This window comes from Podarcis erhardii (assembly GCF_964252035.2).
Source record: "Podarcis erhardii genome assembly, chromosome: 3".
NCBI lineage: Eukaryota > Metazoa > Chordata > Lepidosauria > Squamata > Lacertidae > Podarcis > Podarcis erhardii.
The window spans coordinates 4155395-4299573 of NC_138507.1; the positions used below are offsets into that span (position 1 = coordinate 4155395).

The 144179-nt window shown below is 43.7% G+C and overlaps 1 protein-coding gene across 9 annotated transcripts; it reads left to right on the forward strand.

The window, feature by feature from the left end:
* The first annotated feature begins 16887 nt into the window (after window positions 1-16887).
* On the forward strand, window positions 16888-83137 carry TFAP2B (transcription factor AP-2 beta). Of its 9 annotated transcripts, none has more exons than XM_081855615.1 (9): window positions 16888-17065; window positions 18220-18342; window positions 22824-23282; window positions 30581-30641; window positions 42125-42187; window positions 48409-48628; window positions 53657-53775; window positions 58784-58925; window positions 76219-83137. In XM_081855615.1, exons 2-9 carry the CDS (start codon window positions 18262-18264, stop codon window positions 76517-76519), a joined length of 1446 nt encoding a protein of 481 aa, XP_081711741.1. In that variant the 5' UTR covers window positions 16888-17065; window positions 18220-18261; the 3' UTR covers window positions 76520-83137. The 9 variants fall into 9 exon arrangements, 8 of the variants coding, with proteins under 8 accessions (XP_081711741.1, XP_081711739.1, XP_081711740.1 ...); XM_081855613.1 differs by having other exon boundaries at window positions 16892-17065; window positions 18137-18342; XM_081855614.1 differs by having other exon boundaries at window positions 16892-17065; window positions 18206-18342.
* The last annotated feature ends 61042 nt before the right edge of the window (window positions 83138-144179 follow it).

Below are 144179 nucleotides of genomic sequence, written 5' to 3' on the forward strand. Positions count from 1 at the left end.
ATCTTAGCCTTTGGAAAGGTAACTCTTCTGTTCCAGTAGTTTGCTTTAAAAGGGCAAGAGGAGCTGATAGTAAGAGAATTGCAGGCCCAGGAGCAGGATCCAGGAAGTGTAATTTCAAATACTTCTTCCTCCTGGCTGTGCTGCAGACTTTGCAGAAGCGCTGACTGAGGGGTTGGGAAGATGAGGTCATTTTGCCCAACATCAGAAAAAGACCAAACTTCAGTTTCTTTCATGGGGAATCATTTTTAAAGAGCTTTTTTTTTTTCTTTTGTCTGATGGGTTCTGTTCTGTACAGCAGTTGTTGTGATTGTACTTAAATGTGAGTGAGCACTTGGTCACAAGCAAGGCAAAGATTATTGTTCCTTTCCTCTTCCCTGCTCCACCCCACAGCAATTTATAATTTGGTGGTTAAACTCATTCTCTTTTACCTTTCCGTTCCTTACATGACTTGTCCATGAGACGTGGGTCTCTGAAGATGATGACCACATTTAAGTGAACATTTCACGGCAATAAAATCTATGTTGATTTATGCACTTGGAAATAATTTTTGTATTTGGGATTTCTAAGCAGAAATAACATGCTGTCCCTCCCACTAGCCTTCTGTGCCTTTAACACAGGTGTGGGGAACAGGATCACATCAGCAGAACAGAGTGGGCCACTTTGACAGGTGGGTAGGGTCATTCACCTTAATCATCTGATGTCACCAACTACAGCCAGAAATTCAGGTGTAACTTTCCCCCATTACTGACTCTCTGTGCCACGGTGAACTTCTGCCTGCCACATAGCTTTGCAAACACACTGGAAACACATGCAGCAGTGGGAAAAGCTGGTTCTGTGCATATCTACTCGGAAGTCCTATTTAGTTCAATGTGTGCATACTTGTGTAGTTTCCATCAGGACAGGACTCTGGGGCATAAGCCCAAGCTGCTACTCCGTAGAATGAGCAAGCGGTCTCCGTCACTCAGCCACTATCACTGTGCTGCCCTCCCAGGTGCGGCCATAGTGCTATTCACCAGGACTGGGATAGGACAGGATCAAATATTTAGTTGATGTCACTTGCTCTGCCAAGATACAAGAAATAAATAAAATGAATGCATTGAAATACTCCAGCCAGCAGGTGGCAGCAAAAAAGGTTCCCGCAGTTCCTTTTTTGTCTCTATAGCTTTACCATAAAGAAGGCAAACCAGGATCCTACCCACGTGTGGTTCCAGCCAATAGAATGTTCTTCACAAGATCACTGCTGCAAAACGTAGCAAACTTGTTCAGCACAACAGTCAAATTTCTTTTCAGCTCTTTAGTATTCACTCCACAGGCAGAGAGAGAGAGCGGATTATCATCTCACCTGCCTTTCCTGACCACAGCTACACTGCTGATCCCCAAGGCCACATTGCTCAGGGTGATCCAGGGTGATTCGTTAATGAGGGTGGCTGGGAATGAGTCACAAACATCCCAAGCATCACTTTATTCATCAACATATTGCAATAGCTACAGTTAAGCAGCTCCACCAAACATGCAAATAGACTCCCTCAAAGTGATAAATTTGGGGGGTTTGTTACAATAGTGCTTGATGACTTTGCCTCCAAGCCATCCCACCCCACCAAAAAGGAATTCTGAAATTAGCCTTTCTTTATGGTGAGGTGGAGGAACTGTGGTCCACCAACTGTCCAGGGCTCCAGCTCATGGGGCTGAACCAGGTTCAGAAATGCTTCCCCTGAAAATGAAGAATCATAGAATCTTAGTGTTGGAAGGGACCCAAGGGTCATCTAGTCCAACCCCCGCTATTCAGGAATCTCAGCTAAAGCATCCATGACAGATGACCATTCAACCTCTGCTTAAGAACCTCCAAGGAAGGAGAGTCCACTTCCCAAGGGAGTCTGCTCTAATGCTGAACAGCTCTTAATGTCAGATTTTTTCCCCCTGAATGCTTAGTGGGACTCCTTTCCTGTAACTTGAAGCCATTGGTTTCAGTCCTACCTTCCAGAGGAGGAGAAAACAAGCTTGGTCCACCTTCCATGTGACAGCCCTTGAGATATTTGAAGATGGCTATCATATCTCCTCTCAGACCCACCTTTCCAGGCTAAAAATACCCAGCTCCTTCAATCATTCCGTATAAGTCTTGTCTTCTAGACATTTGATCATCTTCGTTGCCCTCCTCTGCACACGTTCCAGCTTGTCAACATCCTTCCTAATTTGTGATGCCCAGAACTGGACACAGTCTTCCAGGTGTGGTCTGAACCAAGGCAAAATAGAGTGGTACTATTACTTCACTTGACCTGGACACTATCCTTCTGTTGATTCAGCCTAAACTATTGTTAGCGTTTTTTGATTTTGCAGCATGACCCTGTTGACTCATGTTAAGCTTGTGGTCCACCAAGACCCCTAGAACTTTTTCACATGTACTGCAAGTAACCCAGATGTTCCCCATCCTATATTTTTGCATCTGGTTATTCCTGCCTTATATTTAGCTCTATTGAAATTCATGTTGTTACCTTCCACCCAGTTCTCCAATCTGTTAAGGTCATTTTGAATTTTGATTCTGTCTTTTGTGGCATTAGCTACCCCTCCCAGTTTGGTGTCATCTGCAAATTTGATGAGCATCCCCTCAATTCCTTTGTCCAAATCATTTATAAAGACACTGAACAACAACGGACCCAGGACAGAACCCTGCGGCACCCCTTTTTCCCAGGATGCTGAGAAACCATGAATGAGCATAGCTGTCAACTTTTCCCTTTTCTTGCGAGGAATCCTATTCGGAATAAGGAAATTTCCCTTTTAAAAAGGGAAACATTGACAGCTATGTGAGTGAGTACTCTTTGGGTTCGGTCAGTAAACCAGCTTCAAATCCACCTACGAATTATGGTACCTCATTCAACCCACATTTTACCAGCTTCCTCACAAGAATATCATGGGGGACTTTGTCAAAAACCTTACTGAAATCAAGATACACTATGCCCACAGCATTCCCCTGATCCAGCAGCCTTGTAACTCTATCAAAAAAAAAAAAAAAAAGAACAGAGATTTTCTAGCATGACTTACTTTTTAGAAATCTATGCTGTGTCTTAGTAATCACAGCGTCATTTTCTAAATGCTCACAGACCGACTGTTGAATTTTCTGTTCTAGAACTTTTCCTGGTGTCGATGCCAATCTCACAGGTTGGTAGTTACCTGAGTCTTCTTTTCCCCCTTTTTGAAGATGGGGACAACATTTGCCCACCTCCAGTCTGCAGGAACCTCACCTGTTCTCCAAGAATTCTCATAGATAAATGCTCTGAAATTACATCTGCAAGCTCCTTTAGTACCCTGGGATGCAGCTCATCAGGCCCTGGAGATTTGAATTCATTTAAAGTAGCCAAGTGTTCCCTTACTACCGGCTGCAGCTCGTTCACATTATTTATTCTGTTATCACCAGGTTGGGCATCACTTTCCTTTTTGGTGAAGACAGAGGCAAAGTAGGTGTTGAGAAGTTCTGCCTTCTCTCAGACACACAATAGCTTTTCTCTGTCTTCTCCATGCAGAGGACCCTCCACTTGCTTATTCTTCCTCTTACTTTGGACATTGCCAAAGAAACCTTTTTTATTTAAATTTAGACCAACAACATGACTGGACTAATGAGCCATATTTTAGTTTGTAGGTTAGAGGTGAGTAGGCTTTTTTCTTGCAAATGTCATGATCTCCTCAATTTCCCTATTGAAGGTTTACAACATGGTATTTATAAATTAGCCATAGAATCATAGAATCATAGAATCATAGAGTTGGAAGAGACCACAAGGGCCATCGAGTCCAACTGAGGTAGCTTATAGTGCAACTGAGTTGATTTCTAAATCAACCGCATATGAAGGTCTCTGCTCTCCTATAGCACCAAAACATACATATACACACATTATTGGCCTCATTTTCCAACACCTCATTATAATACAGCTATGACCATTTTTCTTCTCCACTTCACTATGCAGTCTTGAAGGAGAACACTGCATGTACTACTGCCCTCTACTGGAATATATACACCACAACAGTTCATCTATACAGTATTGTCTGCAAGAACACTGCAAGTATGCAGGCTCAGGAAAAAAAAGGCAAAGCACTCATCATTGGCTTTAAATAAGGATCGGAACTTTGTTTAACTGCATTCAGTGATCTGAAACTGAAGAAGCACATTTAGTTTCTCACAGGGCAGGCAATCCCCTAGCTGAGGCTGCTGAGGTTGCATTTAAAGGCCTAGTTTGGCTGTGGCTGAGATGAAATATAAACTGTATGATGAACTATACAGAAAATCGCCAAGCTGCCAATGGATCTTGCATATATGCTTACCCACACATAAAGAGGAAAAGCAGCTTAAGCACTTCACCTTCTGTTAGTAATTGCAATATGTAACTCTTGTCTTTTTTGTTTTTGTGTTTCAGAGATAGTTGGATGAAAGGTCGCAAGCCTACTGGTAAAGAACTACCAGTTAACAACTTCTTTTGCTAAAGATCAAAGCAAGTTTTGTAGCTTGTCAAAAACAAAACAAGAAAACAGCCTTTCCTGCCCCTATTGCTTTACCACAGGAGTGGGCACCTTGTCCAGTCTGAGGAGCACATTTCCTCACTGGGAACTTTCCATGGTCTGTGTGCAGGGGCCAGAGGCAAAGATTGGTGGAGAAATGGGTGTGACTCTGACCTTTGTATTATACAGACTATATTGCAGGGCTGAGGTTTCTACACAACTATGGGCATAGCCAAGGGGCAGCAGGGGGGCAGCTGCTCCCCTAAATTAAGCAAATCAATAAAAATACTTAACTGAGGTTCTGCTCCCCCCCTCAACATGAAGCCTGCCCCCTAACATAAATCCTGGCTACACCCATGCACACAATATAGGCAAGCACAGCACATTTCATTAGAGTGTGTACGCAGGGATTTTTGTTTACTTGCTTATTTATTTCAATGTGAAGGAAGTCGGGAGGGGAGAAATCAACAAGACTAATAAATAAGGACACACAAAAAAATCCTTCCAGTAGCACCTTAGAGACCAACTTAGTTTGTTATTGGTATGAGCTTTCGTGTGCCAATCTCCCATTCCCACCACCCTTCTGAGTAATACCCCTCCCCACCCTCTCGCTATATATAAGGGTCTGGTGACTTCTGTTTCAGTGTATCTGAAGAAGTCTGCATGCACATGAAAGCTCATACCGGTAACAAATTTAGTTGGTCTCTAAGGTGCTACTGGAAGGAATTTTTTAATTTTGTTTTTACTACAGAAGACCAGCACGGCTACCTACCTGTAACTAGAAATAAGGACAAGGAAGAGGTAAAGAGGCAAAAAGCTAACATACCAACTACAAGTGGTCAGGGTTCCAAAGCAAGATATTCTTTCTTACCAATAAAAAGACCTGTGTCCATGGGCATAGCCAGGGTTTATTTTAGGGGGGGCAGACATTATGGGGGGGCAGAACCAAGTTATCTGTGACACAACTGGTCAGTTAGTTAATTATTTTTATTTACAGTATTTACTTGATGGGGGGGGGGAGAGCTGCACCCCCCCAGCTATGCCCATGTCTGTACCAGTGTGCCAAGCTGATGAGACGCAGGGCACATCTGGAGGGTCAAGGGCAGGATGGCTTCCCCTCCTCCTTGCTTGTGCTCCACAAAAGCAGCCCCTGACCGCCACAGATCTTTTCTGCAGAGGATGGCAAGCAGAGATGAGATGAAAACAGCCATGAGACAGAGACAGGTGCAGGCAGAATATAAAGACTGGTATAGATCTGCAGAGGAGGGAGTCCCTCCACCTCCTCCCTCACTGCCTCTGCTGGAGCCAGTCACCCATTGCCACTTACAGGCACAGGCAGAAGCTAAATACCAGTATCTATTCCAGATCTATTCCAGCCTTTTTATTCTGCCTGCATTTCTCTCTGTCTGCTTCCCTCTATCCCCAGTTTTTTTAAACATTCAGGTTTGTCTGGGCACACCTGGCGCACACCCTGCGCACACTTAGGCTATACACAACACACTCATACACACATGTTTCCATCCAGACAAAGAAGACACAATTCAAAGGCATATTCTATCCAGACGAAAGCACCCAAAAAGTGTGAAGAGTAGGGCTAATGAGGGGTGTGGTCTGGGGAGAGTCCTGAGGGCTCTAACCTCAACTTGATCTGCAGCAGTCAGAAGTAAAGCTTTTGGATGAACAATATCGCTTGCTAATGTCTGCAAAGCAAGCTAGTGCAAGCTAGGGCATAGCCAAGGGGCAGCAGGGGGCAGCTGCCCCCCTAAATTAAGTAAATACATGACTATTATAGTAGTCTATTATTTAAAGGAAACAAAACAGAGTGTGAAGAGTTCATTTGAGGGATATATTGGCAAAAAAAGGCCAAAGTGCAGAAAACATTCCTTCTTTTATCTCCTTTAAACACAAGTTCAAACAGACGTGGACTAGCTTCTTCCTCCATAGTTACAAGGTAACCTTTTAGAAAATACTTTTCCTTTGTTTTCCCATATATATAATAATGTTCCTCGCTTTAGGAATATACTAATGATGGAATTGAATCCAAATGAATCCAAAGCACCTTAAAATTTCATTTTGTTTGTTTGTCTATTGCATGTGCTGTACAGAACACTGCAGAACAAAACATCAGGTCCAAGGCTAACAAAGCAGTGACAGCAGTTACTCTTTTTAAAAAAAAAAAAAAAAAGAATTCCTTTTGATAGTTTATGTTATTTTCCAAAATATTAATATTTTAAAGTTTTTATCAGTTATACAAAATAAAGTGAAAAAAGAAAAAAGTGCAATGTATGTTATTATATATATGACTCTTACATATGCTAATACATATTATTATAAACCTACTATATTCTATATAAACTCATTCCAAATATCAATATATCTACCCACACAATATCTAATCTCTAAGCAGTCTGTTCATATGCTGTGATTGCTGCCATGTCTCCAGTCCATTGATTAAAGGGGAGTATATCTCTGTTCTTCCAGTTCATCAATCCCAGTCTATTAGCCATCATTAGGGCACATAGAATCCATTATCACACTGCAGTTGTCGACTTCCATATAATAGGTAGATGATTCAAAAAATAGCTTCCTCTGAAATTTTTATATTTTCCTGTACAGTCAAGTTTATACAGTTCAACACTTTCTTCCAAAACTTAGTGAGAATAGAACACTGCAAGTATGGGTGTAGCCAGATGGGGGGGGAGCAGATGGGGGCAGCTGCCCCATCAAGTAAATAAATAAAAATACTTAAGTAACTGACCAATTGCCTCACAGATATATCATCTGATGCATCTGAGAAATTATATTTATCTCCAAAAACACTATACGTATAAAATTCATCTTTCTCCCTATCAGTTGATCCAAAGTCAATATGCCCTCTTCCATCCAATTTTTCATCTTTTTTACAGTTCATAAAATTGGGTTTCCCCACTAAGTCAATTTACCATGCGAAAATGGATCAAACTGGTTTTTATTAGACATTGTATTCCATTTCTTTCTGGCTTGTCTCAACAGTCTCCCAAATTTTCAAATATCTTGATCCTAGTATTGTCCAACCAACTAAAGGTGCTGTATATGTGTGTTGCATAAAGCTGCCCAGGTTGCACAGTTAACACCAGATACAGTGAAACCTCAGCTGTCAAATGCAATCAGTTCCGGAAGACTGTTCGACTTTCGAAATGTTCGACAACCAAGGTGCGGCTTCTGATTGGTTGCAAGAGCTTCTTGCACTCAAGCAGAAGCTGCGTCGGACATTCAAGTTCTGAAAAACATTAAAAAAACGGAAAATTTAATTCCAGGTTTTTGGCGTTCAGGAGCCTAAACGTACCATAACGAAGGCGTTTGGGAACCGAGATTTGACTGTAGTAGGTTTCCAATATTTAGTATTTGACAATAAATAAGCACAATGGTCTACTTCCAAATTCGGAATACCAAATCCACTCCATTAATTTGTACAGTAGTTTCATTTTTTGCAGGGATATTCTTGGAGTCATGCAAAGCATCCTGCTAAAAGAACATATACATTTTCTCAAGTGTCCATCAAAAAATGTTCTGCTATCAGGGACCATGCTGAGGAAAGCTGCACTGAGGAAGAAGGGTCAGAGCCACTCCCTCCCCCTGATCCTGATCCTGAATTTCCCAGGAGCAAGAGGACAGTATAGATTTGGAACAGTGGTTTGCAGAGGGGCATAGTTCAGAAGGCAGAAGCTGGGAAATACTGGAGGGGAAACAGCTAGGAGAAGAAACACTGGGAGAGAGAGTGTTAACAGATTCACAGTCTCTGGACAGCATTCCTTCACCACCCTCTCCAAGGTCAAGAAGAGCTCAGAAAGTCTCAGAACAGAAAGCGCTGAGATTACAAACTCAGATTACAAAATGTAGGAGTGACGTAGATTAACAGGGACGGAGGAAGGATGCCTTAATTGGGAGCACTGCCATTCTAGGTAGACTGGTTCTTTGTCTCTCACTGTGATTATTAAAGAATCTAACTGTTAAGACATTCCTTTTGTTTGATCTTTTCTTATTTACTGACACAGAGGAGGAAGCCAATTCCCCAAAGCCTAACATCTGCCTAGATTATTTTCTAACACCATTTTTGCTATATCACCAATATTGTAGCATTGATATTAGTTATGCATCAGATCTTAGTGCAACTATTATTATTTGTAATGCCTAATAAAGGTTTGGTGAAACAAGTAAGCAATTATCTTGAATTGTGTGTTTCATAAATTGGATAAGGCATTGAGAAATTAGTATTTTAATGTTTCATTATTTAATGATAATAAATTTCTACAACAAATGTGGGCAGAGACCCTACAATATTTTGAATTCAATTTCAAGACATCATCTGCCTGGATATTTGAATGGGAAGCATATAAAACATATACTTGGGGCCAAATAATTACACACTCATCATATAAAAATAGACTTTAAAATAAGAGGGGAAATATGTTGAGAGATGACTTGAAAGACCTATGGGTGCTAATGGTTAGGAATCCAACTGCTGCATTGTATAATGAAATATAAAAAGGAAATATAAATTAAACAATAGATTATCTCAGCAAATAGAATTTATGCTCATCTGTGTAAGTAAGACAGAGATATTGGGAGAATGGTGAACAGTCAGGTAAAATTTTGGCTAATTGATTAAAACAAAAGAAAGATAAGGCAATAAACCCGGGGGGGGGGGAGAGATGAAGTCTATAAAAGCTCAAAAGATATTAATGATCTTGTTAATGTAAAAATGGAATTACCGGTATATAGCATACCAAAAGGGGACGCAGGTGGCACTGTGGGTTAAACCACAGAGCCTAGGACTTGTCGATCAGAAGGTCGGTGGTTTGAACCCCCGCGACGGGGTGCGCTCCGGTTGTTTAGTCCCAGCTCCTGCCCACCTAGCAGTTTGAAAGCACATCAAAGTGCAAGTAGATAAATAGGTACTGCTCTGGCGGGAAGGTAAACAGCGGTACCATGCGCTACTCTGGTTGGCCAGAAGCGGCTTGGTCCTGCTGCCCACATGACCCGGAAGCTGCCTGTGGACAAACGCCAGCTCCCTCGGCCTATAGAGTGAGATGAGCGTGCAACCCCAGAGTTGGTCACGACTGGACCTAATGGTCAGGGGTCCCTTTACCTTTACCTTTTACCATTCCAAAAAATGTAGTGGATGATGATATAGAAACTTTTTAAATTAAATTAATCTACCAAATCTCAGTGATACACAAAAACAAATGTTAGTTGCACTAATATCAGAAACAGAAATTAAGCAAATAGTTTTTAAAATGACAAGTGGTTTTGAAATAAATAAAAGAATGTCATCAGCAAATAAAATCAATTTATATTCAGCTGAATTGTAAATTACTCTGTAGATCTCGCTATATTGTCTACTAGAACAAGCCAGGGGTTCTAAGCAAATATTTTTTTAAAAAACCAAGGGTGACAAAGGAACTTTTCTAATGCAAACCAAATTGCCAGAGTACTACACATTTCACACTGTTTCCAGCAAAGGTTTGCTTAAAATACCAGGACCAAGTGCATAAGTTCAAGGTCCCTGAAAATGCGGAAGCCTATCTATTTGCAATCAAATCAAATCTTTGCTGTTTTGTTTTGTTTTGTTTTGTTTTGTTTTGTTTTGTTTTGTTTTGTTTTGTTTTGTTTTGTTTTGTTTTGTTTTTTGTTTTGTTGCTGTTTTTTGTTTTTGTTTTTGTTTTTGTTTTGTTAGCTTGCCTCTGCCACTAAAGCACACTCGCTCTTTAGACATTTTGGGAAGGATGCAAGAAAAACATACCTTTGCTTCCTCCTGAAGACTCAGTCTGATAAGCTTCTTGATTTACTGCCAGTTAGAGAACTTTTTGCTGTTAAATGCTCAGAAGAAGCACTCTGAAAACTTTTACAGTGTAGAGAGGACCTTTTTTTGTGACGCTGACACATTCAGGAAATCATATTTTTACTTTTATTTTTTATTCTTTCCCCCCCCTTTTTATGGTATTTTGCTTACTATTTTTATTAATAGTTGCACTTTCCTATTTTTTCCTAATTTTAGTTTTTTTTTCTATTTTTCTTTATTTTTCTGTCTCTTTCCTTTTTATTCTTTTAAGGATCTTTTTTATATTTCTACTTTCCTATTTTTTTATATCACATAATCATGCCCCCATTTTGTTGTTGTAGAAGGGGACGACAGAGGACGAGATGATTGGATAGTGTTCTTGAAGCTACCAGCATGAGTCTGACCAAACTGTGGGAGGCAGTGGAAGACAGGAGTGCCTGGCGTGCTCTGGTCCAGGGGGTCACGAAGAGTCGGACACAACTAAACGACTAAACAACAACATATATATATATATGTAATAGTATTGAATTTACACAATAGGCTAAATGTCAATAGAAGACTTATATCTAAGCAGTGTTTTTTCTGGGGGGACTCAGGAGTACGCATACCCCTAAACATTTTGTGAATCTAAGTTTGGCCTCATTGAGGGAGGTATTTCAATATGAGTAGGAAAATGAGAGCACTCCTAAACATTTTTTTAAGAAAAAAGCACTGTCATTCCAAATTTTACCAAATCAGCCACGAATTAAGAAAAATTTAATACAATTTCTCCAAAAACTGGTTTCCTGCACTTCATTCTTGATGTGTCCAAACTTTCCTCTTGATGATGCTTTATTTTCCTAGTTGTTTCTAATTGACATTACATTCCTTACAGTTAACATTATATTACAATAGTTTTTTATTGTTTAAGATTTTAGTTATCCTTAACCATCAGTCATCTTTGTGCTCTGCTTCTGCCACCAAAGTAGCAGACTGGATAGAGATGCTGGGTCTTGAACTCTCCGTCGCAGAGACAACAGCCAGCAATAATCCACTCTGCCCCACTGGTATGTCACAGATCTTCCCCAGCTGAAAAGAAAATGGCAAGGAGTGGGCTGTTTTCAAGCAAAGCACGCAGATGATTAAATACTCCTTTTCAGCTCACAAGAGCTCTGTGTTGCCTTTTTTCCACACCCCAGAATTTCCTTTGATCTTTACATCTAAGATTTATTCAATTTAAATTGCATTCTAAGTCCTCTCAGTCTTCTTCCTTTCCCTCTTGTTTTATAGAAAATGAAGAGTAGGGGATTGGCTCTATATTTCCAACACAGTCCATTCAAAAATCAGTGTTTCCCTCTTCCCCCCTCCCTACTTCATTTCAAATCATACACAGTCTCCATTGTTGTTATTTGTAATCTCGTGTTACCCCCAGTTCTTCCATCCTCACTCCTCTCTCTCTCTCTCTATCTTCCAATCTGCCAAATAATAAATGTAGAGAAGAAACTTAGTGGGCTTTCCTCTCCCCAACCGACTTTCCCACAGAATGAAATCTTATCTCAGTTCAAACCTTAGATCCATGCAGCTGAATGCCCCGCACTTTGTAATCGCATCTCCTCCAGCACGTCCCTTTACTTTAATTGCCAAATAAAATCCAGTTAGTAGGATAACCTCTGCTTCCAGAAACAGAGTCAGAATGGAAGTTATAAAGTACACCTTGGACAAAATGCAACAAGGTTGTATTTTAAACTATCAAACAAACAGATCACACAACTATGTGAGAGAGGCCAACTGCCTGATCCTATACATACTTAAACTAAGTCCCACTGAATTCAATGTTCTGAATGAACAGGCCCAGGACTAGATTGAAACATACTTGCTTGAAAATAGGGCTCAATGACAGCTAGGCCCAGAATACCTTTTATTAGTGCCAGAATTTAGCAAATTTGTGTGAATAATTAAATGAGTGCTTTTGAACATGCACAGAGTGCATTCATTTATTTTTAATTAACAGGATTTACATACCAGTTAATAACCAAAGATCTGTAAGTAGTTTACATAAAAAGATATAGGATAGTCAATAAAAATGCCAGGTAAAATCAAGTGTTAAAAACAAGTTAGTTGACCTAAAATTCATCAAAATATAAATAAAATCAGTTTGAAACAATTTTTCATAATACAAAATAAAATAAAATTATATGTTAAAATCCCATGTCTGGGTGGGCTTGCCTAAACAAACAAGGTTGTCACTTTGAATCCACGTGAGGGGGTGAGCTCCTACTGCTCTCTCCTGCCAACCTAGCAGTTCAAAAGCATACCAGCACGTGTAGATAAACAGGTACCGCTGTAGCGGGAAGGTAAACGGTGTTTCCGTGTTCTCTGACACTCGTCACAGTCCTCTGTGCACCAGAAGTGGTTTAGTCATGCTGATCACATGACCCTGAAAGCTGTCTGCAGACAAACTCTGCCTCCCTCAGCCTGAAAGCAGTGATGAGTACCACACCCCATAACTGAATTTGACTGGACTTAACCATCTGGGGTTCTTTACATTTACCTTGAACTATTAATGGGCAGGGAGTTCCAGAGAACAGGTCTGCTGCCCCAGTGAAGTATTGATTCCTTACAAGTAGAGAATGAAGATTCTTAAATGTCCCAGTTTTGCAGACTGAAGCAGTGAAGTGGGCACCTATGGGGTTAGGTGATCCTTCAAGCATACTGACCTCAAATAGTTGGAGCCTTATATACTAATAATAACACCTTCAACTGCACACCACTAACAAATCAGACAGCCAGTACAGATCTCAAATCAGGCATGTAACATACTGACAGGACATCTCTCCTGTCAGCCATCATCCTGTAGCATTCTGTACTAACTGCAGTTTCCAGATCAAGCAAAAGGGAAGCCCCACATAGAGAGCATTGCAGCAACCCAGTCTTAAAGTTGCCAGTGCCTAGACTACTCTAGTCAAACTCTCCAAGAACAGCTGCTGCTGTTGTGGCAGCTGACGGTAATAAAAGATGCTTCTAGTCACTGAGGCCACCTGGGCCTCCAAGGACAAATCTGGATTCAGAAGCACCCCAGACTGCATACCTGCTCCTTCCAGAGGAGGCAATTGTCCAGGGCAGGCAATTGTTTGATTTCTCAGACATGGAAATGACTCATCTAAAGTGCTTCTGACTTGCCATGATTCCCTCATCCAGTTCAGCACTGCATCCAAGCCCTCACCCAGGGCTTGCACAGCCTCTTCTGACTCAGATGTTATAGAGATACTATAAGGAGTCAGCATACTAATGACTCCTTGGCCCCGGATCTCCAAATGATCATTCCAAATGCCGCCATATAGATATAAATTAGCATTAGGGATAGACAGTGCCCTGCGGCAGCCCATATCCCACATTTCTGGGATTACATCGAAATGAGGGCTTTCAGAGTAGAAGCTTTTTTTAAAGGGGGGGGGTTGATCCCCAACACCTCTCATTTTAGAAGATAAGGCTTCCTTGGATGTAAGATGCATTGAAACCAATGAGACAAGGTTCTAGGTTAGGAAGTTTAACCATTTCGACCAGTATTGTCAGTTTCTCTAAGGCAGAGTTATTCAACCTTTTTGAGTCCATGGCTCCCTTATCCAACTACTTTCTTTCTGTGGCCCTCCTGTAGGCTCAGAGGCCAGTTATGTCACCCCTTGCCTGCAGAGCTGGCAGCTCCTCACCCCTTTTCAAACACCCTCCCTTGTGGAGTGTTCCCTCAGCCTCCTCTCCTCTCCCCTCTCCTTAGGAGTCCTTTAGGCAACTGCTGCTGCCATCCCTGGTCTCTGAGCTGCCCCCCACTCCCAAAAGAGAGGTGCCTCCCAGAGGCAACATTCACAATAAACAGCTGTGCAAGCCTTTGGGAGGCAGAGACAGGAGAAGGCATCAGAGGAGGGAGGGAAGGAAAGACAGACAATGCCAGCGTTGCCCTGACCATCATTCAAGGCATCCCAGGGTCTCAAGGCACATTGGTTGAAAACCACTGCTCTAAGGGTTAGGTTGTGGTTGCAAAATATATACAATATGTGAGATGATGATAATGATGATTATGTATTTCTAAGAATCACTAAAAAATCTGAAAAATGTTGCTAAATAGGATTCAGTTGTAAAGGATTTGTCAGGTCAGGTGTTGATTCTGAAAGTAATAAAAAACAAAAGAGAGAAATTCAAGGCATACCCAAAATTACAGTGGGAGGGCACTAAGTCAGGCATCCCCAACCTGCGGCCCTCCAGATGTTTTGGCCTACAACTCCCATGATCCCTAGCTAACAGGACCAGTGGGCAGGGATGATGGGAATTGTAGTACAAAGCATATGGAGGTCCGAAGGTTGGGGGTGCCTGCACTAAGTTTTAAAATAATGGTGCTAACGTTTTATGTGACTACCAGCAGAGGGCGCCGGAATAAATCGTTGAAAAAAGCCAAGAAGACAGCCTAATTCCAACACCTGCCATCCCTAGTTATATAGATACACTTTGGCTTTAGCAGCGCGCGCATCCACGCACACACAAAGCGTGTGTGACAGAGAGCGAGACTGAGTGCCTCAACACAACTGAATGGGTATGCAACATGTCAACGAGACCTTGCAAGAACAAAGTGTTCTACTGGAAACAATATATATATATATATTTTTTAAGTTTTATTTTTTTAAAGCTGATGGAGCAGACGACGGTGAGGACGATGTCTGTAGTTGCACCGGCCCCATGAGTATTACGGCTGTGTGTGGACCTACCATCAGCTTTGAGTAAAGCCTTCTTTTATACATCAGGCTAGTAACACTTAATCAACATATAAATGAAAACAAGCCCAAATATCTGTATAATATTTGCAAAAGAAATATGTACGACTCCATAGTTGTTCACTTTATTTCCACTTTGGAATTTCTTTGAAGCGATGCGTGGGACAACTCTTTATAGCTTACTGCTTATTCATCACAAAGGTCCTCATTCTTTTTTTAATAAATTGAAAGACTAATTTTAATTATACTTGTATCATCACTAAAGGGAAGAGCCGTTTCGCCGCGGCGACCGCAAAATATCAGTGTCCTACAGAGGGCGCTGTTACTCTGCTGAACGATCGTTTTCAGCCTTTCTCTTGCAAGCCTCCTATTAATAAGGGTTTTAGGGTCTCTATAAGCCGTCGAAAGGCAGCTCCCCTCGACTGCAGTTCTTCCAAAATGCTGAATGTTCCTGCTTGGGCAAGTCAGTTAAAAGTTACGTACACGCGATCCTAAAACAAAGCTCTCGTATGCGCCAGCCCTAAACACCATTCCTTAGGCAGAAGTCTGCAATTTGCCTGGACTCGCTTGCCAAGGCATAGGCTTGAGGCGGGAACTCTTAGACCTCAAACTTGTTCAAATATTTTCCCGTGATATCAAATTTGCGCAATTTGCGAATCAGTCTTGCCTATAAAAGCGCGGTTCTCTCAAAAGAAAAACTGCTCATTTGCGTGGCGAGGGCTGCCTCCTCCTGGAAAATGTTCAGATCCCGCCACTCGCCAATTAAAGCCTCAATTTCCAAAGTCTCTAGAGCTGCAAAAAAAAAAAGATGATGGTGATTTTTTTTACCAGCAATTGCTCTTCTTGCACTTCTTTAGCTAAAATAATAATAAGACTTTACAGCTTTTAGCTTATTCAATTCAGCGCCACAAGAACTTCGCCAAGTTCACTTTGGTGAGTTGTTGTGCATGAAGAGGAAGACTGTTCTTTGGGTTTGATGCGTAAGGCTTGTGGCGAGGCTTTATTTTGACATCGCTAAGCGCGCCAGAAGCTCAGGGTCTTTAGTCGCGAAGGGGGGGGGGATCTTTCCTGCCGCTCAAGAGAACGTGGAAAGCCCTTAAGCTGTAGGCATAGAAGTGAGTGAGTTTGTGCGGATAGGCTTCCTTATATATGGTGAAACCAACTCTACGGCCAACAAGGGGTTGTTGGTGAATCGACCATCACATGAGAGCCCAAAGTGGCAGCGCGCAAGAGCGCAGCCTAGAGAGGGCAAGGAGAGGCATCCAGCGGAGTGGAAGCCAGCGGCCAAGCTCCGAGTCCCAGAAACGTGGGCGTCAGATCCATCCCAAGCCCGCCGCGGAACTCGCTTCCGAGTCAGAAGGGCCGGCAATCTTCGGCCCACTTGACCCGGGAGGAGGAGACGCCGCTGGGCACACAGCGAAAGGGACCTCCGTCGGACTGAGCTGAGGCTCCATTTGTGTGAAAAGTCCCCCCCCCCCTCTTGTCAGATTAAGGAGGAGAGGGTAGGTGGGTGGGTGGAGTGCGCGCGCACCCACACCAATGAATATGCACAGCTCCCAAGGATGCATCCCGTTCTGTTTTGATTTCCCTTCCCTGGGCTCATTCTGCATTCGCTGCTCTGCCTGTGTAGGAAGGCTCCTTCCTAATGCTCTAAGATGCGGCTGCCCTTTCTTCCTCCTCCTCCTTCTCCTCCTCCTCCTCCTCCTCCTCCTCGGATGCCTCTCCCCCTTGTCCTCCTCCACACACACCCCGCCACCATCACCGCGCAGCAACGCATATAAGACAACCTTTGCTGCGAATTGCTCTTACCAGCCATTCTAACTTACAAGCAAACGCCAACTTGCCTGGCTCCTTAAGACCAGCCTGCTTTCTGCGCCTTCCCTGGAGGAAGACCCCCGTTTCTCCAGCTCCTGCTGGAAACGGGGGTTAGCGAGGAATGAGGAAGAGGAAAAGTTGGTTGTTCCCCTTTTATTTGGTGGCCAAGGAAGCCCAGGGGCAGTTCTTACCTCCCGCCCTGTCTCAGGTCCAAACGATCGATTTATTTCTCGATATTGCAAAGAAACTCTAGAGATATATATACATATTCTCCTACAAGGTCACATGGAGATGTAGGCAAACATGCGCTGGAGGGGCGGGGGGTGCGCTTTTAAAGATAGCTTGAGATTCTAAGGCAAAGGCCTCCACATCAGAGGCTTTTATAAAATCTTTCCAAGGGGCAGAAAAATCGGTCTTGCCTGTTTGATCAAACTTGCTTTGAAATCCTGATTGCAAAATAATATTGAGCAGGGAAGAGCGAAGTCTTAGCTCAAACGGACAGACCGGCGCAAAAAAAAAGAACCAAAACTATTCACAACCAGGGTATTTTAAAGTGTTTGTTGTCTGTTAAATACATCCAAATCGAGATGTTCCTAAATCTTTGGATTGCTTCGGTTTTAGATCCGTGGGGGAGGGGGGCTAGTCTAAAATTGCCGAAATTGAACTCGTATGTTCCAAATGTACATGATCAGGTTTAATATTCTCTAACGTCCTGGTCGCCCTATCTCTGCGTTTATCAATGAATCGGTAGAGGATCTGTAAATCTCTACACGTCCCTCTTCGGGGTGGGAAAGCATCTTCCCTCATCTCTCATTCCAAATAATTAATACTCCTAAAGGGTAGGTTGGTTGGTGTATTTCCCCCACTTTTATTGAGCCTAGTCTTAAGGAACCTATTCATGCACAAATCTGTGTATATCTGCATATAGCAGCATATATTTCTACTAGTGTATCTATTTTAATAATAGCAGACATGTAAACAAATCAATACCTATTGCTATCTATTTTGCAATGCTTGCTCGTCATGATCAAAAAGTCCACATTAACACTGACTCTCTTATATGCATATACGGATGTGTGGCTGTATATTTATATATTTATATTTATCATGGGTGCGTGCGATTGTGTGTGCCAATACAGAGTTGTGTGTGCATCAGGGGAGTGTAATTATATGCATAATATATGTGTGTTCAATATGTCTATGTGTTCTATATAAACTGTGTAGATGGGAATGATTTTCCTATCCGGCTGAGGTTTACTTCTCCAGCCTATTGTTTCAGACAACAGATATAAGTTGCGATGGGAGAGGAACGTCGGGTTTGGTGTCTGTCCCCCATTTCCAATTATAGATGGATCATTACAGACAGAGAAGTACTGAGAATCCAGACATCTGCTCTTCACATGAATGCACTCACCTCCTAGAGAACAGCCCGCCATCATGCTCTGGAAACTGGTCGAAAATGTCAAGTATGAAGATATCTACGAGGTAAGTATAGAGATAAGAAGCATGTTTTTGGTGAAAAGAAGGAACCTTAGGTTTAGAGAAGTGGGGAAGTGCCCGCTTATACGTTTGGATTTATTTCTGAGAGAGATTCTGATGCAGGCGGGCGCCCAGACGCAGACACATGAGCCGCGTTCAGGGGCAAAAGGACTTGGAGAGGCTTGTTTTACGCCGTGTTTGTTGTCAAAGGGAGCTGCTTTTTTTCGAAAGAAGAAGCCGAAAAAGAAGCCGAAGAAGAAGAAGCAGACGAGATTTAGACATCAAAGCACGGAATGATCTGGGGGGATGACAGAAAGCAACTTAAACGCTGCAGTTTGTTTAGATCTGGAAGTCGGTGTAATTCGATTAGATGCAGCCTAATGCCGTTCATTACATATATAATAGGATAGGCTTTCATTTTCTTCTTTAGTTTTCATCCCATCTTTTCAGTTCCTCAGTGGGGAGACCACCTAAACTGGCCCCTTCTGTAGGACTCTGCACAAGCCCAGATGCAGAAAGACTCTGGAGAAGAGCAGTGGTGATGCTGGTGGAAGGTGTTCGCTCAGCTTTGGGGTTTTTTTCTCTCGTGAGAACGGTACACGAGGAAAAAAAAATATTTCTTTCTTTCTTTCTTTCTTTCTTTCTTTCTTTCTTTCTTTCTTTCTTTCTTTCTTTCTTTCTTTCTCTCTCTCTCTCTCTCTCTCTCTTTCTCTGTTTCTCTCTGTTTCTCCCTCCCTCTTGCGTCTAGAAACATCGGAGATCCCCTCAGCTTCTCTTAAAACCGATGCTTGGCTCTCTTTTCTAGTTATTGCTTTCCATGGGAGGTGGACTGCCCTCTTTCCGAAATATCCGGGCTCCCTCCTAGCTGAGTTCCAGAGCAGGCTAAGGGAGAAATTAGTGGCGCTCTGCTCTCTCTCTTTTTTTTCTGCCAGTGGAAGGAGACGAGGGAGAGAACACCGTCTTTCCCTTTCTGCCGTGGAAGTTTGGGCTGCAAGCGGGAGTTGTGGAGCAGCCTGTCCCCCCTTTCCCGACCCGGGCAGGGTTACTGGAGTGTGGGCCAGGAGGGCGGGCGAGCAGAGCCGCCGGCCGGTCTGCAGAGTTTCCAACTCGATTAAGAAAGCCAAGAGCCGCGTTTTGCTGGCGATGAGTTAATATTTAAAAGTGCAGCCGTCTGCGGAGGAGAAAGGTGGAGGAGAGACGCCAGGGCAGGCGAGGCGGGGAGCTCCTGCCAGATAGGGCGCCGGGGGGATCCCGGTGGGTAGCCTGCGTCCGACGACGAGCAACGTCTCCGGAGCTGTGTAAAGCTCCTGTCGGGGTAATTATCTACTGAGCGCCGGCAAAATCCAGCCCGGTGTGGGGATGTGCAGCGCCCTCCTCCTCGGGTCCCATTTCTCCCTTCCAGCTCACAGAGCTCGGACCTCTCTTGCGCGCCCTACTCTCCCCTTCTCCCCAAACGCATTTCCAGTGATTCCCTTCAGGGCGCCCTGGGGGGACCGAGACCTGCCTCGGAATCTGGCCCCTCTCGAGTGAAAGGGCGGCAGGGTCTCCTCTGTGAAATGGTAACGCTGAGCCTAAGTTGTGGCTTGCAAAGAGAGTCCTCGGCTTCTTACTGCGCTTTGACCGCTGGACTCCGGGCAGAAATTCACGCCTTGGGAAATTGGTGGCTAGGAATCGAAATCCCAGGATTTGTCTCCGAATCCTGCGGGAAATATGCGATAGACCCGCTCCCAAGGCAGCTATATAGATCTGCGTGGATTTATACATACACACACACACACACACACACACACACACACACACACATATATATATATATATATATATATATATATATATATATCCTTTTCTCTCTTAAAATAAAAATAAAAAGCCTAAAAGGTGAAGGAACACACGTTCACCCATTAGATCGATCGCTTTTGATAACTGTAAACTGCGGAGAAGTCAGGGAGCGCAGCGCGGCCAAGTGAGAGTGGATTTAGGCAGGAACGTTAAGTTGAACTTTAACTGAAATGGCAGTCAGGCCAGTCGAACGGGTTCTGGGAACATCAAAAAGGTTCTTAATCGCCTCTGGCTTCGCCTAAGAACTATAAATCTAGTATCCTTGCAAATTCATTGCGTAGATTTTACATCTAGGTGGAAATAGAACGCTTTTTTGGCACAGCCAGAGGAAAGCTGTCTATACATTTGAGATGTGTGCGTGCGTGTGCGTGTGTGTCACACACACAAATAATGACAGGCTAAATAGAAGCCAAGTGCTCTGCACCCTCTCTGTATAGCTTTTCAAAACGAGGGCAGTCTGTAATAACTGGTAGTATTTTAAGTGCTTTAATTACTTCTGTAAACAAACAAATCTTACTGGCTGACTTAAAAAAAAACACTGCAGGATTAGAGAAGCCCTTATATTATTTGCTTTAAAAATTAGAACAAAAGCACCAAGGGCAATCGATTTTCTTTCGTATTTGGAATGTATAATTAAATGTAAAAGAAGGAAATATGATTTCCCCCTCCCCTCTTTAGCCCCTGGCGCGGCTCCAGATCACTTCCTAGCTCCAAATCAGCAGTGCCTCGTTTACACGTCTTCCTCTGCTCGAGTTAATTGAAGTTCTGCCTCTTCCTCGCTCAACTTTTTTTTTTGTCCCTTCCCTCTCCCCCAACTCTGCCTCCGCCAGCCCCCTCGTCTGATTACATCTAGTAATTCTCCACTGAATGAACGTCATTTACAATACTAGGGGAGCTCTCGAGCTGCCTGCAAAGCCTTCACGCTCCATTTGGTCCTGCATTCTCCCTTTAAAGTAGTCGTGTAATATTAATAGTCATGAATATCAATTATTATGAGGCGTTGTAGGGAAGGAAAAGGAGAAAGGGGCGCCGGAGCAGTCTGAACCTCGCCTTGGGTTGAAGAGGATTGCATTTGGAAGCTCAAAGGGCCGGGAGGGGGGGACAAGAGAGCGGAGCCTTTTAAATACACACACACACACACACACACACACACACACACACACACGCACGGACGCACATACACACACACACAGAGCTTTTGGGGCACTGGCTTTTTTTTCCTCCTTCGAATTTTTGTTTTGATGGATAGACTCGGAAATACCTCCAGCGGCTCTCCTGGGTGCTCCGCGTTCCCTTGCAGATCTCCTTGATACGTCCCCTCCCGTTGATACTGTTATTCTATCGCTATTTTATTTTTAGCTGTTTCCAGACTTTTTTTCCCCTCCAGATGTTAGTCCACACCTATTCCGCCATGGTGAGTTGGCTCTGTGTTGTGATTTAAAATTGCCCTGTTCTCTCTCCCTCTCCCTCTCTCTCTCAGTCCCTCTCTCCCTCTCTCTCTTTCTTTCTTCCTTTCTCTCTTTGAACGCCTTTGGCTTGGTAATTTAGCACAATAATTGGAGGAAGCTCGCAGCTGCTTCTTCGGTTTTGCATTGTGTTCTGGGTCTGAGCTAGGGGGGTGAGGAGGGGGGCAGAGTGAGGGGAAACTTTTTATAAAACAAAATTGCTGTCGGGGATTTGAACGACTTTTTTCTGGAATAGATTTTGTGCGTGTATGTGTGTGTGTGTGTAAAATCACAGCTTCACTTCGAATATAGAATCCACGATTCAGAAGAATATTGATTTGGATTGTGATTCTTTTTTTTTAAATGTAAATAGTGTTTTGTTTTGTTTTTTACAAAAACTTTTATTCATTATAACGCCAAAAACATTTTTGTTAATTTTCTTTTTACAGGCGTGAATCAAATATTAGAAAAAATATTAATAAATTATATTCTGAAGGCCCTCGCTTCACTGGCTCAATCCTAACTTTTTTCCTCCGATTTTGAGATCAATTTTAATAGGAGAAATGTTGTTTCATATTATTTTCCATACAATCTTCCAGAACGAACCTAGAATCGCATCTTTCCAGTTCTGCGACGGGCAAACGAGCGGGTGGCTTGTTTATTTGTTTTCATCAAAAGCTCTTCCTAAAGCGATACAGTGTTGAATAAATGTATATTTGGTCGTGCTCTTGCGAGATTATTCGTGGGGAAGAACCATGGAATGGGTGGAGAAATTCACCACAGTCCTTCGTGGTAGAGTTAAGGGGGTTTTAATTCCGCCACTCTCTATTAAAACCAGACTTTTTATTTCATTTATTTTTTGCCATTGACGCTTGCAGTCGAGAAGTTCATGGGAAGTTTTGGAACTTAAGGAAAGGAGACAGGAGTTATTCTTCCGTTTTCCTAATTTGTTGATTTTTCACTCTGCTTTCAATTATACACAAACCATAGGAGAAGCTTTAAGAAACGCCGGGCAGTCTCTTCGCCGCTGAAAACGAGCGGTGCCGAGGGGTGATTAATCTGAACAGGAGCCGTTTTGATAGGCACCTTTTAAACTGTATTTTTTTGAGAATAATAAATTGGGTGTTAAAATCCCTTTCCCAATCTCTCTCTCCTCTCTCTTTTCTCCTTCCTCTCCCCTCCCTCCGGTTGTCCACCTTCCAGGACCGCCACGATGGCGTGCCCAGTCACAGCTCTCGGCTGTCCCAGCTGGGCTCGGTCTCGCAGGGACCCTACTCGAGCGCCCCTCCGCTGTCTCATACCCCGTCCTCGGACTTCCAGCCGCCCTACTTCCCGCCGCCCTACCAGCCGCTTCCCTATCACCAGAGCCAGGACCCTTACTCCCATGTCAATGACCCCTACTCCCTGAACCCTCTGCACCAGCCCCAGCAGCACCCTTGGGGGCAGAGACAGAGGCAGGAGGTGGGCTCGGAGACCGGCTCGCTGCTGCCCCAGCCGCGGGCTTCGCTGCCTCAGCTCTCGGGACTGGACCCCAGGCGGGACTACCACTCGGTCAGGCGGCCAGACGTCCTGCTCCACTCGGCTCACCACGGCCTGGACTCCGGCATGGGCGACGCGCTTTCTCTCCACGGCATCGGGCACCCGGGCATGGAGGACGTCCAGGTAATGCGCTCGGGAAGGAGCATCCAGCTCCCACGCACACAGGCGGGGGTCGCGGGCGGGGGGGGGGGCGTGCGCGGATGCCTTCCAGCGCTGGAGGTTTTGCTGTGCTATAGAACCTTTCCCAGGATTATTGCGAATGTGATCGACCTCTACTCAAGGTCTGTTTTGGAATAGTGCGCGCGCCCCCAACCCCAGGAGGCTTGCACGTTTAGCAATCTCTGGGGCTTTTGTTTTCTGGAAGACGGAACACACCCAGAGTTTATTCCACTCTTTTCTATCTCTGGTAATAGGTTCCCGGTTGCTTCAAAGGACTTAAAACAAACTCTGTCATGCAACTTCCCTCAGTGTTGCTTGGAAGTCAATGAGTTGTGAGTTGCAGCCATCAATGATCAGCTGAAGGTTGCAGCCCCAAGCTGCCAGAAAGCCAGGGGCAGCGAGAGGCAGACTTCTCTGGGATGAAAGTCCCACCGAAATCAATGGAATTTATTTCCGTGTAGACAGCAAGGGGGGCAGCTGGGGGAGCCCCAAGAACTTCGATGGAAGTCATGTGAGTTCCCAGGATACGCACCCCGCCCTCCTCTTTGCAAAAGTTGAAGAAAATTTCAGGGACATGTGCGAGGCAGAAAGTTGGAAATAAATCCACGCACACAATGCACTGCTCTAGATTTTATTTTATTTTATTTTATTAATAATACTAAATACTAAACTAAAATACTAAACATGTATTTCAGAGAACTGGATGACGCGCTAAATTTCTTTTCTCCTCCAGTTCGACAGTCAAACGATCAAGGGCTACTTTTTTGTTTAAGACAAAAGCCTCGCACAGTGTCTTGAAAAGAGGTGGCAGTGGCCTATAGGATTAGTTATTTGGGGGGCTACATTCTCTTCCGGCGGGTGGGCAGATGTCTTTTCTGCAGATGTCATCGTTTCTACTAGTGCATTTATTTTATTTTGCACTGAAGACAGATCCTCTGAACGCAGAGTTATCTCTGTCGTGAACCTACGTGATTTCTGAATTTATTCCAAGAGAACGTAACTCTAATCAACGATTTTCCATTATAGTAAATAATGACAGTACAGAAATTGCTCCAGAACGAAGTAATTGTTGGTATATAGACTGAACGAAATCCGTTGGGTGTTTCGTTAGGAACTCCCCAATTGCACGATGGAGCAGAGAGGGTTAAAAAGCATCTGATTATTTTGGGCGGTTTGCGTTTATTGCCAGCCTTTATGAACTAAGGCAGAGGGGGCGTCAGATTCCGCGCGCATCAAGCGTTTATGTGCATGACGCAAACGATCCGGAGGAGGAGAGGGACTTGGCAGGCCGGATCCTGCCTTTTTCACTTAAGCGACTCTCCCTCCAAATACGGTCACTGAGGGGGCAGAATGTATGAGTTTGTGTCCAGTGACCAATGGAGAGAGAATTAGAGGATCTGGGCTGAATGGAGATATTTCATGGCGTGATCCGTATTCAGCTTTGAAAATGGGGTGATGATGGGGGCCAAACATTTATTTGAAAATAGCTCCTCTGAATTCGAATGCAAAGGAATGGGAACTCGGGGCAAATCGCTCAGCTATGTGAAAACAAAGGAAAAATGCAGAGCATCAGTCATAGGAAAGGTTATGGCCCAGGTTTTAGCTGAAGAAAATGTGCTAGGTGTGCGGATTGTTTTGTTCCAAAACAAACCTATTCTAGGCTAGGAAGCAGCTCCCTTGAAACCGCCTAAGAGGCAACAGCTATTCTGAGGTATGAATCTTGTGAGTAATGTGCAGTTTTTGGGAGACAGAAAAAGGCAGGAGGAGCAGAGGCAAGCGACCCTGATGGAGAGGAACTTTGCTTTATTTGAAATGCATTTGCTTCTAAGGGAGAGAGAGGGAGGAATTGTCCAGTCTCCTTCCATTATAACTTACTCTTATTTGGTATGGGGGATACACCATAGAATTCATTCTAAACTTTGTAAGAATAATCCAGTTTACCTTGTACACAAATCCAGAAGTTTACAAAAAATCACACGCATCGGTTTTATTCAGTTTCTCGAATAACAAGAAAAGGGTTATGCAGAGGGGAAACGGTGCCTGCGTCCCCGCCTCCCAATTTCTTAAGCTGTCTGGACAGAAATGTGGTTGACTGTAACAGGGGGGAAATAAGGCAAGCAGAGACAGAAAGAAATTAGGGAGAAAATATATAATTATAGAAATACAAACCGAAGCTATGTGTAATCCATTGTTCATGGGCAGAATGAAGCGTTTCTTGTAACTGGAGAGTTTTCTGTTGCAGTGCTGTAAACATGTTGCTGTCCTTGGGAGCGTTAAATTCTGCACTTGGTCACGTGCGGCCCGATTCTATGGGTGTTTGCTCTGAAGCAAGTACCGGTAAATGGTCCTCAAGAGAGGAGCCACGCAAAGGGTAGAGAATGTGGGCGGGCAATTGATGTAGTCCACAACTTTTACATGAACACCTCTCTAGTAAAGGGAGGGAGCGTGCCACCTCCGTCATAAGGAATGACTAACTATATGGGAAGATTTCCAGACTGTCCTTAAAAGTTCAGCCTGCTCATATATTCTGGGAAGTTCTGCTGAAATCAGTAGGGCTTGACTTCCAAGGGGAAGTGTTTAGGATCTAGGGACCAGTGACTGAAGGCAGGGGTGCCAGGGTAGCTGAATAGTGAGTGGATGCTGGTAACCTTTGTCTACTGCAAAGATTTATTTAGGAAGATGGGGGGTCCATCAAACTGCGTGGGCGTTCTTCCAAATCCTGGCACAGTTAGGCAGTTTTAAGTCCCTTTGACTTCAGTGCGAGGGGTGAGGGTACATCTTTGCATCAATCCCACTGGAATCAGCAGAAGTTCTGCTTAATTGTAGCTGGATCGTAGGTGTATATATTCTTAAAGGGCGTGCAAGAGTGCTCAATAAATCCATTTCCTCTTAAGTAATCCTATTAGATGTGAATGTTATGGAATAAGTGAAGAATGTTCTGCAACGTATATTCTTAATGGCATGTTTGGAAAGGTGCGAGTCTACATGAAATTGATATCTGGCTTATTTGAATTAATGGAATCTACTAGAGCTAGATAGATACGTCTACGAAATTTTGATTCTTCGTTTCCTTGGTGATGCATTTCCTTGATAAATAGCACCATTGAGAAACTATTTCCTGAGGAATACTTTATGAATTATTAGCAGTCATTATCTATTATTAGAGCGAGGATACTTTCATTTGGTACGTTCTGTGTACATGTGCAATTAATGTGTACCGCAATGTAACTAAGGTATCAGGTGGATGATAAGAAATTTGTTTCTTCTTAATGTCCTTAATAAATTAAGATTAGACAGAGAGATCGATGAAGAAATAGTTATGATATATTCACGGCTGTATGCCATTAATATGTCTGCAGTTGCTCCCTATCTTTAATTGAAACTCGAGTATTCGTGATACCAAGTGTGATATATTGCACCGCTTTATTTTTCATCCCCAGTAATATATTACGGGTTAATATTTGATGTAATGTTTTCTTGAAATACCTTATTGTTCTCTCATTAAGCACATCAGTTCAGGTGTTCGCAGGCGAGCAAACTCACAGTCCAGGGAATCCAAAGTATTCGGATTTATGCAGTTTAAACGCTGCTATCGTAAATCAAACTGAAACCAACCAGAATTGCTTACAAAGTCGTGTTAATCGAAACAGGGGTGTTTCGCTTGGAATTGGTGGCTCTGAAGCCTTTTCAATAAGATTGCTTCGGCTTAACTGGTTTCTATATCAGATTTGCTTGAGGGTTTAAGATTCAAAACTACTCTTCCTCGCAGCAATCCTGAAGGCAATCCTGTATCCTTCTTACGCATCTGTGCGCAGAAGCCAGCCCCTTGAGTTTAGTGGGACTTTTCTAGTTAAGTAAGAGCACGCAGGCAGAGTTACATGGAAACCGGTCCCATTGTTAATGGACGGGACTGACTTCCGAGGCACCTATTAAAGGCCGATCACGGTCTCGCTGAAATCAATGCGCATTCGTTCCCCGTAAATCCCTTTCGAACAGAAGTGAGACGTGCACTACTAGGCTTTTCTTCCTTCCCACCCCCTCCATTTATTGTTCTCGGTATGTCAGGCGGCGATTGGAAAGTGTTAGCTTTTTTATTTAAAATAAATAAATAAATAAATGTGTGCACTTTATAGCGGGGAATGTGCAAGACTGAATTCCACCCCCACCGTCTCTTCTGAGAGGCGCTGGGGATCCAAAGTTAACTTTGCACCCATGCAAAGTAACCCCTGGTATCACTTTTAACTAAAGAAGTCTAGTAATTAAAAGTCTGAGTTGTGTGTGAGTGTGCGTGTGCGTGTTTCCGCATGCAGTCCTAATTAAATCTTTACGATCCTCTCTGTGACTATTAACTGCCAGCATGCTGCGCGAATATCCTGTACAAAAACCCAGCAGGCGGCCGTAATTAGATCGAAAATCAGACAAGACTCTTCTCATTAACTACAACAGCTCAGGCGCGCTGCTGATGAGGAGGCGAGCAGCGGAGGGTGCGAGGAACAGGTTTCCAGGAGGAGCCCCGCCACCGCCATCACCACCGCCACCACCCACCGCGCCTCCCAGGAACTGCGCCCCTAGAGCACAGGCACGCCCTTCGGGGGCACTTAATCCGGATCAACGCCAAGCCCGCCCCTTTACCTGAGCGAAAGAGGATTAGAATCCCCACCCCTTGCAAGAGCTGCAGATGAGCACCAGGGGGTGGGCGCTGCCTCCAATGTTCTGCTCGCGAGCTTCCCAGCGAGACTCAAGCATGGCCACTTTTTTGGGGGACGGGTGTGTGTTGTTCAGGTGGGGAAGAACCGTTCCGAGCTAATTATTTTTTGTGTAGGGATTAGGGGCTTGTGACACCCTTCCCTTGCCCCCAATAAGGACGGAGAACATGCCCCGGCAAGTATTTATTCCCTCTGGTTGCGTCTGTAAGGTGAGAGACGCGGTCGAGCCGCCCGCTCTTTTACAGAGCCATCCTCGACGCGTTTTACTTTGAAGTAAAGGCACTGAACACAAAGCGAGATTTATGCCCGAGTAAGCGTGCGCAGGCTTGCCGCTTGGAAAGGGGGCGAAAGGAAGAAGCAGGACCCTCCCTCTCCTTTTGTCTAGTGCTCTGTCCTGCGGCTATTTTTGAAGCTGAGGGCTAGCGGACGCTTCTCTGGCAAGCTCTCGGTGCCACGACCATTCGCGAGGACCCTAATTCCAAGCAAACGCGCTTAGCACTAGAGTCAGAGTGGCTGGCAAGAGACCGCTTGACCCAGTTACGCAGAAGCCCTTGAATGAAATCCTTCGCTGAGGCCATCTTCAGCAGAAGAGTCGGAAATGTTTGTTAGGTCGGTCACTGTTGCTTAGGGATAGAGAGCCCTAGGTTCCGTTCGCTCTAGACACCCTGGCCTAGACTCAACAAGGTCCTCATTGGGAGAGCAAGTGAAATCATCGAGTTAGGCAGCATCAGCTCCGTTGAATTCAATAGGTCATACCTCCGAGTAGACCTTGGCAGGACCACGCTGGTAAAACCTATGGGGAAACACCGACATTTAAACCCAGGCTCTGTGAAGTGGGAGGGTATGCAGGGAGGCAACCTCAGCCCAGTTTTGCTATACATTTTATATGAACTGATGCAAATTTATTTTCTTTCATTTGTCTTGGAAACCAAGTGGCTTTTGTTCTTCTGAGTAACGGTGAAGGAGGGGAGGAATCCTCTTCCTTCATAAGGAGTTTGAAACGCCTTATAGGACTCTCTTTATTCCATGGACTGACTTGTAGGTGCGCATCGCGGTAGCTGTGATGAGGAGGAACTCCTCTGCTGCTTTGAAGATTATGACAATATTTCCACTTACTAAGACTTACTAGGGTTGGGCAACAGGTGAAATTATCTTCAGTGGGGTGGGGGAATAAAGGCTGCACCTCCATGCATGCTAACTGGGAAGGAAACCCCATTAAACTGAGGCCCATCTTTCATAATACAGAGGACAAAGTCGGAGGCCTGGTTGTGCCTTGGACCGTACCACTTCAGGCTGCCCGGGGGGGGGGGCGGTGTTCCTATCCTGAAGAGCAATTCCCGCAGATAAATTTGTGCAGTGGAGAAGGATTCCAAGGTAGTCGTCTCCCCTCTGTGCTAGTTTTCTACGTCCGGGGACTTTCTTTAACCATGCGGCAGACCGTTACCACCTGTTGCCTTAAAGAGGTATGGTCCAAACACGGATTTGACACTCTTATTCCAGAGAACCAGGCCAGGGTAGGATTTGCTTCCGAGCAAGCAGTAAGCAAAACCCAACCTTTTCTCCCCTTTGAGCCCTAATCGGATCATGCAACCACACAGTACAAGAGCCTTCTGCAGTACCTCCTCCGTGTCCAACCATGCTCGCTCCTGGGCCAGAAGATTGTTTTTTTTAGTTGAAGAAAGACGTGCCATGATTACAAGTGTGGCTCCTAGATCATAGCGGGAAGGAGAAGGCTAGAGGGCCATAAAAAGAAATGGCTTCGATAGACAATCTATTTTAATCGCCTATCAGAGTATCAGTAAGTTGTTGTTCCCCGCCCCAACTTCGTTTCCTTCTCTCTCTCCCCCCACCCCCAAAATATGGAAATAAATGCGAGTTGCCCTTCTCCCTCTGCACAGGTAAGGAAGTTGTTCCAAGAGAAGAACGACTGAAAGCGAAGATCTTGACAGCGTGGGCTTTAAATTAAACTTACTATGTGCTTTACTGCTGTCGCTCAGCCTTTACTTAAACTGGCAACCTAAAGCACGTTTACTCGGAAGTAAGCCCGATTGGGTTCAATAACATTTACTTATAAGTAAACATATAAGATCGGGTTGTTTCGAGATCGTCGACTTGGCTAAGAAAGTGTGTATTCCTAAATTTCAAGCAAACTCGCACAGAATTATTATATTGTGAATGTGCCCTATTTCAAATGGTATTATTGTCTAACTAGGGCAAATAAAGGAATTTTTAAAAGCCTGAAGGAATAAAGTCGGTGTATTATTTAGCTTTTTTTTTAAGCAATAAAGAAGAAAAAGAAGCCCAGGTGTTTTGCACCTCTTTCTATTAGATCCTCTAATCTGGGAGCGCTTCATTGCCCTGTCGATTTAATAAGGAACGCCTCTTTTTCCCTAGTGAATTAATATAAATGGTAATAACAGGAATTCCAGATCCTGGGCTGACGTGATGTCGTGCGCGCGCGCGAGTGCATATGTTTATACCTACGTGTACGTTGTACTCTGCCGGCCAGTCAATTTGAATAGTGATACCCCCTCCCCTTCTTTTTTGTATTCATAGTCAGTAGAAGATGCCAATAACAGCGGCATGAACTTGTTGGACCAGTCTGTCATCAAAAAAGGTATGGAAAACATTTCAATACTGTGTGTACGCGCGCGTATGTGTGGCATTTGTTTCACAGTTTGGGGACAATCGATAGTCCTTTCAAGTAATGAATATCCTTTTTCTACCTACTTGGAAGTACTTATTCCACTGGGGCTTACTCCCGAGTAAACGTGGATAGGATTGAATAGCACGTTTCACGTGGAAGAGACAAGACTACGTCAGTAGAAACAAAGATAGAGAACAGAGGGATTAATAGAGGCAGATTTTCATAAGGAGGGAGGGTAACGGAAGCAAAACTCCCTACTGATCATGTGGGCCACACTTGTAATCAATGAAATTTGCTTCCTGGGAACCACAGCTGTGATCCTAAGAACACGTCATGAGCCTAGGAATGTGCCTGGGAAGCAACCAGTTTAATTGCGCAATGGGGCTTGTTCTCCAGTATGTCTACGAAGAATCCTAGCCTCGAGCTCTGTGCACATTAAGTTGGGAGTGAGCCCCATTGTAGCCATCGAAACTTCCGTCCCGGTAAGCATTCATAAGACCTGGCTGCTGATTGGCTGTATCTCTGAAATTTCATGGAACCATTTTGTAGGCAAACGTTTTGAGGATTGTGATGTAAAAGCGGAATGAACGGATCTTGCATCTAAGTGAGGTTTACTTCCTTTGGTGTGGGAATGAAAGGTTTCCTGATTCTGGGATGTATCTCCCCTCCTCCACTCAGAAAGGGAAAGTCCAGTTGTGAAACGGCCAAAAATCATTTCATAGCTTCCACCCCCCACCCCCCGTCAATTCTCGTTTTGCGTAGAACAATGGCTCTGGCTAAATAACAAAATTCCCATGATCCTTGGCGGTTGCGATTCGGGCCCCTTGTTTATATTGACTCCATGCTTCTTGCCCAATGGAAGCATTGAGTTTTAAGGCTGAGCCTCATGCACAATTCACTTGGGAGTAAGTCTCATTGAACCCAGCGGACAACTCCTGAGTAAACGTGCACGGGTGTGGCAAGAGCTTGGTTGTAAGGGGTTTTCCCAGCCTGTGGACACGCACACACACACACACACACACACACACACACGCACGCCTGTCCTTCGGGAAAACATGGCATGGGGAGGGTTACGAATCGCACGTGCTCCATTAAAAAACAAATCTACACATGCATACATGATTTAGTGTAAGTGTAGCTTCGCCCCATACTGTTAGAGGGAATGTGATATTAACAAATGTTTGCAATCTCTTGTACAGCTGTAAGCAAAATAATTAACTAATTAAACTAATTAAATGTAATTACAATAACTCATTTTGGGCGTATTGCAGCTGCTTCACCCTTTCCGCAGCTTCCCCCGCCCCCCGTTTGAATTTCCCTGACAGACTCTTGAAAACGTGGGACGATTACGGCGAAAAAGCAATAGACATTGAGCAGACCCTACTCAAAGAAGAGAGGGGTGCTAGATTTAATGATCTCCGGAATTACTATTGCTAGATCCAGTTCTGAACTGCGCAGGATGGGCGTGGTAGCACTGGCTCTTCGGCGTCCTAAACTGCAGCCCCAATTGCCGGGGCTCGCCTTACTGTTAAGGCGAGCTCCCTAACAAAGGTCCCCCAGCCCCGAGCGGAAAGGAAACAGAAAGCTGTCTTAGACCCCGATTTTGAGAGTTCCTCTGAAACTCAAGGCTCCCGTCCCAAAATCTGCTTCTATAATCAAGGGAAAGGCGGCTTAAGGAACTAAGTTTAGGAGAAGTATTTACATGTGCTGAACGTGGTATCCCACTGAAGAAAGCTGAATGGAAAGGACGTGATTTGTTTCCTTAAAATCAAATCTGTGTGGCTCCAAGGTAGAGGCGGATTAGCGGCGGAGAGAAGAGCTTCGGGCCCTGTAATTTCTGCTGCTTTCATCATGATGCAAGGCTGCGTGTGGGCGCAGTCTCCCTGGCATAGGAGCCAATTCTGAGGGGCCTCGGCCCCCACAATAAAATATTTGAGGGAGCCGGGCCCCCACAAAGTTGATGGCCATTCCCATTCAAATGGTGTGTGTGCGCACACTGCATTATATGGTCGATTATGTGGGGCGGGGCTTACCTGGGCCCCACAATATTTTATTCAAGTTGGCACTCCTGCTCCCGAGTAAGTCAAAATCCCGATGGGACCGGATCCTACTGGTTTTAGTGCAGGTGACTTTTACCCAGTTACATAGAACTCAGCCCCACAGATGCGGGCGGGACCTGCTCCCGAGTAAAGGTCCATAGAATTACTGCTGCCTTTATGGGAAATCCTAAACTGGAATGAAGCGAAAAGGAAGGGCACAGTTCTGCTCAGGATTTCAGGTGGCACTTGGGAGCAGAGCAGACAGCCCCCTTCAGCTGACTGGCTCGGGTCCTCTTCGTTAACTGATAGCCCAGCTTCAGCCTTGGCGCACTTTGCTTGCGGGAGCAAAGTACTTGCTTCCTTCAGCCGGTGCGCTCTTCCATTGCCTTGAATGGCAGTAGGATCTCTCCTGGGTCGCACCGTTACAGCCCAGTCTTATAGCATAAGTCTCCTCCGAAGTCAGAGAGTACTTATTAATAACTTGCTCGGGAGGGAAGTACCGGTAACTGCATATTTTATAGAACGGCGTCGTATAAATTTCGATAATGAGCAAACCAATCAATTTAAGGCCGCGGCGCTAAACAACCGAAGCCGATGAAACAACTAAGTAAATGTGATTGAGATTGAGGGATGAGGATGAGACTATATATCCTCCAAATGCTGTTGGACTCCCTCTCGCATCGGCCCCAGCCAGCATGGCCAATGTCTAGAGATATCATCATCATTTATGACTTGTACCGCTGCGAATTGGAGTCGGACGGCATCCGCGGACACCACGTTGACAACCCCGGCTATTGTCGCCTTTTGCTAGCGAAGTCAGTCCAGTCGAACTTAGTCCTAAAGAGTCCTTCCCTCCTGCCCCGGTGTGTGTATGTGTGTGCGCGCGCGCACGCGTGCTGCATAATATTGTCTAACAAATCTCTCTACATAGGAGCCAACTCCTAGAGGTCAAGGAGTATTTGCCCCCTGCCCCCCAAGTTGATTGGCATTGCTTTTCAAATGGTGTGCGTGCACCGCGTCATGTGATCGATTATGCAGGGCGGGGTTTACCTGCCCCCCCCCATATATTTTATTCAAGTTGATTACTGGTAGCACGATCTTAAGCGTTTTCGGTTATATTGCCTTTCTTGTCACCTCTACTGAGAAGTGAGCTTCTTGAGTTCAGTGGGGCTTACTTATTGGAAGCCATAGTAACTGCGTTAGAATCACTGCCCAGAATCCCATTCACTACTCTTAGAAGAGCGTCCTGTTTTTAAAATCAGATGTGTGGACGACTTCCCACACTTTCTGTACACACAATTCAAAAGTCTTGGGAATTCAGTGTTTTCCTTCCAGTGAGCCTTGTCTGAAATCCATTCCCAGAAATATGGCTGGACAGGTTTCTAGTAGCAAAACAGCGAAAGGCCTAGGGGCATTGTGGCTGCCTGTCCTTAAGCAGATCCTGGGAAGAGGGAAGCTGCGCAGATAGTTGTAGTATTTGTGGCAGGGAGAAGGCCGCTCTCTTTCTTCTGGCTGGAACCTAATGCCGAAGGGATCGTTGCAGCTGCAACCCTCTCTGCTACGTGTGAACGGATAGAAAAGTGGAGTGACGCTTCCTATTTTACACAGAGCGGTGCCCATTTTTCTAGGCAAAAATATCCCAGTGACAAAGGAGATGCGATATGGAGATAAATTATTAACACACTCAGCTCATCCCTTAGCGCCCATGTCTTACGATCTTTGAGGCCTATGAAAGTAATGGCGATATCTGTCATCTTTTATTGCCACGCTGGTCCCAGTGTGTGACACTCCCCCCTTTTTTTTCTTAGCGTGAGAAGGGAGGAGAGGAAAGACGACACGGTAACCCTCTTCATTCCCTCTAGCCGTCTGTTTAAAACCTTGGTACCAACCAGAATAAAATTCAGTTCACATCTCCACCTTGCACACATCCGGCTGGTGGTAACCTCCACTGGAACTGGGTGGCTGAGAGAGGAGGTTCGCATGTGCGTGCTTGATTCTGAATTGCTGGGAGGCCTGGTGGAAGAAGCCCCTGTGGACAAATGGCGCATCTCACCCGCAAACACGCAGTTCCGTTTCAATCCAGACAGTTCACACGTGCAGCTGCAATAATAATAATAATAATAATAATAATAAATAATTTATTTCTATGCTGCCCATCTGCCTGGGTTGCCTCAGCCACTCTGGGCAGTTCCCAACAACAAACAGTAAAAGCTCAATACAACACACACTAAAAACTTCCCTGAACAGGGCTGCAAGGCAGAAAGCGTGGCGTGAATAATCAAGCAATGTATTTGAACGAATAAATCAGTCCTCAATACCCAATAAACCTGCTTTCGGATCTGGGTTCGAAACTCTCTGCCTGCTTGCCTAGTTTCTTTTGAAGCAGTAGCAGCGGCAGCAACAAAAACCAAACCTGACCTGCGTGTGCCGTCGAGCCTCTGTTGTGTTACGTACTTCAGAGTCCGATGGCTGGTTCTGCTGAAGGCCCCATGAATTTAATTTAATTTGCAATCCTAACCCCGTTTGCCCGGGCCGGCTGAATTCAGTAGGAAGTAGTAGACACCGTCGCTTCCATAGGGACTTCAGCCTTAAGCAAACTTACTAGAGCGCGAATCCCACTGAGTTTAGTAGGAGCTTACTTTGTAGTAAAAGTGCGTTGGGTCGAATTGTTAATTTAATCTAGGACTACTTTTCATAGTCATGTTCTGTCTTCCTCGCGTGTCGTCTTTTAATTGTTTATTTTTATTTCGTCCTTCCTTCCTTCTCCATCTACTAATCTTGAACTGAAGTAAACAGATGGGTTGTCTATACTCCTCTCTCTCCCCCCGACCTCGCTGTTTCCTGGCTGAGGCGCTTGACTCCGTCGCAGAAACACAATATGTTGTGAGCTGCACACTGTCTCGCTCCCTCCCTCCCTCTTCTCTCGTTATGTTTGCGATCTGGGCTTCCTTGACATTTCTGAGGTAATTTAGTTAAGAGGAAATGAGTTGTTCCCAGTAGAGAGAGCAAACGAGTGGAGTGGAGGTAGCCAGCGTGATAAATGGCTCTTTCATTTGGAGATCTCCAGAGCTCGTTTAAGGCTAATTTTCTGTATTAGCCCCCTTTGAGCTATTAATGCAATAGGCAGGGACCGTGGCCCCTTGTCTCTGAGCTGCCCCATTAGAGCCAGCATTAAGCTGCCAAGCCGGGTCGCCGTTGCTGGGGTGCTGGTGAGGCTATAATGAAAGGTGCTTTTTGCAAAAAAAAGGAAAAGAAAAGAAAAGAAAGACAAAAATGAAGAAAACGGGGGGAGGGAGAAGCAGTTCCTAATCTAAAGTGGCAGAGGGTGGTTAATACGATTTGAAGGGGGCTGGTCAATGAGCAATCAATAAAGTAATAATGAGAGGGATGCGCTACATTAACAGGCTAAAAATCCAACGAGACATTAAAAAATCATTCGTAACTCTTATTTCCATTAAGGCAGGCGGAGGGAGGCGGAGGCGGCGGCAGTCCCAGCTTTAGAGAGCAGTAAGCGCAAAGGGTGACAACGCAGAATCCTTTCCACGAAAGTGGAGTTTGGGATTCCGTCGCGCCCTGCGATGTTCTGCAGTCAAATCCTCAGCAGAAAACCCTGCTGCTAACGGAGGCCCTCCCAAGTCACACACTTCGGGACTGCAGCTTTTGCGACCGGAGCGTTTGCACATTGAGCGAATTGATGGCAGCCCCTCCCACCCCCACCCTCAGAGGTGAAATGCGGATTGGAGGCCATTCAAGTCCAACTCTAGAACAAGCAACCCTGGAAACACCCCTGAGCAAACTTCACCACGTCTTTTAACTTGTTTTACTTTATAGCGAACCTAATTGTTTCTCAGTAGAGCTTACTTCTGATTTGGAGACTACTTCCATAAGGTTAAGAGTAACTAAGCATTGCAGAGGGTTGGACTAGATGACCCTTGGGAGTCCCTTCCAAACGCTTATGATTCGATAATCCGGGTTACCTGAGTTGCCAGACGCACGCTTTGCTGGGGCGGGGAGATGTATGAACCCTTCGCCCGGGCAGACATTAAATATTAGCAACGGCCAACGCGGAGCAGGATTCTCCAGCGGCTCGAATGGCTTTTCAAACACCGGCATTAAGGGTGGGGCAATTTGGCTAAAAGGCTGGATGAAACGATGTTTTGATTATGCACGGAGCGGTAAAGCGGGGGCGAGGAGACTCCCTGTCCCCGTCGCCTCTGGGTGGAGTCTGTCGGAAGTGCGGAGCCGCGTTGAGGGAGACTCGCTGCAAGGCTTTCCTAAAGGATCGCTTCGCGTGATACGGATTCTCTCCCATCTCTGCAGACTTCATGGCTGGTGGCTGGTCCACCCTCATGACTTTGCTGAACCCGAGGGCTTGGTAGTTTATGTGGCTGTTTTGGATGTGGCCAGTAGGAAGCCCTCTCCCACTTGAAATTGTCACTGGCAGTTACTTCGGGATCAATATGTAGATAATTGGACCTCAAAGCGGCAAACGCATCCCAGCTGCAGATGCGTGGGATCGTATCCTGACTCCCCACGGTGGGCAAACCCCTGGGATTCCAACGGGGAACTGTCCTCCACCCCTCTCGCATTTTCTTCTTCTGCGTGGCGAGCGCAATTGCAGTTTTAGAACACACAGACACATATAACGTACATTCAATGCACGCAAGAATCCTGGCAACCTTAGACTTACAATTTCCGGTACCGATAGCAAACCATAGTTCCCAGGATTCTTTGAGGAAAGTCGTGCCCTTTAAATGTGCGTTGGCTGTGCTTGATTTATGGTGTAAAGCGCAGGAAGTGGCCAATACGAGGGACCTGAGCAGTTGGAAGCTATTCTAAGAAGTAGTGTGCAGGGATGGACCCTGTGGTTGGTTCAGCAGTGGTCAAGACTTTCACGAAAGAAGTCCACATATTATATGTATAGATAAGATTAGATACCATTTTGCAAGGAACGGTGAAGGGAAAATACCTTTCTGGGCAATCGGCTAGTATTAATTTCCCTTCGAGAAAAATCGCTTTTGAATGCAGCGGGGCAGGTACGGCGGGTCAAAGCTTAACTCTTTTTGCCCGGGAGACATTCCAAGGCTGCCTTTTGGGATCCAGTTGAATGCAGCGCTTTATGTTGACGCCCTTGTCCAACCCGTGTGAAAAGGGCAAGGGGCGTCTTGAACTTGCAGATTGTAGCGATTTATGACTTGATATCCCCCCCCCCACGAGCGGGGAGGCGGGTTTGTAGGCCTGCCTGAAACCTGTTTGCAGGAGTAGCACCACGCCTGCCCAAAGCCCAGAGCTAAAGAGCTGCCAGCTAAAGAGAAGGGAGAGGCAAATTTGGAGTACAGTAGAGAGAGAGAGGGACACAGAGAGAGCTGACCGCATCGGGCAAATATTTGCTAAAATCGCTTGAGCTTTTTGCCAGTCATTTCAACGAAACTCAGAACATGCAAAAACTGAGCTGAGTCGAGAAGGAACTTCCTCCGTTTTCTTCCAGCTGTTGAGTAGTGCGGTTTAAGGCCGCGTGAGATCCTCGGCAGGTCTTTACAGGGGGCTAAATCCCATTGCGATATTCTAGGCAAGTCTTTTAGGATGGCACTATAAACTGCTTAAATCGAAATAACTGGACAGATTAATTCGAGAGCGTGTAGGATTCCATTCAGTGAAAATGGGTTTAACATTAAAGTTTTCCGGAGCTGAAGCTTTGTAGCCTCCCACGACTGGACACATACTTTTTTTTTGGTCCTAGAAGAGACACAATAATATAAAATAGGGAAATAAACCTCTCTGTGTCGTTAGCGGTTGATGTGAGGAAACCTGCCAGCAGATTTACAAAGCGAAGCAGGGTCTTCGGGTATGGTTTCAAATTGTGTGGATGTTCCTGCACCACAGGGGTTGGGCCAGATGACCTCTGGAGTCCCTTCCAACGCTGTGATTCTATATTTATGTGTTTTTGCAGCTTGACTTGGAAGTAAATGTTTATTTACACCGAAGAAATGCTTTCCATCAGGGCTGTTTAGCACGTGCCCTCCAGAGGCTGACGGACTTCAGCTCCCAGCACCCTCAGCCGTGGTGGCCCGTGGTCGGGTCTGCTGGGAGTTGAAGCCCACAGCCTTTGGAAGGCACAGCCTTGGTTTCCTTGGGCCTTGCTGGAATATTTTCTTCCGAGAAATGCGTGCGCCACGTGGGATTGAAGGCCAAGCCTTTGAACACTTAACTGGCCGTTGAAACCCGCGGGACTCACTTCTCAGCAAGTATCCAAAGTACCGACCTCCAAGTACACTTGTCTATTCAAAAGAGGGAAACTTTCGAATTATTGTGCGCTCATTACTCGACACAAACAGATTTTAAAGAGACTTCCAGATAAATTAGCACAATCCGCTTGCTGGCTACTGGCCGGATTTATTTTAAGAGGATTCCTTGCGAGCAAATGGGTCGTGGCTCTGGGTGTTGCTCCAGAAAACACCCACATTACATAATAACAATTCCACGATTCCAAACCCTAATTAAGTGCGGTTGTGGGTTTTTTTTACGTATGATTAATATAAAAAACGAAAATAAACAGAAACTCAGAAGCGCCATAAATCTAGGCTTGTGATCCTATCACAAGGTATTTGGGAGCCCCATTGCTCTGGAATCGCCCCCTTTTACTTTGTTTGTTTGTTTGCTCTCTGTTGTGTGGGAGCAACCCAAAGCAGAACCGATTTTCTTTTCTCCCTGCCCGCCCAGCCTTAATATATGCGTGGAAAATGGTAAACATGTAAAGAAGCGAAAGTTTCACGCTGGGTTGCTGCACGCTCCATTTCCTTGCCGTTTCCTGCTGTCGTTTCAAAGCGATCTTGCTCGACTAAGAGCTCCCGTTTTCGGGAACAGGATTGTCGTTCATAATTACTAGCAAACCAAGCGGCTACTGCGGCTCCCTCGCTCCTATTGATAAGCTCACGAGAAAGGGAGGAGGGGAGGGAGGAAGAGCGAGAGCGAAGCGGGGAGGGCGGTCCCTTCCTTCTGTTAGAAATTAAAACAAAAGCACCCACCTCGGTTACACCGGAGTGGCAGCCGGTGCGGGAGGAAGCGCTCTCAAGGAGACGAGAGAGGAAAAGGCTCTTGGGTTTGAGAGAGGAGCGGGGGGGGGGGTGTCCCTTGCCCGGTACAGCAGCCCAACCAAAGGATGTAGTGGCTCAAGGGGGGGGGGCGGGTCGCTGTAAATCGCCTTGAGACCTTGTCAGGGAAAAAGGCGGGGTATAAATAAAGGTAAAGGGGACCCCTGACCATTAGGTCCATTCATGGCCGACTCTGGGGTTGCGGTGCTCATCTAGCTTTACTGGCGGAGGGAGCCGGCGTACAGCTTCCAGGTCATGTGGCCAGCATGACTAAGCCTTCTGGCGAACCAGAGTAGCACATGGAAACGCCGTTTACCTTCCCGCCGAAGCGGTACCTATTTATCTACTTGCACGTGCTTTCGAACTGCTAGGTTGGCAGGAGCAGGGACCGAGCAACGGGAGCTCACCCCGTCATGGGGATTTGAACCGCGGACCTTCTGATCGGCAAGTCCTAGGCTCTGTGGTTTAACCCACAGCGCCACCCGCGTCCCAGGGGTATAAATAAATATGTGCTAATGATAATGATAATACGTGGAAGAAAAGCTGCAACTCCCCTTCCCCATCCGCTCCTCAATCTTGGTGACTTTTACTTGGGAGTAAATTCCATTGACTTATAAAGAAAGTAGATGACTAGCCAGGAACATGGATTTGCTCTGACGGAAAGACCCCGCTGAGTTCTGTGGGGGCTGTTGCAAAGTGTGTCTGGGTTGATGGCCTTACGGAATGGGTGGCGGATTCAGCCGGGGAGTTGCAGGTTGGGGTCACTTCCGGACGCCGCTCTGGTGGCCGGCACAGTTCCCTGCAGCTAATAATGTTGGCGCTGAGGAAAGAGGCTGTGCAAAACTTTCTCTCTCTCTCTCTCTCTCGTGTGCTAGTTTACCCAATGCAGAGCGATGGGGTTACTTTGGGGAGCATTCGGAAACGGCACACCCAGCCACACTTCGGCAATTGAAATGATACCAGTCCGCAATTCCAGTTCTTTCCTCCGTATAAAGTGAAGAACGATCCTTAATATTTAATGGGAAGTAAATTCTATTGCATTCAGTGGCTACAGAGAAGTAAAACAGATGTTAATAGTACTTCAGACCCAGCGAGGAGCCAACTGAGCTCTGTCCGTGCTCAGAGTCACTCTGCCTCTGAAAAGTTTCGGGGCTGAGCGCTAGCATCAGAAACAGTCAGTAGTTTGAGCTAACAGAAGAGCCCTGCTGGATCGGGCCCAAGGCCCGTCTAGTCCGTTATCCTGATCTCATACTAGCCAACCAGATGCCTATGGGAAGCCGTCAAGGAGGACCAGAGCACAACAGATCCTCCCCATTTGTGGTTCCCTGCAACTGGTGTTCAGGGACAGTGGAGGTACCATGGCTGGGAGCGTAAAATCGTTGCTACGCTGAACTCAAGAACAAAATTAAGCTCCTCTGGATCATCGTAATCATCATCATCATCAACAACAACAACAAGTGGAGGAGCAATTTAGGTTAAAATTCATCATGAGCTGTGTGCTTTCGCTGTTCGTTGTGCCGCCTACGCCCCCGCTCTTGTGCACCTAATGGGTATATCTTGAATAACTGAAATCTCCAAATTGCATTACATTTGGAAATAGCTTTAATATAAAAGTAATTATACAGATCTGGATAACTCGATCCCTATAGTTTCTTCCATGGGAGGCTCACTTTTTCCTTTTCTTTCCATTTTCCCATTCAAAAAGAGAGAGAAGAATTAGGTAATTTACAAAAGATGGACTGGAGGTTAGAGCGCACATCTCCGGAGCTATGAAATTGCAATGGATACAGTTGTGTAGAGCAGTGTTTCCCAACCTTTGGTCTCCAGCTGTTTTTGGACTACAACTCCCATCATCCCTAGCTAGCAAGACCAGTGGTCAGGGATGATGGGAATTGTAGTCCAAAAACAGCTGGAGACCAAAAGGTTGGGAAACACTGGTGTAGAGGTTTGCAAGAGCTCTCCGTATTTGCCCAAGTCATCTCGCCCTTTACTAAAGGGCTGCTTCTTTCAAAGGGACTGTAGCAATAACAAGAAGAAGCAGCAGCCAGGCGCCATAATACCTGTTAGACGGTACCTACCTGGGAAAATGCTATGAAATGCATTCGCTTCAGTTATATAAGCGGGCAAAGGGACAAGTGCAATATCTGTTTAAACTCCCCTTGCACTCCAGTCCCGATCAGATCTACTTAGAGGCAAGTTCCGTTCATTTTAATGAAGGTCCCTCTTGTGACTTAGGATCGCAGCCTCTGACTCAGATGAATGTTTTCTTTACATCAAGTAGAGTGTGTGTGTTCTTGTTTTGTTTTTTTCCCCTCATGTCCAGCCCGATCCTATGTATGTTTACTCGGAAGTAAGTCCCAGTGTGTTCAACGGCGCTTACTCCCAGGTAAGTATGCACAGGGTTGCAGCCTGAATGGTCTACTTACTTGGAGGATGGGTTTGATGAGACACTGGCATCCAGATCCACCGCCCAGTTGGCTGCAGGACTCGCGCTCCGACCTCAACACATTTAATTGGAAGCACATCCCCACGTAAGGAAAGGGTGAAAAGGATCCTGGACGTGAGAATGGTCCCAACCAAATTAAGCAACTGGGGAGAAAGTGCGGTGGGGGTTAGGGTGGGGTTGGGGCCCCTTTTGGAGCCCTTGCTCCCCGGAGACAAGTTTAGGATGCAGGCTGCTGGACCCTTGGATCTGGTCTTCTGGTCACTTATTTTAATTTAACCGCCCCCACCCCGCAAAGTAAGTCCCATTGTCTTGGACTGACTTCCAGGTAAGGCTGCAATCCTGTGCATGCTTCTCTGGTAGCAAGTCCTATCGAACGTGGTGGGACTTGCTTCCGAGTAAATATGTATAGGGATCAGGCTTCGTAAGAGTACTCAGTTCCAACGCAAGTCCTCTAAAGCTGAAAAAAACAAACTGTTTCCTGAATGTATTCCTTCAGCCACAACCCAAGAAATGTAGGATACCTGCTGCTAACAATTATGGCAAGATACTTCCAGATTCCACAATGCAGGAAAGATGAGCAGCGTTAGGAATAGGGCATCTTTCTAGTTTTGCTATGGTCTTATTGTAAACCGCCCTGTGATCCTCGGATGAAGGGCGCTATAGAAATTTAACAAACCAACGAACCCTGCCAGCGGCGTCCTCGTAGTAGTGGCTGTCCTGGAGACACACAACCTCTTTCTGCTGAAGACAAGGGGGCAGAACTGCATCTCTCAGGCTCTTTCATTTACATCCCTGTCCTTCTAAAACTCTTCCGGGCAGACGAATGGTTTGTTGGCAAGCGCGTCCGAGAACACAGAGGCTCAGACCTATAGAGTTGGCTGCGATTCCAGCTGTAAATATTTTTCAGCGCCTATTAAAAATGCTTCTCGGTCGATAAAAGGGAGGGGGCGCTGCCACTTGTAGGGTAAGGTTGAGACCCCCCCGCCCGCCCGCCCGCCGCAGTAAACTAGTGAGGCTTGCTTCGGAGTAAATCTGTGTAGACCTGCCCTGTAAGGGTGCGGTTTCCTCGTGTGAGGATGCAACTAAAAAGCAAGTGGTGTGTAAGGGGGTCGTCTTCGTTTTAAAAATGGGACCCCTTTCTCTCGGCGTGACCATGTTGTTGCGTTGCCAGTGAGAGCTGCTGTGACTTCCTCGCCACGCCAGTTAAGCGGCCGGGGGCGACAGAGGCTGAAGGCGGTTAGGATGGGGGTCTTTGCCGAGGACGGCCATCCAAACTCACCCCCAGACTTGTTTTAGGCCTGGTCAGCCGAGATCCCAAGGCTGCTGCTCCCACTCTGTTTGATGAGATTGGACCTCTTTCGTTTCTTTCTAATTAAATGCCTTCTGTGATTTTGATATTTTATTTTCTGGTCATGGAAGGCGTTCAGGAGCCCTGACAGACCTATTTCTAAAATGCAGAGGTATTAAAAGGGAGGGGAGGGAGATTCATTCTAAATACATCTCTTGGAAGGAAGTTCTGGTGAGGACTTAAAGAATGCTAGTAAAAATCAAGTTTAGGACCCAGCTGAAAGATTTACGAGACCCCTAGGACTCGTTTTACAAAGCCGATAATAAGGTCTAGAAGATGCAGGTTAATAACGAAGATAGTCCCTTAGAGCATGTGCAGAGTGCATTCCCCTTATCCACAGGGCGCAGTTAAGCCACAACTGAGTCACTCAGTTGGGATTGATTGCACAGATAAGCCCCTGCAACACCTTGCCCTAGACGAGTCATAGATCGATTAGATAGACAGATAGATAAATATCTATGGACTTTTAAATGGGGGCGGGGCGGTTTACTGTTTTAGTTTGTTACTATGTTATGTATTTTTGTGTTTTTATATTGTAAGCCGCCCTCGGAAGAAGGGCGATATAGATATATATATTAAAAAATAATATAAATAATAAATCGAACTGCGTGAAATAAGGAAGATAAAATATATGAGCGAGAAGAGCAAACGGAAGCCGAGCCAGCTTTCGCTTCCCATGAGGCAAAACCACTCAGTCGTTTACTTTGAAACTTCCGTCCAATCCGCACCAAGCAGCACGGATCTATGAAATCTAACACGGGCTTGGGACTTCTGTAGCTGTTACAGCGCTTTAGTGTGGGATTCTGGTGTGGTGGAAGGAAATATTTTGTAATAAAACCTGGACGAAGGCTTGTTCTGTCTATTCCTTCCCTTGAGGTTATTGACTTGCCAATTTCCTTGGTAAGCCTAGCCTGTAAAGACACTCGATCTTACACGTTTGGGAAGCTCGGGAGATGATGTGTATGTAATCAATATATATGCAACGCGCGCGCACCATACTCCCGCCCCTTTTGCCACTAAGAGTATTTTCATGAATGGGACAACAATCCTTTTCCTAGGGATACAAAGCTGGAAATAAAGAGTCCCGTTGAAATAGCTCAGATTGTACTTCACACCTGGCTGAAACTCTAGCGCCATAATATATAATGATATTAAGAATCCTTAAGGAGTTCTTAAAAGTTGGCTTCCCTCTCTCCTAACCAATTATAGATGCGATTCATTTTGAGGCATGAAAGTGTCATAGAAAGCTGCGACCTGGTTCTCACAATTAATAGCTGTGGTAGCCTCCTTACAGGAGTGTACCACTTCAGATTGCAGGCGGGCGGCTCAAGCGGCGCAGTCTTTTGCCTTTGGATAACATTCCTAAGTGTAAGAAATCTAGCATATCAGGAAAATGGCTAGGTTATAACCCTTTCCTCTGACATTTAGTTTTCTATATCCAGAAATCACCCCCCCCCCCGCCCAAGAAAGCATTCACCTACAATCTGAAGTGGGACAGTCCGGACACAGGTTTACCATTTCATCTGCTCTATATAAGAACGAGTGTAAAGTACAGAATCTGGACTTGCCATATATTTGGCCTCCTGCAGGGCATGTTTGTAGAATCCAAATGTCTCCTTCCCTCCCTTTTCGAACTTGAGACCTCGCTTTGTCTATTAAGGTAACACCAGCCTGCAATGATCTCAAGGAAGCAGCAATAGCAGCAGCTGTCAGCCCTTATTAACTCTTGCATGAAGGGTACCTTAAGTATGGTTTGTTCTCAATTACAGGCAGCAAATGAAACAACTGGGGGAGGGATGCAATAAGTCTCTGTATAAATTACAGTGATTGGTTGATTGATCAGCGCACCTGCTGCAAATCATAGGGATTTTTTAAAAAGTTCAGTAGCAAGCAAAATACATCATCAATAATTTCCTTCTATTTGTTTTTTTTTGGGGGGGTGTGTGTGCCCTGTTTAATAACTTTATACCCAAGTCTACTTATGGTTGGTGAATTTGCTCTAATTCTCTTAAAACAGTGCTCATTCTTGAAATAAATGGATTGAACAACTTGGAATCTTAGGGAAAAGCAGCTTTTCAGTAGTGAGCTCCATTTTCATTTGGAATTAGAATGATTTGCTTTTTTTACACACCCAGCCCTCCCAATCTGTCTGTTAAATAAAAAATAATGCTTTCATCAATTCCAAGCCAGGATAAAGGGTTAAAAACTCCCAAATATACAAGTTTTTATCAAACCAGTGCAAAAATGATCCAGCTGCTAAGCTTACCAGTTTATAAATTCATTGGATTCCTTTCCTTTTTCTATTTGTGAATCACTACTAAAAAAATAATGAAACAAATATTTACGAGTAATAACTATTTATTTATACAGTGCACAAAGTGTCTTACAATTTATACGTAGAGAGAGAAGTTACTGACCAGTCTAAACTCTGAGTGCTCATTCTAGCAAACGGGAAATGCTGGACTTGACTGCTTTTTCTGGATATCCCACAAATATTATTAAGAACACTGATATTTTTTTCTTTGGCTTGTCCATTATAATCTACGGAGCTACACTGAGCAGGTCAAAAGCTTACTTCCCTCTTTTAAAAAACTGTATTTATAGATGTGATCCAGGAACAAGTTAAACCAAAATGTGTGTGGTTTTTTTTTTTAATGTGATGTCCCAATCACTTCACAGTGCCTAAATGAGCTTTCCATACAAGTTTCTCTGGCTCAATGGGTTAGTGGGTCAGGCTGTAGATCTCTAATTGCCCTTGTTACATATTCTGTTTTACCATGTGGTTGTAGTAAAGGCTGCCTGCTGTCTCCAACTTCTACATAATTACAAATATACTTAGAAACACCAGGGCAACTTCCCTAGAGATAAGGAAGAATCTATGAAGGGTTAATTGGAGTATTGTTGCAACTACCCTGGGATTAAACTATTAATGGGTTGGTGTTCTAAATATATAATCTGTGAAAAAGCTTGAAACAGTCACTGGCCCAGAGAAAGATATACAATTGTTGGTTTGAGATTTGGAGAGACAACTGGGTGACTAAATACAACATGGATAGTCTTCCCCACCCTAAATATCGTGCAGAAAATTAGCTTCAGCAGGTGTGGCCTAAGATGCTATTTAGCCCAGAAAAGACGATTAAGAGGTGGTGATATGACAAGCATCTTAAAACATGGAGCTAATTTATTTTCTGATGCTTTAGGAAAGGACCTGAAGCAGTGGGTTGAAATTACAATATTGGTGATTTTGACAAAGTGTTAGGGAAACTCCCTTGGAAGATGGAGGCCTCTCCTTCACTGGAGGTTTCCAAAGCTTAATTGCCACCTATCCAAGATGCTGCAGCAACAGCAGCAAAACAGATGACCTTTCAGGTCCCTCCAACTCTATAAATCTAGTGAAATGCCCTTCCCACTCCATGTAAGGGTTTAGGACATAGGCTCCATGTCATCTTAAAAGAGAGAGTGGAAACTCAGAGTTCATGAACTAATTAAGATGAACACAGAATTAAAAATTAACGAAACTGGGACACAACAGCTGTACTCTGCTGAACTCAAGTTGACTAAGAGAAGCTGGCTCTCTTCATAGACATCCACCTGTTAAACCTGGCTTCTCAGTGACGAGAGGGGTTCCTCATCCCCCTCCACTACTGCCATTCCTGTGCCTATTGTGTTTTTATGTTGTACCCTGCCACACACACACATGGTGGATTATGAATAATTAAGCAAATAAGTAAGTAAAACTAGCACCCAATAGGTAGATATAAAATGATCAAAATCTTGTCCTGGCATGGGGCAGCGTGTGTGTGTGGGGGGGGGCACCCTTAATCTATTGCATTTCTGACTATTATGAAGGTATTTACTAGGAGTTGTGCAAGAAAACTAGTTGGCAGCTTCTGCTGGTGGAGAAGACTTTCCAGCCCAACCCCATGGCAGCCGAATGTTTTCTGATAGACATGTAAAGGCAGTATGCCAACTTTCAGTGCACCCCTTTCTTCTTCTGAGTTTTTAGGTGATCCCTTTTGGAGAGCTTAGAATGACCCATCTTTGCATTATATTGGAGACTTAGTATCCAGGAGCACAAAATATGTGAGTTATTAATTGCATAGGAAACAGTAATGTTAAGTCTGGTAGTATTGTAGGTATTGACTTTTTCCATATGGGTTGTGTTCCCTTCCCTTCCAAGTTCACCTTGTTGTCCTGGGACCATTGCAGCAAGTCTCCTTTCACTACTTCCATGGAAAGAATTTGGTCCTTTTCCATGGAACCTGAGGCAATATGGGACTCTGGCCAACATCACCTTCAGCAATGTGGCTTTTTTCTGTGTTGTGGGAAATGCCTAATGTCCGAGACTGACTCCTCATTATTATGCTACAGTTGCTCCTTCCTGAAAGAAGAGTCTCACTGTCCTGGAAAGGAGCTCCTCTGCCCACAGCTTAGTCTTAGAGTGACTTCCAAGCATTACTGTGAGCCGTAAAGGATGGAGTCAGGCTGCATGGCAGCTGCTCCCACTCTGTTCAGTGTCATTCTGGATAGGGTCCTTTGGCCCCTCTCAGTTTAGCAGCTCTCGTGTTCTGAGGATAATGCCCAAAGGGTCTTTCTATGTGAAACACTGCTAATATGGCATTGGGGCCTGTCATGGCAGCTCTATAAGAACCATCCCTGTGATGGGATCCCCCATATGACTCTGAGCAGTAAGCCATCCAAACAAAAGGTGCTGAATCAATGGGACTGATTTCTGGTGTAGCAAATGTGGTCTTATGACTGAGCCGGTCCCTGAAGTGTGCTGTTTCCCACACCTACTTTTCTGTCTCCCCAGTTCCAGTTCCTCCAAAATCTGTAACTTCCCTGATGATGAACAAAGATGGCTTCCTTGGTGGCATGTCTGTGAACACAGGCGAAGTATTTTGTTCAGTACCTGGGCGGCTCTCCTTGCTCAGCTCAACTTCCAAGTACAAAGTAACTGTTGGAGAAGTTCAAAGGCGCCTCTCACCCCCAGAATGTTTGAATGCCTCGCTTCTTGGAGGAGTACTTAGAAGGTAAGCCCTTGGGATAGGTATATGTGTGCTTATGTGTGAGGTTTATTACAGGGATCAGCTATGTGCATATCTGTTGATGTTGATGCATGTAGAAGACCTCATAGGACATATACTTAACAGTCTGGTTACCACTATGCATGCATGGGCCTCTGAGGACTTCTTGGAAAAAAACAGTTGGCTGCAAGGCTTTTGACTGGGACTGGTCATGTGCAACACATCTCACCAGTTCTTAAAGGACTACATTGGCACTGCTTTTCAGAGCACAATTCAAAGTTCAGGAGCGTATCCTTTAAAGCAATATACAGCTTGGGACTCAGGTTCTTCAAATACTCCCAAATGGACTACCCAAATGCTAAGATCATCTTCTGGGCCTGGGTGGCTGTGCCTTTGGAGATGAGGTACATAGCAACTGAGAAAAAAACTCTTTTCAGCTGTTGCACCCCATATTTGGAGTGTTCCCCCAGTAAGGCTTGCCTACAACCGAGTCTCTCATGTCCTTTGGGGACCTTGTCCTGCTCAGGTGCCCTTTGATTTTTGTTTCCTGTGATATGTTAAGTTGTTGTTGTTGTTGTTGTTGTTGTTGTTGTTGTTGTTGTTGTTGTTGTTGTTGTTGTCAGTAACCATGAATCATGGAATCATTGGGTTGAAAAGGGTACCAGGGGTCATCTAGTCAATTCCCCTGCAATGCTGAAATCTCAAATGTCCTATTTTTGCTTTCATCTATTTTTTAAACATTGTTTTAAGTAAGTTTTACTTGAAGGGTAGGGATGATATGATAATGTATGCATATTCAGCACTTTTGCTGTTGTACTGTAATAGCCTGGAGTTAAGTTCTAGTTACAGGTAGGTAGCTGTGGTGGTCTGCCGTAGTTGAAACAAAATAAAAAAAATTCCTTCCAGTAGGACCTTAGAGACCAACTAAGTTTGTCATAGGTATGAGATTTCTTGTGCATGCACACTTCTTCAGATACACTGGAACAGAAGTCACCAGACCCTTATATATAGTGAGAGGGTGGGGGTGGGTCTGTTGACTTCTGTTCCAGTGTATCTGAAGAAGTGTGCATGCACACGAAAGATCATACCAATAACAAAGTTAGTTGCTTTCTAAGGTGCTTCTGGAAGGAATTTTTTTATGGAGTTAAGTTGTGAGCCAGGCATTCTAGGGGTCAAAATACATTAGGTGGCTTTCGGCCAGGAGTGGCTAGCCTGGTCTCTTCCAGATGTTGCTGAGCTATGAGCATAGCTGTCAATGTTTCCCTTTTTTAAGGGGAAACTCCCTTATTCTGAATAGGATTCCTCGAAGAAAAGGGAAAAGTTGACAGCTATGGCTATGAGTTCTATCATCCTTGAACACTGGCTATGTTGGCAAGGGCTGATGGGAGTTGGAGTACAACAACATGTTGAGGGCTGTAGGTTAGCCATCTCTTTTAGGCAAAGCACTCACTTTCAACCTTGACTCCCCCCTCCATGAATTCATAATGCTGGCTTATTTTAAAAGGTTGTTGTAAGAATTGCTAAGGCACATGGCTGGCCCAAGACATTTTGTCACACGAGGCAACCACAAAATGCTGCTTCCTCCCTCCTGCCAGGGAAGAAGGAATGAGTGATGATCTACCAGCGGTGAATGGTGCTCCCACTGCTCCTGGGGCGGACACATGTCCCCTTGGATGCGGGGGGGGGGGGCGGAGGGTGAAGAAGCCCACTGCACCTGGCCATCCCTCACTCCCAAAGCAACACCAGCCATTGGAATCACACACTGCTCGGGGCTGGTATCACTTCAGTGGTGAGGGCTGGCCTGCCACAGCTGGCTCTGTTCGCCCTCCATGCCCCTCCATGGAAATATAGCAAAGCTGCTTGAGGAGTGTTTCCATGGTGGGGTGTGTTGCTGCAGTGGTAAGGGCTGGTCTGGTGCAGGGGCTCCATTTGCTCTTCACACCCCACCATGGAAACACTCCTTACTTTCAGTTAATGTGGTACATCTCTTCAGTAAGGGCTTCATTTGAGCCTGAACTCTGGTTCTTTAAGAATGCCATTGAATAAGTGTACAGTGGTGACCTGGTAAATATTGCGTAACTCTAGCAGTCATGGAATCAGAGGATGGGTCCTCTGATGGTACCTGGTTAGAGAACAGGAAGCAGAGAATAAGAATGAATAGACAGTTCTCATAGTGGATGTGTCAGGTGTATAAGACCTCACAGGTATCTGCATAGGGACTGGATTATTATTTTTTAATGGTTTATAAATGATTTAGAGTTAGAAGTGAGCAGTGAGGTGACCATGTTTGCTGATGGCAATGAGACTGCAAGGAAAGAGCAACCCAAATGATCACTGGGTCACAGCAACCCACCTGGGAGTAAATGATACCGTGTTTGGGGCTTTTTAGTTTAGGAAAGGGTGAGTAACGAGGAATATGAGCGAGGTGTTCACAAATATTTATGATGTGGAGATAGTGGATAGAGATGTGTTTTCCCCTCTCCCATGGTACGCAAACAAAATGAAGCAAGGTTCAGGCAGACAAACGGGAGTCATTCTTCACACAGGCCAAACTGAAGCTATGGAATTCACTGCCACAATATGTGGTGATGATTTTAAAAGGGGATGAGACCAATTCATGGAGGGCAGGCCTATCAGTGGCTACAATACATGATGCCTCTAAAGAACAGTTATGGGGAAACAACCAGAGGGAGAGGGCTATTGGCCTTGTCTGCTGCTTATGTACTTTCGATTGGCATCTGGTTCACCACTTTGTGAAATGGGGTGCCTAAGTATATATAGGCCAGGAGTCAGCAAAGTGGTGGGCCGTAGTGTGTGTGTGCATGCACACACACGCATGCGCAAACACTATTTCCGGGGCTCCTTCCATCGTGGAGGAGGCGTGTGCAGCTTCCCATTGGCTGCAGGAGTTTCCTGTAGCCAATGGGAAGCCGGCCAGCGTCGTGGAAGGTTGTCCCTGCTCTGCTCCGCGCCAGTTGGCTCACTGAAGCCAACCAAGCAGGCGGCAGGGGTCCCTTAGGGGGTGGCGGGGGTCCATGGGCCAGTTAAACGACCCCCATGGGCCGCTTGTGGCCCATGGGCCTTAGGTTGCCGACCTCTGATATTGGCCTTTGGCCAGACTCCACAGTGCTTCTTTTGCAACTGAAGCCTAACATGGTGTCATCTGGATGTTGCTAGACTACAACACCCATCATCCCTGACACATCATGCTGGCTGGGACTGATGGTAGTCCAACATCTGGAGGGCACCACACCAGCTAATATTAAAACCTAATTTGACTTCAGGAAAAGGAATAAGTACCCATGAGTTGAGTATGCAGACAACCTTCTAGCTTTTCTGATAGATCTTCTCAAGCTGGCCTAGGATCCTAACATCTCTTTCTTTACATGTAAAGAAAGGGTGTGAAGCTCTATTCTACAGGGTGGCTGGTATGTCTTTCAGAAGAGAGGGTGGGAAACAGTGCAGAAATCACCTTTCTAATGTAAGATATTCACAGTTGCAGAGTAAGCCCTTTCCTTCTTATCCCCCCCTCCGACTTTCCCCCCTGTAGTATGAGACAATGTGTCATTTCTAGGTGGGTTAATAGCCATGGATATTAAAGGTAAAACTGAGGCCTCCTCAGCCTGTGTGAAGCTTGGGCACGTGGTCTTCAGCATACATCCATCTTTGTTCATATGCACACATGCATCCTGGCCAATGGTTGCCATTTGCTTGATGAAGAAGTGAAGTCCAGAAGTAGAGGTGGGGTCTTCCTCTGTCATTGCAAGACGAGTCTGTGGCTATTGTCAAATGAATGGAAAGCAGCAATCTTTTAATTGCTAGATCAGCTGGTGAAAGCTTCCATTCCTTCAATGGGGCCCACTTTTAATTGGAGAGGACTCGTTTTTAAAAAGCAGGGCTGCCAGTTCTGTGGGCTTTTTTGATTTGTGGTATGTTGCGGAAATGGATAAGAGGTCTTTTTCTAAAAGGAATGGTAGATATTGTTAAAATGTGCCTGCAATACCGAGATTTCAATAATAGGCAAATATATTTAAATTGGCCATAAGGTTGCCAGCTGCAATTAAAAGACACACACTCAGAACCAATACTAAACTCTTTGCGTTGCTGAGGGCAGTTGTACAAGCGTCACTCCCCTCTCCACAGCCACCTGTATCCTGGAAGTCTTGATCTCCTACTTCTCTGACCTTTCCACCTTTCCAGTTTTATGGCCACGGAGGTGTTTCTCAAGGCTAGACATTTGCTTTTCCTCAAAACTAATAATCTATCCCACGGGCGTAGCCAGGATTTTTGTTAAGGGGGGAGGCAGGCCTTTTGCTGGGGTGGAGCAGAACCGCAATTAGCTATGTATTTTTATTGATTTTTATTGATTGGGGGGGGGCAGCTGCCCACCAGCCCCCTGCCTCCCTTGGCTATGCACATGATCTAGCCATTTACTAGGAGCAAGCCACAATGAAACCAGTGCTCAAATAAAAACTCATGGAATCGGGCTGCTGCAGCCTTGGTTGGGTGCTACCAGCCCATCTCCTTTTGCTTTCTTGGTGCAGGGTCCAACCAGTACCAGTGAGTCATGTGTTTCGGGGGGTTGGACTAGATCGCCCTTTGGGACACCTTCCTACTCTACAATTCTGTGATCCCTCAGCATAACTCTTCCTCGAGAATCATTATTTCTCCCTCCCCTCCCCTCTCCTTTCTCCCCCTCCCCATTGCCCATCTCTCGATCTGTCTGTCTCATTGCTTCTCTCCCTCCCCCACTCTCCCCTCCTTCTCTCTCTCTCCTTCCTCATTACCTGTCTGTCTCTCATTACTTATCTCTCCCTCCCCCCCTCCCCGTTTCTCAATTTTGTCTGCTAGAACTTCCTCAGTCAGCTGCAGTTCAGACACAGTCACGCGCGCTAAAGCCCCTTCCAGCTCCGGGGATCTGCCTCACAGTCGCTTTTTCCTCCTCCCCCCCACCCCCCAAAAAAGTTTCTTTCCTGGGAACATTCCTTCAGCTTCGAATCAGCACCTTCTTTCCCCCCCATTTTGCCATTGCAGAGCCAAATCGAAAAACGGGGGCAGATCGTTGCGAGAGAGGCTAGAAAAAATCGGCTTGAATTTGCCAGCCGGCCGGCGCAAAGCGGCAAATGTCACCTTACTCACCTCCCTGGTGGAAGGTAAGCAGACGCGGCCCGCGCGGATTCCCCCCGCGGCGCCCCCGGGCGGCTCTCGAGGGCGGGGGAGAGGGGACATTTCGCACGAGGCTCGTGCATTGAGTGGAAATCGTTGCCGGGGTAGCACCGAAGCTCCGGCACTCAGGAAGCAGGAGTGCTTAATAAAGAACAAAGACCTCAAGCATCATGAAGCTCGGCCCATATCTCCACTCTGGTGTAGATCTCGCCATCCGAAATGGCTTGACTTCAGCCTGTGCTTCGGAGTGAGTCCCACTGAGGGCAGCGAGATGTGCTTTGGAATTCAGCCTAGGGGTCACAACCGAATTCATCCTAAGAGGTGTTGGGAACTGGAAAGCAACTGCACAGACCCAAGAACAGTAAATTAATATACCAAGAGGTGCTGTGTGAGCGTTTGAGTTAAGCAGCAACTCTTCCTTGGGATGGAGGAGAATATAAAAACAGAAATTTTAAACATGGGTGGAATTTTTTTGGAGGGGAGGGTGGGGGAAGGTTGGCTGCTTGCATTGTCTTATTATGAAGGTAATACCAATGGAACTCCATTGATGCTAGTGGGAGCTTTCTATTGCAATTGCGCTCTCTCTGTGTGTGTGTTTGTAGGGGTATTATTTCAGGGTTGCAGAGGAGAAAAGGGAGTTGCTGCTAGATTCCAAACTAAGCTCCCAATCCTATGCATATTTACTTGCAAGTAATCCCTTCAGTGTTCAGCAGCTGGGCCCCAGTCAATATGGATAGAACTGTGCTTTGTGGAAAATTTAGTTCTGGGTTATAGAGAGGCATGCTGGCTCAGAGAAGAATTGGAGGCTTCCCCTTGACAAATACTTTGACACTAATAAGGATTCACAGGATTCTTTCAAAAGCAGAATCAAAAAAACACCACTGGGTATCATTAGTATACTATATGTAATTATTGACTTGAGGGTTCCAAAATCTGGTTATTTGAATGTGATCAAGCTGTAAACCTGAATGAAGCCATTAGAAAAGTCAGCATACCTACTTCAGAGGCCTTTGCTAGTTACTTGACAAAATTCTGCTTCTGTTTGGATCTGCAAGATATCACTCAATTTCCTGGTTCCCAAGTTATTGTTAAAATAATGATGATGATGATGAAGGTCCATTTCAGGAGAGACATTTCATGAGAAGTGAAGATATTCCAAAGTTTATAAAGTAAACAGGAAATGATCACAGAAAATGGAGAGGAGAGGGATGAGCTGCTTGCTGAGGAAAGCAGCCCAAAGGTCCCTTAAGACTGAGATGGACAGCAAACTTGCACATAATAAACTGCTGATACTGTATGATTACAGTTCATCATGCATTACTCAGGTGTCATTTCTGTGTTGGACCATGATGTAAGACTTGAACCCTATTCAAGTGTTTCAGGAATTCTCTCTTTTTTTATTAAAAAATAATTTTTATTAAATTTTCCATTTTAACAATCCAATCAGATCACATTAAGTATTCAAAATTATACAAATACATATCATATAATCCAAATATTCTGCCAAATTATAAATTTTTGTTGGGGCTTCCCATGCTTCAAGTTCAGTGGGGCTCTAATCATCTTATGTTTCTACTGCCTTGAGTTTCCAAGTTCCTTCTTTAAATCTTCCTGTTATTATCCTTCCTTCTGTGCTTCAGGAATTCTCAAAGTTAACAGGGAACTAGAATTGTGCATGCAACTATTAGAGTGAGGTGCATTTGTGTTTGTGAATATTGGAGTGAGATCCATTACAAAATACACAAAATTGTTGCTGAGCAAGCCAAACAGTTTCCCTTAAAGAACTATATCTTGGCCTATCCTACTGAATTAGCAGCTGCTTCAGCAATATCCCACTCTCTTCCACTGCTCTTCCATTTTATTGCCTGTGGCAAAAATGTTTCATTCATCACTGTTTGGGATTCACAAGGGGCAGGGAGTCTGGTCTTTATCTTGTAAGTTTCATAAGGAGAATTAAACATCCATGGTGAATGGAGATTTGATGAAGGTCATCTTTCTCTCCCACTTCCTTTCCTTTTCAAAATAATGTGTCATTAGGATTATTAGACATATTTGTTTTTATAGGTAACAGTCTCTGGGGTTGCCTTGATCCTCCTCCTCCTCCACTAGGTTTAAACTACAGTGTGGTATCAGTAATCAGAAAAGGGACAGGTATTTAAATTTTGCAATAACTTCTTTTATAATATTATAATTCCCCCCAATACCATAGCTATAATCCACACTGACTGTGGTTGGACTTAAGGATTGTTTGTAAAATAGAACATTCCCAATTAAATGATGGTATTTTGATTAGGACAGCATTGTGCAGATGTTGTAAAGCTTGCATCCACAAGCAGCAACAAATCCACTATAAATTCCCATGTCAACAAGCCCTTACTGTTCCTGAATACATATACAGTGGTGCCTCGCAAGATGAAATTAATGCGTTCCGCGAGTTGTTTCGTCTTGCGGAGCATGGATTCCCTGGGTATTAACGGTTGTAAGAAAAAGGAAACAAACTCGCAAGACGTTTCTGTCTTGCGAAGCAAGCCCATAGGGAAAATCGTCTTGCAAAGCAACTCAAAAACGAAAAACCCTTTCGTCTTGTGTGTTTTTCGTCTTACGAGGCATTCGTCTTGCGAGGTACCACTGTACACAGAATTTTATCCTACATGCTACATTTTTAGGGAGATGTAGTGAGTGAAGGTATCTATTTTTTATTTTTCAGTGGCAAAGGGATAAATTTCAGTGGGATGCAAGCACCAATTGATGAAGTACATGATGTTTTACACTGGAACACAGTCAAAAATATCAAAATACAAAATGAGAACACAAAATACATAACAAGCAACAACAACATAATGTATACATGTGTTGACTGTCTGCTGTTGTATTTTTTTTGGGTGGCCTGTTTAGGGGTTCAGTTCTGTTTAGGAACCCAGCCTGAGACTTGCACTCTACTTCCTTAGGGTAGGGCTCACTCATGTTAACAGGGTGGTTTTGGACTTCTGTTGTGCATAAAAAGAATTGATGGTCCTCCACAGCCACATTTGAATGTAAATACAGCCTTCACATCTCCCTGACCTAAGATATATGGAGACTCTTGATGGACAGTTTTCGCATCCAGTTGAGCAAGGGAGTTGTGCAGGAAATATTTCTAATATAACACTAGAGGAACAGGAGGTTTGGAGAACTTTGTACTATCCATTCCTGCACATCAACAGAATGCCCAAATTCACTTGCAACAAGGGAGGAAAAATGCATGCTACAAATGCCATTTTTGTCCATTTTTCATGTAGTTCAGGACTGAGCATTTGTGCTTGGAGGCTAGACAAGACTTAGCTCAACTTGGAGCCCTAATATAATGCTAGCATCCAATGATGTAAAGCTCCTGAGTCCTTATTCTTCCTAACTGCAACTCAGTCTGTAACTTCTTACAATAGCATTACATTGCTTTGTATTTATGACAGGCTGGATGTCTTGAATGTTCTCCAAGTTGTGAATGTTAAGTGAGGATTTGCTCAATCAGTATCCAGGCCTTCTACCACAGGGGAAGAAGGAACTCCTTTCTTTGCTTGAATTTCTCTTCCAGCTCTACTTATTAGAGAACCTACAATGCTATGAGAGTCTAGAACACTGTTTTTTTTTCGCTTCCTGGACTCTGGCCTATTGAAAGAAGGTGTTACAACAAGTGTGCAAGCCTGTTTGTTTTTAATTGTTTGCCAATTAATTTTATGGGAAGGAGGGCAATGAAGGTAGAGAAAGCAGTCTGAAGAAAGTGTACACGAAGAGCTCAAAAATAACTCTTGGGAAAGAGAATAATAAAACCCAACTGTATTTTTTTCCAGCATTGCACTCCAAAGGTACAATGCAGTCAAAAGTAAGCGCTATAAAATTGGACTGCTCTCAATAGAAGAAATAAGTGTGCATGTAAATCTCTCCCATTGAAATAAATGGGGCTTCAAAGTGCTTAGCTGAACAGCTCTTTCCACAGTATTGCCAGCACAACCTTGGGGAGTAAAACTACTTCTTATCTCAGTCTTAGTGTAAGGCTGACCCCACTACTAAGTGATATCATTATTATGGCACTTAACAGTCACAGCTTCCTTCAAAGAATTCTGGGAACTGTAGATTTATTAGGAATCTTTAGATTCCCATCATAGAACACCTTTCAGGGGATGGAATTGTCGGGTTGGCCAGGGGCATGGACAACCCCCAGGCAAACGACAGGAATGTTTCCAGGCTGTCCCTCCCATCAGTGTGCAGCTCTAGGGAGTTCTGACAGCCTTCCCCAACGATTTATAGTGACTCAAGTCTTGGAGACATTGAGCACACACCCAGAGTCCAGCAGAGATAAAACGCAGTCAGCTAGGCTGAGGTTGTGAGCACGAAGCTGCTTTATTAAGCATAAGGCAGAACAAAATTAAACATGTCTCCTCTCTCTGGTCTTCCTCGGAGAAGGCAGAAGTGAAAGCAAAAACAAATGGAAACAGAGTACAATACAGTAAAACATCCGCTCCCGTGATTCCAACAGTCGATGCTGGAATGCATAACACAGACATGTGATGAACCAATCCTAAACAATATCTGCACAGTGAGAGGAATAGAAACCCAACAGGAATAACTAATTCAGGTTTGCCGTGCAGACATACACAATGTGCATTTCCCTGTTTGTGTGATTCAACCTGCTTGCTAACAGCTTCAGCCAGCATCCAGTTGAGCTGATGTGGTTATATTGGTTACCCTTTCATAGCCCAGGTCGCAGACATTTAATGCTCTAGAACTCTGCTACGTACAGTATGACCAATGGCTTAATGCAATGCTAAGGATGAAGGTGCAGGACATCTGCAAATGACTGAAGAAGAAGATCGTGATAACTGAAAAGTTAGTTTTTGGTCTGACAGATCTAAGGATCTGACTATATGCCAGTCTCATTCAGTTAGTATTCACTTGGCTAAGAAGGATTGTGTCAATGTGGTCGACCTGTGATGATCAAAGCTGCTCATCTTTCCCCAGGAGAAGCTGTACATTTAGCTCGGGATTTTGGATACATCTGTGAAACTGAGTTCCCAGCCAAAGCTGTTTCTGAGTACCTGAACAGACAGCACACAGACCCTACTGATCTCCACTCCAGGAAGAATATGCTGCTTGCCACAAAGTGAGTAGGAATAACCCTACAATATACTTTGCTTTCAACATTCTGGCCCTGAAACTGGTTGTTTCATGTTGATACTTTAGCAGGTTGTTTTTGTGGGATCAGTAGATCTTAAATTACAAAACAGATCACACTGTCACAACTTTTGCTCCCTGTGTATTTTATCCCCTTGGTATAATTTTCAGATTAACAGATACGTTGTGGTAGTGTTCACATATCAAGCTCAGTTCAGATTTGTCTACTGCTGGGTTATTTATTACATTTGCTATATTGCTTTCCCTCCAAAGAGCTCCAAGTGGCTTATATATGGTATCCAAGAGGCCTCTCATTCAGGAAGCACCCAAGGTGGAACAATATTTTATGTTACAGCAAACTAGTAGCGAAGTATCAGCATGAAGGCATCCCCTCCAAAACATGAAAGGTGGTGTGGCCAGGACTCTGGGAACATGGTCTCCCTTTCATTATTAGAATCCTACTGGGGTTGAAGGCTTGAATAGGAAGGCTCTTGTGACTTAATGAGCATGTGTATTGTATACAGTACCATGTGGGCTCATGAAGACATCTGAAGGCAGCCCAGTATTGGGAAGCTTTTAAAGTCTGCTGTTTTTTCATGTTCATTTATATTCTGTTGGAAGTCACTCAGAGTGGCTGGGGCAACCCGGTCAGATGACCGGGATACAATCAACAAACACAAACAAACCAACAATTTTCTGTAATACAATCCAAATGTATTGTAGGGTTTTGTTTGCTTGGACATTCTTTTCCATTCTAAAGTGGTTGGCTGAGGTGCTCTAGTGTTGGCCGGGGGTGGAGGTGGAAGGAAGGCACAAAGCCAGTCAGAAGGGTCTCTATAGTAGCAATTGACTGACTTTCTCCGGTTCTAGATAGAAGCAGGGTTTTCACAAACCAGAGGAATTAAGGGAGAGTCAGAATGAACAAAAAGGTAAAACCGGAAAAGCAAAAAGCTGCAGAAGAGAGGTTCCTAAGACCAGGAGCACCCTATTAATGTGAAATACTGTAACCAGCAACATCTGTGCCTTCAGGTTTATAGGTTTATAGTATATTTGCATTATGGAAGCTATCAGCATTCAAAACAGTTGGCCACAGGCTCATTGCAATGCATCCGACAACTTTTTCTGTGTGTGTTTTGTTTAAGAAGGTTGTGTGGATTGATTAAGGTAGCGTGGATAAAATTGTACATAGTGAGTTGCTGCATGCAGATGTGTCTCTCTTGAAGGCAGCTTCTGTGATTTGAAAATATGTTTTCGTGTGGAAGCCATATTTTGGTTTTGGTTAGTGTTGTCTGCGGCTGTTAGAACTGACATTAAATCCAGCGTGTTTTTCCTTGACCTGCCCCTCTCCCCAGTTCTGATCTTTAGTGTATTTACTTAGAAACAAGCCCCTTTGACTTCAGGGGAGATAATATATGATATACACAAAACTTGAAAGGTCCAGATGTGAAGCCCTTTCAACTGGATAGCTCAGTTGGTTAGATGGTGGTGCAGGTTCAATCCCCATATGGAACAGCTGCATATTCCTGCATTGCAGGGGGTTGGACTAGATGATCCTCAGGGTCCCTACCAACTCAACAATTCTATGATTCTACCCCCAAGTGCTGTACAAATGTTTACCTTCTGAGGACTTGACTTTGTGAATCGACACAGTTGGTCTTCCATATTTAACAATCAATTTCAGGCAACACAACATTTTGACAGATGGTATCATTTCCCATTCATCCCACCCCCAGAAATACATGGAAAACCAATTCCAGTGGGCTTTCCCCACACATGCTTATGAAATCACTTCCAAAAGTCATACTATTTACCCCTGAATTCTCAATGGGTGTTAAATACAGTATTCTCTGTGCTAATTTGCAATTTCTTTAACAACCCACCTGTACTTCCGTATTTCTTGGGCTCTAATAATTTGAATCTTCAATTCTGTGAGTGGATTTATCTCTACAGTGGTTGTGTAGCTGTTGCTTTGCTTAATTTCCCCCTCCTGATGTGGTCCAAAATAACAAAAAAAGCAATTAATATTTTTGCAATAGCTTCAATGAGATTTGATTCCTGTGCTTCCAAATTTCTTCCGAGTGACTCTGCTGTTATCTGCATGTGTACATTTTCCCATTTCATCTGTGTTCAGATATAGTTAATTCAGGGTGGTGTTGCACATTCTTGCTGTTTCATCCTGTTCTGTTTGGTTGCGCAGATCTGTCCACCTGGAGATGTGTGTCACTTGCTTCTTTGGAATTGTGATACTGTTAACTGGGTGGGCCTAGTAGTTGTGTGTTGTTGTTTAGTTGTTTAGTCGTGTCCGACTCTTTGTGGCCCCATGGACCAGAGTACGCCAGGCACTTCTGTCTTCCACTGCCTCCCGCAGTGGAAGACAGTAGTTGTGTAGCCATGGTGAAAGCGATTGTGTGAGGGCTAGACACAGTCCTTTTCCTGTGGTGAAAAAACTAAGGACTGACTGTTTCTGTATCAATGCATTAGTCACTTGCTAGTGGCCTCTTCTCTTGCTGTTCTAGAAATATGTGTGGGCAAGACGAAAGATGCCAAAATGTTGCTTTCTTGTCTGATTGATATTTGGGTTAGAAGGAAACAAATAATTGGCCAGACACAGTTCCTGCATCCAGCCATTGTCAGATCCATGTGGATGGGGGATAAAAGTTGAAGATGGTGCCAGCCATGAGTTTTGTGTATAGGGTTCCTACAGTGGTTATTTCCTACAGTGGTGGGGAAGCTGTGGCCCTCCAAATGTTGGACTCAAGTTTCCATGAGTCCCTGCTAGCATGGCCAATGGTTGGGGATCATGGGAGACATAGTCCAGCAACATCTAGAGGGTTACAAGTTCCCCAGCTGTGCTCTAGAAACCATGGTGCACTCAGAGCAACTGCTCTAGAAAACCCACGGCAATGCGTATACCAGGGACGTCCCTTCTTGTCACTGTAAGAGGCTGAGCTGATGACATTAAGGTCCAGGTGCAGTATAGTGTGGACAAGGATGTGTCCTAAGCTTGCCTTCTGGGGTTTTGGCCTTGATGAAGGAGCTGGCATTGGATTGTGCCATCACTTCAACCTGAGTGAAACACACCATTCAGCTCACACTTATTGCATGGCTGCAAGGTTGCTTAATGGTGTGGGAGGAAATGTCAGTTTAGAAATGTCAGTTGTGATGGATCAAATGGCAAAACTGCATTACCATTCTCATGCCAACAGATGAAATGCACTCGTTGCATTAATTTTTGCAAAATTGGTTTACCAAAATTGGCATAACATGACTCCCTTCTTTGTCAACCCATCTTTCCCTATGAAGGGTGACCTTGGGCCTAACCCCCTGTCAGCAGAAAATTCTTAAGTTGATTTCCATAGGATTCTTGGCTATCCATCCAAGATGACAAAAAATAAATTTCACCCCACGCCTTCCAATGTTTACTGTTAATCATCCACATATCTGACGCTTTTACAGCAGCAGCTTGGGGGGCAGCAGGGGGGTGGAATATTAAATCTGCTGCTATATTTAGATGTCTCTCTCTAGCTCATTGAAACTTTTACAATAGCTTTTCTATTTGTTTGATTTATGCCTCCCTTTGGCTCCTGTGCCATATTGTTTGGTGTTTTATGGCAGGCTTAGGCCTTTGGTAGTGTAGGGCTGCCTGTTTCCCCCCCACACGTTCTTTCTTGCAGGCAGGCCTCAAACAGATCTCATTTATTTCGTGCCCTAGGATGTGGCTTTCTCCGTTGACAGCGTAATTTAAAGAAATATATGGATGGCTGAAAAATCATTTGCTCAAATTTGTCCAGATGTTTTTTAGACGTGATTGGAATTTGATTGCCCTTTTCCGCAGGGTCAAAAGATATTAATGTCCCAGAACTTTAATTGCTCACAGAGCCTTTGCTCTTTGAAGATGGAAAAATATTTGGCCTGCAAATTTGACATTTCTACTTTTTTCTCCTTTTGTTTCCTAATGGATAAGACGCACATACAAGAACTTTTTCCATCATCTGAAACATTTGATCTGCTTTCAGTTTCAGGACTGCACAGCTGGACCATCCTATTATAATATGGCTCTGTGCCTAACATAACTACCTGACTACTTCACACCATTTATGTCTCATTGTGAACTCTTATCTCATTTGCCATGAATTGGGGCAAATGTTTTTTGTTTAATCATACAACATTTCTTGGCTTAGCAACGCTAAGAAATTTGTGTTAGCAACAGACTTTTTTGTGAATGGCTGCTGTCAATTACCACAATCTGTATTTTCTGCATTTCCCCCTTTTGACATGAATGTTTACAGTTCCACTCCACCACTCCACTTGTGTATGTATACTTCAGGGTAACCCTTCATGCATCTGGTGAAGTGGAGTGGTGCCCACAAAACCTTTTCTCATGATAAATTTATTAGTTTTAAAGTGCCACAAGACTTGCTGTTCATCTTGTTCTGTTTAGAAGGTCAATATGTATTCAGCACTCTTGCACCTTATTTCTAACCATTTGTATGATAAATAGATTTGGGTGAAATCCATGGGCTTTAAAGGATCATGGTGTGGGAATGTTAAGGAAGGTAGGAGAGGATATATTGTTTTGATATTATCCCTCCTCACTCACACTAGTGAGTAAACAGCAGAGCACATTCCCTTTGCAACTTACTGGAAGCAAATTGATGATTCGTTAGAATCCTTTAATTAAGCAATCCAGTCTGGTTTGTCCAGTCTGGATTGTTCCTGGCAAGTTTCTCCTCTTAAAATAATAATAACACATCACAGTATTCTTTAAAAGTAAGAATAAAGTGTTACTCACATTCAGTTCACAGCAGTAATCCAAAGGCAGACTTTATCATGTGGTTACAGTGAAAAGAAGTCTGAGCTGCATATCAGACTTTCTGCTTGTGGGCTCCATCCTATGTGAAGGTTGAGCCATGCACTGGCTAAGAGCCAGAAGAGCGAAAGTCCAAGAGTAAGAGAGTACAAGTCCAAGAGAGAGATGGTTCCATAGCCAGCCCTTTTACCTGGTCAGCTAGGGCCCTGCCCACCTGCCTGGTCACACACAGGGGAGGAGAATCCAGAGCAGGTATGACAGGAAGTCCTTCTTGTCTGGAGCCACATCCCCCTGTGTGTCCATTCTAGGCAACAGGAAAATATGGAACTTGACTGCTCTAGCAATAATATATCCCACACATGGTACTCTGCCTCAGTAAATAAGTTAGATGGGCTTTCATTCCAGATTGTAGATTGCACCCATTTGTCTGCTTTTAAATTAATAAATAAAATGTGCCCACCTTTCCATTAAAGGTATGGAAACGTTTCACTATAAATAATGTTTTTTCTTGAATGTTCTTTGGTGGTTTTGGCTTTGGAAGAGCAAAATGATGACGGTTTTAAGAACATATATTACTACGGCAAATGCAGCAGACAGTCCAATTTGATGAGGGATTTGTACTCTTGCCCCCCACCTTGTCACCCCACATTTGCCATAATTTTATGGGGCTGCTTCCTATTATACCACAGAAGTCTTATACAATAGAAGAGCTTACCGTTCTGAACATGTTAATTATCTTCCCATCATCTTGCCCATAACTGCTCTCCCTGTGCAAAGGTCAGAGGGGGCAGGGTTTCTGTTGAGGCAGGTGATTAGCTGTGGGAGGAGCTTATCAGAGCTTGCAGGGCAGTGGCGCGCACCTAGCGGCGCGCACAGTTTGATCCATCTTTTAGATTTAGGGGAGCTAGTCTCAAACGTTTGTTGGGGGAGACCTAGGTTTTTTTGGGGGGGGAGTTATTTGTCCTGTCTTCATGCTTTTTATGATGGAGGACCGCTGTAGCCACCCCCAATGACACATTCTCAAGATGGAGGGTGAGGGAACAGCTGCAGTCGCCTGCGGTTCCTGCGCAATGTTTGCCATCTTGCCAAAGGTTGCAGGCAGCTTTACCTGCAGCAATTGCATGTTGATTGCCCTCTTAAAAGACAAAGTCCAACAACTGGAGGAACGTGTAGCTATGCTCCAAAGAATTAGAGAGCTGGAGCTCTTCTTGGAAGCAACAGAGCACACCGTCTCCACCAAGAAGGAGACAGGCGACTCCCCTGAGAAGGAGACTAATTCACCAACACAGGAGCCAGATATATGGAGAAACGTGACTCAAAGAAGTAGGAGGCCCAGGGTTCGCTCTGATTGTTTAGAAATACACAATCGCTTTGAGGTCCTCTCCACGAGCATGGAAGACGAAGAGCAGACTCCATTTGAGGATCTCTCCCTCATTACAGTTGATCAGGTATATGAAGATGAGCAGCAAAGTCAGTCCTCAGGGAATGTGCAGGCGACCTTGGAACGGACAGCTCACGGAAGAACCCTGACCAAACCTAAGAGGAGGCGTGTAGTGGTGATAGGGGATTCCCTACTGAGGGGAACAGAAGCAGTGATCTGTGGGCCTGACAAGATGTCTCGGGAAGTGTGCTGTCTCCCCGGGGCTAAGATCCAAGATGTAACTGAACGACTGCAAGGAATCATAAAACCCACTGACAAATACCCCTTCCTCTTGGTTCATGTGGGAACCAATGACACTGCAAGCAATAGCCTCCAGAAGATCAAAAGAGACTACGAGGCTCTGGGCAGGAAACTGAAGCAATTAAATGCACAAATTGTCATCTCATCTGTCCTCCCAGTTGAACGACGTGGCCCAGGGAGAGAGGGAAAAATAGTGGAAGTGGCTTTGCTGGCTTCGCAAATGGTGTAAACAGGAGGAACGGTTTGGATTCTTAGATCATGGACTGCAGTTTCTTGAAGATGGACTTCTGGCAAGCGATGGGCTGCACCTCACAACGGTTGGGAGGAATGTTTTTGCCAAAAATCTCAGAAAATCTCCTCATCAGGAGGGCTTTAAACTGACTAATGTGGGGGAGGGAGACAGTGCTCCTGAAGGTAGGAGTCTATCAATTGATGAAGATGATCATCCAAATGTCATAGACCAAATGGAGCAAACAGCACACAGACCTAGTGGTGGGAGGAAAAAATCCTTAAATAAGAGACACGGGGGAATGATTAATGGACTTCAATGTCTGTACACTAATGCGCAAAGCATGGGAAATAAACAAGATGAGCTTGAGCTCTTGGTACAGCAAACTAAATATGACATAATAGGCATCACTGAAACCTGGTGGGATAAGTACCACGATTGGAATGTAATAATGGAGGGATACAATCTATTTCAGAGAAACAGACCAGACAAGAAAGGAGGAGGAGTGGCGTTATATGTCAGGGATGTGTATACCTGTGAAGAGATCCAAGATTTAGAACCTCAAAGCCAAAGTGAGAGCATTTGGGTCAAAATTAAGGGAGAGAAGAATAACAGGGACCTCATTGTGGGAGTTTACTATAGATCCCCAAGCCAAACGGAGGACATAGATGATGCCTTCCTGGAACAGATGGCCAAGCATGCAAAAGGAAGAGAGATAGTAGTAATGGGGGACTTCAGTTACCCGGATATTTGTTGGATGTCAAACTCAGCCAAGAGCATAAGGTCAAACAGATTCCTCACTGGCCTTGCAGACAACTTCATTGTCCAGAAAGTGGGAGAAGCAACAAGAGGAACAGCCATTTTAGATCTGGTCCTAACCAATGTTGATGACCTGGTTAGTGGGGTAGAAGTGGAAGGATCATTAGGCGCGAGTGATCATGCTCTTCTGAAGTTTACAATACAGCGGAAAGGAGCAGCCAAGCATACTAGGACTCAATTTCTTGACTTTAAGAAAGCCGACTTCATAAAACTTAGGGAAGTGCTGGGTGAGATCCCATGGACAATAATACTAAAAGGAAAGGGAGTTCATGATGGCTGGGAGTTTGTTAAGAGGGAGATAGTAAAAGCACAACTTCAGGCAATACCAATGAGACGGAAACATGGAAGGTGCCTAAAGAAGCCAGGGTGGCTATCTAAAGAACTTTTAACTGAGTTAAGATTAAAAAAGGATGTGTACAAAAAATGGAAAAGGGGGGAAACCACCAAGAGGAATTCAAACAAATAGCCAGCACGTGTAGACACAAAGTCAGAAAAGCTAAAGCACAGAATGAACTCAGGCTTGCTAGAGAGGTTAAAAGCAACAAAAAAGGCTTTTATGGGTATGTTCGTAGCAAAAGGAAGAACAAAGAAACAGTGGGGTCACTCAGAGGAGAAGATGGTGAAATGCAAACAGGGGACACAGAAAGGGCTGAACTCCTCAATGCCTTCTTTGCCTCAGTCTTCTCCGATAAAGAAAACAATGCCCGACCTGAAGAATTTGGAGCAAATGATTCAGCAGAGGAAACACAGCCCAGAATAACTAAGGAGATAGTACAAGAATACTTGGCTAGTTTAGATGTATTCAAGTCTCCAGGGCCAGATGAACTGCATCCAAGAGTATTAAAAGAACTGGCAGATGTGATCTCAGAACCACTGGCAGTCATCTTTGAGAATTCCTGGAGAACAGGCGAAGTCCCGGCAGACTGGAGGAGGGCAAATGTTGTCCCTATTTTCAAAAAGGGGAAAAGAGAGGACCCAAATAATTACCGCCCAGTCAGTCTGACATCAATACCAGGGAAGAGTCTGGAGCAGATCATTAAGCAAACAGTCTGTGAGCACCTAGAAAGAAATTCTGTGATCACCAATAGTCAGCATGGATTTCTGAAAAATAAGTCATGTCAGACTAACCTGATCTCGTTTTTTGACAGAATTACAAGCCTGGTAGATGAAGGGAACACAGTGGATGTAGCCTACCTTGATCTCAGCAAGGCATTTGACAAGGTGCCCCATGATATTCTTGTAAAGAAGCTGGTAAAATGCGGACTTGACTATGCTACCACTCAGTGGATTTGTAACTGGCTGACTGACCGAACCCAAAGGGTGCTCATCAATGGTTCCTCTTCATCCTGGAGAAGAGTGACTAGTGGGGTGCCACAGGGTTCTGTCTTGGGCCCGGTCTTATTCAACATCTTTATCAACGACTTGGATGATGGACTCAAGGACATCCTGATCAAATTTGCAGATGACACCAAACTGGGAGGGGTGGCTAACACCCCAGAGGACAGGATCACACTTCAAAACGACCTTGACAGATTAGAGAACTGGGCCAAAACAAACAAGATGAACTTTAACAGGGAGAAATGTAAAGTATTGCACTTGGGCAAAAAAAAATGAGAGGCACAAATACAAGATGGGTGACACCTGGCTTGAGAGCAGTATATGTGAAAAGGATCTATGAGTCTTGGTTGACCACAAACTTGACATGAGCCAACAGTGTGACACGGCAGCTAAAAAAGCCAATGCAATTCTGGGCTGCATCAATAGGAGTATAGCATCTAGATCAAGGGAAGTAATAGTGCCACTGTATTCTGCTCTGGTCAGACCTCACCTGGAGTACTGTGTCCAGTTCTGGGCACCACAGTTCAAGAAGGACACTGACAAACTGGAACGTGTCCAGAGGAGGGCAACCAAAATGGTCAAAGGCCTGGAAATGATGCCTAATGAGGAACAGCTAAGGGAGCTGGGCATGTTTAGCCTGGAGAAGAGGAGGTTAAGAGGTGATATGATAGCCATGTTCAAATATATAAAAGGATGTCACATAGAGGAGGGAGAAAGGTTGTTTTCTGCTGCTCCAGAGAAGCGGACACGGAGCAATGGATCCAAACTACAAGAAAGAAGATTCCACCTAAACATTAGGAAGAACTTCCTGACAGTAAAAGCTGTTCGACAGTGGAATTTGCTGCCAAGGAGTGTGGTGGAGTCTCCTTCTTTGGAGGTCTTTAAGCAGAGGCTTGACAACCATATGTCAGGAGTGCTCTGATGGTGTTTCTTGCTTGGCAGGGGGTTGGACTCGATGGCCCTTGTGGTCTCTTCCAACTCTAAGATTCTATGATTCTATAACTTAACAATGAATAAAATATCCCCATGATTTTAAAATCTTTTTTTCATCACGTGCTAAAGCATTCTTCCTGGTTTATCCTGGTGTGGTTTTTGCTTTCATGCTCTATAGTGGTCTGTGTAGTGGCACATAATGTTCACCACACTGGACTTCAACTGTGTCCTAAGCTGTGTTGGGCATTGAGCCGCATCAGAGTTAGCACTGCTGTTTTACTTATTTGTGTGTTTAGTTTCTCAGAAACAGAAGAAAATAGTTGGAGTAGGGAAGAGAGGAAAAGTAGTGAAAGGTAGATGTGTAGTGTTACAAATGTAAAAGCAAAATGTAAATGTGAAAAGGAAATGTAAAAGTGTTTCCTGTCAACAGACTGTAACTGAAGCTCACCAGGGATCTCAGGTTGATGTACAGTGATGTTGGATATAAAACACCTGTCCCAAGACTCGGGGTCCTGGGATGGACCCTTAAAATAAAGTCTGAGCAAAGTTGGTGAAGCAGCAAAGGTTCATTAATTGCTTGAAAGGATGGGTGTCCAAAGCAGGTACACCCAAATTCAGCAAAACACAAGTTTATATCACCTTCCTTTGAGCGAAAAGTTCCGTCCCCTGTCCTCCACTGGGTTACAGCCTATCACAACCTCCTAATTAAAATACTAAAATCTCCTCCCCTGTTGACATCTCCCATTCCCCTGAATTCAGGGACCATTACCCTTAATTACTTTTGCCAAAATAAGGAAGCGTGTTCCTGTGCTCTCACACATCTACCCAAGCAATAAAGCCACATCCTGACCACGCCTTAGGCATACACGAGTCCTACCCTGCTGAAGTGTCTAGATAAACCACATTCTAGCAGCAAGCCACCCTGTTTTCTGGCGTTCTAACCCCAAGCACCCAAGCGAGTCTGCAGTTTTTTAGCTGTTGCAACCTTCTACCCAGGTGTTGCAACTGTTTGAGGCCTTCTGACCTTTTATGAAAAAGTGACATTTTCCTTTTCTTACAATTGACAATCTTATTTTCCTCTTCTGACAACCCTATGAGGTAGATTATTAGGCTGAGAAGTAGTGAATTGTTCAGAAGAATTCATGGCTGAGCAACATTTTGAATGAGGGTTCTTCACATGGCAAATCAATACTCCAGCAGCGGCAGTGCCACATTGTCTCTCCTAGCAAGACATCCTAGAGTACACCACTTGCATCACATCCCTCAAGAATACTTGTACCACTTGGGCTGCTTATTCATAAAACGTGGTCACAGGCCCACTGTGAAATGTGGGCTTGACCGAATGGGTACTGGTTATTTCTGCATTTGTCAAGGCCTTTGAAGATGTGCCCAAAAAGGCTAGGGCTCACAACAATGGTGAAGAATGACTGCAATTGTAAAACTAAACAAATTTTTCAGATTTCTACTGTGTGTGTGCATGCACAGAAGACCTTTGGGGCTTGCTCTGGCAGGTGGCTTATTTGCGTGATCAGACCCAGAGATCTCTCCCCTAAATAAAGTCAAATTTTAGTTTTGGTTTTTGGCAGAATTTAGGCCACAACTTTATTGATTACAGAAGGTGAGTGGTTGCATAGGCTCTGGTTCGACTAGCTCCCTGCACATTTGCAGGCAGCGCTGACCCAGGGCACCAGCATAGGTCAGCCAAGGGTGAACACCTGGGTAGGCGAAAAGCCGGGAACAGACTATGTTCACTACCCAGATGCCCCCCTGGACTCAGGCACGGGCACAACCCCCTTTCAGGGGTTGACCAAACCAGCTGAGTCCTTGGATTCCTTTACCGGAATACCCTTCTCATAGGGATGGTGAGAGCCTTCTCCCATCCCTATCACCTGAACCAGAGCCTATCCGCAACCTTACAAGTTGTGATGATTTGCTACGTGGTAGGCGAAAACCTAAATGGCAACAGCCAATCAGCCAAGTGGGAAAAATTCCTACTGTGCCCCTGTCCCAACGACAGATGACACACAACGGCATAGCAAGATCAATCGCAAAATTGCCCTGAAAGTAGGGAGAGGTGGGCGGGTGTTCTGAATGCACAAGCTGAAAGAGGAAGCTCTGGGTCACGTGCATAGGTATATATAGGTCCTTCAATCTGTTTGGACTGTGCCCCATTGGCCAGATTGAACCCATCATCAAGGGACTTACCAGTCGGGTGTTATGGCGGTCGAATCTCACTCACCCACAACACAGGAGTTTGGTCTCCAGGTCTCACCGCAGCACATGCCCTCTTTTAGGGAGGACATGATTTATTGATTTTATACCACTTAATATATAAGAATATCTCTATGTGGTGTACAGAAAATCAAAGCAAAAACATACAACTTAAGCATCAACAAATTTTACAATATAAAAATGTTACCTTGATACAAAATTACTAATATTATAAACCAATGTCATCTTCTCTCTCAGATTCCTGGCTCTCACCCAGGGCCCAAACAAACTCATATCTCACCCTCAAAAATCTCACAAAGGGAAGGTTCCTAGAAACTGCTGCTGACATTGCCTAGTCTTTTAGGCTTGTTTTTTATGGGCAGACCCAAGGTGGATGAAGCATCCTCAGGCTGCCCACAACCATATCCTTTTCAGCAGCCAGCTGTCCTCTCCACACCCAGTTCTAAGTACAGCAGCTTGATGAGTTTCCAAGGGTGGGAAAAGGATGCTTTCCCACTCACCGTTCATTTTCCAGCCTTTTCCCTCTTCTCCTTCAGCTGCTTTTTAAACTAAGCTTATAAACTGTGCAAATTACAATGCTTCTGAGTTCAATGGGAGATGAATAGCAACCTATGATTGCATTTCTGAGGTTACAGGGAACCAGGCCTTCTCGGTAGTGGCAGCCATCCTGTGGAACACCCTCCCACCAGATGTCAAAGAGAACAACAACTACCAGACTTTTAGAAGACATCTGAAGGCAGCCGTGTTTAGGGAAGCTTTTAATGTTTGATGCATTACTGTATTTTAATATTTTGTTGGAAGCCACCCAGAGTGGCTGGGGAAGCCCAGCCAGATGGGCGGGGTATAAATAATAAATTATTATTATTATTATTACTATGTGTGGCAGCGTGAGTCAGGGTATGTCGTCAAAAGACAGTGTCAAAAGAGGTACATTCATTTAAATATACCTGAGTGTACCGAAAGCTCCTTAGACTTTGAAGCTTCAGTTCTTAAAATGAGAGAGGGTGCACACACACACACACACACACACACACACACACACACACACTCCAAGTGTATATCTGTTTGCTACTTGCCTTCTTTTTTTCTCTTGGCATAACAGCAGATAATCATAAAGGGCCAACCAATAAACAGAACCACATAAAAGTCTGGTGAGACAGAATGGATCCCTGTGGGTTAGACCTGCTAGTGTTCAGCTTCTGTAACTTGTCACCCTCATGTGCTTCCTTGACTGTATGCCCAGAATGCCACACCTGGAGGCATGTCTGTCACAATTCTCCCCTCCCCTTTGAACTCTGTCTACCCCTAGAAGATATTTCATGTTAGGTCTTGCACTACTGGGTTGCTATGGAAGTAATTATAAATTACTACCTCCCATTATCAGTCATGTCCAAAGTCTGTTTCGGGGGCCTAATCTGGCCCGCCGGTCAGTTTAATCCGGCTCCCACAGGTAGTTCCTTCCCGGGTTCTTAAAAAAAAAAAGTCAACAACTTTGGGGTAACATCCTAAAAAGGTGAACAACTTCAATCCTAAAAAAAGGTCAACAACTTCTTTGGTCGGCACTCATGCATGTTCAAGGGATGCGGGTGGCGCTGAGGGTTAAACCACAGAGCCTAGGACTTGCCGATCAGAAGGTCGGTGGTTCGAATCCCCGTGACGGGATGAGCTCCCATTTCTCGGTCCCTGCTCCTGCCAACCTAGCAGTTCGAAAGCATGTCAAAGTGCAAGTAGATAAATAGGTACCACTCTGGCAGGAAGGTAAACAGTGTTTCCGTGTGCTGCTCTGGTTTGCCAGAAGTGGCTTAGTCATGCTGGCCACATGACCCAGAATCTGTACGCCAGCTCCCTCGGCCAATAAAGCGAGATGAGCGCCGCAACCCCAGAGTCGGTCACGACTGGACCTAATGGTCAGGGGCCCATTTACCTTTACCTTTACATGCTTGTTCACTTCATCAAATATGGCCCTCTTTGAAAAAAGTTTGGGCACCCCTGTGTTAGATTAACACTAGCGAGAGAGCAACAAATCCCAGGCTCAGTGTGTGGATAAGCCCTGTTGTCATACACAACAAACGTGGTGATGAGTCCATGTTTTGGTTTTATCACTTCTGACTGCAGGCCTAGGCTTCCTTCACCTTGGGCATTTCTGCTCACAGAGGGTTAGCTTGTCAGAAAAAAGGCTAAGTAGAATGGTTTGCTCCCTAGTTTTCCGCACCACCAACAAATGCACAGAAGACAGGGGGATTCTGCAACTTGTTGCACTTAATGTGTAGTCCATGAACCTTGTGCCAATTTGATAATGCATTTTTGAAAAGAATGGGTTGGGAAAAGCAATTAAAACAATTTGACTTGCTAAGACTTCTCTGCTGGCATGGTAACTCCAGCTGAGCAGAATGGATCAGGTATGTGATGTCATGTGAAGGAAGCATTGTGAGCTACTGCTCTGCTTCCCTAAGGTTGGTGTTTATTTCAGAAATATGTGGCTAGCTTCTTGGGTTCATTCCTTGGTCCTTCCTAGTTCAGCTGTGTGTGCACTATTTTGACTGAGACAGATTTGACCAGGAGACACACTCCATTCTATGAGTCAGTCGATCTATAATGCCTATGTAGTAACCATTATACTTTTTTTTTTTTTTTGCAAACTTTGAATTTATTTGGGGCACCTCACCCCCTACCATGTAGTAGGTTAGCCGCCTTTTGCTCTGACTGCCCTGAAATTTGAATGAGAGATACCACTCATGCAGTTTAGGAATGTTTTTAGTGAATTAGGGAGGTTCACTGTTGCAGACTTTGAGAATCCCTTGCATTTTATGTTGTGAACCGCCCTGAGATCTATGGAGGAAGGGTGGTATACAAAGTTAAATTATAATCATTTTAATAGATAAGAGTAGCTGCTGTATTCAAACTACTGCTCAACCATGGGCATCTTGGGTAAGCTTCCACAAATCTGTGTTCCTGATCTGTAAAATAAAAACTATAGTGACTTCCCTCCCTGAGGGTTTGTCTTTATTTCGATGATCAATCACCCTGAAAATTCTTCTTCTTCTTCTTCTTCTTCTTCTTCTTCTTCTTCTTCTTCTTCTTCTTCTTCTTCTTCTTCTTCTTCTTCTTCTTGTGTTAAATCCATTGTAGTTTAGTACCATATCCACTGCTCAGCATGTGTGTGCATGGCTTGCTTTCTCAACAAGTTTAAGAATTTTGAGGAGGGGAGGGATTATGTGTCAGTTCCAGTGCATGGCTTGATTTTTCTCACTAATGTTATCTTCAGATACCTTTCCCTGCAGTGCACTGCTGTTCTGCTGCTGGCACACTGGAGATCAGATTGAACAGGCTGTTTGAGGAGGGGAGGACTGGTGTGTGAGTGGTGTTGACGAAGTTTATTTTATTTACCGTATTTTTTGCTCTATAAGACTCACTTTTTCCCTCCTAAAAAGTAAGGGGAAATGTGTGTGCGTCTTATGGACCGAATGCAGGCTGCGCAGCTATCCCAGAAGCCAGAACAGCAAGAGGGATTGCTGCTTTCACTGCGCAGCAATCTCTCTTGCTGTTCTGGCTTCTGAGATTCAGAATATTTTTTTTTCTTGTTTTTCTCCTCCAAAAACTAGGTGCGTCTTGTGGTCTGGTGCGTCTTATAGAGCGAAAAATACGGTAATCCATTTCATCACACACCCACACCCACACATCCAGTCTTTTGCTCTGGGGGCTTTTGGCCCCTTCTAGCAATGGATTCCCCTTCTAGCAGAAGCTCTGTGAAATGTACTGGAGTTGACACAGAGCTCTGGATCAAATGGTATAAGTCCAGCACCTGCTAGAAAATGCTGCCCATTGGCAAGTTCAGGTGAAATATTGGCAATGACACTTGTAATGATCATGTACAACGCAAAAACAGAAAAAAAGAACAAGTCAATGTTTTGAAATGCAGGTGTGTAAATCCTTCAGGATATGTCAGACAGCGGATAACTGCTGCAAGCAGAAAGCCAGCAGGCAATAGCTCTTTCCCCTTAGAACAAACAAGCCCCCTGAGGACTGGTGTAGCAGAGTGGACTGTGTGTGGGCATGGAGAGGGTTCAGATCCCACAAGGAATCCTGGGCTTAGCAGTTTCACTTGTTTATTTGTTGATATTGTTGGATGTTTAAGATGTAAAGCACCTTGGAAAGGCAGCTTATACATGTTTCTTTAAACCCAATCAGTTCCCTGGTATGCATGAGGCTCACTGTGGGTGATGGACAGTCCTGGATCTCCTGCCTTTTAATCTGCCTATAGAGCCATTGAGTCTCCCACAATCTTAATTTGCCCAGAGACCCTTGGTTTAATATAAGGAGCAGTTTTTGCTAACAGACTGCAGGTGGGGTGTACCAGGCCCAGGACATCCTGTCTTGACCCCACAGTATACAGTAAGCCCTGACGGCAAGTTTTTATTGTACTTTTATTTAATCTTTATTTGTATTAATAAGCTGTTTGCTTCTTTGGTGGACTTTGGACCAAAATGTGGCCCTCTGCACGTCTGCCTATATGTACCTCTATAGTATACATATAAATGCATACGTAGGTGTTATGTCTATGCCACTGAATGCCAGTAGCCAGACAACACAGGTGGAGAGAGTACTGTTGTGCTGAGGTCCTACTCTGAGTCTTCCCAGGGGCATCTGGCTGACCATGGTAAAAGCAGGATGCTGGGCTAGATGGACTTTTGCCTGGTCCAGGAGAGCTTTTTCTTGTATATTCTAGGGCAGAGGTGTCCAACAGTAAGGCTGTGATCTACCTGTCAATGGCGTGATGTACCTGGTCAATTCTGGTCGATCGCAGGACCCTGATTGTCCCCCAAAGAAAGCTCAACAACTCTAGTCAATCCAATAAGTAGATCACTGTGAGTTTATTTATAGTGGGAGTAGATCGCAGTCTCTTGGAAGTTGGACACGCCTGTTCTAGGGAGTCTAAATATATAAATTATAAATCTATAAATTAACACGTGCTACTTGCATCATGGGCCTCTGCCCAGAGCCATATTTTAAGCAGCTAATAAGGCCTCTGTCAGTCTCTCAACCTGGATTGTTTGAGGTTAAAATAGGACTCTCCAGCTCCTGAGCTGCTTGGTGGAAGAACATTTCCCTTACATGCTGAGAATTATTTTTATAATTGTAAGGTTGCGCTAAACATGTCTTACAAAGTGTTGAAAATGAAATGGTCTGATCCTGATCAACCTTGGCTCTTGCCATCTGCTCTTTGTCTTCCTCCTCTGCAGGCAACTTTGTAAAGAATTTACGGATCTCTTGGCCCAGGACAGGACACCCATTGGCAATAGCAGGCCCAGCCCCATTTTGGAACCTGGGATTCAGAGCTGCTTGACTCACTTCAGCCTCATCACTCATGGCTTTGGGTCCCCAGCCATATGCGCTGCCCTGACTGCTCTCCAGAACTACCTGACTGAAGCTCTCAAAGGCATGGACAAGATGTTCTTGAACAACAACTCTGCTAACAGGCACACTTCTGGGGAAGGACCAGGTAGTAAAACTGGAGACAAGGAAGAGAAGCACAGAAAATGAAAAAACAAAAACAAAAACAAAAAACAAGGAAGCTAATGAAATTAGGGGGAAAATAAATAAAAGGAAAAGCAGAGAGAGAAATCTTTTTAAACAAACATTTTAATTTTAGCTTTAAAATATTGGATTGGGCTTTGGAAGAATTATACTAGGTAGGTCACACCCACATTTTATTTTATTTTAAAGGAAGTAAGGTCAGAGACGCACAATGGAAACAGGAACACAGAGGCTCAGTGGCTTTTGCAAAGGAACTTTTGAAGACAACTTCAAGGAATTTCCACTTCTGTTCTCCTGCAATCTTTTTGTGATAATTGGGGAGGGTGTGTGTGAAAAAATGTCAATAATAGGTAAAAACAATCAATAACTTATTGGAAGAATCTTTTTGATAATGTTGATATGTTGGCCGCGATACATATAGTCTGTTTCTGTATAATTGTTATTTTTCAAAAAAGAAAAAAAAGTCTATCTAAAGTAGAAAAATCAAAAAAACTAAGTGATAGATTTATTTTATATGGGACTGTCCCATTCAGAGCAAAGTGTCCTGTTTTCAGCTCAGACCAACTGTAGCCCCCTGACTTGGGTGATGTCTTGCCATTGCCACTCTGTGTCATCAGAATACCCAGGCCTAAGCTCTACCAATAGTCTCCGGCTTGCAGATTTCTTTACAGTGGGTTGAGGTAGCAGGAAATGAGAGCTCTGGGTCTGTTTAGACTAGAAACCATTATGGGGAAACCTAAAGCAGTGCATTTGCATCTAACAAATTCACGTTCTGATGAAGTTAAGACGATACTTACTTGGAAGAGTATTTCAAATAATGTTAGCTAAAAAGACAGTTATCAAGTGTCCCTATTTCAATACAAACTACCTAAATTTCTGGGTTTACTGAAAACTAGATACTTTACATATTTATTCCTAAAATTCTGAAGCTGCAACTTTGCAAGTTTCACTGGCTGTTAGGATATGTAAAGTTTGCATACAGGATCCAATGAGATTTTGATAACAAGGCGGTGAACTAACTTGGAATTAGGTGGTAACCTCCAGCATAACATTTTTAAAAAAATGGAGATGTACACGTGAAAAAACGTTATACATGAATGCAAAAGCTCTGAACAGAAGAGGGGAAGCATACTACATTCTCCTGCTTCTGGATGATTCTTTTTAAAACCAATATGCACATTTTGCATTCATATATAACTTTTTTATGTATTTCTTCTTCATGAAGGTCAAATGCTACATCAGAACAGATCCTATCTTTGAAATCAATATGACCTATTTCCAAGTCCAGTTGCTGCAGTCTGACAATCCCTTGTAGATGCAGGACTTCGGATGTACACACAAATCTCTCCTGCTTGCTTTCCTTTGCATTGCAATGAAACCACCTATCTCATTTGAGCAGATAGCTCAGTGGGCCCCACGAGAATTGTACATGGAGGTGTGCCTCTGAAGCGAACAGGAGCTTCTTGTGTGCATTCAAGTGCAGAGAACTGGCTGTTCTAAGACTGGGAACAATATGCTTAAGACAGAGGTGCCAGCCTGCTAATTGCTATTCTGAATGGATATTGGCTAATTCTCAACAATTCAGTTTGCTCTTTTTAATATGTCTCAGACTGCTCTCTCTCTCTCTCTCTAAAGAAGTATTAGTAACAGGAATGTCTTGATGAGTATGTGATTTCCTTCTCAGGAGTATGTACCCTTTTTATTTTCTTCTGTTTCCCAAAGCTTTGCCCGCTTGGCTTATGAGCTTCTTCAAAGAGGACTAGAACTCCCTACACATTTCATCAGGTACAGAGATGAAAATCCACAATTCTGACACTTTTCTTTTCAAATCAAAGCCAGTTGTTTTGCAATTCTGCAGGTGTACTTCTTTAAAGAAGCTCAAAGGGAATAGATTAAGCAAGGCAAAGGCAGCTGAATGGGCAATGTCATATTGATAGGCAAATGCTAATTTATCCAATATATAGAAAAGATTTGGGGAGGGCCGATAATATTTGATGCACAGAATAACACAGGTTTGCTAAGTGGCTTTAGAGGAGAAGGAGGGGACTGAAGGTAAAGAGGATTCTTGAGCATTTCCAGTAGCTTTGTTTAAGGAAATCTCTTTTCCCCAGGTTATTAAATGAATTTTGCTGTTCTTGGTTTAGAAAAAAAACATGTCTTGGGATGAGGGAAATCAACCAAATTCCAAGCATTTGCAGAAATTTAAGTGCATTGCAGTATATTTTATAAATGAGATTTTTAAAAGCTCCCCCCCCCCTTGTTTGGAATACCTACTAAAGTTATACTTCAGTGAAAGAAGATGAATTTCACCTTGCATGTTATCAGTTTGGAAATACCTTGTTGACTTGGATAATGGCTATGGTGTTCCATGCATTTTGAAAAATCATTTCCCTTTTGTCACAACACCTTATGTCTATACATCATTTTGACTTAACATACTGAATTCATGCTAGGAGATGAGAATAGGATAAACACATCACCATGGCTGTAACTTCCATTATTTTTGGTAGAACTTTGTTCTACTTAAGCAAACACTTATGGATGGGGTCCATCTGTTTCACAGGGTAGTGTTTTACATTTGGAATTCAGTTTTCAAAAGCAATTTGGGTCCTTGCAGTTTCTAATTTTAAAAATATGAAAAGTTATTTCTCACAATGTAAACTTCAAGAGTACAGTGCCCCAATTGAAATGGCTGCACATGTCTGTTTCACCATGTGTATAAATATTCAACACATATTCAGCATATAGCAGAATGATGCAGCCAACTGGAGTTCTGTACGGCATATACACACAGTGAAATATGCATGTGTAGTTGCTTGAAACATGAAGACGTACATTCTGAATTCATCACCTACTGTGTTCCAAACAGTATCATGCACAATGCAACTGCTGAATTACATACACTGTGTTTTAGAACTGGTCCCTAAGATCTCATTTCCAACCTTTATAAACCATAAAGTACTTGAAATTAAGCCAATACTTTCCCATTGGATATTTCTGCCTGCACCGTGAAGTAAACTGTGTGTTGTTATTTGTAATCGGACATATTCAGAAGGTGATTAACTTGGAGTACCTGTATATTGGATGTGATCAATTATATAGGAAGCAAGTTTAATCAAAATGAGTAGAACTTCCAATGGGCCTTGGTCTGAATCTAGGTATTTCAGTTCAGCTGTGAGTGGAGCTTTACACACTGATCCTAAATGCACACCTGTATGCATGTGAATTTGCAATATTGCCAAGTTATGGTGCAGGTCCTCAAGTTGCTAATTTTAGAATGTCACTAGAACAAATTATGCAGGAGAGACTGAGCATAGTACTCTACAGAAGTATTGGAACCCAGACTGTCATACAATTCATGAAATGAATTGATTAATCATATGAGTTTTAGTTGATTCATTGATTAAATGTTGGCCAAAACAATTGCCATGAAGCAAGAAGCATAGCTTTGCTTTTAGATAGTGGACACCATCTTATCTGATGCATTTTCTCCTATTTGAGAGAAAAGTAAGAATTAAGATGATGTTTAATAAGGTGTATTGTTTTAATACTTTCCAAAGAATCAGGAAACGTTTAAAATATTAATTGATTAAATTCAGGCCCCCTAGTTGGAACTACTATCAGTGGGGCTGCTTTAGTTCAGTAACTTCAGGCACATCCAACCAAAGTTGGTTCCATTTAGTTTTGGGGAGAATCAAGCATATGTTTAACTTGTTCCTATTGAAATCAATGGGACTGTAATGTGCTTAATGTTGACTAAACCTCACCCCATACTTTTTTGCTTCCTATATTTCTGAAATCTACATTCTGTCTGTGTCTTTTGTTCACTGTACCATCTCAAAAGAGGGAGGAAGAAAGTAAATGCACCTTTATTTGCAGTTGTTACCCCAAAGGGCACTTTTGAGGAGCTGAAGACAGCTGTGATAGTAATTAATGCTTTCCTGTTCTCATATTTGTTAGCTCTGACTCCGTACACTATCTTGGACAATTTATAAATGTAACAAAATCACCTTTATGCATCACAAGAATAATTTACTATGTTTCAGTCCACTGATCTGAACATGCCTTGCACAAGAAAGAACCCAAACTTAATATCTTTAAAAAGGCCACCTGAAGAAATATTTCAGTAACTAAAAATAAATTAAAATAAAATCTAGGATAACTATTAACACTGAACTGAGGAAAACATTGTGGCACAAAAAGCAGAAAATCTACAAAGTTAAATGAGGAGATGTTTTGTCCTAATTGTAAATAGGGAGCAAAATCTTTCTAGTTTATACCGCAGACATGTTCACCCTCCAAACTTAATTTGCAAACTTTGTGGACAACAATGCAAGGAACCCTAAGAGAGATATTATACAGAAGTCTGAGCTCTCTTCAAAACCATATCGACCAAATATATTTCTTTCTTTTTGTTAATCAGCAGCCAATTGTAGTCCAACTGTCCTTAGGATGTAGGTACTGAGGCGGCCCCTGTGTGTCCCCTCCAGATGCTGTTGGAGTGCAACTCCCATCAGTCCTGATCATTGGTCATGTGGAGTAGGGCTGGTTGGTTTAGTAGTCTAGCCACAGCTGGGAGGCACCATGTTGGCTGCTCATTGGTTACAACACATCACAAGACGGAAGCAAATCTCAGGGTTCTCCTGCCTCCTTTCATTTGTCATTTTTTCCCAGTTAAAGCATCTGTGTTTACAAATTCTTCCTTGGCATTGACACTAGAATGGAGCTTAGAATCCTAAAATCATGGAGCAGTGTGCACATGCTGACCGAAAACCATAGGGCTGGGGTTGCCAACATGGCACAGAAGTGCCCTTAAGAAAAGCCAGTGGCACTCACAAAGACTCTGAGACCCCTCCCTCACTGACTGTCCTCTTTGCCATGAGGTGGCATAGCTTATTACCTCCCCTCCCACCCGCCACTTGAAAAGCATACAGAGGAAGGAGGATGTTGGGAGAGCCTTAGCTCTTGCCTATTTCTGTTTCAGCTCCATGTGCTTCTTAAGGCTCAGGTCAACATGTGAACAAAAAGTCGAGCAACCAAGAAGGCAGGAGGGAAAGGAGAGCCATCTAGGAGACGGGGCAGGAAAGGAGAATAGCCAGAGGGGATAAAGTGGTGCGCCACAGGAGCTGGGAGAGAAAATGCCACAGCATGAAAGCATGGACCCTAGGCATGGATACTCATATTTTTACTCCTTTCAGAATGTGTCCACAGCTGTGTTCTGTGATTTGGGTGTGTTTGTTGGCATCCTGTGTAAAAACTGTGAAGATCTGTGCCTTCGATGTTTTTGTAGTGCTGGAAAGTACCGGATCTGTAATTTTTTTTTACTGTGTAGTCTACCACTGTAAGCTCTCACTTCTTGACTGTGCTTTTTGTTGGGAGGGGGTACACAAGGTAAATTCATGGAAATTCAGAAGGCCCTTTAAGAATTCTGCTGGAACCAACTTTAACTCTGACCTGGAGAGACTGAGCCAGGGAGGGAAGGAGAGAAGCAGCCCACAGAACTCTCTCAAACCCCCCAATGTGCCTGTAGACCCAAAAAGCTTGGTGATGCCGGCCCATAGGGACGTATACCAATGCTGAGCATTGCTCCATTTAACTCACTACTGTCTACAGCGGCTTCCCCAAAACTGGTGCCCTCCAGCTGTTGTTGAACTATAATTCACATCAGTCCTCATCATCAGCCATACTGGCTGGGGCTGATGGAGAGTGGAGTCCCACAACATTTGAAGGACACTAGGTGAAGCTATACTGAACTGTACGGACTGGCAATCTCCAGGGTTTCAGACAGGATTCTTTCCTAGCCTTCCTGAAGATGACTGGGATGGAACCTGGGACCTTTTGTGTGTGTCCAGCATGCACTACCAGTGAGCTACATCTCTCCCCTACACTTTATGATAGTTTTATTCCTTATTTCCAAAGTGTGCACTCAGTTGTCTCTGCTGATAATCTGACTCCTCTTTCTCTAAAAGTTATGTATGTTGTTTTTCCTCAAAGAAACCATATTTATCCAGTTTCATAGATACCTCGAGTATGTGGAGAGTCTATATAGTGCCAGAAATTTAAAGGGTCACATTATATATACCCTGGCCTGGCTTGCTGCAGCAGCAGCATTTTAAAATAATGATCATCTACATACCTGGGGGTAAATGGCTGCCATCTTAAAGTCATTCATGAATAAATTCCATTGGTCTAAATGAGATTTATTCATGGATAAATGATAACTCTTGGTACTTTTTTATTAAAAAAAAGCAAAAAAACCAACAACCCATGAAGTGAATTAAGCATCTCCAGTCTCTGCAAACAACATGGCACCTAAGCACAGCCTTTACAGTTCTGCTGACCACCTAAAAGGATTTACATAGCACCACCAATTCTTGGGTCTTGCTTCCTACATTTCAAGGGATGTTGCTAAACCATTCATTTGGGTACCTCCATAAATTGCATTTATGGCATCTAGTGGTGGTGGAGGAGGAGCATAAGAAGTTGCCTCTTCCACTATCGTCCAGGCAGCTGGAAAAACTTGAACATTTTCATTTTAGTGTGGAGAACCTAACTTTGATTGCCAGCAACGTCCACCAAAACATTAAGTTCTAGACAGGGATGCCAACTGAGCAGAACCCCCCCCCCAAAAAAAAAACTACTCTGGCCTGCTTGTGAACCCGCAACAGCACCTGGTATGCAGGAATGAGTAGAAGTGTGAGAAGATGAAACATATCGCTTATTCATTCTCACATATTAAGTTGCTACTAAAGGCACAAGTACGAGGGCTGGTATAAAAACTGGCAACCCTAGTCCCAGATAATGATTTCTACTTAAAAGTAATGGAATTCAAAGCTATGATTTACACACACACACACACACACACACACACACACACACACACACACACTGTGGGGATGGCTGGTAGTAGCAGATAGCCACTGATAACCTTGCTGAATTTGTATACAACCTTTTTAATGGCAGAGCTCCTGTGCCTGTTGATTAGTGGAAATCCAGAATGGGAAGTTTTCCCTTTGCTGCAGCTGCCTGCTGGGGATACTTTACCTGCTCAATTTCTACCTGCCACTATCATTCATGGGGCTATTAAAGGAAGGGGTGGGGAGAGCTGATCAGTTAAGCTTCTTATAAATTTTAATGTTTATTCAGGGCCTGTAGACACCTACGTTTCTCATGAAGTGTACACCTAAGAAACAGGTTTTGCCCCTCACTGGAGAGCCAGAGTTAATCTCAGTGGCAAAATTGTTTTTATTGTTGAGGAACAGGTAAAATGGCTCCTAGTTTCCAAAACTTGAAAGTGCTGCATAACTATTAGTAGTGCAATCTTACACATGTCTACTAAGAAGTAAGTTGCACTGAGCTCAATGGGACTTGATCCCAGTTACACGTATAGGATTGCAGCCGAAATTACCATGCATTTCTAATGTCCTTTTTACACTCCCCCCCCCAACTCCTGGTACACCATTTCCACTGTCCCTTCTTCATTTCATTATCCTCTGATTTCCCTATTCATTCCATCTCCTCCGAAACGTGTGCATATACGTATATATATATATATATATCTGCAATTTTAGGCTTATGCTCCATGCATTTGACAAAGTGAAATTTAGCCCATGAAAGCTCATGCCATTAAAAGAAAGTTGGCCTTTAGGATGCCACAAGATCCTTCATTGTTTTTGCAACTCAGTAGAGGACACTTTTGCTATCACTGCTGGGAAAAGCTGTGCTGGTTAGGTTTTTGCCAGTTATACAACTGTCAAATGTACAAAGACTCCATACTATGGGAAAACCTTAGTGATCAAGATTGCCCTGCTGTCATATTGGAAGCAAATGGATAAATTGTGCCTTTTTAAACAATGAGAAGTAAGGTTGTACTGTTCCTTTTGCATCCAGTCCTAAACACCTTTCACTTGGGAGGGATTTGGTTTAAATAAAAATTCATTTCAAGGCTATGCATTTAGGATCATGATGTGCTCATGGACAATAGTGCAATGATCCTGATCTTAGTAATCAAACTACCTATTATATGCAGGCAGTGTGATTTCTTATCCCCCAACCCCAAACTTTAAAAAGAGAGAAAGAAAAGGGAAATCAGTAATCTTATGGGGAGGGGGTGAATAGAAAGGGACTATTTAACCCTTTGCTCTCATGGCAATTTCCCATTCAAAATTGCCCCACTCAAGTGTCTCTCCAATGTTAATTAGGTAGTCTCCATTCTTCACTAGGGAAAGAAGTCAGAGAGGTAATTGCTTGCCCCAAGGCCAGAATGAAGGAAGTTGAACTTGCACCTCTCACCTTTCCTGCTTTCCTGCTCAGCCCTTTTCTCCTGCTCTTCTTGGCACCTTCCATTCATACATCTCTCTAGTGCCATCTTTGCCAATCTGGAGTTCTCCAGATGTTTTGAACTACAGATCTGGGCCACCAGAGCTTGGGGCAGATGGAAGCCGAAGCCTGAATTATCTGGAGAGCACCAGTTGGGGAAGGGTGCTCTAGGAGGAGAGGCCTTGGAAATAGTTATTGGAGAAACAAAGAACCCTTGAAGGAGAAGTGCATATGCCCTTGGCAATGCCGTTTGCTCCTTTAGGAACAGATACAAGAACAGCGTCCATTCAACTTTCCTTTTTGCTAGATTATCAGTTAAGCTGCAGCTTTATGCCTGCTTTCCCTGGGAGTGATCTACTTGCATTTAACTGAGCAGGATTTACTTCTTGGCTAGGCATGTATACAGTTGGATTGGTAGTTCACAGAGCACCAGTTCAGGGCTGAGCATTACCAATCCTGTGTCTGGTTTCTAAGTGACTTGCTGTCTTAGGAGTGTGCAGGATTGCAGCTAAACATCTGAATAAACACACTTGTAGTTGATGCCTAAGGTGCTTTCATGACTGTTTGGCCAACGTCCACCACCAGCCTCCCTCTGAGAACAATGCAGGCCTCCCTATGTCTCTAATCAAATGCAATTTTTCTCTTCTGAGTCATGATGAAAATAATTTCTATTCCTCTTTTTTTGGAGGGAGGGGTGTTCTTAAAACCCGTCTTGTTGAATCAATGCATGTACATAGTTTGTTTTGGGATTTTTTGTTTTTATTTGAGGCCATCAGCACTGAATACCCTTTTCTAAAGGACAGCTCTGATTAAAATCAATCTTCTACTCTTAACATTTCAATATATGCAATTAATGAATTAATGTTTTAATTGCACTGATGAATGTTCTTGGCCATGTTTATAAAATATTCTTTCTCCTGGCTGACGTTTATTCCAATATTATATCATGCTCATGTGTTGTTGTTGTTTTTTAAAAAAGTTTAAAACAATCATGTGACTTAGAGCACCGCAGATGGCTAAAGTCAACCTTCATAGTGTAACCCTTTGTGTGCCAGCGTGTCTATCACCACTCTATTAAGCTCATTTATGTGACAGTGAATCACGTTGCATTCAGTGGGTTACACGTTCCAGCAAAGAGTTTTAGGAAGCAAGGTTTGAAGCTGAAATTATAAGACAAATAGATATACTGAATATAGGAGTGTGAAATCTACAGTCTCTCCTTTCTATGCCAAAATCGAGTCCTTTATTTAAATCAAAGCAAAACCAACATCTACTCTTCTTGAATAGTCTTTCCATAAAAATGAAAAAATGTCATCGGTTTTAGCGACTCTCAGAAAAGAAGGGGGGGCAAACGCGGAGAGGCATTCAATGATGAGTTTGTATATATTTATTTATGCTTAATTTAACGGGATTGTGTAAATATGGCGAGCAAGTAGTTTTGGGGTTATTTATCTGTGACTATACCTCTGTGAATGGGTGGGGAATTTAAACCAAGAAGAAGAAAAACGATCAAAAAGACAAAAAAAATTACAAACGCTTGACTCTAGATAGTACCCAATCTGATCTTTTTTCTGTTCTTTATAGACAAGCTGTTATGGTAATGGGTAGAAATTGGTTTCTTGTCCAGTGATGACCTGATTTACATAAATAATAATAATACGAATTTAAAAAAAAAAAAGATTGTTGTGTTTTGTTGTATTTTCCTCTTTTTTTTCCCCTTTTTTAAAAACTATGTTGGTGCTGCTTCATTTCTGAAGATGGATTTACTTCCGTAGCCAAGACAAAATCTTTTCTTTCCCAGTCTGGACTTTGGGAAATTCAGGACCCGGTTCTACAGTGGAAAGAAATAAACGTTGCTTCTCAGAAGTGCTGCCCCGTTGACTGTGTCTGATTCCTCTCCCAATTCGCCTGCGATCCTAGGCCGCTGCCCCCCGGCTGCCCTCCTCCCGCCTCGCCCCACACTTCGGCTTTCCTGTCGCCTCCGCAGCGCAGACTTGCCTGGAAGGCGGCTCTTCGCGAGCGCGTTGCCTTCCAGGGATCCCGGGGAACTCCGGTCCTCGCTCGCTCCAGGCTCGGGGCGCGGCGGACGCCAGCTGCGCTTTGGACGCGCGCTGGGCAGAAGCCGGCGGCGCCCGCGAACTCCTTTGGCAATCTAATGGACACATGGTCGGCCTCTTCATCCTCACCAGCCAACGAAAGCACCGCAGATTAGGAAGGCAAGCCTTCAAACACACACAGCCGGCCCACCCCGAGGCAAGGTGAGGCAACCGCCTTAGGCGGCAGCAGATTGGGCCTCCAATGAATGCTTGGCCTGCTACCACTGCCCTTAGGGCAGCAACAGCTGAGGGGGGCTTCTTGGAGGCCGGATTCCTTCGCAGCCCCTCATCCCCCTGCTGTCTCTACAGCGCCCCTTGGCGAAGAGGAGCCACTGCCGGTCTCCTCCCACCCTGGTTCCAGATGTGGATCTTCACTCCTTCTTCCCTGCTAGGGGAGAAGCGCACCATTTTGCGGTTTGCCACACGGCCACGCCCCCTCTCTCCCCCCTACCCCTCCCTCCCTCCCTCCCTCCCTCCCCCTTCCCCACACAGAAGAAAGCATACTCCGAAGCAAGTACCATTGAGTTCAATGGAATTTACCCCAAGTCAGAGTTTCTGCATTGCCGCATTCGTTTCCTAAACGCTCCATTCTTTATCATGCCTAAAAGAACAAACTGTAAACACAAACACACAGAGATACCTATAACCCCCACTCCCACTCCAGTGTGAAAGGATTTGTCAATCGAAACAGAAATATCCTCGGAACTCCACTCCAGACCCTAAAAATTATGAAATAGAGGTCCAATAGTCTTATATTGTTTCAAAGTACGCTACTCAGTTCTGTTTGTTGGCCTGATGGCACAATCGACTGAGCAGTTGATCCCTCTTTTTTCCCATTGAAGTAGCTTGAATATACTGCAGCCTCGTCCACGTTCTGGAAAAGGTTCACGCGGTCGGTCTGGATTCAGCGAAGCCTGCTCATCCCTCATTCGGTCCCGTTCAGTTTTAGAGCCAGTCAAGTTAAGGGAAGGTTAGAGAATTGATTGAAAGCGTTACCATTTTCCAGCCCACGAAGAAACTCTCTCCCTTCCCCCCCTTAATATTCTCCATTATTCTGTAGGATGACTTTATTGCTCAATATTCAAAATATCACGCAGAGAGAGGGGGAGGGTCTGGGGGATTCTCTCCAGTTTTATGAGCCTGAATCCGAGCAACGGTTTTTTGTTGTTGTTTTGTCCCCGCCAAACATCCCCGCGGCTGGTGTCACGATGTGACCTACTTTGAAGCCTCTGGAAAGGGCCACGTTTGCATTTTGCAGCTGCAATGAAAAAAGATATATATTGGGAAGAATTCTGTATAGCAGACAGTGGAAGGGAGCGATTGCTAGGCGAAGGTAACCAGGTGAAGCCCAAATATTTGGACTTCAATCCATGTGCATCCCGATTCTAAACACATTTGCCAGGAAATGCGATCGATTTCCATGTCAATGCTTAGAATCAGAGAGAGGGAAAGGCGTCTAGTCTAACCGATGCAGGAAATCCGCTCTGAAAGATGTTGACCACCCAACCCCCGAAGCAGAGTTCTTCAGCGTCCGAGGCAGTTTGGCCCACAAACACAAATACCCGCCTAGGAAAGGCTAACGCAGGTTCCTGAATCTTTCTGATTTCTGTTACACTGTAAATGCGTTTCCTCTTTGCTAGTCTCCGCAGAGCGTCCTTCCAAATATGGTTGGTTTTCTAGGCAGCGGCCTGGAAAGGCTGAGATGGATCCTAACCCTGCCGTGCCGGCCTCTACTATCGGCGCGAGAGTTGTTTCCAAGGGGTTCAGGCGCCCCAGTTTAGGGGCAAGGGATGCGCTCTCCTTTTTAGGCTGAGCTGTTAGGGCTGGGTACACACGACCTTCAGAACACTTTCCAAGCACACTGGAAGAGTTCTGGGCACTGTAGTTTAGTCTGCACAGAGTTCCAATTCGCAGCAACCCTTAACAGGCTACAGTGCGCAGAATTCTCTGATGGGCTCCGAATGCGCTAAAGGCACCGTGTGTCCGCAGCAAGGAAAACAGCCGATGGCGTCGCCCGCGAAAGCGAGAGACCCAGGCGTCGTTTCCCATTCCTGTCTCCCGCCTTGCAGCAGGAATGGTTCTGAAGGGAACTTTCTGAATGGAACGCCCCCAAAGCCCCCAAAGGACGCTGCGCTCCAATTGGCTGGCAAGAACGAAGGGAAGTTTGGTTTGTAAGCGAGGGAAGGGGTAAAAAGCGAAAGCAATGGATGAGCTGGCCAGTCCTCTGTCGTCCCTCCGCGTCTGAAAGAAAAAGGGCGCAGCCGATTCAGAGAGTAGACCCATAGAAACCCATAGGCTTAAGTTGGTCGCGATAAAGCGACTCTCCTTAGATTGCATCGCAATAACAATTTAATAGCGTCGGAACGGAGAGGGGAATATTCTTCCTCGGGGTTTTGTCCCCCACACTGCCCCACGGTTACACTAAAGTTGGTGGGAACCTGAGCCTCGGCACCACCACCAGAAGCACCTCATAAATGCGCATATCTGCGCATCAGTAAACGCCTCTCATTTTAGAGTGACTAGCCTAGCCGCCTAGACGGGTGGGCGGGTAATAAGTCTGAAAAAGCAATTGAATCAATAAAAAAATAGTGTCATGACTAATTTTGAGGGACCTGAGCCACCAGTATTTGGCAGTTAGGAGAACTGGGTTTTCAGCTGTTTGTTTGTTTGTTTGTTTGTTTGTTTGTTTCTTCTTTTCTTTTTTAAAAAAAGTTCTTGAAAAAGTATGAAGGTATTTTCTTATTTTAACCTGGCAGTACGTTCCACTGAAATAAAACAAAAGGCCCCGATCTAGCCATTATTTGTGACCCGAGTCCTATCGGAAGCAATGGAGAGCAGCAAGTTCCTGGCAGCCGACTTTGTCGCATTGTTTTCTATGGGACGGTCACGACTAACTTAAGTAGACTGGAGCTACGTGTTTAGGATCCGGATGTAGGATCAACACTGGAATGAAACGTAGAGGTGAGCCGCCTTCTCTTAATAGGAAATCCAGTCTTCCTTTTCATCCTTACGGCTTTGGCCCGATCGTTTTATGGTATGTTGATAGAACCCCACCAATAACTTACCTTTGTCCGGAATTGTTTTCGGGACTGTACTAAATTTCTATTTCCCACACTGTCCCCATAAAAGATCTTTTACTTTCTCTGTTCTGAATTAGCAACTGGCAGCGCAGGCCTAACCACGTCTACTCAGAGGTAAGTCCTACTGAATTCAACGGGGGTTACTCCCAGGGTAAACGGGCTTAGGACTGCCGCCTCAGACGTTTTCCTATAGCGAGCCTTCATCTTGATTCCTGCGGTATAAACAACGTATTGTGTCGCCGGTTTGAAATACATCTGGCGTTCTGCTTCTCTCTGAATTTCTGACTCTTTCTATTTGCATACTCTTTGACTGAGTGGCCCATCCTCGGGAACTGGGAAGCCAGCCCAGTAGAAGTGAAATCGACTGCAATGTTGACGCGTTTGGGACACGGATAAGAGATCCCAAGCCTGACTTCATAGTCATTTTATTAAAGAATTCTTCGAAGAGCCAACGCCTCATTATTGATTAAACTGGCTTTTAAAACCGATTAATAGGTTCAATTGAAATGCACCTGCCTATTAGGAAAACCTAAATTTATGTTTTCTTCATTCTCCCCCAAAGGTATGAAAGTAACACCTTTTTGAGAGAATTAAGAAAATGTACTCCTAGGAGTAAAAGGGGTCGGGATAGTGTTTAGCCTCACTCATTAAAATTGCCCTCCACTGATTAATCAACCAAAATGTATCCATAATTTCGAACATATAACTCTCCCTTCCTCCCCAAGAGGAGCCCATGGCGGTTCACAATAGACACATTAAAACAATTTAAAACGACACTATGACGTAATGATTACAGACAGCAGTGAAAAGCAGCAGTGTAAAAACAACACTCCCAAATGAAAGGGCTCAAGCTTGCACCTGTAAAACAACAGCAACAACAACAACAACACCCCTTCAGGTGGAAATTAGCCATGAGCCTCACACTCGAATGCCCTCGTGGCCACTAAGACACTTCTAAAAGGTAGATTGGCCCCATTAATGCTTTTCAGATGCAACTACCCCACAACCCCGGAACGCATTGGCTTCATTCAGGCAGCGATAGGTGCAAGAAGGGGCTGGTGGATCTCGGGGCGCCATCCCAGCCCACGATAGACTGTGGGCGGACACCTCTACTCCATCCCCGAGCTCTGTGGTAGACACAGTATGCTTCAAGGCACACTTCGTAGCACATTCTTTCCCTAGAATTATGGTCGCTGTAGAGTTACCTTTCCCAGAAGCCCTTAACAAACTGCAGTGCCCAGAATTCTTTGGTGGAGAGAAAGCGCGTCGAATGTGCCTTATAAAGCCATAGTGTGTACGCAGCCTTCATTACTGGATCTGGGAGACTGTTTAAAACTAGCTGAAAACACAGAGTCCTTCAGGATCCCATGCGAGGTACCTGGGAAGCCAGAACCATCATTTCCACTTCCGTGTGGAACAAAGCCAAACAATGAGAACAGAAATCAGCTATAAACCAGCTTGCTAGTAGCTGGCCCCTTTGGAGCAGGGCTGGGGAGGCTGTCGCTCCCCAAATGGGGCCCCACTGGCCGTGTTGGTTGGGGCGGTAGTTCTGTCTTCCTGCAACGACCGATGCATGTTTCCTGCATTGCAGAGGGTTGGACTAGATGACCCTCAGGGTATCTTCTAACTTTATGATTCTATGATCGAGCTGCCCGCTCCAGGTTTAGCTCCTGGTCTGCAGGGACAGCCTGGAAAGTGTCGCACTTCCGGGTAATGCTTCCTGCATGCCAGTTCAGCAACTCTGATAATTGCGAGCGAGAGATATTAATCTGTCTGGAAATTCTATTTGATTTCCACGGAGAGAGAGAGAGAGAGAGAGAGAGAGAGAGAGAGAGAGAGAGACGTAACACCCTTTAGAGATCTAGCATCCCAGGTAAAATTTGTGTTTTGGGGGGACTCGCAGACGATTCTTTTAACGAATGCAAGCAAACGTCGGCAACTGCGGAGTAATTACTGTTGAGGTTTCTAATTGCAGCGGATAATACACTCTTTAAATGCTTCAGGCACTAATAAAACGGCCTGCAAGACAATTAAGCCGGCCCTTGGATTTTTAAAATCTAAATCCCATTTGATTTCCCGAAAAGCCTGCTTCACGCTAAGCAGCTGGGTATACTTCACGTCAGCGTGTTTAGGGTCTAGGTGCAAATCCAGTTAAAATAATCTCCACATCCGAAACTCACAAGGTAGTGGGATTTGCTTCTAACTAATGCGATAAGGAGGAGGAGGCGCGTATTAGTTGAAATCGAGATGAAGAAGCTTAAGTGGCTGGAGGATCCATGCAGATTTCAACTCCCCGCCCCGCTTCAGCTAAGATCTGCTTTGGATGAAACCGAATTTAGGATCCAAACTTTTAAGTAGCGGCAGCAGCATCCATGGATATGATCGTTATTATATTCGCGCATTCTATCCAGGTCAGCAATAAAGTGGCCTGGATAAGAGGGAGTCCCGCTTACGCCTTGATCCTGAATATGCCACACCGATCCTAAACTCACAGAGTTCGGCACTTCGCGCTGGCAATAGATCTGCCTTTTCCACTGAATGGAAAACTATAGAAAATTACGAATGTAGGTGATAATGGTAAATAGCAATAATGACGCAACCAATAAATCTCTATAAATTGCTAACGTTACCAGTGGAATCCGGCTAAGAGATCTCCACCTGAGCAAAAGATGGAAGAATACTACTCCAAAAGATGGAAGAATACTACTCCTGCTCCAGTGACACAACAGCAACATTCAACTAAGTCAGACTCCGAAGAAGCCCACTGAAATGAGTGTACTTAAGCCTACTGGTTTCAGTGGGTCTTCTCCGAGTGTGACTTGGTTGGACTTCGCCCAATAGTCTAGGAGAGAGTGATCGGCTTTGTAGAGCTTACCTCTGGCGAATGAGGCACTGTCGTGAGAATACTACGTATACGCTTGGTCATTGTTGTTGACTAACGTTATGAGGCAAGAAGTCCCTGGTTCGAATCTCCCTGAGCGACCGCCTCTAAATTGCAGACCACCCTGCTCCCCTCCTCCATTTCCAGTTTGGGGAGGATGCTAAATTAACCACACCACAGAAGCCCTCCTAAAGTTCCCTAGATACTATACAAACACTCTTGTATTTGTAGCCCTGGTGAATGTACAGGAAATGCCGGCCCTTGCCTCCCGCTTGATTAGACTTGCAGGAGTGTGAAACTGAGGCGCTTTTGCTGTTATTTCGGGTCATGAAGAGTTCCCTGTACTCAGCTTATCAGCTGACTTCTAAATCCAACCGCCCGCCCCCCCTTGAAGAAGAAAAAACACATCCCCGAGTGAACATGAACACTAGATCGCTGCCGCCTTTTCGTGTAGGCGTTTGTGTTTACAACAAATTCGTTTTTCTGTAGCTTCCGGAACTTCGTCTTTTTCTTACGTTTTGCTCCCATGAAATGCTTCCCCCGCCCCACCTGCGGCCCAGCGGTTCCAACCTTTTCTTCTTGAAGGAATCCCCTTGAAAGAATGATCGGACGTATTAGCTGGAACAAGGTGGATTTCCCTGGAAACCCACACGGGACTCAGTTATTACTCCACGGCGGGTGGGAGGAGATGATGCAGGAAGACTGCAGCCTAAGCCTTCAGGCTAAATCTATCCCGAGCCGGGACAGCTATTGCTTGGCCGGCGCCAGTTTGGTGTGAGCAGTGTGCATGCACACGAAAGCTCATACCAAGAACTGACTTAGTTGGTCTTTAAGGTGCTACTGGAAGGAATTTGTTTTGTTCTGCCTGCCTGCCGACATTCTTCTGACTTTGGGGCAGCTCATGCATTCCAACCTGCGCGCCTGCTTGCAAGTCAGTTGTGATCAGTGGACGCGGTTGGGTGCTTTAAGTAAAATCTCTCAGGGGGTGACGAGGGGCGCACACACTCTGTGTATATCTTCCCCAATCGATGCCCCTCTGCTGACTTTCCACGGGCAGGGTTTGTGGGTGAAGGAATGTGCGCAAGCGCCACATAACTTCGCCATATCAAAGCACACCCAAGCCAAATCATTCTGTGCGTAATAGATGCAGTTCCCCGCTTTGTACCTAGGCACTCATTCGTGCATTCAGCAGCCACATATAGCCCATAGCATTTTCGCATAGAACCCAAGCCGGATTTACTGGAAGTGAGCGTCAAAAGTCGTTTGGAGTCCCAGAGAGAGCGAAAGTCCTGGACGGATTCCTCCCCCCGCGCCCTCCGCTTCCCTGCACCAAGGCTGGCGGTTTAGGCATGATCTGGCCAAAAGTGAAGCCCCGCGGAGTCTCCTTGATCTGAGAGCGAGGGGCGAAGCGCGCGTCCTCCCAACCCAGCGAAGAGCGCCGAAAGGCTGTCTCTTTTGCGCAGGCTCTCGGGTGGAGGGTCCAGCCTGAAGACTTCCAGAACGGATTGGGGGGGAGGGAAATGCAGGGCGTAAAGCTCGGAACTTGGCGGTTGGTTGGCTTTTTAAAAAATTGCTCCTAGCCTCTCTGTATCTTTTTAACGCTAACTTGCAAAAAAAAAAAAGAAAAAAGAAAAAAAAGAGGAGAAATGGGGTGTGAGAATAAAACTAAACATTAAAAAAGAAAGAAAAAGTGGGGAAGGGAGGAGAAAAGAAACTCTGCGGATATGCATTTTGGGCTCTCTGGTTCCTTTTCTTTTCCTGCTTTCCCAGCCTTCCAACTCTTTGGACTTTCCATCCTTAATGTTTGCATTCCGTCCCCCTGTCTATTTATTCAGCAGCCCACAAGGTGATAACTAGATTGTCCTGCCGACTCCCCTCCCCCTCTCTCCCTTGCCAGCTTTCTTGGGCTCCCCCCGTCCCTCCCCCCAGTCCATTCTGTCAGGCAATAGGCTGTATAATAGTTATCCAGCCCAGCAGACAGGCAAGCGCCGTTTGAGAGTAATATTTGCCCCCAGCGTTCCGCCCGGGGCAAAGCAAGCGTGCTCTCTAACTGATCAACCTGGATATTTCATTATTCATTAATTTACTGTTTAACCAAATCCCACTCATTATCAGAGGCAACGCTTGGCAGAGCCCAGCGAACAGTAGCAGTTGGTGTCAGGCGTGGAGAATTGGCCCATTTGATCCTGGGCTGTTTTATTATTCAACACCACCGACTGAGAAAAAGGCCCATGAATAATAAAGAGCCCGAGCGTGTTTGAACTGAGAAGCATGACACAGCCTTACAAAACAGCACTTAGGAAACTAAAGGCGAGGTGGCCCAGGCTTTTGCATATTGTGATCTGGCTGTGGGCACATTCAGGGCGCAGGCAGGGTGAAGGGGGTGGCCAGGAGCACTAGACTTTTGAGAAGAACTGAGAGCAAAAGGACCATCACTGATCCTAAAATTGATAAGTCCAAAGATATTATCAGTCTAATGGAATGACTGCATCATCCTATCTACGGCTTTTTCCTTCTCCAGTTATACTGAATCCAACTTTACAACACAAACTACTATTACATTCTCATCTCACTCCCCTGACTACTTCTGTTACTACTGTATCAGCCCAAGTTTTGATTCTGCTTGTTTTACCTCTGCCTCTTTGACTACTGCTATAATGACTTCTGGGACTACAACTACAATAAATCCGGCTATTGCTTTTACTATGATCATATCCTCCCCCTATGACAGCTCCATATCCAATTACTGCACAATTTACAACTGCAACAAACTATCATCCTGTTCTTAATGCCACACTGCTCTTTGGGCTCCTACTATAACAGTTACATGCTGCAACAATGGTTACCCTAACGAATCACCACCATCACTCTGCTGCTAGTATCACTCTGCTGCACAATCAGTGTGCTTGGTGCTGTATATAACATGGAACAGTCTCTCTACCCAGAGGACCTACAGCCTAAGTGAGTCAGGGGAAAATGTCAATATTGCCTAGTCTCAGTACTGGTTTTCTAGAGAAAGAGGTGCCACGAATGCCTCCCTCATTCTCTTATAATGGCAGTGGCGCCCACTTGAGAGGTGCCTGTGAGTTACTGATGAAAAAAAGTTCACCTGTTCTTAAAAAACAAAGAAACAAATCCACTACTTCTCTCTAATTGATAATCTCAGTAATCCTTACAATAATTTTGTAAAACAAGTCTCCAGCTTTTCATAAAAGTCACCATAACCTAGTGTGTGTGTACATACGTACATGCAAATCTAATATAGCAAATAAAATATAAGAGAAAGGGTATTGATGCTAAGTGTACTGAAGCAGTCACAAAGTGTCAGGAAAGGACTGAGGAGTTTAAACCACCACTCAGCATATGAAGTTCGCTGGATAATCTTGGTCCAGCCACGATTTATCAGCCTAACCTACCTTTACAGAGTTGGTGTGAGGACAAAATGAGGGTGTGTGTATGTAAGTGCTACGCTATACCAGAACTTGAGAGGGTTTGGAGGTGAGGGAGGGATTGATCAAAAGCCAATGGAGAATGGATTAGGAGGGAAATCAGGTGGCAGTGAAAAAGGCGCTTCTGAACCTGAGGTACCACTGTACTAGTTTTCTAGAGAAAGAGGTTGGGGTTGCCCTAGGGTGTGGTTGCTTGTTTGTGATTGGCTGCGGTGAACTTTGTTGTCATGTGTGAGTGGGTTGGGTGGGTGTTTGGATCAGGTTAGCCATATTGATTCATCTGCTGTTGGTGGATTTTTGTTGTTTTCTTGTTGGGCTGCGTATGTGATAAAGGGGAGCCATACCGGGGTGAAGGCATCTTCTTCTATTTGTCCCCATGTCAGTTTAAGTTTATTGGTTAGTTTTTCTAGTAGGGCTGTTTCCCATACTATTTGGTACTATTGGCCCATGCTTACTCCTGACAGGTCTCTCCAGTGTCTGGCTATGATGCTTCTGGCAGCTGAGAGTAGGTGGGTTATGAGTTCTTTGTGATGTAAATGGGCGTTATTGTCTTGGAAGATGTTTAGTAGGGCCAATTCTGGGGTGATTTCTAATACTTGCTTGGTTATTTTACATATTTATTGTATGGCTGTTGTCCAGAGTTGTGTTCAGGGACTGATCTGAAGACTTCTAGCTCCAACAGCAGTTAACAGACTGCCACAGATTACAACACTGAGATCAGCCTACCAATATCCAGTATACCACTAAATCTCAAAATAACACAACACCCTAGTGAGAGGTGCACCATAACAGCAGAACAAGAACATAAAATATCCAAGATGTCTATCACTATATGGTAACATATAGCCAGAAAACAAAGGAAAAACAGACTCTGGAGAAATAGACTGGACAACCAGCATGCATCAAAATCAGAATGACTACCATCCAGTAAGTTTAAAGTTAAGCTAAATGGGGACCTGACCAGTGGGGAAAAAAGAAAGAATAAACATACGTAGCATGTACTTGTCATTTTTTTACAGGTGGCATTATTTATTTCCCCCATCATTTATGAAGAAAGCATGGAATGCAGCCATAAAAACAAAGCAGCCGCTGTCAAAACCTCACCATTCTCATGTCTAGGAATGTGACAAGCAACCCGATATATGCTGACTGTGTGTGTATGTGAGCATGAGAGATGGACAGTTCTGGAGGTGTAGTGTTGCTGTTTTTTTGAATTGAATGTGAATAGGAGAGAGTGATTGTAATTGTGTGTGGGTTGCTAATGCAGCATTAATGGGAGTGTGACAGTGCAGTTGTTGTTAAAGGTGGGTGTTGCATTGTGAGCATAACGAGATGTGAGTGCTGCAGAGAGTATATGTAACTGAATGTGAAATTGTCCGAGAGAGTATGTGTTAGTGATGGCGAGAGGGGGTGACAGTAACTGAATGGGAATGTAATATTTATTGGGAGTGTGCTTGACTTCTATGTGACTCCCAATGGGCTTGTGATAGAACACCAGCAATGAATGGAGGTATGGAACTGTAGTTGTGAGAGAGCATCTGGAGCTGATTATGTGTGCAAAACATGTACTTATGTAACATAATCTAAACATTAGTGTGATTACTGGGACTGAGGATTTGTCTGTGTATACTACCACTAAGTTAGCTAGTTAGTGAAATTTATACAGCAAAAGCTTCTATTGCAGCGTAAAATCCCCCACTCTTCATTTATGTAAACAACTCTGAGATCTTTTGCGATGGAGAGTAGCACATAAATTTTGGAGAGAAAGTCTAAAGGTAAGTAAGTGATGGGGCTAACCAGCAAACTAAAATGTTCTTGAAGGGCTCAAAGCAGGCCTTATGGAAATTTATAGACCTAACTTATGTCCATTAGGTTCAGTGAGTCTCCTCTGAGCAAAACTTAGCTGAATACCATTCATACAATCAAAGATGACAGTGGTCACTTGGAATTACTGTCTCTGATATCTTGTGTACTGAAGTTATTTTGACTCCTAAGTATCCTTAACAGTTAATTGCTGTAAGATTGCATAGGAAAAGAAAGGAAATGCTTAAATAGCTTTTTCCTTCTGACATGGACTGGTAATTTGAAATTTAAATTATTTTTACACTTACACTGTCTTCTGGAACCTCAAAAGGAGGTTTTTGCAATATGTGCATTCATTTGAACATATTAGTTAAAAAAGCACTTCACAAATCTTCCTCTGATTCATACTCTATCACTTTCTATTAGGGTCTTAACATGCTGGATTTATGTTTGGTTCAGAATTTAGCTGCAAATAAGGGGTGATATCCCCCGTTAGTTATACTCAGAGTAAAGACATTAAATAAACTGACATAGTAACTTAAACTCATCAGAAATGAGTCCCATTGCTATTCATAAGACTTACTTCCAATGCTCAGGATTGCAGGCTTCGGTCAGGATCCAAAGAGTTCAATGTACATATTCAAAGTACATCTAGTCTGCATTCTGAACTAGCCCATTTGTGCATTTGGCACCCATAGGCCCTGCATTATCAAACAGAGCTAATGCTCATATCCATCATGCTTTGCTTCTTGATGTCTGTATGTCAAGATGCTTTCAAAGGGACAAGAGCGGGTCAGACACCTTCTCCCCACCCCCCAATCCCATCAATTGGCAATCTAAACAGCAGCCCTTTGTTGGTTAATCCAAACAGCAGCCCTTTGTATCTCCACAGTACCCGAGGGGAGAAGCTTTCTGGGGAGGGCAGACAAACAGCTTTATTCTCCAACAGTAGTAAAATGGGCCTGGATTCTGGAGGAATAGCAGCAGGGGCACCAACTTAAATAAAATGGGAGGGGGCAGACACAGGCAAGCCCCACCCTGCATAATCGATCACATGACACAGTGTATGCACACCATTTGAATGGTAATGCCCATCAACTTTGGGGCCCCCTGACCCACTCAAATATTTTATGGGGTGCCTGAAGCCCCCTCGGCCCCTATGGGGCAGGAAGGTGGGTGGGAGTTGCTGCTGTTTCCCCTCACACCTTCCAGCATCTGCCACCTGTGGCAGCTGCCTCACTCTACCTAATGCTGGGGCACTTTGGAGCCCAGGCTTAGAGCATATATATAATGAAGCACTGCCTGCATCCCTTCAGTACTTTCCTGGGAGAAAATCCCATTCAGATCATTGGGACTATCTTACTTCCGAGTAAGTATGCACTTGATCTGACTGTCAACCTAATAAGCCATGGTTTGAGTGCGGGCTCACTTGTGGTCTGCATAAAATAGATTTGGGAAAATACATTACTGCATGAAGCAGTAATCCTGGTTGTGGTCAATGTGATGAGAGGTTTATATTTCCTGACCATGAAGGCCATTCCACAAAATGAAAAGGATATCCCAAAGTTTGGCCAGCTGGTGGTTCCAAGTGTTTATTTAAAGGTTTTTTAAAAGGCCCAGGGAGCCTTTTCCTTCCTTCCTAGTGGTAAGGTTAATAAATAAATAAATACAACTCTTCTCTGATTTTAGTTTTCTGATATAGTATGAGAATGGACATACATATTGTTTGTAAAACAATGCATTTTGAGACCAAATTATTTATTCAAAACATTTATACCCCCTTCCTAGTGCTTGCAGCATATTACAAAACTACTTTAAAATATCAACAGCAGAAAATGAGAAAAACCACATAAAAACAAACAACAATAATAAACTGATAATCAACAACAGCAGCAGCAAAACCCAACAAATTCCATTCCCAAGCACCTGGGAGAGCCCTCAGGTTGAAATAAGTCCCCCCCCGCCCCCCCACCTGTTAAAGTGTGCCCCTGACTATTTTCCATGTCTTGCCATCCATACAGGTTTCTGCAGCAGAGTGGTATTAGGTGTTGCGAATCCTCCTTCTAAGCCTGATACAATTAATGGAATATCACTTGTTCATCCCAAGCCATTCTTTCTAGTTGAAGCCATATAAGCCTTTTTAAAAATCCTGATTAAGAACTTCAGAAAAGCAAAGCTTGTGTGGTCCATTTTTATGGTGAAAGTAATTTAGAAAAGCAGGGTGGGGGGGGGGCTGGGGTATGGCTGAAGCAAATTTTACCCTTAGCAAAATTACGCCAGAGGTGAATCCTAAATTTAGTGGTACGCTAATAACTGCCACACTGACATCAGTTTCCTTTTTCTTTAGGTGTCAGCCTGACTGCATCTGTTTATTTGAAACATAAATGAAAGAGAAAGGATGTTGTTAAAATAGTAAACCTTTAAATACCCCTGTTACCAGAAGCACACTGTTAGCTGTTAACAATAATCCAAGCTGTTACAGCATCTGATCCTGCTGTTGTTATTATCTGCAGGAAAACTTAAATTATTTCAGTGGGAGTCAGATCAGTCCATAAATTCATTTAGTGCCATGCCCCATCAAAGAGTGATTTGTTTCATTTTCTCCTGCAGCACTGTAATGCTTCAGATTCCTGTGACTTCACTGGTAGGACTTCGTTTCACTAAGCTACTCTTCTCCTCCCTCCCTGAATTAAAATGGAAAGCATACTTCACTGTTACACCCCAAAAGCAGGGCTTCATGTCCTGTTTCTGGACTTGGCATAGGCATCGGTTTTCTCACAGCTGGGTGCTGGAAGGGATGGGCCTTTGGTCTGATTCAACAGAGCTTTTCTTGTGTTCTCATGGTCACACACCTACAGTGTAAGAACACAGCATGAATTCAGAGATACCCACTCCTGTGTTTCTGAGTCCTGAAAGGAGGCAAATCACTCAATCATTCCCAGAAAAGTTACAGATAGGTAGCCGTGTTGGTCTGCCAGAGTCAAAACAAAATAAAAAAAATCCTTCCAGTAGCACCTTAAAGACCAACTAAGTTAGTTCTTGGTATGAGCTTTCGTGTGCATGCACACTTCTTCAGATACACTGAAACAGAAGTCACCAGACCCTTCTATATAGTGAGAAGGTGGGGAGGGGTATTACTCAGAAGGGTGGTGGGAATGGGGGATTGGCAGATAGCTGTGATGAGCCTGTTGACGACTCTTAATGACTGCAATAGGTCTTACAGGAAAAAGCAAGGGGTGAAAAGGTGAAAAATGGCTTTGTCATGTATAATGACATAAGAATCCAATGTCTTTGTTCAGACCAGGTCTCTCCATGGTTTTAAGTTTGGTAATAAGTTGCAATTCAGCAGCTTCTCTTTCCAGTCTATTTCTGAAATTCCTTTGTAATAGAACAGCTACTTTGAGATCTTGTATAGAATGTCCTGGGAGACTGAAATGTTCTCCTACTGGTTTCTCTGTCTTGTGATTCCTGATGTCCGTTTATTCTTTGGCGTAAGGTTTGGCCTGTTTGTCCAATATAGAGAGCTGAAGGACACTGTTGGCATTTGATGGCATACACAATGTTAGACGATGAGCAATTAAATAGTCCCGAGATGGTATGTGTGATGTTGTTGGGGCCAGTAATGGTGTTGTCCAGGTGTATGTGGCAGCAAAGTTGGCATCTGGGTTTATTGCAGGCTCTGGTGCCAGTGTCCGTGTTAAGTCTGGTTGTAGTATTATTGTGGGTTAGGAGTTGTTTAAGATTGGGTGGCTGTCTGTAGGCAATGAAAGGTCTTCCTCCCAGAGCTTGAGAAAGAGAACTGTCATTGTCCAGGAGAGGTTGTAGATCTCTGATGATGCGTTGAACTGTTTTAACTTGGGAGCTGTATGTGATGACTAGAGGTGTTCTGTTATTTTCTTTTTTGGGTCTGTCTTGCAGCAAGTTCTCTCTGGGTATCAGTCTGGCTCTGTTGATCTGTTGTCTAACTTCATCTGCTGGGTATTTTAGTTCTAAAAAGGTTTGCTGTAGATCTCTTAGGTGAGAGTCTCTGTCTGTAGAATTGGAACAGATGCGGCTGTAACGTAGTGCCTGGCTATATACAATGGACTGTTTGGTATGTTTGGGATGGTAGCTAGAGGCATGTAGATATGTTTGTCGGTCAGTTGGTTTACGGTATAAGGTTGTGTCTATGCGCCCATCCTGTATTTTTATAGTAGTGTCCAAAAAATGTATTTCTTGCATAGATTGATTCATTGTTAGGTTGATTGTGGGGTGAAAATCATTGAATTTCTGGTGGAAGGTGTCCAGGGTCTGTTGACCATGTGTCCAGATGATAAAAATATCATCAATGTATCGCAGGTACAAGAGAGGTTTGAGTGGGTAGGAGTTTAGGAAACGTTGTTCTAAATCTGCCATGAAGATGTTGGCATACTGTGGGGCCATGCGGGTGCCCATTGCTGTGCCGCTGATCTGAAGGAACAGGTCATCACCGAATTTTAACATCACAAGTTAAAACAGTTCAACGCATCATCAGAGATCTACAACCTCTCCTGGACAATGACAGTTCTCTTTCTCAAGCTCTGGGAGGAAGACCTTTCATTGCCTACAGACAGCCACCCAATCTTAAACAACTCCTAACCCACAATAATACTACAACCAGACTTAACACGGACACTGGCACCAGAGCCTGCAATAAACCCAGATGCCAACTTTGCTGCCACATACACCTGGACAACACCATTACTGGCCCCAACAACATCACACATACCATCTCGGGACTATTTAATTGCTCATCGTCTAACATTGTGTATGCCATCAAATGCCAACAGTGTCCTTCAGCTCTCTATATTGGACAAACAGGCCAAACCTTACGCCAAAGAATAAACGGACATAAATCGGACATCAGGAATCACAAGACAGAGAAACCAGTAGGAGAACATTTCAGTCTCCCAGGACATTCTATACAAGATCTCAAAGTAGCTGTTCTATTACAAAGGAATTTCAGAAATAGACTGGAAAGAGAAGCTGCTGAATTGCAACTTATTACCAAACTTAAAACCATGGAGAGACCTGGTCTGAACAAAGACATTGGATTCTTATCTCATTATACATGACAAAGCCATTTTCCACCTTTTCACCCCTTGCTTTTTCCTGTAAGACCTATTGCAGTCGTTAAGAGTCGTCAACAGGCTCATCACAGCTATCTGCCAATCCCCCATTCCCACCACCCTTCTGAGTAATACCCCTCCCCACCTTCTCACTATATAGAAGGGTCTGGTGACTTCTGTTTCAGTGTATCTGAAGAAGTGTGCATGCACACGAAAGCTCATACCAAGAACTAACTTAGTTGGTCTTTAAGGTGCTACTGGAAGGATTTTTTTTATTTTGTTTTTATTCCCAGAAAAGAGACACATAGGAGCTGAGGTCCCTTCAACCCCACTCCCCATAAAATATTTGAGGGGGCTTCCCCCAAAGTTGATGGGCGTGCACCATACATGTCATGTGATCAATTATGAGGTTTGGAGCTTATCTGGGCACCTCTGACCTAGACTGAAGGGAAGAAGACACCGGCAGAACAGTGAGGCCAGGGCACAAACATTCAGAGACAAAACATGTAGCCTCTAATGTGGGTAGTGAGCTGGGAGCTTTTAATTACATAATGAATTTATTTCCATAGCAATTATGCTATGGGGTCTTAAAGAGTTCTGTTCTTTCCCCCATGTTGCTTAAGATTTAACATTGCTGGGAGAGGTCATCCAGGGATATGAACTCTCTGTTTTCCATCAGATTAGGAGGGGTGGTGCCCACAGTAATGAACTGGATGAGGGTAAATAAATGACTAAAGCTCACCCCAGACATGACACAGGTACATGAATTGGGTGGTTTGTCTGCTCAGGTGTTCTACTGGTACTGGGGGGGGGGAGGGTTGCACTCCCCTTAAATAATCAGGTTTTGCAGTTTGGGGGTGTTGATTGATCCACCATTGTCATTAAAGGCACAAGTGACCTCAGGGGGTGTGGGGTACATTTTATAGCTTTGGCTACTGCAGAGAGTTCTGGTGGTGGTTCTGGGAGGTTAGGGAATGCCCTCTGCTTAATTTTAGATCTGCTCTTAGTGAAGCTGTATTTCTTTCTGATGCTCCTATTTTTTCCTTTTCCTTTTTTGCTTTATTGGTAGTGACTGTATTTTAATGTTTTACTGTTGCAAGCTGCCAGAGATGCTGTTGCTGGGTGGCATATTACACATATTGTAACTAAAATAAAGAAATGGAAATGGATCCTTGTGGATTTCTGCTTGACTCTTTGACAGGTGTGCTCTGGGTTCACTTTTTAAATATGTATATGAACCCACTGGGGGAGTTCACTCAGGGATTTGACTGGGGTGTCATCAGTATTCTCTTTCCCAATCTCATTCTTTTTGCCATCTAAATCAGGTGGCATGGTAGAAGTGCCAAATCAGTGCCTGCACTTGGTAATGGGCTAGAACAGGGCTCACCAACCTAAGGCCCATGGGCCGGAAGAGGCCCGTGGAGGTTGTTTGACCGGCCCAGAAGCCATCCCCAAACTGAGCCACCCCCTCGCGTGCTGTGCTAAACCTACGCAGCGCAGCACGGGGACTTGCTTCCGTGGCATCGGAAATCGTGTCCCCTGGAAATCCGTGGGACCAATCTGGCCCAGGCAAGATAAATCTTGCTGACCCCTGGGCTAGATGATGACTAATAATTATGAACTGAAGCTCAGTCCCGACAAGACAGACGTTCAGTGGGCAGATGCTTCCTGTGATTAAAGAGATGGTGTTCAACCTGCTGTCGAAGGAAGAATCAGGCTTGCTGTGGGGGTTGTTCCTTGATCCAGCTTTGTAACTGGAGGTTCAGTTGTTTTCAGTGACATGATGAGCCTTATCAGCTGAGACTGGTACACCAACTATGGCATTGCCTGGGGAGGGGTAGCCTGCCTATAGTCATCATGCTCCGGCAACTTCTCAGTTAGGCTACTGCAATTTGTTGCATGGAAAGATGGTTTGGAACCTGCAGTTAGTACAGAATATGGACACAAAGCTTTTAACCTTTATTAAAGGTTTCACACCATTTATATGAAAGGTTATAGTGACAATCTTTATAACTGTAGTTACAGTTTGTAATTGCAAAGGTTCTAATATACTATTAATATTGTATTGCATGACAAGCTATCCTGCTGATAGTCTCGCTTCTGCACAACTATCAGTGGTACATGAGCTGCTCTGCTCTTCCACATCTGGCTACCTTATGGACAAATATTAGAATGGCAATTGTTTCAGCCATACACCTGCAACAATGTTGTGTGTGAAGAGACCCACAGGTTCAAACTTTATTCCAGGGGCAGTAGTCAAAATTGCTCTCTTAGAAAAAGACATATTAACTGGTTGGAGCTCTTTCACGTGTTGTGACTGTTTTGGTCCAGAAGGCTGAAACTCAGTACTGAGTCTTAGGCTGCTTCATACCAGTCCTGGTATGAAAACACAATAGTAATTTATCAGTTATAACTAATCTTTTTCAGGGCAGTTGACATACACAGCCTGGTTTTGTGTCTACTCAGAAGTAAAATTTGCTGTGTTCAGTATAACTTATTTCCCAATAATTCTGTTTAGACAGAATTGCAATCTTAATCACAACATGAACGTCCCAATTCCTTGAATTCTTTGGAGAATGCTGTCATAGACGAGAAGTTAGAAGGAATGCTTGTTGGTTTTGCTGTTAGCACAGAAAATCAGCCATGGGGGACATGCTTTCTTTCAGGGAAGCTTGCCCACTATCACTGATGTACCCAGGAACTTTGTATTTCACCAGCACCACTGCTTGGAAGCCACTAACTTAAGGAAAAAATGGATGTTTCTGAGGAGGCTGTCCCAAACGGGACATTCCAGTATTTGGGCAATACTGATTTAAATGTTTATACCTCTTGCCATTCTCGCTACTAACCAAGTTTGATAATACCACATTATTCAGCCTATCTCTTACTATGCTCATGGGGTCAGCTCTGTAATTGCCAGGAGAAATGCTCCATGAAAAATATCTGAATCTGGATTTGAAATATAGTTTTGCCTCCTTTTGCCCAAGGGGCTTATGCTAAATGGTTTAAAAGGTACCATAAGTTAGAAGACTCTCTGGTCTTATCCACCTTGCATAGGACTTTATGAGCAGGAAGGAAGGTTAGGGCAGCTTTTCATTTCCTACGAGAATGTCTGAGCATGGAACATAATAGAGTCTGGAATTGCTCTTCATAAAAAAATGTGGAAATTATCAGCAGAATAGAAGGGGAGAAAACAGCAAGTGAGATCAGAGATATAAAAATAATTTTCCTATTACAAAATAGTTTTCTTTCTTTAAATGGCTGGAGAGAGCTAATCCAGTGAATAGCTGAGCAATGTATTTTTCTAGTAATATATTTCTTGCAAATAATTGCATCCTATATTATTCTGGTGATGCATTTAGGGAAGTTGCCCAGCCTCAGTATGGTTCACAATGCTAAGGAAAATGGTTTGTTCCATGCATGTGTCTGACAGTGCACTGAACTTAGAGGGCAGAGGTCACTGACTAAAGGAGGGCATTTCGAATTTGGGGATATTCCCAGGGCTAATTAGAGCTGGAAACTTTTTGCACCTCTTTTGAGAGGGAAAAAGGACAGGTTAAAGGGAAAATGCAATTCTAGCATTCCTGGATGACTCAGCCCCACTGCCCACAAAGACTTAGCTCTAAAATAAGAATCATCTGGTAGATTTTAAAGTCTCAGCAGATGCCTAAGGTCAATGGTTAATTCACACTATACCAAAAAGCAGTCTATTTTGCTTAAAACACTGTCAGAGGAACACACAGACTTCTCAAGTCTGACAAAATCTTTCTTTGAGGGGAAATTTATTCTATTAGAAACATGTCTGATCATCATATACACACACATTGGGGGAAGGGCAGTTATTTTTTAAAAAGGAAAACACTATGAATAATATGAAGCTGCCTTCTACTGAGTCAGATTATGAGCCTTCTTACTCAATATTATCAATTTAGATAGGCAGTGGCACAGTGGCAAGTTTTTTCCTGAGCTTTTTATTACCTGGGACTCTGAGCATACAAGGCATGGGCTTTGCCCTGAGCTATGGTTCTTCCCAAATAAAACTGCAGCTCCAACCCAAGCCAGTCAAAACAGAGTCCTTGGAATGAAGTCAGTGCATTTTTTACAAATGAATTCAAATGCAGGCATGGTTTGTCATCAAGTTTTCTAGGGAGCTTGAAGAATTTGTGGAATTTTGCAAAGAAGGGGTGGATAAGGGTATCAGAGATGTTTTGTTCAGCACTGAAATTAGAAATATGTCTTCAGCAATAGTGAAGGTTTTTACGATTAGGAATATTCAGAATTCCAGCTCACTAGTTCATATGTCTTCATTAATGTCTGATTCATGTTTAAAACAAACACATGTGCCACAAAGCCACACTCAGAGCATCATACACATTTTCCTGGATGTATAATTTCTCTGCTGGATATAGCATGATCTTTGCGACTCTCCAATACAACCTACAGTTTGTAGGTAGTGTGTAATTAAACTCAGTCAGTAGAGCAAGAGACTCTCAGTTGCAGGGTTGTGGGTTTGAACTCCACGTTGGGCAAAAAGATTCCTGCATTGCATGGGGTTGGACTAGATGTCCCTTGTGGTCCCTTCTAGCTCTACAATTCTATGATTCTAATACATTATGACAGGGCTGGTTCAAGACATTTTGGCACCTGAGGCCAGGGAAGAAGAGGTGAGTGAAGATCTATATCAGGAACAAGCAGTAAGGTAAGGAGCCATGCTGGAACTCAGCCTGGAAATCTTATTTATCAACTCCTTTGGCTGATGGCTGCAAGCATATCTTCACAGTCATAAAGATGGACTAGAAGTGGGATCTTCTTAAAATGAAAGCTGAGATTCTCAGGGAACTGAATTACAGTGGTACCTTGGGTTAAGTACTTAATTCGTTCCAGAGGTCCGTTCTTAACCTGAAACGGTTCTTAACCTGAAGCACCACTTTAGCTAATGGGGCCTCCTGCTGCCGCCACGCCGCCGGAGCACGATTTCTGTTATTATCCTGAAGCAAAGTTCTTAACCTGAAGCACTATTTCTGGGTTAGCGGAGTCTGTAACCTGAAGCGTATGTAACCTGAAGCATATGGAACCGGATGTACCACTGTATATGCCCAGTATTATCTTTTGTCCAGCAATCAGAAACCCACATTCCTCTGCTCACAGAATCCCTTCTGGGTCGGAGTCACTGCACATTTTTTGTGATCTTAGGATCCAGGCCTCAAAGTGATTTGGCAGTGGAAGCTACAATAGTATCAATAAAGTGCTCATTGAAATCAGTGTACTTGAGTATCTCTAGCCTTTCTCTCAATTGTGTACCCATGCAAATTCCTTCCCAGCCTCATCAAGTACTTCTGGAACAAAGTAAATATGGCAAAGATTTCAGACACTGTCCTCAATGTATTTAAAACAGCCTTGAAAACACTGGTAATAAAGAGCACAAAAAGCTATTTATTTAATAGAAAAGGCTATATAGAAGGAAGTGGCAATAAAATATAACAATAAAATAAAATATAACAACAGCTTCACTGATAAGTCTAATCAACATGCCCTTTCTGCACGGCAAAATATAAATGCAGAATAAACTTGGTTAAAATGCATGGCCTGGGATGCTGGAACATCTGGAACATCTTATATATTCATGAAGATTGTGCTTTAGATTTGAAATGCTGTTCAAACAAGTGTGTTGAGACACAGAAGATCTACTGTATAGATATATCTATTTAAAAAAGCATCATTGTTAACAAGGGTTTCTGAATGGCTGCCAACATTTTGCCAGCTGGGGACACAGTGCACATTGTTGCCACGTCTTGCGAAAGCTCTCTTTGAAATGGGAACTTCCCCCATGCTGGTTCAAAGGTTAGATTTGGGTCTGGTTCCTGTAATAATATGTAATTTGACATAGCATTGAAAACATGGGCTTTCTTTGATTCCTATAAAAGGGCTTTACATGGGAAATTCTCACATGAGATGTTATGTTGATCTTAACAGAAGTGATTAGGTGTTGATCCACAGCATTTCAGAAAGTTCTTCAAAGAAAAACCCCATTTGCCAACTGTGACAGACAGCTGAGCTAAGACCAGAGTCTGGTGGTGCAGTGCCTTGGAATTCCACCAGAGGACCAGAGCCTCTCCCCGATTGGCTACCAAGACAGTCAGCCAGAAGGGGTGATACCATCATTTTTTTTGGGGGGGGGAGAATAAAAAGAGCTTTTTCTAAGAGAGGGCTCAGATGGGGAGATGGTTGAAGAGAGAGCAGGAGGGAGAGAAGGTGAGCTAAAGAATTAGAGAGTTGGTTCTGGTCTGTGTGGAACACCCAGGGCGAGGAAACATATATAGCTAGAGAAAGGAAGCTTTGAGCTTAATGTGAAGGACAGTGTTTAGTGTCTTGTGAGTGTATTCAGACAGCAGATAACTGGAAGGCTGAGTCTGAGCAAGCAGAGGTAGAAGCTGTGAGGACACTGTCTCCTTGGGTCTCATATCAGTCAGGAGGGGAGAGATCTTCTAGAAAGAGAAGACACCCATATCAGTTCAGAATGGTGTGGGGATCCTTTAGGTCTGTTGTACTATTGGAGTACCCCAGGAGTGTGATTGTCAAAAGCTTGGGTAACTAACTATCATATTGTTTAAGAACCAAAGTATTAAGCTGTAACATTGTTGTAAATAAGTTTAAGAAACTGAAGTGAAATAACCGGAAATAAGCTAAGCATTTACTATCTAGTCTAGAAACCTGTAACATATAACTGAGGAGTAATAACTGAAGTAATCAACTGACATTTAAAAGAAGCTGTGTGTTTGCTACCTTGTTTAGAAACCTTAAACATCTGCTAGACTTAGTATAATTATTAATAAGTTAACTGTTTCCTGAAAGAACATGATCTCACATCTCTTACGGTCAGAAAGTTCGTCCTGATGTTTAGTCAGAATCTCCTTTCTTGTACCTTGAAGCCACTGGTTCAAGTCCTCCCCTCCAGAGCAGAAGAAAACAAGTTTGTTTTATCTTCCACGTGAAAGCCCTTGAGATATTTGAAGATGGCTCTCATATCTCTTCTCAGTCTGCTCTTTCCTGGACTAAACATATCCAACTCCCTCAACCATTCTTCGTAAAGCTTGGTTCCCAGACCCTTGATCATCTTGGTCCCTTCCTCTGTGCACATTCCAGCTTATCAAAATCCTTATTCTAGCAATTTAGCTCTTACCTGGTGGTGGATATCTTATAGGGGGCAAGGGGCAGGGTGGGGCACACAAGCAGAGGGGTACACTTTGTTGTGGCCAAATCTCCCTTCTGCAAGTGGCATGGGACCCTGGCAGTTGAGATGTGGCTGTGACAGCAACCTTGCTAGAAAAAGAAAAAGAAATATACCGAGCATGTGCAGTTTCAACACTTTAAGCTCACTTTTGACTACAAGACAGGGGATGCTTCTGCTGCCCTGATGCCGAACATGTTTACTTAGGAACAAGCACTGTATTATTGTGGGGAAGGGTAATATATGTGTTAAAGTAAAAAATAATAAAATGAGCATCTGTAATCACATTTTGTACAGTGGAACCTTGGGTTGCGAACGTGATCCGTGCGGGAGGCACGTTTGCAACCCGCAGCGTTCGCAACCTACAGCACCGCATCTGCATACGTGTGTGATGTGATTCGGCGCTTCTGCGCATGTGCGAGCGCCGAACCTGGAAGTAGCCCATTCCGGTACTTCTGGGTTCAGCACGTCCGTAACCCAAAAACACACAACCCGCAGCAATAGCAACCCGAGGTATGACTGTATATGCATGGATAGCCAACCCTGGACTATAAAAAAGTTTTTAAAATAAGAAAGGATGTTGTGGCGAGCAGGGCCCATCCATGCCCATGCCCAAGCAGTTAAAGGAAAGAAAAAGGTATTGAGCTACCCAGCCCCCCATTCCCCACATCTAATCTAGTTTGGCCCTAAATTGGCCTGTGTACACGATTTCAGTGTGTTAAAATACTTTGAGAACTTCAGACAGCTTTGTAGAATTTCACACTTTCCTGAGTAATTCCTGTTTGTTTGAATGGGCCTTAATGCAACCAGAATAAAAGATTGCATTGGTAAGTCCATACGTTTATGCTGGAAGAATCTCTTGTGAGAAAAGCCTCTCCTTTATTTTTATTTTTTTAACCACATCTGCTTCCTATCCAACCATGAGAACTGTAGGCTTTCTGCTAACTTTGGCATTTCCGTTTCCTCTCCTGGTTTTCCATAAGAAGGAAAAGAACATTTCAGAATCACAACACAAATCTGGTTTGAGTTTGTGTGTGCAAAATGGACAAATGTTCATCTGTTTTGTATCTTATCTGAACTGGTTGCCTTCTCTAACGTTTTCAAGAGTATATGGGTAGGAACGTTTGCAAGCATATTGAAAAGGTAGGTGTTTCATGGAACAATAAGATAAACAGTACTATCCAGGAATCCACCCTCTCTGAAAGTTCATGTCAGATGGGCAAATCTGAAGGAACATCAAGCAAAAGATATGCTTGCGTGTGTGATAATTTGTACAACCACATATTGTTTTGCATGCGGAAATCTCCAGATTAATTTGGGGATTTGTTATTTATTTATTTATGGCATTTATACATGTTTCTATTAAAATGCCATTTAGAAGTCAGCAAACAACTGTAGGTCAGACTAACACAGAAAATTAAAACTGATGATCAGTCAGCCATTTTCAATGAGAGGAACCTGGTGCTGTATTATAAGAAGCAGCTCCTTCTGAAGCAGCCTGCTGAAAAAGGTATGTCTCAGCTGCCTGCCCAAAGGTGAACAGAGAAGGAGTCAAGCAGGCCTCCCATGGAATGGGGTCCCATAGTCTTGGTGACACACTGCAACCCCCCCCCCCAAGTTGTGTCTCATGCCCACAAACCAGCCTTCTGTTTAGACAGCAGAGAGACGTGAAGCGCAGCTTCAGAGTTGTGCTGCAGTGCTCAGGCAGTAAAGCCAGTTATGGATTCTCACTGTAACTTTAATCTATTTCAGAAACTCCAAGGCAACTGGCTTTTGAGTTAGTGGCTTCTTGTAATATGGACTGGCACAAGAATATACCACAGAAAAAAAACGACTCTGTATTTATTTCCACTAACTCCAGTAGCCCACATCACACTTCCAGCCCTAGGCATTTTAGGACGTCACTTAAAACTTGGAAATGGGAGGGACTGATGCTAGCATTTGATTAAAACTTAATCACGTCTGAAAAGTTTCCTGTGTACTGTAATAGCAAAACAAGTCCAGGTCCAGTGTTTTAAAATGAAATAACTTCTTTGTGCTTTTAATTTTTTTATGGGCACACAGAGAGCTGTTATAGTTAGTATGATCATACGCAAAGACAACGCTCTTGTATGTTTAAAAGATGTGTAGAAGAGGGAATTATAGTATGCACATAGAGAGAAAGAGAGAAAGAGAGAAAGAGAGGAGGCTTTTTCTTCTTTACATGTGCAAAAATCCTTGACTTTAAGACTCAGTTGCACAACTAGGTCTCTAACCTCAGAAGAAGCAATTTCCCATTGTAAATAATAACTATTATGAAATCCAAATGGAAATAAGGAAAGACATTCCAATAACCGGAGCAAAAAAGCTACAGAAATAATGACCTGCTCCCCCCTCCTATTTCATTGGCACTGGACCTCATAACTTACTAACAAGAAAATTCCATTCTAAGGGAAATGACTAAAGAGGATGGGGTGGGGGGGGGGAGAGAAAGAATCAAAAGTGAGTGGTTTTACAAGAGGGAACATTATAAAAGAATAATGAGATAATTCGCAATAATCTTTGGAATCACAGAAGATAATCTGTTAAGATAATGTCTAACAAAGTCTCAGACAGTCACAGGAAATTTTTGGCATGATTTTTGATATATGTTTGGAGAGTTCAGCTACAAGGCACTTTTGACTGCAGCTAAACTGGCTCATATTCTTTAGATCCCAAGGGATACTCTAAAGGAACCAGGGACAAAGGTCGCTTGAGGAAAGCCATGATGTTGTCCCCCACCCCCATTCAAACTAAGAGAAAATTCTTATTCTCGAGTTAACCCTAGTGGGTAGGATAGGATCACTTTAAGGTCATCCTGCAGAGACATCATTGCACCAGCAGGAAGCTATTATGGCATAGCAAAAGGAGCACAAGGTGGGCAGAGCAGTGGCACGAGGAGAGAGGAGCACAGCTACCATGGGAATCCTCACTCCTCCCCTTGACAAGGGCTCCTTTCTGCAAAGACTTGGCAGAAGTTAAATCGCTATACAGTGGCCCCTCGAGTTAAGTACTTAATTGGTTCTGGAGGTCCGTTCTTAACCTGAAACTTTTCTTAACCTGAAGCACCACTTTAGCTAATGGGGCCTTTTGCTGCCGCCGCGCCGCCGGAGCACGATTTCTGTTCTCATCCTGAAGCAAATTTCTTAACCCGAGGTACTATTTCTAGGTTAGCAGAGTCTGTAATATGAAGCGTATGTAACCTGAAGCGTATGTAACCCGAGGTACCACTGTATTTAAAAGTCAATTGACAGGCTCTGATGATTGCACACAGTCACAGCACAGCTGAGAATGGGATTCTGACTGTACTATCCTTCACACATTGAATGTGTGGAGATGAGAACAAATAGCTGGACTTGCTGGTCCTTCCTCAAAGTTGCACTTCTGGGCTAGTGTGACCCCCCCACCTGCACATTGACCATGGACATCTGAAGAGGAACCCCACCATGTGAGCAAGTCACAGATCTTCTCTCATAATGTCCAGTTTGACCACAGCTCCTCTGCAGAACAGTGTTGTAGCTGGCCCATTTTGCCACTAGAGGCCTTTGTGCAGGTAATCACCCATGTAAACAGATTTTCTGCAGAAATCTGCTAGTTGAGGCTGACAGTACAAATCTGCCCACAGAATGTCTAGCGCACACTCATTTAAATAAACCGAAAGCAGAACTAGGGTTGTTATTAGCTCTTTGGCCTTCTCCAGATTTTTAGGGGAATTTTATGCTCCAAACCTTTCTTATTCCTCTGTGTGCAGTTCCCTGCAAGCCCAAATATGTGCAACTCTGACAATTGTGTTGTTGCTGCTGCTGCTGCTGTTGCTGTTATATTAATTAAATTTGTATACTTCATCTTCATCTCAAGATCCCAGGGTGGTTTACAGCACAAAAATACAATTGCCTGAGAAATCTGGAAATACAATATAGATAAAGCCTATGGACTTTGGATTCCAGAGTCTAATACTTTAGCAACACAATTCAACAGTGCCACTGAGAATCCGAGACTTCGCTGTCTGATGATATCACAAATGAGATCAGAATGTGTCCTATTAGCTTCAGTGACAAGGAATGCTGATAAAATACTTTAACGTTTAGGGTTTCCTCCCTTAAAAAGTAAAGAGATGCCCTTCTAGTCAGTGGGGTTGGGGAGACTGTAGAAAGGCTGTTATCCAAAAGCTTCCTTGTGCTACACGCATGCTTCCAAAGCTGCGTCTAAATGAGGCAAAAGGCATCATGGCATGATGGTATCCATGACAAGTTGGCAACTTTTATTCCCCTGACTTCAGCTGAATTTCTCATTCACGTACATTTTATAATTGGCTCATGTTTTGGGTTTGTTTGGTTTTGGTGGTGGTTTTATTTTTTCTCTGCCCCAGCTACTGAGCTCACAGAAGTAGAAGAAAGGCTGTTCTGAATCTGAACTTAACGCTGGAGGTCATTTGAAGCCTTATGTAAGATAACTCACCAAAAGACAGAGGGAGAGGTGGCGGGGGGAGTCTTTACATAGTACTGAAATAGCAGAGCTTTTCTAGTACAGTGCAGGAATATAAAAGTGAAACCGCAGACCCAAGTCATTTGACAATTACTGACAGAATTGTTCACTGGCAGAAAATATGAGAGAATAATTGGAGCAGAGGGCTCTCCTTTCTCCCTTTCTTTCTCAATTTGCTTTGGTTGCAAATAAAGTGAATACATCTTGAGACAACTGAATACATGCGCCGTTTTCTCCTTTGAATGCCTTCCCTTGCATTTATGAAGTTGGTCTATAGAGAAAGAGGGTGCCATTGCGCCAATGTGAATTAACTGATGGATGTTACAGTTGCCATTTCACAATCAAACTCTTTAGAATTTGGTATAGAGGCTTAAATGCAGAATGAGGGGCTGGGCTCTGCTTCTCCCTGCTGGGTTCATTTAGGATAAAGCCCAGGCTGTCCTGCATTTTGAGCTGGAGACTCACACAGTGGGGGTGATTGGACTTTCTCTGCCCTAGGCACAACATATGCTACTTCCCATCACTTTAATAGGCATTAGTTCCACAGACAGCACTGGTCAAATGTACATTATTCACAATCACTTTAATGCAAATATGCAAGGCTGAGAGAAAAAATATGTCACAAGGAGACAACCAACCATTTCGCTTCTTCTTCTTCTCCTTCTTCTTTTTTGGCATGGTGGGGGGTGGGGTGGAGAAAGGTTTCTTCTGTGATTTCTGACTCTCAGATATTTATTTTTAGATATTTATTTTCTGAAGAGCTTCAAGTCCTAATAACCTCATATCTTTATAATTGTCACTACAGCCCTGTGCACAATTAGACTCCTTAAATCCCACGCCACCTGATCCTATCTGTGTTTACTCAGAAGTAAATCTCAGGATTTACTTGGAGGAATACAGGACTTTCTGTATACCTGAAGGAGCGTCTCCACCCCCATCGTTCAACCTGGACACTGAGATCCAGCGCCGAGGGCCTTCTGGCGGTTCCCTCATTGCGAGAAGTAAGGTTACAGGGAACCAGGCAGAGGGCCTTCTTGGTAGTGGCGCCTGCCCTGTGGAACGCCCTCCCTCCAGATGTCAAGGAAATAAAGAACTATTTTACTTTTAAAAGACAACTGAAGGCAGCCCTCTTTGGGGAAGTTTTTAATGTCTAATGCTGTATTGTTTTTAATATTCAGTTGGAAGCCGCCCAGAGTGGCTGGGGAAACCCAGCCAGATGGGCGGGGTATAAATAAGAAATTATTATTATTATATTATTATTATCATTCAGTCTTACCCACATGTGCGTATTACCTGTGCAGTCTGCTCTTGTGTTGAGTTAGGTGCACCTCCGTGACATCAGAACCTTATAGGCAACAATCCTATGGGCAGAGCTTTTTTTAAGCTGGAAGTCAATGGAACTCATTGCCATTATGAGAGTACAAGGGAGAGAGAGGTTCATGGTGAGTTCTGGCACCTCTTTGTCTAGAAAAATAGCACTTCATACGAGATACTTTTTACTTGGAGGAATCAAACTGAAACGTATGGGACTTACTTTTGACTAAATGCACTTAGAGTCTTAGTCTTATTAAGTGCAGTCCGAACTAGCTTTTGGCAACACTGTTCTCACTTAAGTCTTTTTGTTATTTTCATGAGGTTTCAAAATAACCATTGTGTCCTACCATGCTTACTCATCCTCATTTTCGGTATGTGCATTATAAAAAGGGCAACATTACAATTAAAAAGCAGGGGTCTGCAATACTGCACCCCCAGCCATGCCCTTTACCCTCCGTGCTCTATCATGCTCCCCTCTAGGATAGTACAAACAGGGCTTTCTGGCTTCCACTGGCCTTTTTAATTGATTCCTTCAGCATTCTTTGTTTCAGTTGCCCTCAACCAGACCTAACAACTAGACTTGGATCCATTACTTGGATCCATTCCAGTCTGGCTTCAGGCCTCATCATGACACTGAAACTGCCTTGGTCACCCTTGTTATTGGGAGACAGATGAGGGGAGTGTGACCCTGTTCTCCTTCATCTTGGTGGCTTTCAATACTGTTGACCATCACATCCCTCTGAGGTGGGGTGTGGGGGAAGGTTTGCTCCCTACCACACTGGAGCACTGAAGTCACACCATCTAGCCCAGCCTTTGCCAACCTAGTGCCCTCTAGCCCTGTGCTGGTTGGGGCTGATGGGAGTTGTAGTCCAAAACAGCTGGAAGGCAATTCTAGCCGCTCTGGACCACTTAGCCAGCAGTCTTTGTAACAAAAAGCTCTGACCAGTATAGTCTTAAAGTAGACCTTCTCCCCTGTTAACCTGCAAATTTACAACAATATATCTTCAAATGTTGTTGCTATTTGTAAATCATGCTATGATGATATGTTATTATTTTTTGCATGCTTCATCAAGTTTTAAGATTTAAGGGTAATACTGCTTGTTGTCGTCGCTGTTGTTGAAGAGCCGACTTGTTGCAGAGCAAGGAAGTAGATGCTGCATAGACTTTACTGTTACAGACCATGGAGTTTCAAGGCAGCTTCATCTTGGATAATTGCATGTCTTTTTTTCCAAAAAATGATCTTCCAATTGAGAAAGTCATTTATCTTCTGGACTCAGAGAGGGCTTGATCTTCCCATTCTGGTGCTGAGTGATTTATATAGGCAACTCCTATTAATGCTAATGGAAGGTAAGTGCGTAAATCTCTCCTCCCTGGATGGATAACAGCCTCTTAAAAGTGGCTGTTTTGGTAACAAATCTAAGTAATGATTAAGTTAAAAGATGGGACATCAAACATAATTGAATACTTGCAGGGATCTGTACATGTGATGCACATAAATTAATGAATCAAACTAGTCCCTGGTGTAAGGTCCCCTGGAGCCAATTTACCAACTCATTCTACAAGTGTGCATTGCATCATAAAAATAACCAGTGGACATAAAAGCATGGGTGGGTCCACAATGAAAACACAGTGCAATCCAGGTGCATTCCAATCTGAAAGCTTTCCCCATTAAAGCCAGTTGTGGACAGAGTGCACCTCAAACAGCACCCAGTTTACTTTTTAAACAACAACAACAACAACAACAACAACAACAACAACAACAAGGAATTTGGATTTCCTAGACTGGGTCAAACTGAGCATGGAACACACACAGTCTGGTGGTAAGCAATAATTTTTAAGTGAGTAAAAGGTGGAAAAGGAAAAAAAAAACCACACACCCTGTCCTATGTACATACTTCTTTCTTTGTTCTACAGTCAGCTCTGATCAAAAAGGGTTTATAGAGTGTTTATACACACTATAAAAACCTGCAAAATCTGGCATCCAGGGGCGTCAGGTATAGGGGGCAAGGGGCTTCAGTCCCCCCAGTATTTTGAAGCAGGGGGCCTCCACACGCTCCAGCCCCCGCCCAGCAGCCTGGGAGCCAGGAGGGGCCTGGGATGAGTGAGGGCAAAGATCACTCTCCACAAGTCCTGACCCCACCCAGTGTATTCCACGGGGAGAAGGAGGCTGAGTGTGAGCACCAGCATCACGGCGGTGGGGGCGGGACACCCGTGTGGCCTGGCGTGGCACACGAACGTTTGTGTGCTGGGCAGGACGCATCATGTGACGGGGCAAGTTGGTGCCTCTGCTGGCACCTCTGTGTCAGGTTCCATCCTTTCACTTTCCCCTTGTGCAGCATGATGCACTGTGCACTTCGCAGCTCCCCCAAGAGGCCTGCCAATGATGTGAGGCTGAGGCACACACAAGCACTATGCCATGGCAGAAGTGCCATGAGGCAACAAAAAGGGAGAGGAGAAATGCAGACAGGGATAGCATTTTGGACAGCAATATTGTGCCAACCAAGGATATCTGGACAGTATGTCACCCAAGAGGACAGTGGAAGGGTGAAGACATTTATGCTGCAAGAGCTTCAGCTCCATGAAAAGAAAACACCACCACCACCACCACAACAACAACATAATTTGTGTTATAATCTCTTTAAATTCTTTACTATATCTGTCATCACTCATCAATCAAGCTTAAGCAGTGGTACAGTGGTACCTCGGTTTACGTACTTGATCTGTTTCTGAAGTCCTTTCTTAAACCAAACCCATTCTTAAACTGAGGCGCACTTTCCCTACTGAGGCCTCAGACCGCCGGTGCCCTTCCACCATTCGGCTTCTGTTCATAGACTGGGGTAAAGTTCGCAAACTACTTCTGGTTTGGCAGAGTTTGTAAACCGACTAGTTCGTAAACAGGACTGTTTGCCAACTGAGGTACCACTGTAGTTAAGATGAGAGGTTTAAAAAGATTTGGAGCAGAGTTCAAAAAACTGAGAGTTACCACTGCATCACGTTCTCCCACATTAAGTGTATAACTGGCTTTCAAATTCTATCCATCTTGTTTAGTCAAACCTGATGGTTGAGAACTCACATTCTTTCTGCCAGAGCAATGGCGAACATTTTCTTTCTTTCTTTCTTTCTTTCTTTCTTTCTTTCTTTCTTTCTTTCTCTTTTTTAGTGCTGTTTGCATCTTTCTTTTCCTCACCCACAAGAGTCCTTTGAATAACAATGTCACTATAGATAGAAGTAGACAGAGCTTGTTCTCGTGCACATTACAATCTATGCTCAATAATGTTGCCCAGAGGGGATGGCGCTTCATAGGATTGTGAATTGCCTGAAGCATTTGGACGGAGGCAATATGCACAATCAAAAATAATAATAATCAAGGGCTTTCCCCACCCCCTTGAGGGTGACTTCTTGAACAGCTCTAGGGACAGCCACTATTTGCTTTATTGGATCCCCATGAAGGATTCTAATAGGCTTAGGTCCTTAAGGACTGGAGCACAGGGAAACTTCTGAAAAGAAAATCTTTACCCATGGAAGTCTTTGTCCCTGCACAGACTTGGAGTGTAGTGATTATGCACTAAAATTTCTATGGGAATAAATACACCAGTTCATATTTATTTATGCAGATGAGTAGCAACACACTAAGAGGTACTTGGAAGCCTACTGAAATCATGATGAATGCATTTAATGGCATATCTATGGGATATCTGAGATGAAAGATGTAAAACTTACAATTTATATAGGATTTTTAAATGTTTCAAAGTGTTGCACACACATTACGTGAATGCAATGCACCAGCAAGATGGGAAAGCAGAAAGTAGCAGAAAGTATTATTAACCCCATATTGAAGATGGGGAAGGTGGCTGAAACTGAGGGATACTGACTTACTAAAGTCCCTTAGCAAACTCATAGCTAAGGCAAGAATTAAACCACAGAATTACAAGCACATACTACACATTATTTAAACTACTGTACACACCATTTCAGGGCCAAGTACACATGATTTTGGATCATGTTTCTCATATGAGTTCCTTCCAGGGAAATGCTTTGTTCACAAAATAAATCTGTTTCAGATCTGCATACTTGCCTCTTCTGCATTCCCCCCCCCCAACAGTTCAACCCCCTCCCTAAACCACATCTCCTTTTCTAGATTGGCAAAAAGTATGGGTGCCCAGGAGGGAACCTGCCCTTTTGGAGTTGGCTATTTGCCATCAGAAGGGCTAAAATGACTCTTTCCCTCTCCATAGTTTAATGTTTACAAGACCACCCTATGCTTCTTTGCTGTTTCAAGTATGCCAAAATCTGGAGCAGTCGGAACCCAGGTTTTATCTAGGACTTAAGCATGTCCTACACAAGTGTTACCTGATCAGGTGTATCAGGCTCCATTTAATCACTTATTTGATACTAACTTGGTAATAAAACCATAGGACCACTTCCCTGAATTTCCCTGGTCCCTGGAGAGTCTTAGTTGTATCTTGTGTCTTAAGAAAACCCTTCAGGAGCATGAAACCACAGAGTCTTAGAACATTAAATTTTTTGATAGCCAATGTGGTGCCGACATGGCCTGTGGAGCGGGTTGAAGGAAGTCTTAGTCCAACAACAACTGGAGGGAACCATATTTGCAGCCCCTTCATTAAAACCACCTTGCAACAAATTCCTTTTCAACTCTTTGGAACTTCTGTCTATCCTCCCCAAATCTTAGGAAGCTGCCTTTCTGTCCCTCTGGACCTGTGTTACCTACCATTCCCGCAGCATTTGTATGGCATCTTTCACATCACTTGCCATACTCTTTTGGCTGGAGTTAGCAGTGGTTAGACCTGGGATCTTCTGTATGAAAAACAAATGATCTAACACTAAGCTGTTGGCTGGAGAACATGGGTATTGGCCCCATCGCCTCCCTGATGCAAAGGGAGCATTCTGTCGCTTGAGATAATTTTGCCACTGCTTTTGCAGCAGATGGGTCTCTGTTCATTACCACTGTGATTTAAAGGGAAATTAAAACAATGCACTCTAAAAATATCAAAGAAAAAATATTGTAGCTAGCTACTATCTTTTTGCTGTATCTTGTAAACAGCTTTTGCATCTACATGGTTGGAATGCATTTATGTGCTCTTTGTGATTATTTTCACTACTTCTACTGCTGGCACTATTAAAAATGTCTAAATTAATTTACTTAAAACACTAAAAAGTCATTGGTCTTAAAATTTTAACAGGAGTCTGGGCTTACTCCATTAAAAAAAAATTAATGTACTAGGATGTCTTTCATCAGTGGAACTGTGAGGCTGGCCTCACAAATCTCTGCTGTAACTTTAGGATTCCTTTCACTTGGAGCGCTTTTATGAGCCTGGAAGGGAGGAAGGGAGAATCAAAAGCAGTAAAAGAACTTATATGATTTCTATCAGTAGCCCCCTTTTTCATAAAACGTTGCGAAAACAATCTCAGTACAGAAGAGCAACATACTGAGCAATAAGCTCCCATTGCAGGAAGTTCATTCCCCCGCCTTCTTGGCACGTAGCCCAGGACCATCAGAACTAATTAAAAACAGAACCATGCTGGTAGGATCTCAGCATTTGGGTTTTTACAATAACAGAGTAGCTAACCAGGGGGATGCCTAATGAGAATAGTTTCCGAGTTAGTTTTCTAGCGTTGGGCAACTATGTCAATTACTCAACACTGCAGCTAAGGGCCAGCGCTCCCCGCCCCCCGCCCCCCACCAAGCTGGGAAAGTATGTTATTTCAGTACAGATTGAGCCGCTGCATTGAAGCACGTGCCACTTCTTGAACAGGGGTGCCGCTCCTTGGCTCTCGACTGAAGCAGAAAGGGGCTGGTGCTGCCCCACTCTTCAGGCAGGGGAACATCATTAGATTAGACTTTCTTCCACCTGCGCTATTAAGATAAATGACAGCAACAAATGCAAGCAACCCACAAAGCAAATGTGCTTATTTTGCCATGTGCTTATGGCAGGAAAAGGATAATGCAAGGGAATTATCTCCTTTGTCATTGGAGAAGGGCTCTGCCACCATCGCATGGGTGCCACTGAAGTTCCAGACAGGGTTCAATCATCCCTAAGTACTCTTTTTTTAAAAAAAATAATATTTATTAAAGTTTCAACAAATACAGAAAGAAAAAATAAACATACCACATTGAACAAAAACAAAACAACACACCACAATATAAAAAGAGGAAAAAGACAAAACAACAACAGAGAAATAAAGCCCATTAAACAAAAACAAAAACGCAAAAAAGAAAATGCATCAGATCTCCTCATTACCATTCTTTCATTAGCTTATTTCCTTGACCTCCTCACACCTCCCTTTTTTGTATTCTAGGTCTATTATCTATTTCAGCAAATCCTTTCCCTCTTTAAAAATTTTTGTCCTGTAAATTGTCTTAATACAATGTAGCTTTACTTTTCCTCCTTTCACCAATTAACAGTCAGTTATTCCCAAATCCTTTATATCCTTCCTGCTAAAGTCATATAATATTGTTCCAACATCCTTCTAACAGATATTAATTTTACAGTGTTTCTGTAAATAGTCTTTAAATTTCCTCCAATCTTCCTCCACCGACTCTTCTCCCTGGTCTCGGATTCTACCAGTCATTTCCGCCAGTTCCATATAGTCTATCAACTTCATCTGCCATTCTTCCCGGGTGGGTAAATCTTGTGTCTTCCAGTACTTTGCAATAAGTATTCTTGCTGCTGTTGTAGCATACATAAAGAAAGTTCTGTCCTTCTTTGGCACCAATTGGCTGACCATGCCCAGGAGAAAGGCCTCTGGTTTCTTCAGAAAGGTATATTTAAATACCTTTTTCATTTCATTATAGATCATCTCCCAGAAGGTCTTAATCATTGGGCATGTCCACCAAAGGTGAAAGAATGTACCTTCGGCCTCTTTACATTTCCAACATTTATTATCGGGCAGATGATATATTTTTGCAAGCTTGACTGGTGTCATGTACCACCTGTATATCATTTTCATTATATTCTCTCTTAAGGCATTACATGCCATGAATTTCATACCTGTGGTCCATAACTGTTCCCAGTCAGCCATCATAATATTATGTCCAACGTCTTGTGCCCATTTAATCATAACAGATTTCACTGTTTCATCCATCCCTCAGTAATCTTAACACTTGAGGTGCTTCCTGTTTTATGTGCAGCACCACCTAAGGTTACCGAATCAGAGCCCACAAGGAAAACCATAGGGAGGAAACCATAGATACAACCTCTCCCAATCAGTTTTACAGATTTTCACACTATGCCATAATAAATGTCTTTTTGTAAACATTGTTTGGCCAGCAAAGTGCACAGAAAAATGAGGATAAGAGCAAATTTTGAAACATAGCTGTGTTTGCATATTGTTTCAGAAAGTGCAAATTTGTTAGATTTTGTTTCAGGTGAGACCTGAATCTAATTTGTTGCCTTCCTTCAGAGAGAGAGAGAGAGAGACTGAGAGACCAACCCTACTAAAGACTCCTGGAGGAAAGAGAAACTAGCTCTTGCAGTCTTGCCCAAAGCTATATATCTCCATCACACAGAGTAAATTTATTTAGGATATTTATCCATCTAGGGATGGATGAATATGTCAATTTTGGTTTCTTTCACTTTCCTGTTTTCACGTTCCTGTTTTCTCACCATTTTCCAGTTTTTTTTTTTTTTTAAAAAAAATTCGCATGAATTTACATGCATTTATACTAATATGCATTTTTATACAACATTTTGCCAAATATATGCATTTTTGAAAGGAATCTCCTCAATTCTTCTTCCAGATCTATATTAAGCACCTTTCCTGAGGACCAAGTCTCACAGTGTTCAGTGGAACTTAATTCCTAGTCAATGTCCTCAGCATTGCAGCCTCTATCTTCCCTTCTCCTCGCCTCCCCTCCCCTCCCCTCATAAAACAGCTTTTAGTCTTGCTTTGTGTAATAATAATAATAATAAAATCTCAGGCCAAACTATTTTTCCAGACCGTTCAAAATTGGTCCCCTGTCTATTCTGCTAAATGACATTTTATGTCAACAACGTATTAGGGAAAATGCTCTATTAAAAGCAATAGGATGCTGCTCTGCTAAGGTCAGGAACAAATAGCAGATGAGTGTTTAGGGGACCATAATGTTGTCAAATAAAGGCAATGGCCATATCTTTCTGAGCGATATTAAAAGTACAGTGTCACAGGGCATCCATTTGGAGAAATGGCTGGGTTCATTCCAGTGGGTTATGAAAAAATGAGGAAGGAATAACATTTTCACCACAGAACAGTCACACTGGCTGCTAGAGCAGTGGCAAGATAGGAGGCAGAAGGGAGCTCATCTCACTTTCTTTTTGTGAGCAAAATGTTCTGCTACCATTGAAGCCACATTATAAGGATTCTCAGATTGTCTTACTAGGCATGGGGAGGTGGGTTTTTTGTTGTTGTTTTACCCCCAAATAAGTTGGGTCCGTGGTGTTTCTTTGGTTCACCGACCTGGGCTCAAGTCTCTACTAGTGGTCTTAGCAACAAGGGATGGATCACAGTCCCTCACCATCTCTGACTGGTGCCCAGAACTTCACTGAACTGCTGCTGAGTGACCATAAGCTGCCTCACATCATCTGGGCTCCTGCAGGCATGACTTAACCAACGCCTCCTTCCCTATCTGACAGCAATGGCTCAAGCAACTCCACCCACAGCCATAGTCCCTGAGCACTGGGGGCTGCTTGAACAAAGCATGAGGCATAGCCTGGTGAGTGTGCCGCCCAAGGTTCAGAGCCTTCTTCAGTGCAGAAAGGAGCAGGGTGTTGTCACAGAGGGCCCTGCACTTGGCCGGTGGTGTGAAGCCTCTGCTCTGGCATTCTGCTTTCGTACTTTCTGTTTGCTGCACTGAGTTCAAGAAGCTAGCCTAGGGCACCCATGTAAGCATTGCCAAGAGAGAAGAGAGAAAGGGAATGTATCACACCCCCACCCCCCACACCCACAAAATGAGGCACAGATTTGCATATAATGCACACAAGCTGATTCATATGTACAGGTGCAAATTTACAAATAATTGCTGCAATTGAGGGCCACGTTCTCCTTTAGCCAACTTTTCAAGGGCCACACGCCAGTGGAGGCAAATGTGGGTGGAGTATTGGATGTAAATATTGCCTCTGTACAGTAAGATACTTTCTACTGTATATCCACTCACATGCCATCCAGGCAAGCAAAAGGCAATTCTGAAGTTCAAGGGCACATTCCAGCCCAGGGGTGTGTGAAGAAGAGCCTGAGGAAGTGTGGCTGGAGAGGGTGTGTGGCTTGGAAAGAGTCCTGAAGGCCAGATGTACCAGCCTGGAGGTCCACATTCAGCCCCAAGGCCTGAGATTCCCCACTCCTGATTTAAATAGAAATACAGTTCATTCTCGCCATACCATAGTGAGGAAAGTCTGTGACTGGGTGACTTGAGGGCCAGCTCAGTCTGCTGTCTAGGTGCTAACTATTGACGGGCAGCTTCAAGGCCCTGACACGCTCTACTTATGGTTCTTTATCTTTAAAATGAACTGGCCTGGGCAATCCTTCCAGCACTCCTCTGACAGATCCTCAAATAGAGAACTCTAAAGTTGGATACATGACCACTCTTCGCTGAGATTAAATCATGTTTCCTTTAGCCTATTGTTGATTTATATTATATTTTGAATGTTAATACTGTACCTGTTCTCAACAGCTTTGGACTGACAATTAGAATTAAGCGGTATATAAACGTTGTGATAGCCATAAAATATATTGACCTCCAGGAGGATGGATGGACTTGGGTGCAACCTTCCATGGAATCAGCCAGACTGGTTCGGATGCAAAGCCCCTTTTGGGGCCCCACCCCAGGCTGATAAATGTAACATTATTTATTGATGCAGTGATACATTGTCCCACTCCCAAGCCTTTGATTAGTGCGACAGGAAGACATAAGACTAGACTTAGGAATCTTGATTCTGCAGATCTGTACAGATTCAGTGGCACAAACAGGTCACAGCATGCCTATTTCTGCGCCCTGTTCCTCAGACAGAAAGATTAGTTCTTCCCTGGCCCTTTTCTCAGGGGAGATGGGTGCAAGTTCTTAAATATCTACATAAAGTCTCCTCCCGTCTTCTTCCCATTCAAGTCAGTTCATTTCAAGGGTCCTTGTGTGGGGTGTGACTATGCAAAGAGCAATTTCTATTTTATTTTATTTTTTATAATATTTTTACTCATTTTCCAAAAAAACAATTTTTTATACAATCAATTCACATTTTATCACACATTCATCTCTTTTTTTTTTACTTCCCTCAGATCCTCTGCCGATCTTTCGTTTACATCTATATTATTAACACATTTCTTAACTTAGTATTGCCTTTAAATATCTCCTTCCCTCATCTTATTCCATAAGCGCCGACTCCATGGGGCCTGAGGGGGCCCGAGCCCCCTCAAAAATTCGTTTGGGGGGGCTCTGCCCTCCCAATAATTTAAAAAAATTATTACCTTAAATTTCGCTCTCTAACACGCAGATTTTTTTCTCCTAAAAAGTAAGGGGAAATGTCTGTGCGTGTTATTGAGCGAATGTGTGGTCCCTGGAGCTGACTTGCCGGAGCGCAGGGGCAAAAATAGGCAAAAATCAGGCAAAAATAAGATCGGGCGGTCGGGCGGAGGGAAGGCGGAAGCTGCTGCTTTCCTGCATTCTGCCTCAGGGTCTTACTGCCCACCCACTTCTGTTGCTGCGTTTGCTCAAACTCAACAAAGAGCAGGGAATCCCCTGCCCTCCTGGCAAGCAGAGGGTTAAGGAAAGGATCGAGTCCTTCCTTCTAATTCTTTCCTAGTCACACTGCGTGCCGGCTCCAGCCCACCACCTCCTCCTCTCCGTGCTCTAGGGACTCGCAGGTGGGAGAGAGAGAGAGAGGGCTGGCTTGGGGGGACCGGGACTTTTGCCTTCCTTTCCTCCCCCCCACCCCGTTAAACTCCTTCCCTGCATTCTTAGCCAGCTGCCTCTCCGCACACCCCTCTTGTGCTTCTTGTCCCTTCTGTGTTTTTCCTTCCCTCCCCATTTAAAACGTGGTGACAAAGCACGGATCCACATGGATCCTCAGGATTTTTGCATTGGGTCACCCCAAATTCACCATCAGATCACATTACATGTCCATGGCTACAATCTGTACCAAAAAAATCACGCACCCACTGTTGCCTGGAGCTGCAATGGTGCAAAAACGTGGTTACAAAGCATGGATCCACAGGATCTTGGCACTGGGTCACCCCAAATTCACCATCAGATAACATAGCATGTCCATGGCTACAGCCTGCACCAAAAAAATCACGCACCCACTGTGGCCTGGGGCCACAATGGTGCAAAAACGTGGTTACAAAGCACGGATCCACATGGATCCTCAGGATTTTTGCATTGGGTCACCCCAAATTCACCATCAGATCACATAGCATGTCCATGGCTACATCTTGCACCAAAAAAATCACGCACCCACTGTTGCCTAGGGTCACAGTGGTGCAAAAACGTGGTTACAAAGCATGGATCCACATGGATCCTCAGGATTTTTGCATTGGGCTACTCCAAACTCACTGTCAGATATTAAAAATCTTTATAAAATAGAGAATTAAATACATACAGAATGTTAAATTTTCAGTTTCGAAATATTAGTACTAGTTTAGTACTGTATTTCTATATTACTATAGTACTGTAATTGTTATTTTCAAATACTTAAATATTTTTAGGGTGTAAGACCCAATTAAAGCCCGTTATTTACATACAGTATTACAGTATTTACATACAGTATTAGGCATACTGTATTAACTTTATTAACTGTATTAAAGCATTAACTTTGAGATATTATTTTTATTTAATGAACCCTCAGCCTTATTCAAAGTAAGCTTAAATTAGCTATTTCACTTATTAACCAAAGTGCTATTACTGTGCGACAGCAATATTTTATGTTTTATTCTTTTAATGATAGTTTAGGATTTATTTAAATATCATTTCAATCTTTTCAGAGCTATATATTCACTGCTCTGTAATAGTCTATAAGCATAATTGTTTCTGTAAATTAAATTAGCTTTTTACGAAAATACCGTGCGTGTTTATGTTTTGTTTCTTTTTTCAAAGCCAAAAAGTGTTTCAGGCTTGTCGAGTTTCCCGGAGTGTGGAGTTATAGAGAGTCGAGTTTTCGGGGTTCTAATGTTGATCATATGACTCTAAAATACTTTTAAAAAACTTTAAAACTCACTATTTTTCATCTAAAATTTAGAAAACTTCCCGGGGCAGGACCCCGGTATGGGCCCCCCCAATATTTTTTATAAGTCGGCGCCCCTGTGACTTATTCTCTTTTTAACAATATTCCTCTATTTTTCACAGAGTTCCTTGAAAACCAACAAACGTTATCAGTTCATCACATATGCCTTTCAGATAATCTGTAAATCTTCCCCAGTCCTCGATGAATTTTTGGTCCCGTTGATACCGAATCTTCCCTGTTAGTTTGTCCAATTCTGCATAATCAGTCAGTTTTAATCTACATTCTTCCACCGTCGGTATTTCTTCCTGTTTCCATTTTTGGGCCAGAAGTATTCTCGCTGCTGTAACTGCATATTGAAAAAGTTTACAGTCTTATCTCATTTCCTACCAATCCCAATAAGAAGGCCTCCGGTTTCTTAATAAACGTATATTTCAACATCCTTTTCAATTCATTATATATCATTTCCCAGAAGCCTTTTACCTTTTTGCACTCCCACCACATATGATAGAATGTCCCTTCTTTTTCTTTACATTTCCAACACTTATTACATGTTTTATACATTTTAGCTAGTTTTACTGGCGTTATATACCATCTGTATACCATTTTCATTACATTTTCCTTTAGCGCAGTACATGCCGTAAATTTTAGTCTTTCATTCCATAATTTTGACCACTCATCATATTGTATATTATAACCAAAATCTCTGGCCCGCAATTTCTATTTTGCTGTAATTTCACCCTAGGACCTTATGGTGAAAGCTGTGTAAGAAATCCCATCATTAATTTTACTTCTCTAGCAATGATACAGCAGTAAAACCTATGAACTCCATATGCACCTCCTAGGTTCCTCTATGACTGACAGGGTGGCCAGAGGAGGAGAGGGCTCTTGCACTTTTGACACAGAAGATGGCATTTGATCAGGTTATCTTCAGACTTCTTTTGAAGTCAACTGTTAAATGTCCTGGGGCCCTGTCATGTTTTGCATCTAGCCACCCAAAGTAGAGATGCAGATGGAACTTCCATTCAGTCAGGTGCCTTGGAGTGTACCTGCTCTACTGTGTGTCTGCAGAGGAACAGAGAGATTGGGGGATAGGAGAGAAGGGTCTGTGGGGATTCCCTACAGGTAAAGGTAAAGTCCAGTCAAATTTGACTATGGGGTGCAGCATTCATCTCACTTTCAGGCTGAGGGAGCTGGCGTTTGTCCGCAGACAGCTTTCTGGGTCATGTGGTCAGCAGGACTAAACCGCTTCTGGTGCACAGGAAACCACTGAGAGTGCCAGAGCACATGGAAATGCTGTTTACCTTCCTCCTCTACAAAATACACAGAGCTGAACATGCTGAAGGAAATGGATTAAGCACATAAATTTGAAGAAACTCAGCTTACTTTTAGTTTAGATAATCACATTTCCTGAAGAGTTTAAATGGAATTTTAAAAAAGATTCTATTAAAAATGTTTTGTTTTTTTTTTGCTAGAAATACGTTTTTCAAATTGTACATATATACATTGTTTTAAAAGAATGTTGTATTGTGCTTTGAAAATATGCTCGTTTTAAGTTTGGAGAGCTGTGTTCCCTGTTGTGAGTTTTAGGGATGTTATGTAGCCAGAAGCATTCTTGGCCACTGTTCAGAAGTATCTATCTGATTTTTATTGAACCCATTCATCCTATCTCCTACAAAAAGCTGGCTTGCTTCTGCTTGTGATTTTATTCATTTGCCTCAGGTAGAAATCACTGTGCTATTGCTTGCACACTCTATACAACTTTTACAGAGGAAATCCATGTAATAATCCAAGGAGTCCTAGATTAGTGCGACAGGCAGCTTCTTACTTCTCAGCACTACTAATCCTGCCATTTAACTCTATACCATTATGATCTACAGCAAGATATTTGCTGGTAGGGAGAGAGATGTACCTAAGTGCTGATACTGAGTTAATCTTAGGGTGCTACCAGACAGAGGGTTTTTCAAGTGTTCGGCACACAGATTTCACATGCCCGGGAACCCCAGAACACTCAGCGACTTTGCCACTGTGCACCTGTCCCCTTGCTGAGAAGCCAAATGGCAGAATGAGTGTTTACAAAAGGAGCCACCATGGCCATAGTCCAAAATCATAACTGTCCCATAAAACCCTGTTCCAGTTGGTAATACTTTCTTGAATAGGAGATCCTATTTAATGAGTCAAAAGTTTGGTTCACCTACTCTGAGTGATTGTGATGGCCTGGGATTCCGATTCAGAGGCTGAACCAGAGGAATCCCAGCCTGCACAGGAGTCCCCGCCTCCAGGGCCGGCTGAACTGGGGCAGGGCCTTGATTCTGAAGCGCCTGCACCTGTGCCGGATCCTCAGGAGCGGGCACCAGGTGATTCCACTCTGGCTCCAGAGGTGGTTGAGGACTCAGTGCCTGCAGGTGAGTCTCCCCCTGGGCCCAGTAACCCTTCAGCCTCTCCTGAACTGCAGAAGCTCAGGGCAGAGAGGCGAAGGGAACTGGTTTCTCCCAGGAGGAGTGCTCGCCTTAAGGCCAGGAGAGGCGGGTCTCCTGGGGGGTGGGACCGCCCCTGGCCTCAGAGAAGATAAAGGCCAGTCAGCCCGGTCCCAGGTTGTGGGAGCAACGTCGATGAAGAGCTGTTTCGGCCAGCATCCAGTCCTGTCCCTCCAGTGTTCCTGTCCCCGCCCGGCTTCCTGCTTCGGACCTTGCCCCGCTCCTTCGGAACTGTTTCCAGGCTATTGACCCAGGACCGGACTTTGACTACGCCAACGGTAACCTTCCCCCCGGGACCAGCACAGTGATGATGAACTTATAAGTTATTAGGTAAGAACTTCTCCCAGCCTATTCTGCCTGAAAACCTTTTAAATGAAGTTACTAAGGATGGAATTTGGGATTTGTAAAATGCGGAGTACATGCTCTACTAATAAGCTATTGCCTCTTCCCTTCATGTGGTATTGCAGCAGAACACAGGAGGTGGTCACCATCTACCTTGGAGCAGAACGGAAGCATTTAAAATCATTTCAACAACAACAACAATAATATAATAAGTATTGTAATTTTAATATTGGTTCTTTTTGTTGCAATATGTACACAAAACAGATATTTCTGTTGAACTATGAAACTGTGCATAAGTTAACTGAATAAATAAGTTACATGAATAGAATACAACGATGCTTTTCCTTTCCTTTTTTAAGAGGACAGTTGTGGTGAATTAGAGATTGCTTCTTGTAGGAATCAGACCTCACAGGAATGGTATTCATAAACTGTGATCAAAACTGAGGCATCTTTAACAGGAGCTAAAGTAATGACCTTGGGTACAGCATGCCATGAGATCTGCTGATCATTGGGCTTGTGATAACTCTTGAAATTCCTGAGCATATATTGGCTCTTCACTTTTCACCAGCTGGCCGTGCAGCCTTCATATGCGGGATTAAGCATTCTGAATGCCATTGCAAATCTACCATGAGACTGATAGTCTTGTGAATTGGCTCTCGACCAATGATACAATGAAATTTGAAAAGAAGATCCCAGATCTGCAAGATGAAGGAAATTGCTACCAATCGCTAAGGGAACAGCAACATGTTAGACACTGCCAGCCTCTAAGAAGGAAACAACGTCTTTTGGTTATGATATGAGAATGGGCACAGCCACATAAGCATTGCAGACACAAACATGCAGTGTTACTGTTTCAGCCACAACAGGAAGAAAAGACCCCGTCTATTGGATTCATGCTGGACATAGGCTCAGCACACTCTGCACAACCAAAATCAATGCACTCATAATGCTTTGGAAATGTGCTGCTTACTGAACCTTGCTACTTGTAGAGCCAAATCCCTTTATGCAGCTGTCTGGGTGTAAATGTGCTTTTTGGCACACATTGTGTGCTGGCAGAATTCCATAGGTTACACTAAACCTGCTGACAGTTAATGGGTATGCTATTTTCCCTGCATCAAGCGCCGCTACCATTCTAATTTAGGATTGTTTCACATGTTGCACAGCAACATGTGCCTCGAACGAATCCTTATTCAAGATGGCCACTCTCTTGTCAGCTTGCTGGTTAAACACATTGTGCTTGTTGAGAAGAATAGCAAAACAAAACCTGGGACAAAGTGATGGCACACATATATAGGAGCCAAATCCTAGGAGCCATGGGGTCTTCAGCTCCCCAATAAAACACTTGAGGGGGCCAAGCCCCCTAAAGTTGATGGGCATTGCATTTCAAATGGTGTGCATACATTGCATCATGTGATCAATTATGTTCAATTATGCAGGGCAGAGCTTATCTCTCCCCCCACTATTTCATTCAAGTTAGCACCTCTGGTTCTGGGGCTTCTCCTGACCCCCCAGATCCAGTTTCAGAGGGTGATGGGAAAGGACAGAAGGGAAAGCTCCTTTGCACAAATGGAAGCTGTTGTGCAGAGCATCTGCTGATGGAACACATTAGTTGAATCCCACCCAGGAGTCTGTGGCTGTCATGAGCAGTTTGGGCCTGAGCAGTTGTTTAGCAGAGCCTAGCAAGGCATCTTAGTTTTCTCTTCTTAACAACCTGAAAATGGATTTTTCCTCCCCTTTACACAAACCCCTGTAATGTTCAAGCTTCTGTAGTACTACCTTTGTGCTGATAAATATTTTGGTTTGGAAGTTACCTGCCCAGTCCCTCTTGCTGAACAATAAGGGAGCTGGCTGTGCTTCCCTTGTACTATTTGTGGTACCAGTGGAGAATTGAGTTTGTACAGGGTATGCCATGTGAGAAAGAAAAAAAGCTTCCCTAACGAAAAGGAGCATGCAGTACAGTCATCATAATCTAAATATATATTTAGGAAAGGGGCCTATGTTCTTTTGAGAAAAGTGAAAGAATGCCTGGAGCAAAATGTAAAAGTTGTTGCTCTAATTTTTATCCTCTGTTGGCTTTAATTAAGTGCCGAATTAAAATTGTAAAGCAAACACAAATTGAGGGATATTCTTTCTAAATGAAAAGGGAGCTTGCTCACCAGGTGAGTTTTTTTCCTCAGGTGCACGTTGCTCTAAAATATGCAGTTCAGACTGGCAACTCTTTAGGCAGCCATAGAAAAGCTCAGGCTGTTACAAGGTCCACTTTCTCCCTCCTGAATATGCTGCAAGGAGATAATTCATTGCTCAGCAAGGATGTGAGCTGCAAGGAATAAGAAAAAAAGTTTGGCAGTTCAAGCATTATAACTTGGTGAGGTGGAATTTAGGAGGATAGCAAAACAAATTTTAGAAGGTGTACAGTGGTACCTCGGGTTACAGATGCTTCAGGTTACAGACTCCACTAACCCAGAAATAGTACCTCGGGTTAAGAACTTTGCTTCAGGAGGAGAACAGAAATCACACAGTGGCGGTGCAGCAGCAGCGGGAGGCCCCATTAGCTAAAGTGGTACCTCAGGTTAAGAACAGTTTCAGGTTAAGAATGAACCTCCGGAACGAATTAAGTTCTTAACCCGAGGTACCGCTGTACAAAAATGAAATAGCATACTCTTAAAAAGAGGGGGGGGGGCTTTTTCTGTGGTGGGGCCACAGGGGTGGTTACCTTGGGCACAAACTAGTTAAGGGACACTTAATTTTAACACCCAGCGCTGCCTCAATACTGCTGCATGTTTTCCTCATTGGGATCTGCTGGAAACGGCTTTTCCATGCAAACCAGGAAGTGACGTCTCCAGACAACGAAACTATTCTTTTTTACTTATCTCTGCAGCTGTGATCTCCTAGGTGATGCAGATGCTGTTTGTTGGCAGTTGAATGCGCATGTGTGCTCAGTCCGTTTCCCTCCCACCCACTCAACTCCCTCCCCCGCGTGGCCCTGGGTGCTGTCAATCCACGTTATGCCACCGGCCTTTTTTTCAGGCATATGGATGCTTTTCCAGAGGCCAATTCTTACTTCACGGTTTAGACTTAGATAGGTAAAACACATGCATTTTAAAGTGGACTGCACCAAAAACATACATAGTATGCATTTATCCTTTCCAGAAGCTTGAGGCAGATATGGATGACAATCTAAATCCATATTAAGGCAATACTTCTTTAGGCCAACCACAATAACAGAAAATTGTATATAAGCTTTGGAGATTTGCAGAGCTCTTCATCATAGGAAGCAAAGGAGGGTGCAGGTGAGGGAAGGAGGACATTTGGCTCAGGTTGAAGCTAGGGAGTCTGCATCTGGTCACAGTCTTAAGGAGGAGCTATCTAGGTGCTCTGCAGGTGCACTGCAGCAAGGCCTGTTGGATGAAGAAACAGCAATGACTGATTCCCGCATCTCTAGAACAGATACTGGTTGTGACCAAGATGCATCTGTCCTTAGACAAAACAGGCAGGTTCCTTGATAGATGGAAAACAGGAAGCAAGGGAAACTCTTCTCCTTCTCCTTCTTCTTCTTCTTCTTCTTCTTCTTCTTCTTCTTCTTCTTCTTCTTCTTCTCCTCCTCCTCCTCCTCCTCCTCCTCCTTCTCCTTCTCCTTCTCCTTCTCCTTCTCCTTCTCCTTCTCCTTCTCCTTCTCCTTCTCCTTCTCCTTCTCCTCCTCCTCCTCCTCCTCCTCCTCCTCCTCCTCAGTTATCAGACCTCCAGGTATGACCTGAAGACTCCTGGAGCTTTGGTAGACTGAAGGGGTGGCATATCTTTGAAGTGTCTTTCTAGGCCTGATAAACTATGAAAATGGCAAAATAATAATAATAATAATAATAATAATAATAATAATAATAATAATAATAATAATTTATTATTTGTACCCCGCTCATCTGGCTGGGTTTCCCCAGCCACTCTGGGCAGCTTCCATAAAGACCAAAAATACACTAATATGTCATACAATAAAAACTTCCCTGAACAGGGCTGCCTTAAGATGTCTTCTGAATGTCAGGTAGTTGTTTATCTCTTTGACATCTGATGGGAGGGCGTTCCACAGGGTGGGCGCCACTACCAAGGAGGCCCTCTGCCTGGTTCCCTGTAGCTTTGCTTCTTGCAATGAGGGAACCGCCAGAAGGCCTTCGGCGATGGACCTCAGTGTCCGGGCGGAATGATGGGGGTGGAGACTCTCCTTCAGGTATACAGGACCGAGGCCGTTTAGGGCTTTAAAGGTCAACATCAAGACTTTGAATTGTGCTTGGAAACGTACTGGGAGCCAATGTAGGTCTTTCAAGACCGGTGTTATGTGGTCTCGGTGGCTGCCCCCAGTCACCAGTCTAGCTGCTGCATTCTGGATTAGTTGTAGTTTCCGGGTCACCTTCAAAGGTAGCCCCACAAAAAGCGCATTGCAGTAGTCCAAGTGAGAGATAACCAGAGCATGCACCACTCTGGCGAGACAGTCCACGGGCAGGTAGGGTCTTAGCCTGCGTATCAGATGGAGCTGATAAACAGCTGCCCTGGACACAGAATTGACCTGTGCCTCCATGGACAGCTGTGAGTCCAAAATGACTCCCAGGCTGCACACCTGGTCCTTCAGGGGCACAGTTACCCCATTCAGGACCAGCGAGTGATTAAGAACAATCAATCCCACAGGAAGCTTCCTTACATCATATCAGACCATTGGTCCAAAAATAGCTCAGCATTGTCTGTGCCCACTGGCAGTGGCTTTCCAGGGTGTTAGACAAGATTCTTCCCCAGCCCTACCTGGAAATGCCAAGGATTGAACCTGGGACCTGCTGAATACAAAGCAGGTGCTCCGATACTGAGGGCTTATCTACATACTGCATACCTTTTGCCCTAGGCATAGGTCCGAGCTTCAAAGCACTGTTTCAGAGTGCTCTCTTCTTCTTCTTTTTGGCCTGCCGCTTTCCTCAGGAAAACTTGCTGTTGAACGCTGAATTGGAACAAATTGGGTCCTCCCTTAAAGTGGGCACGTGTTGCGGTGAGACCTGGCAACCAAACCCTGTGTTGTGGGTGGGTCGATTGATTAGCCACAACACCCAATTGGTCGGTCCCTTGATGTTGGGTTTAATCAGGCCAATGGGATGCAAGCTAAACGGTTCAAGGGACCTATTTATGCCCATGCACGTGACCCAGAGCTTCCTCTTTCAGTGTGTGCATTGGAACACCCGCCCACCTCTCCCTATATTTAGGGCTTTGTGCTTGACCTTGCTATGCCATTGTGTGTCGTCTGTCGTTGGGACAGGGGCACAGCAGGAATTTCCCCCACTTGGCTGATTGGCTGGTGCCATTTGGGTTTCACCTGCCGCATAGCAAATCGTCACAACTTGTAAGGTTGCGGATAGGCTCTGGTTCAGGTGGTAGGGATGGGAGAACGTTCTCGCCATCCCTATGAGAAGGGTATTCTGTTAAAGGAATCCAGGGACTCAGTGGTTTGGTCCACTCCTGTGAGGGGGTTGTGCCCATGCCTGAGTCCAGGGGGCATTTGGGTGGCGGAGATAGCCTGTTCCCAGCTTTTTACTTATCCAGGTGTTCACCCTAGGCTGACCTATGCTGGTGCCCTGGGTCAGCACTACCTGCAATAGTGCAGGGACCTAGTCGAACCAGAGCCTATGCAACCATTCACTTGCTGTAATCAATAAAGTTGTGGCCTAAATTCAGCCAAAAACCAAACCAAAATTTGAGTCTTGTCTGAATTTATTTAAGGGGGAGGTTTAAAGGTCTGAACACGCAAACGTTAATTTGGGTTTTCTGTGGTTTGCTCCCATTCAACGGTAAAGAGCAGGTTTTCATGGTGGGGTGAAAAGGAAGTCTGTTTGAGCCCTGAATCCATCCCCTAATCTCAAAGGCATTCTGAACATGTGTGCAAGTCTGGTCCTAGCTTGTCAACAACCATAAAAGGCAGCCGTTAGAAGTCTGCAAAAGAGCCGTACAAAAGGTGTGCTGTCAACGAGCATCACCTGGTGTGTCTTCTTTTTCCAAGGGCAACATTTCAAGAACAAAGTATTATAATTATGATGTAATCCTGTTAACTCTGCTCGCACTATTCCCTCTGCCTTTAGAGAGAAAAGGTTTGCTGTTATACTTGTTAGGCACATGCATGGAGCAGTGGGAAAAGTGCATTCCAGTTCATGTATAAGATGCACAGTTTATGTTGCTTGTTATGAAAGCATTGCTGTCCTCTTTTGGCTTCAATGTGGCAGAAATGAATAATATAACAAATAATAGTTTTTTAATTACCCAGCTAGTGCTGATGAGACTTCACAGCCCTTTCCTGTGACACTGGGTTTAGGTTATCATTGGACTCACATTGTAAATAATTGGAATCAATATGGTTGGCTCAGAGTTTATATCTTGTCTGGTTTCTAGGTCGCCACTACCCAAATATCTCAACTTCAGCAGGCCTGTGGCTTCCAGTTAAGGTGCATCTGCAGTTTCTCCTGCCCTGCTCTCCTACCAACATCTTGTTTCTCTTTGCACCTGCAGTGGGGCAACACAAAAGCTCTGTTCACTACACAAACGTTTGGCTACAAAATGCTTAACAGTTATTTTTAAAGGTTTTCTTAAATAATAAAAATTGGTGGAAATGGATTTGTTTAGAAAATATTACTTCCTTTTGAAGGAATTGCTTGGACTGGGATATTTTATTCCATGTGAGTATTGCTGATAAATAAAGATGTAATTTCCTACCAGTCATGGATAGCATTGCTTTCTCTTTTAATGTATGGGTTTTCCCTTTCCATCTCTTAATGATAGTAATCTGTAACAATATTGACCAGACTTCTCTGAATGGAAGGAATGCTGATTGTTCGCTGCACAAGAACCTGATGCTCCCAGATGTTGTGTGACAGCCCACTAAACCCCATTTCTCCAGATGATTTGTTTGTTCTCTGGTGAACTCAGCAGCAGAGGGCCTGATGAAATAAATTCCAGTCACACAGAACACATGCCTAAAAAATCCCAATCTTAAAAATCCACCCTAGGATCAGTAAGGGAAGGGCTTTTTAATTCATTACTCAACTTTCTGAGCAAAAACCATTCACATATTCATATCATTATAGAATTATTGAGCCGAGACAAAGCCAAAAGTTGTTGTTCAGGCTTCTCCACTGAGACATGTTGATGTGGCTGAAGAAAGTACTTGTGATTTGAATGAACATTTGCAGCTTAACTAGGTTTTATATTTGCAACACATCTGTCATTTATTTATTTTAACAAACCAGCTTTAAACCTAACAGGTGGAAGGGGGGACACACCCTAAAGGTGATGCAGGACCTAGTGGGACATTTTTTAAAAAGTTTATATTGAAATGTCAAAGTTTTGAAGATAAATCTTGGACTTTGTGTTTCAGTATTGACTTTGAAAGAAGCCATGTGTTAATCTCTGTAGTATGGCCAGTTGTTTGGCCAAACAGACACATTGGCTTGGATCCAAAGTGGAGTTGCATTTGTTTATTGAGTCTCTCCTGTCCTCCTTTCTACTTCGGCCGCTTTCACCTGCTGGAAAGCAATTCCTGAGGGTGGGGGCTCTTTGGAATGGCATGCGGTGCTAGGAGCTGTTTGGATACCACCCCCTGACCAGCTGCAGTTGCACATCACTTGTCATGTGTAAAAACCAGTCACTCCGAACTAACATCCGCCTTCTTCCTCAAATGATGCATCCAGTTAGATCAATGGGAATTCAAGTTCTTCTTAAAAAAAGAAAAAGAAAATTCCATTTAACCAGCCTCATCAGTGTCTCATAGCAACTTGTGACAAATAATAACCACTGTTACAATAAAAAAGAATAAAACCATTCTAAAATGATAAATCTTAAACACAACAAATTTAACTAAACATGCAGTGTGATAAACCTATTCCTTTTCCCTTTTCAGAGAACCAAATATCATCCTGAACATTCTTTTTTAAGAATATGTTTCTTAAAGATTTTGCAGTACTTGAAAGAGAGAAGAATAACATACATCAACTTTGCATGCAAAATAAAATATTTCAGTAAACAAGTTACAGGAAAAAATGAAGAAGAAGAAAAATGAACTAGTAGAGTAGACTAAGACAAACATTTTTGAATATGAAAGGTATTTTGTTCTGTTACAATTACCAGTGCTCATTCGTTAGTAAATACTGCATCACATCATGATTGTCCAGTAATATCCAAAACAAAACAAATTCCTTCCAGTAGCACCTTAAAGACCAACTAAGTCAGTTCTTGGTATGAGCTTTCGTGTGCATGCACACTGTGTATCTGAAGAAGTGTGCATGCACACGAAAGCTCATACCAAGAACTGACTTAGTTGGTCTTTAAGGTGCTACTGGAAGGAATTTGTTTTGTTTTGACTATGGCAGACCAACACGGCTACCTATCTGTAACAGTAATATCCAGGCTGTGTAGTTGAGGTTATTATAGGTCTGAAATTATGTTGAGCTGCATCTTCCCCACAAACAGAGGCATGGGTCAGAGGATTGGAATCATGTTTCTTTGTCAGATATTTTCTTCTTCACCATTGTTTGGTCAATTTCTCCATCTAAGCTATTGTCCAGGTTGTACCACTTTACAATCTTAGACAAATAAACACTGGGAAAGAGCCAAGCAGACCTCCCTAGGCAAGGAGTGCCAAATTTCAAATAATAGCTCCATTCACTTCAGATACTGGTTCAGGAAGTGCAAATTTGGTTGGCTCTCATTAGAATGCAGATTTGTTTCCCATTCCTAGTTGTCACATATCCTAGATTATTTGCTTAACATGGATGTTTTGTTGTGTGCCTCATGTGTCTGCTTCCTCACACCTGTGCAATTCAGCTGAATTGGTGGTAAATGTTTTAGTATGCTGTATGTCTTTTGTGATGGCTCAGATCCATTAGCAATAATCCAGTACATGGTTAGGTATATTTTAGACTGAAGGAAATCAATAGGGATTAAGCATGCCTAACTCTGTTTTGGATAGTGGCCATACTACGTAATTTCATTGCAAGATTGTGTTGCAGTATCTTTTCAGTAGGCAGAATCTTAAGATCTTTGCTCTCCATCAGTGTCTGCCAGTCAGAATGAAGCAGGCTCAATTTTGTGCTGCCTAGGATGGAGGAGGTTTTAGAAATGGTCAGAATGATCAGTTCTTGTCAGTTTGCTGGAGGGTGAAATGTTGCCTTTTCTGCCAGCTAAATAAAATAAAATCTCCCCACAAGTCAATGAAAAGCACAGCCAGTTCTACAAAAACAGCCATAAACAGTGAAAGCAGGACTATTAATTTATTTCAGATGAAATTAGTCTCCACCCTGCTAGCATGAAATACTTTGGGCATGATCCAGCCAAAATGAAGCACATTTGAGCCTCCATGGTTTCAATATGAAAGTGAAACATGTTTAATTCTTCTCAAAATTTAATTAAATGGGAACATAAGGTTACAGCCCTATATATGCTTAATTTGAAGTTACCCCCACTGAAAACAATGAGACTTTCTTCTTGACTAGACATGTACTGGATTAAACTGTGATTTTAAAGTTTTGAAAATTCACAGAATGCTGCCCAGTGCTTCATAAAAGTAAAAATTCACCACTGAAAATGGAAACAATGACTCCTGAGTTTCTTAAGGTCCTCTTGCAGCTTATTAAATCTTTTCATGCTTCCATTTAATCCCTTTTTATGTGGGCTTAAGTTTTCGGCATGGATCAAATAATAAATTTCTGTGTTTAGGTAATGAACAAAGATCATTGTATACTATGCTTATAATGGGTGAATTAAAAAACAAATTCATATTGGTTATGAAACCACTGCACAAAATTTGAGCACGTGCCTTATTTTCCCATTGCTAACAATGTAATGTTAAAGATCCCAAGGATTAGAAGCAGCATTGTCATTCATGGGCTGTGCTTGACTTCTATAGTTTGGAATGCCCCACTGATAGTTTGTGTTTTATAGCTGTTTATGCTTTATTGTACACTATTTTATGTGCTTTGAGTAGAAATTTTTGATATTCTAAATAAATACATTAATCCAGTGTTGCACTTGCTCAATCAAGTTACAGATAAGTAGCTGTGTTGGTCTGCCATAGTCAAAAAAAAATTAAAAAAATTCCTTCCAGTAGCACCTTAAAGACCAACTAAGTTAGTTCTTGGTATGAGCTTTCGTGTGCATGCTTTCGTGTGTATCTGAAGAAGTGTGCATGCACACGAAAGCTCATACCAAGAACTAACTTAGTTGGTCTTTAAGGTGCTACTGGAAGGAATTTTTTTATTTTGTTTTGACTATGGCAGACCAACACGGCTACCTATCTGAAACTAGATGCATGGGATGTTAATTTAATTTGGCAGATATTACATACACATGTGCATAAAGAAAAAAATGTTTGTAGTAAGTCCAAAGGACAAGTTAAATAAGTATTATAAAATGGGAAACTTTCCTTCTCACCCCCAAACTTTTTTTTTAAAAAGTATCAGGCAGGAGGAAACAACCCACTCTTTTATCGAACTTCAGAGCCTTTAATAATATGAAGTTCTAAGAATAAATAGCCCATATTGGGTGAGCTTCTCTATGCCACTCTGAGGAACCATATTTGTTAATTTATGTATGTTTACATAATTGTTGTTACAAATCATATATATATTAGCTTAAAGCACAGTTATGACTATGTTTCCATAATCCTGTTAATTCTGTGAAAACATATGCCCCCCAGAAAAAAAGATAAAAGGTACCCTTTCACTTTAAGTTCCCCTCCTGTTGAATTACCTTTCCGACTTTGTTACATGGGTCACATTAGAGGCTGCTGTCAAAGGCAGAACATGGTGTAATTCAACATGACACATGGCAAGCAGAGATGTGTTGAAATACCTGAGACTATTAGATCCAGGCAGCCTCCTGTTAAAGTTTTTTACAGCCACATAAATATTCTCCTAGCTATCGTCTCAGAGGGATAAATACCCCATTAGAGCAATACAAGAGCACAGGTGGGGAAAGTGGAGTTATATGCAGAGTACTGAGTAATGGCCAACCTCCTAGAGATGCCTCCTTTTCTCCTTCATGCACCTCAAGCTAAATGGGGAGAATTGCTTTTACATTACTAATGCTCTTGGAAATAATAGAAATAGCCCATATTGATAACATGGGGTTGGAGCAGGGGCTGACTAAGGCATTCTGGGTAAATACTGCTGTGAGCTCTGACTCTGCATGCTATTCTCCTACAGATTACTTGTATATCCTTAGGCCCCCTGAATCCTACCGTTTGTTGGGGCAATATTCAATATGAAATACACTTTTAGAAACTCAGAGATGTTCTGTCCCTATGCAGACCAATGTCACACAGGATTCTGGACTGTACCACTTCAGACTACAAATAGTGAAATAGATAGATAGATAGATAGATAGATAGATAGATAGATAGATAGATGATAGATAGATAGTGTTTCCTCATGTAAAAAAACTCCCTTAGTAAATTAGTACATCAAAGAGAAAAGCTTTGAGTGGTCCTCTCTCACTTTGAAGTAGCCCTGTTCAAATGAACACTTTGCATTCAATTTCTGTGGAGGGAGGAAAAAAAAGAAGCAAAATTGGACTTGTGGACCCAGCCTCAACTTTGGCACATTCAGCCATACCCTCTGAATACATCTGATGCCATAGAATCACAGAGCTGGAATGACAGATAAAGTATTTCTGAAAGATGGCTATCCAAGCTCTGGCTAGAAGCCTCCAATGAAGGAGAGTCAGCTACCTTCCGAGGGAGTCTGTTCCACTGACAAACAGCTCTTGTCATCAGAATGTTCTTCCGAATGCTTAGTCGGAATCTTATTTCTTGCAATTTGAATCCATTGGTTCGAGTCCTTCCCTCCAGAGCAGGAGAAAACACGTTTCAAACGTGTCCAGAAACAGGAGGTTCTACCTTGTAGACACAAATACAGCTGCTTTTCCTAGCTTCCAGAATTAGACTGTCCAAATATATCAATTTCAAGATGTTTCGTGATTCTCTGTCCTCCTGCTATTCTGTGTGAAAACTTCCACCAGTCAAAATGTTTGCATATCAAAAGCTTGCATAGAATGCTAAGAATGATTTTTTTATACACCATATTTTCTCGTGTATAAGACAATGCTTTTTTTTTTTTTTTAAGGCAAAAATTGGGTGTTGTCTCATACACGGATAGCGAATGTAGAGGGGGGACGTGCAATTAATGGCAGCAGCAAGCAGGAGATTGGCAGTGGCAATTGGGCGGTTGATTGGTGGCTGCAGCAAGGCCTGCTGGCGATTGGCTGTGGCAATTGGGCAGGTGATTGGCGGCTGTGGCAAGTGGGCGGGTGGGTTGTTGGTGGCAGCGAGTGGGCAGACAATTGGCGGCTGTGGTGAGGTGTGCGACCAGCAGTGGCTGATTGTGATTGGCAGTGGCGGGCAGGCAGGGGAGCGATTGGCGGAAGTGACCTCCCCCCCAAAAGCTAAACAACTGAATTTCTTAATTTCGGGTTTTTAAAAAATAGGGGTCGTCTTATACATGGGGGCGTCTTATACACAGAAAAATATGGTATGTAGAAAAGATCTGGTATATGTCAGTTGATAATACAGAACAGGTGGCCAAGCTCTGGGTCTTCAGATGCTGCAGGGCTGCAACTCCCCTCAGCCCCAGCAGGAATGGCCAGTCATCAGGTGAGCTGTAGACCAGCAACATCTGGGGGAGGGGGACAACCTATTACTCCACTTCATGTGGTCACTAAGCATGAATTCATCATCCATCTGAATGGAGCTTATATGTTAGTGCGAGTTAAATCTTAGCATGTTTTACAACTTCTACAATGTTAGATGCAGGTGGCGCTGTGGGTTAATGATTCAAATCCCCGCGATGGGGTGAGCTCCCATTGCTCGGTCCCTGCCCCTG

Bases quoted from the DNA above. Each gene is read 5' to 3' on its own strand.
- TFAP2B (XM_081855615.1), top strand. From the start codon at position 18,262: ATGCACTCACCTCCTAGAGAACAGCCCGCCATCATGCTCTGGAAACTG. The intron at 23,283-30,580 runs GTAATGCGCTCG...TTGTATTCATAG, and splicing joins CGGGCATGGAGGACGTCCAG to TCAGTAGAAGATGCCAATAA. The intron at 30,642-42,124 runs GTATGGAAAACA...CCTCATGTCCAG, and splicing joins CCAGTCTGTCATCAAAAAAG to CCCGATCCTATGTATGTTTA.